The sequence below is a fragment of the Periplaneta americana genome, chromosome 7, assembly GCF_040183065.1.
Source record: "Periplaneta americana isolate PAMFEO1 chromosome 7, P.americana_PAMFEO1_priV1, whole genome shotgun sequence".
Taxonomy (NCBI): Eukaryota; Metazoa; Arthropoda; class Insecta; order Blattodea; family Blattidae; genus Periplaneta; species Periplaneta americana.
In genome coordinates, this window is record NC_091123.1 from 115,517,300 (window position 1) to 115,659,626 (window position 142,327).

Sequence of the window (142,327 nt, forward strand, 5' to 3'; positions counted from 1 at the left end):
ATATTGTACGAAATGAAAATATAAAACTTGGAAATTTATCTTTCGAAGAGGTGATGAAGTTCAAATATCTTGGAGCAACAGTAATAAATATAAATGATACTCGTGAGGAAATTAAACACAGAAAAAAATATGGGAAATGCCTGTTATTATTCGGTTGAGAAGCTTTTATCATCAGTCTGCTGTCAAAAAATCTGAAAGTTAGAATTTATAAAACAGTTATATTACCGGTTGTTCTGTATGGTTGTGAAACTTGGACTCTCACTTTGAGAGAGGAACATAGGTTAAGGTTGTTTGAGAGTAAGGTGCTTAGGAAAATATTTGGGGCCAAGAGGGATGAAGTTACAGGAGAATGGAGAAAGTTACACAACACAGAACTGCACGCATTGTATTCTTCACCCGACATAATTAGGAACATTAAATCCAGACGTTTGAGAAGGGCAGGGCATGTAGCACGTATGGGCGAATCCAGAAATGCATATAGAGTGTTAGTTGGGAGGCCGAAGGGAAAAAGACCTTTAGGGAGGCCGAGACGTAGATGGAAAGATAATATTAGAATGGTTTTGAGGGAGGTGGGATTTGATTATAGACAATGGATTAATCTTGTTCAGGATAAGGACCAATGGCGGCCTTATGTGAGGGCGGCAATGAACCTCCGGGTTCCTTAAAAGCCAGTAAGTAAGTAAGTACTTAATGTCTTCTCTTTTTCCAACTTCGTGAGCTTTTCATTGTACAAAATAATATTTCATTACAAAAGGTGTAATCTTTTTTTAGCTAGTATATTAAACACAGACAAAACTACTAATCTCTAAAGGCTTATTTTGTAAAATTGATGTAAATCTACTCGAAATGTTTCAGGAATGTGGATAATTTAGCGTTGAAATTTCTTCATATTTTGGTAAAATGGCAATTTTTTATGTTCTCCCGATGCCTAGTTATAAGTCACAACAAGAACGCTAATAATAATATAATAATAATAATAATAATAATAATAATAATAATAATAAAGTTAGTGGTATAATAAGACAAAATTACTCATCTCTCTATGTTACATAAGACAACATAAGACAAGCACGTGGAAAGGAAAATACTAAAATCCCCTCTGAATATAAGAATAGTTACATATACAGAGTGTTTCCGGGCTGGTGTTGCAAACTTTCAGGGATGATGGGGAAGGGCACATGTATCAATTTGAGATCAGGAACCCTGGTCCGAAACTGAATGAGTCGAAATTATAAGTAAAAATTGTTGTGTGGAAATGGAATAATTGTAATTTCGCATCACGTGCCCTCCTTCCCTTAACCTTTGGAACAGTCGTGGAAAGACGGTATGGGCCGGATGTCTCCTACGTGGGTACTTGTCCCGATACAATCTGTGAGCTTGTCTACTGTTCCCATTGGCTCATCCGTATTCGAAAATCAGGTCCGCATATTCCGCTCTCGTGTACTCCTCCATTTCACTAGGACTGATCGACTGAACACTGCAACTTGTACACATACACTGCTGTCAACAGACGTGCATATCAGGACCGATCATGTCCGTTACACATTACGCCATCTGCATTGCTTTATTGTAGTTCCCCACCCCTCAGACAGTGCACTGAAAGGAATATTGTAGGTAGACAATGTAAACAACGTCAGATGAATACAGTATGTGTAAGTTGCACAGATAAATACACATAAATAAGGTATACAGGAGAATAAAATTATTTCATTTCCACACAACTATTTTTGCTTGTAACTTTCGAATAAGTAATTTCCGGACCAGGGTTCCTTATCTCAAATTCATGCATATGCCCTTCCCCATCATCCCTGAAAGTTTGTAAGACTAACCCGGAAACACTCTGTATATTTTACGTCATATTTGCGGTGGGTGGGCAAGGAGATAGTAGAAAGGTTGTAATGCTTTCTAATAAACTGACGCTCACGTTGTAAAATAAATCACTTGAAATATAATGTCCATTTACCAGCAGAGATAAAATGTAAGATCTTTATTATTGTTTCTTTGAAAGAAAATTAACTCAATATTCCACTTCATGTGTGAAAGGAATTCAGTCGGTTATTTGAGAAAACACATATGTCCTTAGGTATAAGGTTTGCAGCTTAAAAATGTTGGATGTATGTTCTTATCTTTTTTAGATTTACTTTTTATTTTGAATTGCAATATTTATAAACATTCTAAAGTAACCTTTAATTATATTAGAATACGCCAGGATGCCCTAAAGTTAGTGGATATGTGTTGTTTCTCAAATACATGAAATATTTGCTATAAAAATGACGACAGTTTGTATTTATTTTGTATGTAAGCTAAGGACAACAAAAGATATAGGCTATAAGTACAAATTTAGTACCTAGATAACGTAGTTTGTCCTTCATATTACAAAATAAAAAGAAAAGTTCTAAAAGTGAAAACGCTGATATCTTAGTGAAGTCCACACTACAGCTCCTCAGGTGCGCCATGTCTTGTTACGACTAGGCCAGGGAAGTATGTTTCTATAAAAACTTTATATTTCACCCTCTTCAGGGAAATATTGTCATGACATCATCACTTGAAATAAGGTTGACATATACACTTTCTCCTACAGCCGTGCAAATGTATTAGTGTCAGAAACACACACTCGTTTTGGCTAAAAATGGACTTCAGTGGTTTCTCAAATAACCGATTCAATTACCGTCATAATTGAATCAAAGGGACGTTACAAAGAATCATGCTGAAACGGGTTGGACACTCAGAATAATTATACAGCATAATATAGAAACATTAATTCTAGATTAGGTAAAAAGCGAAACAAAAAAAAATGGTTGAACATGCTTTATAATAATAATAATAATAATAATAATAATAATAATAATAATAATAATAATAATAATGATTTATTTTAGCTGGCAGAGTTAAGGCCGTAAGGCCTTCTCTTCCACACAACCAGCAAAAAGTGTATATACATATGCATGAACTTACAAAGAATTCAACAATTTGATTTAGATGAGAGTTACATGTATACAAGAGTTATTTACGAATTAAACAACAAAATACTATGAACTATTAATTAAACACTGAAATAAACTGGGTAGCAGAATTAAACTAAAATACATAGAATGTTAATATATTTCAAATTATATTAGATAATAGAAAGAGATTATTATGAGACAATTTTGAAAATGCAGCACAATCAGGATGATGTCTAAAGAAAAAAAGCAACAGTGTAGTCAGTAATATTTTAAATCCGTATGATTGGAGTGAAATGCTAATAAGGTTATCTTTTAAGCTGTTCTTAAAGGTGTTTGTTGTCTTGCAGCCCCTAATACTTTGTGACAAGGAATTCCATTGACGCGAGGTGGATATTGTAAAAGATGAGGAATAACAAGATGTTCTATGAAGAGGTATATTTAGCGTGCCACAGATAAGTGATCTGGTATTTACGTCGTGGTTAGAGTATAGATAAGAGAAACGAGACGAAAGGTAATTTGGTGTTGAGGTGTGCAGAATTCGAAAGAGTAAAGACAAAGAGTGTAAAGTTCTGCGTTCTTTAAGTCGGAGCCACGAGAGACTTGCGAAGGACGGTGATATGTGATCATATCGTCGGATGTTGCACACGTATCTGATGCACATATTCTGAGCTCGCTGTAACTTGACTGACAGTTCAGAACTTAGATCACTTAACAAAACGTCACAATAATCGAAGTGCGGCATTACTAGGGTTTGTACTAGGGTAAGTTTTAGTTGCTGGGGCAAGAAGTTTCTCAAGCGACTCAAAGAGTGAAAGGAGGAACAGATTTTCTTTATCGTTTCTTTAACTTGAAAATTCCAACTTAGATTATTATCAAAAAAGAAGCCAAGATTTTTTACGACAGATGAATAAGGGATTAGCGTGTTGTTAAGGGTAACAACTGAAAGATTACTGTTATTAAGGGAGTTAACTACACGCTTATGTCCAATAATTATGGCTTGAGTCTTACTTGGGTTAAGTGCGAGTCCGAAATTGGCCGCCCAAGTGGAGACAGTGGCTAGGTCACAATTTAACTTGTCAATCGATTCATTGATCGTATTGGGTCTGGAATGTATGTAAAGTTGTAGGTCGTCGGCATAGAGGTGATATCGGCAATACTGTAAGTTCTTTGATACGCTTTATGAGTTCTTTCGAAGTTAGGGATGTATTTTGGTATTAAATGTCCTTTATGTTGAAGTGCATTCTTGGAATTCCCATAGCTATTTATCGTTTGAAGATAGATGATATAGTATTGTTGCAAAATTTTTCACGGATATTTCTCGTTTTTATTTCAATCGGTTATTTCGAAAACGTGACATGTGATATTTTCGCGCCTGTTACTTTTTCAACCAGAGTGCTCTTTACCCTTTCCTATAATACGAAAATATATTAGTGTTATAAATCATAAATTTAGTCGCATATTTCATCTATAGAAATGAATGAGAAACTGATTTTTAGTTTAATGTAATAAATGTTACTGATGAAGTTTGAGCAGAAGAGTACATGTTACGTTTTCAAAATAACCGGTTCGATTGTAATAATAATAATAATAATAATAATAATAATAATAATAATGTTATTATTATTATTTCCGCCACAGTCTAGTATATACAGTCACGAAGCTCAATACGTAGGGAATATGCATCCATACATAGTTGTTAACCACTAGGATCGCTACTATCGCCTCATCACTAAGGCTAGGATTTGTATGTAATTACATGTTCTTTCCCTTTGCATATACATAACTAAAAATGATAAATGTTCACGAATTAGAACTTTTCCTACCATATTATATGAAAATTTATCATTACATTTTTTACATATTTGATAATAATTACATATTTTTACTTTCTTTCATATAAAACTACATATTCTAATCTCTTAATTAATATGAAAATGTCGTAAGAGCAATATAATTTAAAACAGTCTGTATGACAATATTTGTTCGCATTAGAAACTCTGGTACCTGACACTGAAACGGATTTTTCAAGCTATTCAAAAGCTGCTGAGAAACGGTCAGGGAAGAATTCTATTCACTCAGTACCGTAAATAAGGATAGCTACATTGCTGGTTTTCCTGCATTCCAAGAAATTGTAAAGGGATTGGTGGAGAGAAGGGTATGGGAATTTACCTCACACCCTGCTTTCCTTCTTCACAGTTTGCATTACTGTAGAAATGTTATCCACCCTATTTTATTTCAGTTGTCCAGTGAGTGAATGAGGCACTCCTTTTCTACCTGTTGTTTGAAAAGGGCGTTGCTATATTCCCTCCCACCCTGCAAAGAAAAAGTGCACCTCACAAAATTTATTCTTAAATTTGTACATTAGTATTGGTTTGGCAACCACAGCGTTTCATTGCATTTCACAAGTGATGGCTCCTGTAGCGTCAAAATTATCATTGAAGTTAAAATCGTGTGTTAAAATAGACGATTCGTTCACTGCTGATGGAGATGTGGTTCTGTGCCAGGCTTGTAATAAGAAGATAGGATGTTCAATGAAATCCCAACTTGAGCAACATGTCCTCAGTGACCTGCATACTAAGAATAAAGCACTGCAAACATCTAAAAAGCAAGTGCTTCTGTCTCCAATGCAACAGTCTTCAAATGGAAGGAATGAATTCTTCCATGACATGTGTAGTGCTATGGTTGCCGCAAATATCCCATGGTACAAACTCCAGGTACCTAAATATCGCGCATTTTTAGAGAAGTATTGCGGCAGTAACTATATATGGATCGCCGTCAATGAAATTACCGATATAAAAGGGCGCTATGTTGCCAACCTTATGATTGGTAAGCTGGATGAAGAAATATCCCCCACACGTTTTCTGATTTCTTCGAAAGTGTTGGAACATACAAATCATGCAACAGTGGCTCGTTTTGTGAATGATGGACTTAAAGTATTGTGGCCTGAAGGTGTTCAAGAAGATAAAGTTCTTGTTCTTTATTCTGATGCTGCCGCGAGCATGCTAAAAGCGGGAACTGCTTAACGTATGTTCTATAAAAATATGATACATTTCATCTGTCTCGCCCATGGACTGCAACGTGTCGCCGATGAAGTGCGAAGTAACTATCCACAAGTGAACAGCGTGATTTCAAACACCAAGAAAGTGTTCGTTAAAGCCCCCCAACGCGTGTTGTACTACAGAGAACAACTGCCAAATATGAAATTGCCCCCTGAACCTGTCCTGACTAGGTGGGGTACGTGGATCGAGGCTGCCTGCTTTTATAGTGAACATTTTAAAGAAGTGAAGTCTGTGATAGATTCGTTTCCAGGGAAATCGGCAGTTTCAGTGAGAGAGGCCCAAAGTGCTTTCAGTGAATCTAAAGTACAGTGCCAATTAGCATATATTCAAAGCAATTCTGGATTCATTGCTGACAGCATTATAAAATTAGAAACTCGTGGGGTGCCTTTCAAGACATCACTGGACATTGTGGAAGATGTTAAATCAAAGTTAAGTGCTGTTGAAGAGATTGCTGGAATAGGAGTAATGAAGAAATTTGTGTATATTATGGGAAGAAACCCTGGCTTCTCGACATTGACTGCAGTGTGCAATATCCTCAGCGGGGAACAAGAGAATCCTCCAGACGACATCTCTCCTGAAATATTTCATCTACTTAAATTTGCATCAGCAATGTCCTGTGACGTGGAAAGATCATACTCTCTGACCGGTGCCATTCCATGACAATGGAAAGCTTGGAGATGTATCTGATAGTCCATTGCACTTCGAAATGAAGGAAGTAGATTGAGTTCTGTAAAATAATGTTTACTGGACAGATAGCTTAAACAGTGGCTATGACAATAATTGTGTAACGTCTATTAAATATTCGCATTTTTCATATAGAATAATGGAGTTTATTAAATTTTACATATAATATCGTCATGTTTAATTAATTAATTATTGTATCACACTTTATTTTGTAAAATGTAATTAATAAAATGAAGGACTCTTGAAGTAATTTAATGTTTAATGCAAAATTTATATAAAATTGAATTTTAATGTACTTTAATAATACATATTTTAAGAAACTGTTATGTAATATTACATATTTAACTACATATTTCACCTAATATGATTACATAAATATGTACATATTCTGCATGTTGGTGTTACATAAAAATCCTAGCATCACTCATCACAGACAATGCGAAATAGTACTGGCACAGTCTATTGTTCCTAGTACCCTCAACAACTCAAGCTTCGTGACTGTACAGTATATACTATAGTCCGGTCGCTCTTATTTCCGGCAGCCAATCACATTACAGTTCGGCTACATTTAAACGTGTGCGTCTTGTTGACGTTATGCATTTCCTAAGGCTCGCTAAATACTTAATATAATCGTCTGCCATTTTGGCTCTTTCGTTGGCGTTCGCAGAAAGCACACGAGGACGTTATTTGCGGCTCAATTATTTGCTCAGTTACAGTGCGTTTGATTTTTTATCATAATAACTACGACATGATAATGTTTAACGGTGTGGCAAATAGATTCCTCGTCTGGTAGCTCGGCAACGAGAGAACAAAAATGTTGAACGATTCTACAATCGCGTCCATACCTGTGGAGTAACGGTCAGCACGTCTGGCTGCGAAACCAGATGGCCCGGATTCGAATCCCGGTAGGGACAAGTTACCTGGTTGAGGTTTTCCGGGGTTTCCCTCAACCCAATACGAGCAAATGCTGGGTAACTTTCGGTGCTGGACCCCGGACTCATTCCACCGGAATTATCACCTTCATATCATTCAGACGCTAAATAACCTAGATGATGATACAGCGTCGTAAAATAACCCAATAAAATAAAAATAAACTACAATCGCCGCGCCAGCCGGAGTAACGACCGATAGATCAAAGAAAAGGTTAACAACAATAACAGACCTGTCGATTGCATCCTGTTCTAAAGCGATGTAGTCGCGTCTTTTTCAAACTGCAGGGCGTACAAACGAGAAACACGACTACTTTATAACTAATAATAATAATAATAATAATAATAATAATAATAATAATAATAATACTTTTATGCTATCTAACTACATTAATTAAATAAATATGTAAATTACAGTTATTAATTGCCTGACATCCTAGCTCTCATCTGAACTGCTTCCTTCACTATCATTGTCACTACGCTTATAATGAACGTTTTCAGAATGGCGAACAATATAACTATTGGCGTTTTATTTCTCTTGTCCTGTTAACACACTTTGTCCACAATTCCGAATTTATAAGTTCAACACATTCTCGTATAGTTCTGCATACACTGTCACTACGTGATGGAGTCACATTTCGTTTTCGAACTTCATGTTTTAAGCGCGTCCCAATAAGTTCAATAGCATTTCAATTACCGTGATATGGGGGCAACCGCAAAACCTCATGGCCGAAATCTCTTGCAATTTTGTCAATGACAAACTCTCTACTGATATTAGCTTCTTTTATAAGTTCAAGCAATACACATATAGTGGAGGATGGATTTGGTTCTTTTATATTGTGTTGCGCCGTGAAGCTAATAGGCCCTAATATAGCCTTTCTTGTGGATCTATTTGGTAGAGTAAACTGTAGCCTGGAATAATAAGCAGCGTTATCCGTTACAATTATACATGGAGGGCTTGTTGGAAGATTTTTAATTAATTTGTTTGTAAACCAGTCTTCGAAAATTTCTGAATTCATGTCATCATATGAATCTGCTTTGGAGTCACCTATATTTCTAGCTGAAAGGAACACAATTTGGAACCCAGCCGTCACTACTATCTGCTTGCAAAACCATAATTCGTTTCCCGCGAGATACAGGGGCATTGAAGGTACATGAGCAACTTCCATCATCCCAACCTTTCTTGGGAACGTCATGGGTATCATACCATATTCGTCCAAAAATATAATTTTATGGCCTGCCGATCTTTTAGAACGAAGTGTGTTCAAATATTTGTACCTCCACGATACTATTCTCGATGACTCCATTATCACGCGTTTTTTGTTAAGAATTCGGAACCTGAATCCTTTTTCAGTAATTCTCTGTGTTGTTTCTTTGTAGGGGAATTCATTCTTGTTTTGAAGTTCTATTAATATTTCACTAACTGTTGGCGACTGTCCATTTTAAAAAAATCATACACCGTTCGACGAATCAGATGGCAGGTGAAGTTATCAGCTTTTTCAAATTTCTGTTTCTTATTATTACATTTTTCGGGTGCTTTAGGACCTCTTTCTACAACTCTGATTACGGCTTGCCTACTTAATCCAACAGCTTTTGCGGTCTCTGTAATCGGTCCCTTGTCCAATTTATTACTTTTTACATAAGGATACACATTACAAATTATTTTCTGAGATTGTTTATTCAATGTCCCCATACATTTGCTACTTGTAATTGTCTTCCTTCTACTAGTTGAAGGAACACTCGCATTTACATTACTTTCAACTTCATCATCGCCTTCCCACGGCCTCCACATCTTAAATATTAACACCAACTTATAACGTCCACTTGAAATTATTTACTAAACTGAAGGAACATTTATTATTAAAAACGGCAACCTTGGTTTTTACTCCACGTGGACTTGATATGTACACGTCAAAATTCAATTCTGGATTGTCATTGGCGGCAATAATTTTTTGTAGAGTATGATTGGAGCGGTGGGATAAGAGAACCACAATCACAAGCGACAAACAATGACTTATAAATATCATAGCCTCGCCGGTCGTCCCTATCTAGACTTTATAGAGCCTTCACGGATTTTCCTAGCAGCGCACATTTTGCGTTACGTACGACGTAACACGTGGAGCGTAATACGCTGCAGACTCAGACAACAAAAAATGATTGAAGTGTTTTGTAAGGATGTGCAGTACGTTGTGCGCCAGCGTAATGCGCTTGGCGCAGTAAACCAACTCGAACTAGAGGAGTCTAGTACGTCGTGCGCTGCGTAATAGAGAAGTTGTGTGTGGTTTTTTGTTTCATACATATCGTTTCTTTAACAATGGCGCCCCCTCCAGTTCGATTCTCAGCCGCAGAAGACGAACAGCTGATTGAGATGTTTGCTGGACATCCTGTTTTGTGGAATGATGGAAGTGGAGTTCAAGAATACCTTAAAGAAGGACTTAATTTGGATGGAGATTTTAAACATGGTGAATAAGTCAGGTAACTTATTTTGTGAATGAAGTAGCCTATAATTTTAATTCACATCAATAAATATTTTATGTAATTATAATCAGAAAAAGGTTGGGTAATTTGCGGCTCTTTGAGTGAGTGTATTATTTTTAAGTTATTATTATAGTCGTTAGAATTTTAGAAAATATCTTACATTTTGAAGTACAGTGAATTGAAATTTCTAGAATGCAATCATATTAAATATCACGACCCAGTCTTTCAACAGCTAACTTATATCTAAATTTGAACTAGAATAATTACATTATTAATGACAACAAAATAATGAAACACATGAGAAAATTGAATTTTCCATCGTTTAAAATTACTTTTACAAACAATGCACTCATTCATGTTCATTTTCTTTTGTTTCTTTTACTCGAGGCTTTAGTTTTGAAGTATTTACCGCTGAAGTATTCAGTAAATCTGCTTCTGACTTTGAAACCTTCAGATTTTTCGAAACCGCCAGTCCCAGCTAAGAGAATCATGTTGTCCGCTGGAAGTTCATCAATTGTGTCTTGTGTCTCTTGTGTCTCTCCATCACATGGATGTTTAGCAATATAGTCATCCCTCAGTAAATTGTGCAGACAGCAGCAGACTGTAACTATCAAATCTACAGTTTCAGGCGTGAAAAAAATTCTGAACGTAGAACACATAATGCCAAATGCGTTTTCAGAAACCCTTCTAGCTTTGCTCAATTGATAATTAAAATGTCTTTTCTCTTCATCTTCCAATATTTATCGTCTGCAGTAAGGTTTCATGATATGTTCATCTAATATGAAGGCTTCATCACCTAGTATAACATGGGGCAACAAAATGTTTGATTGCGGTAAAATTCGTGGTGGTGGAAATATTGATCCCATTTTTACCAGCTGACCCATTTCAGATTTATTAAAAATCCCAGCATCCCCTTCCTTTCCGTAGGAACCAACATCGACGACAAGAAACTTATAGTTAGCATCTACCATAGCGAGAAGGACTATTAAGAAGTAGCCTTTGTAGTTGTAGAATAAAGTCCCCGTTTGGTTAGGTGCTACAATTCTCACATGCTTCCCATCGAGTGCCGCAACAACATTAGGAAAATCCCAGCGATCCCAGAATTCTTCTGCCTTTGTCTCCCAATCAATTTTATTAGGGTTAGGTAAAAATCTTGGTAGCAGTTTTCTTTTGAGCGCCTGAAGTACTTGTGGTACGAATGTGGAGATACTAGAAGGAGATATGCGTATAAAAATGCCAATGAATGAAATAACTCTCCAGTTGCAAGAAATCTGGAAATGAAAGAAAAAATTAAATAGGAAATTTCCCAATGGAAAAACATTAATTTATGTACCGTATATTTTATGTGAAAATCCTCGTATATATAACTTGTTTTTTTTTTTCTTTTAGATGGACAATGCAAAATGCGATGGAAAAGTATTAGGGACCATTGCAAGAGACAGCGGAAACATGAAAAGAATACAGGAACAGGGTCCGCTGCTACGAAGAAAAGGGCATTACATTGGGATAGGCTAAGATTCCTTGATACAGTGGAAGATGAACAAGAAAGTTTTTCTAATACGCAAACTGAAAGCGGAAACAGTAATGAAATCCTGGAAGAAACGATTTGTGGTCTTGCTTCCGAAGCAACGGATGATCCATTAACTTACGATTCGTATGCTACGAGCACAGGACATGAATCTGAAAATCAAGAAAAAAGAAAGAAAGAAAATTTACCAGAACGTTCAACTTGCCAGACGTCTGAGACAAAAACCAAAAAAGTCAGAAAGAACAACATTGTGAACTTACTTAATGAAAGAAAACAAGAGCGACTACACACCAGAGAATACTTGGAAAAAATTATGAAGCCTGAAGCAGAAGCCGAAACTGATCTCTTCTTCAGAACCATGGCTGCGACTGTGAAAAAATTTGATCCTGAAGTCAGAACTGAAGCGAAAATCAAAATTTTTAGTCTTGTGACTGAAATGGAAGTCCGCAGTTACAGGTCTATACGTGTGGGAAATGCTTCAACATTTGATTCGGAGAACTCCAGGCCAAGCTCAAACGCATCCTACAACTCGAACTGGAGCACTGGTGAGCCGTCAGCAGTACAATAGGCTTGCAGTCACAAGACTCAGCCAGCAGAACTTTTGAGTCATCTACTTGTGACAACAATACAATATTTACAATCTCAAATGTTCTGAAGATATGAGTGAACATTTTTGGGGATTTTGAACTTAAATGTGTTATGTATAAGATTAATAAATAAACTTGGCCTATGTAGTTGTACGAAAAATGCAAAATTCATTAAAAAATATATAAGCTATAGCTATACAATATACAGAGTGATTCATTATTACGAGTAAATACTTTGTGTGTGTACTGTAGAGGTGAAATAATTACTCATTCTGTATGTACACCATTCCTAATACATACCTCAGAGTTAGAGCAAGTTTTTCGGCTGGTGAGATAGGCCTTTTCACTCTATTGCATGGTTTTGTAGACAAATCATCTTGAATGGCGTTCACAAGGAAATAGAACTGTTCTCGGGCGAATCTGAAATATGCTTTAAATTTCACTTCATCGTCTAGTAGATGTTTTTCGATCAGTATTCTGAAAACTCCTTCCTCTTCTCTACAGAAAAATACTTCACTAACAGACTTCCTAATGCATAATGACGAACCAGGTAATCGATTCCTTCTTCTACATCCTCAAAGTCAAGAACACCAATAACGAACACAGTTTTTTTCCGTTTCAATTCACAACTCATTTTGAAGTTCAGTTCATACTCTTCATACAATCACAGCTGTTGAGAATCTGCGATATCAGCTGCGTTTTTAGAAGTATTTAGGAGAACACAGTACGCAGCGCAATGAGTAATGCGTTTTACGTTGGCGTTTTACGTTATACGCGACATAAAAAGTGCGCTGCTAGGAAAGCAAAGAGGAGGAGTCGCGCCGGGAATAACAGCGTCGCGACTATAGACTGTGGTATTACAACAGTTTATGATTTTCCTACAAAATACGGTATATAAACTTAATGAATTACCGGTAATGTAGAGATTCTCTTGGCATCTTCTATGGTGATCTTTCTGACTATTCTACAGGTGTGTATTAATATTGCCTTTGGTTTTAGTGACAGAATAGATGTTTTCTACGCGTACAAAATTTTTTGCTAATGTTTTTTTCAATAATACCCTTAGGCAATATCACAAGTAGAATGATATATATTTGTAGTAATAAGATTCATATGTAAGAAATGTGGCTTATTTAATTACTTTGAGAGAAATTTTTGTAAGTTAGTGCACAGTATACACTGTTCATTGTTAAAATAAGGTATTATTGAAATCCATCATTAATGATATGAAGATTAAAATGTACCAGAAAACAAAAAGTAAAAGAGAGAGATATAAATATGGGTATAGAAGTAAGGGAATCGATGATTGACGTATCCCCATCCCACTTTTTTTTCTTTGGAAAGTGTATAGTGTTAAATGACATTGTGATAAATACTATTACACCACAGTCTAGATACAGTCACGAAGCTCAATACGTAGGAAATATGCATCCATAGATAGTTGCTAACCACTAGGATCGCTATTATCGCCTCATCACAGACAATGCGAAATAGTACCGGCACAATCTATTGTTGCCAGTACCATCAACAACTCAAGCTTCGTGACTGTATATACTAGACTGTGATTGTACCTAATTACTAGATTAAAAGTTCGGGAACCTTCACCAAGATGTTTGGGTAGTAATTTTAACTTCTTATACTGTGGTCAGTGATACAATTTTATTACAATTTTTCATGTCAGACGAACTTACTAGAATATTCTAAATGGTATACAAGCGAAATAACTTCTAAAGTATTTATTTTCAAAATGTTTTGAACGTGAAACAAGTTCCATTTTATACAAAATTACTTTTTGTTTTAGATGTTTCCCTTTACGCAATTAATGAAATGATGCAAACTGAATTTTGAATAAATAATCACAAAATAAAATTCTAGTATCATGTTTTGGATTCACGGAATTAAAGAAACAATGAAGGAAAGAAGAATGGAGTAAGGAAAGTGGGTTAACAGAGAAGATTGGAGAGATTGTTTAAAATTAATTTTCAAAAACTAGAATATTGGAAGATGTGTAATTGTTAAACCAGTTTTAGATAGATACTGTAATAGAAATATCTCTTGTTTCCCTTTACCCAAATAAAGAACGCACTTTCAGGATTATAACAATATATATAACTCATTTTGGTCTAGCTCATATGGATCATTACTTACCAGAATGTTCTTAAATAATAATTTGCACGTATATACACCACAAAAGTAACACTAATACTAGTGGACTGATTTGTAACGGTAGTCGCGCGGGGGTTAAAATATGAAATATCCTGATTCTATGTAAATGTTCTAGTTCATATGCATCATTACTTGCCATAATCTTCTAGAGTAAGAGAATCACAAAAATAATACTATACTACTTGTGGACTAACTTATGACATTAGTAGTCGCGTGGGGGTCAACAGAACCCCCAGCCTAAAAAATTTAAATTAACGCAACAAATGACAGTGATAAACTGGAAGTTATCATGTAGTCGTATTGCCGACACTCTTTCAGGAAGATACTGACAAGCTGGACTATGTAGGTAACAGCGTAAAAATAATACAAACCAACATATAACACTGCGGGTCAACATGATCCCCACGCGACTACTTAAATGTTAATGATCAGCTATTGGCAGAACATCGTGGAGGTGATAATAAGAGAAACAAGAATGAAGTGCACAAGATTTGCTGATGATACACCTTTTCTTTTTAGCAGAAGTGGTGATGATGATACTAAGGGATATTGCACCGGAGCTAAATGATAACTGTGAGCAGTATGGGGTAAAGATAAATACAAACAAGACCATGGTTATCGGAAGAAAAATAAAGAAGATAAACGTGCAAATTCGAAATGAGATAGTACTGTACTCCAACCACGAGAAAGTCTTTGCGTAATGAGACGTAGCGGGGTAATGCTGTGAATGAATGTTGATGTCATAAGGTCACACACGTGGGTACTCGTATCTCTATTGGCTAGCTCTCTCAGCACAAACGATAACACTGATGCACACATATTTATATTACCCTAGTTACAAAATTAGATCACTGTTAATCTCCTGGTCTTTTAATCCCTCCATACAGGAAATAACATATGAAGGAGAGTGCATGTTTTTAAACTGACGTTATAACGATAATATTATCTATCTACTTCGCTCTAATAGATGACGCATTAGTAAGCACATTCATTTCACGGTTGATCTGGTTGGAGAACAGTAGAGCAAGTGAACAGCTTCAAATACTTGGGGTGTACTGTAAGTAGTAAGTAACATGAATTGCTGCCAGGAAGTCAAAGGAGAATAACAATGGCAAAGGAAGCTTTTAATAAAAAAAGGAACTAAGAAAGAGACTAGTGAGATTGTGGAATTATTTGGGGCAGAAACAAGGACATTACAGCTAAGTGAAGAGAAACGACTGAACTCTTGTGTGTTGCTTGCTAAGGCCAATAATAACGACGATAACGATTTCACCTTTGACACTTTAATCGATAAACTCAGCAGGACATTATATAATAGTCAACTTATCTTCCGTGATTAAATAATTAAAAAAGTCAATATTTTCTTGAGTGCAGACTGTCTACGGTCAATCTTCACCCCTTCGCTATTAGTATGTTGTCCTTCCACATATAAATTGGCCGCACCGATACTTCAGTTGTTAATCTCGCAGTTGATACAGCATCGTTAAATAAGCGATTTAAAATATTGTGTAGAAGGGAAGTTTTAAACTCTAGAAGAAACTCTCCCTTATGATTTTAAATTAACATAATTTGTCTCAGAACATAAATTGAAACAATCTTTCGGGTGTAAATCAATACATGGATCGAGAAGTAAAATAATTCTGAGATATTAACGGAATTTATCTATTATTCTGATTGAAATCGCGAACTCACGTCAGGGATTTTACATATTCTGTTAGGAAATGCCTGTCTAAAATTACACAATATTTCATCGATTTCTCTCATTTCTGCAAATAGGACTTGAATGAACTCCCATTGTCTTACCGAAAGCATGCGATGCTGTAATTGCCTTTGTTTCGTATATTGACATTTACTGTGCTTCACATCCTGGCACCTGGCTGATGCACATTCGCATTCGTTCTTGCGTAATTCTCTTCAAATAGTAGATCAAGTTACTTTCGTCCTACCGAGCGAGGTGGCTCATTCTTTCCTCACGGGATTCGCGGTTCAAATCCCCGGACTGATCAACCTGACTAGTTTTTCTGTGGTTTTCCACAGTTACTTAGGCAAATATCACGGCCCATTTTCCTTCATCATCTTAATCATCTTTTTCTATAGACGTATTCAGGTCATGACTCATGTCTTTGTCAGCTTGCAGGAGGAGCGTTCTCTCCGAAACTGGCTCTGGGTTCTGAGCCTCTCGCAATATCTCTGTCAGGATTTATTTCTTAAGAACACTTCCGAACATGCTCCTTTGCTTCCTGTGCTGTGCTCCTGGCGGTATGAACTTAAGGCGGGAGGGTGTAGGGGGCACATTGCGTGAGCGCATGTGGAGTCTCATGCGACCGGTGGGCTGGTACACTTCATTCTAATTCATCCCATAATTCGGAGTGCACAATAGACCACTGTCGAGACGGCGTGCTCAATTCTCGTTCCTAACCCGCACCTACCCATTCAATACAACTGTTACTACTGGTGCTGCTGCTGCTGCTGCTGCTTTCGTCTTGAGTGACTAATGCTCATTTTGAAGGAGGAAGGATTACAGGCTTGAGACATCGAAGCACGACATATTGTTTCTGTGAAAACACTAGCGTATACGATTTCAAAATATGAATTTCAGTTTTGAAATTATTCAATATATCCCTATTGAATTATATTATTTACTTAGCCTACTTACTTACGGCTTTTAAGGAACCCGGAGGTTCATTGCCGCTCTCACATAAGCCAGCCATCGGTCCCTATCCAGAGCAAGATTAATCCAGTCTCTACAATCCTCCTTTTATATCCATTCTAATATTATCCTCCCATCTACGTCTCGGTCTCCGCAATAGTCTTTTTCCCTCCGGTCTCCCAACTAACAATCTGTATGCATTTCTGGATTCGCCCATACGTGCTATATGCCCTGCCCATCTCAAACGTCTGGATTTAATGTTCCTAATAATTATGTCCGGTGAAGAGAACAACGCGTTCAATTCTGTGGTGTGTAACTTTCTCCATTATCCTGTAACTTCTTCCCAATTAGCACCAAATATTTTCCTAAACACCTCTTTCTCGAACACCCATAATCTCTGTTCCTCTCTCAAAGTGAAAGCCCAAGTTTCACAACCATACTACAGAACAACCGGTAATATAACTGTTTTATAAATTCTAACTATCAGCTTTTTCGAGAACAGACTGGATGATAAAACCTTCTCAACCGAATAATAACAGGCATTTCCCATATTTATTCTGCGTTTAATTTACTTCCGAGTGTCAGTTATATTTGTTACTGTTGCTCCAAGATACTCGAATTTTTTCAACTTTTCATAGGATAAATTTCCAATTTTTATATTTCCAATTCGTACAATATTCTGGTCACGAGATATAATCATATATTTTGTCCTTTCGTGTCCCATTCCGAGGCTTATTGTGTGGTTTTGTAACGAGCTGTTTTTTATGGTGATAGATAGTTATCCCTTTATCCAACCCCCAAGCTGGAGGATCATCCCTCATCGGCTGTCCGCGACTGCTTATTCATTATATTTGCAGCTACCGTCCATATCTGGAACCGTCTCCTCTATCCGTGACAGGTCTCTGGCCCTAGTTCTTCTAAAGAGGTGAGGTAGACATTTCGTTAATATAATTTTATTCTGTTTCAACGTTTTTTTCTGAGAGTCTATAGGGCCTTTTCAAAATAAAAATTGGCAGGCTTAATATGCAATATCTGTACATCGCAACTAATTTAATGTTTTTGTAAACCTAATAGTTATTTTTTTAATTACGAAAATTTGTAGCCTATTTTATTTAGCTTACGAATTTTTACCTCATAACTTAAAAAGTACTTAATAAATGTGTTTATATTGATTTCATATTATTTTTAATTTCATTGATATTACTACTTTTTAATAAATTCTACATTCTACATTAAAGGTTTTAGATGTTGTTGTTCACATGTATGTATGTATGTATGTATGTATGTATGTATGTATGTATGTAGGCTTCAGAACGGGACACAGCACATCGACTGCACTGCTTAAAGCGACTGAGGATATACGTGAAGCTTTAGACAAAGGATAGATCACAATACTAACACTTTTAGACTACTCCAAAGCCTTCGACACTGTAGACGTTGACTTACTAATTGCAAAATTAAGAGTACTGCATTTTTCTGATAATGCGTTAGCGTGGATGGACTCCTATCTTCGTGAACGCCAACAGTGCGTGTCTATTAATAATCGTTATTCCACTTGGCGTACCACGAAGACTGGCGTACCACAAGGCTCTGTCCTACGACCTCTACTATTTTCTATTTATATTAATGATATTTCTTCTAATCTAACATCCTGCCGACACCATATTTATGCTGACGACATACAAATTTATCTGCATACTCGACCTAACTACATAAATGACGCCATAACTAAAGTTAATGATGACTTGAATTCTATATCCATATGGTCGAAAACGCACGGACTTAATTTAAATGCAAGTAAATCGCAGGCAATCTTAATAGAACATCAAAGATCGAAGTGTGACAAACAAAATTTGCCACCGATAATTGTAAATAATACTACTATTCCATACACTACGACTGTGAAGAACCTTGGTATTTATATGGATTGTCACCTGGAATGGAATGAACAAGTGAATCACACTTCCAAAAAAATATTTTCCATTATTCACCCATTAAAGCAACTGAAGCACTTTCTTCCTGATAAATTAAAATTAATCCTTGTACAAACACTCGTGATGCCACACTTTGACTACTGCGATATTATATTAAGTAACCTAAATGCAAATTTGAGCAACAGGCTACAACGTGTGCATAATGCGTGCGTCCGTTATATTTGTAATATTCGTAAGTATGATCATGTTTCCCCGTCTTTCCAAACTCTGTCTTGGCTAAGGCTAAGCGATCGACGAGCCCTGCATTCTCTTGTTCTCTTATTTCAAATTCTGCGCACCGCTACCCCAATCTATTTGGCTTCTCGTTTTCAAAATTTATCCGCATATCATCAGCTAAGTACAAGATCTCATCATAACAATTTACTCATTATACCCTACCACAAGACATCTTTATATTCTTCATCCTATACAGTTTCAGTTGCTAGAAATTGGAACTCGCTTCCGAGTGATATAAGGGGTTGTTGGACAATAACTTCATTTAGGTCAAAATTACATAAATTCTTACTTAACAGATGAATTGCTGATTAATATGTGTTACTTATAATGAAACTAACATCTGTCCATTCTTATTATTATTATCATTAATTTCTCTAAATAGATTTACAAAACCTCTAATGGCAATTACATTAATATTCTCATTATAGAAATAGAAATATATATATTCTCCCTGTAACATAGTCCTAGTAAGGTTATATTAAATTAAATTTTCATCATTTTACTAGCTATTTCAAATATTAAATTAATTATAATTCATTGAATTAAATTAGCTCATAAATTAAGTTACTACTGTACCTTATAGATTTATCTAAATTTAAATAAATGTGTAGTGAAGAATATTGCTGGAGAACCTTTTAAGTGTAGAGTAAATATTTGTAATTTAAATTTATGTATTGTATTGATTAAGGCTGGTTGAGTGGAAGAGAAGGCCTTATGGCCTTAACTCTGCCAGCGAAAATAAAACATTATTATTATTATTATTATTATTATTATTATTATTATTATTATTATGTATGCATGCATGCATATATACATACATACACACATACATACATGCATGCACGCATGCACACATACATACATACATACATACATACATACATACATACATACATACATACATACATACAAAGTTTCATTAAGACGTATTAAGTACTTTTTAAGTTATCAGGTAACGCTCTCCGACTGAACAAAATATTCCAAAAATTTCATTAATTTTTAAAAAGTAACTATCAGGTTTTCAAAAACATTAAAATTGTTTGGTAATATACTCATAGTATACCATATGTTAAGCGTGTGGATTTTTATTCCCAAAGGGCCTATGGACACCACGACATGGCGCGTCCTCAGGTTGCGGATAGAGGAGACGGCCTCCAGATGGATATATTGAATAAGCAGTCGCGGACAGCTGATGAGTGGTGGTCTTCCATCTTGGGAGTTGGGCGAAGGGCTAACAACCCATCACGGTAAAGATAGCTTATTACTTCTTCTTCTTCTTCAGCTACAGGGATTAGGCCTATTGGCATGTTCCGTCTTCAAGGCTTAAATCATCTGTCCATCTTATTTTCGGTCTTCCGATATTTCTATATCCTGTTGGTGCATAATCCATAATTTGTTTTGGTAATCTGTCATTAGCCATTCTTGTAATATGTTTGTACCAATTTTGTTTCTGATTTTTAATCTTTTCTTCTAAAGTCAAAATATTTAATAGTTGTCGGATATTTTCGTTTCTTTGACGATCCAATAAAGTATAACCTGCAACACCTCGTAGGAACTTAATTTCACTTACTTGGATTTTTCTTTTTGATGCGCGGTTTAATGACCAATTTTCTGAGCCGTAAGTTAATAATGGAACTGCTAGGGTTTTGTAAAATTTTAATTGTGTTGAACGCTGTGTTTTATTTCTTAAAGTTCTTCTTATTGTTCCACACATTTGTTGGAATTTGCTCAACTTACTGTTAATATCCTGTTCACCCAAATAAGATATATTGCAGCCTAAGTAGTTAAAAGAAGATATCTGTTGTATAGTTCCTTGATTAATAATTATTTTACATCGCCTATGGTTAAGCCCTCTGAAAGCCATTGTTTTAGTTTTGTTATTAGAAATTTTTAGTTTATATCCTTCTGTTATTGGCTGGAGCTGGTAAGTTGCCATTTGTAGTTCATCTGCGATCAATATTTGATCATCGGCAAAAAGCATTGTATTTAATATAGTTGTTCCTAAATTTAAACCAAATGCTATTTTATTCTGTCATTCTTCTATGGCTTTATTGAGGTATATATTAAATAATGTTGGAGATAGCGGGCAACCTTGCTTCACACCTTGGTTTACTATTACTGAATTGCTTATCTGATTACCTACTCTTATCAATATTTTCGTCTCATATAAGCTTTTTATGATATTTACCAAATGTTTGGGATATCCTTCTTCATACAATATTTTCCATAATTTGTTCCTTAAGACCTTATCAAAGGCTTTTTCAAAATCTATGAACAATATATATGTTGGGAGATTAAATTTACTTCTTTTCCGAATTATCTGCTGGATCACAAAAACACAGTCAGTACATGATCTTCCTTTTCTAAGATAGCTTATTACGAAATCTCAAAATAAGCATCAGAATGGGACTGATTCTCTGCCACGACCACAGCAAAGAAATAAGATTATGAGGTTTGGTACTTGGAACATTACAAGTCTATATAGAATAGGAGAGGTAACATTAATAGCAAAAGAACTAGCTGTATGAATAGACTTTGTGGGAGTACAAGAGGTTGGATTAGACGGGAATGGCATATCACACATAGGAGATTACTTGTATTATTATGGGAAAGGAAACATCACCAATTAGGAACGGGATTCTTCGTTCATAAAATAATAAAATCAGCAGTAAAAAGGTCGAATTTATCAGTGACAGGTTATCGTATTTAGTACTTAAGCGTTAGATGGTGCGATATCGTAGTTATAAAAGCTCACTCCCCTACAGAAGAGAAAGACGACAATATAAAGGATAGCTTCTGTGAGGAATTGGAACACACTGTTATCACTTATCTAGATATCACATGAAAATTGTATTGGGAGATTTTAATGCTAAAGTAGGACAGGAGGATATTTTTAAACCGGCTATTGGAAAAGAGAGCCTACTCTCGGCTCCACAAGTAAAGAACCCTGGCCTCACACCACTTTTGCACAGATGACAGTGATTGACAGGACAGTTAGGGGAAGCTGTTGCCACGTTTGCTCTTGGCTGGACTCTTTAAGTGTATTTTCTTTTGCAACTGGTTGGATTCTTTCAAAAATGGACAATTCACAACACAGCATTCTCGGCGGTCTCCTGGCGGTATCTTTGTCCACAGTTTCACTAATTGGGGGAGCGTGTCAGTCAGATTTATGGCTTCCTGAACCCAACCCTGCAACGAAGGTTCTTTACTTGTGAAACCAAGAGTACACGTAACTAGTAATGACAATGGAGTTAGGTTAGTCAACTTTGCCACATCAAAAAATTTAATTGTCGAAAGTACAACATTCCCCCATAAGGATATACATAAATATACTTGGACTTCTCCAGATGGATTGACACACAACCAAAAAGATCACATCTTGATATATAAACGGAGATATGCTAGTATAGTAGATATTCGAATCTTCAGGGGGGCAGACTAATTCTGACCATTATTTGGTAATTAGAGAATTAAGAGAGAAAGTATCAGTAGCCAAGGGAGTAGAGCAACAAGTTAATACTAGGAGATCCAATATTTCGAATTTAAAGGACGAGGAAACTAAAGCAACATTATCAGGTCGAAATTTCAAATCGGTTTGCCGCTTTAGGAAGTTCCACGAAGTTGACGAAGAGTTCGATGTTAATAGTGTGTGGGAAAATATCAGAGATAATATTAAAATTGCAACTGAGCAGAGCATAGGTTACTATGGAACTAAAAAAAAAGAAATCTTGGTTTGTTGAAGATTGTTGCACGGTAGAAGAAAGAAGGAAGCAGACAAAATTGAAATTCTAACAGGATCCAGTTGAGGCGAATAGAGATATTTATTTCAATGAAAGACGCAAAGCAAGTCGTACACTTAGGAATTAAAAGAGAGATTACTTAAAGGAAAAACTGAATGAGGTAGAAACAAGTAGTAAGAATAAAAACATTAGAGTTATGTAAAGGCATAAAGGAATTTAAGAATGGAAAATATTTGGGGCTAAGAAGGATGAAGTTACAGGAAAATGGAGAAAGTGACACAACACAGAACTACACGCATGGTATTCACCTGACATATGTAGGAACATTAAATCCATACGTTTGAGATGGGCAGGGCATGTAGCACTTATGGGCGAATCCGGATATGCATATAGAGTGTTAGTTGGGAAGCCGGAGGGAAAAAGAACTTTGGGGAGGTCGAGACGTACATGGGAAGATAATATTAAAATGGATTTGAAAAAAATGGGATATGATGGTAAAGACTGGATTAATCTTTCTCAGGATAGGGACCAATGGAGGGCTTATGTGAGGGCGGCAATGAACCTCCGGGCTCCTTAAAAGCCAGTAAGTAAGTAAGTAATATCAGGAAGGCTAAATGTGTTCAAGGATGAGAATGGTGACTTGCTTGTAGACTCTCATTCAATCCTGAACCAATAGAAAAACTATTTTGGGCACCTATTGAATGTACGTAGACCAAATAGAAATGATATGGACGAAATTTAATTACAAACTACTGAGCCCTTTATACCTGAACCCACACTTTCTGAAGTCACAATTGCAATAGAAATCCTGAAAAATTGCAAGTCTCCAGGTATCGATCAAATGCCAGCAGAATTAATACAAGAGGGTAGAATCGCATTATGTAACGAAATGTATAATCTTGTACTTACTGTTTGGGAAAAGAAAATTGTACCAGAACAATGGAAGGAATCCATAATTTTACCTATCTTTAAAAAGGGGGACAAGACTAACTGTAGTAACTTTTGAGGAATATCACTTTTGTTGACGTCGTACAAAAGTTTGTCCAATATTCTTTTAAGAAGATTAACTCCTTATGTATATGAAAGTATTGGGGATCATCAATGTAATAGATCGACTATTGATCAGATTTTGTGTGTTCGACAGATATTGGAGAACAAATGGGAGTACAATGGTACAGTACATCAGTTACTCATAGATTTCAAAAACGCATATGACTCGGTTAAGAGAGAAGTTTTATATAATATACTTATTGAATTTGGTATTCGCAAGAAACTAATTCGATTAATTAAAATGTGTCTCAGTGAAACGTACAGCAGAGTCCGTATAGGCCAGTTTCTGTTAGATGCTTTTCCAATTCACTGAGGGCTAAAGCAAGAGATGCACTATCACCTTTACTTTTTAACCTCGCTCTAGAATATGCCATTAGAAAGTCCAGGATAACACAGAGGCTTTTGAATTGTTTTTGTGGATGACTTGACTATATTAGGAGAACATCCACAAACTATTAGGTAAAACACGGGAATTTTACTTGAAAGAAGTAAAGAGGTAGGTTTGGAAGTAAATCCCGAAAAATCATGATTATGTTTCGTGACAATCATATTGCACGAAATGGAAATATAAACATTGGAATTTTATCCTTTGAAGAGGTGGAAAAATTCAAATATCTTGGAGCAACAGTAATAAATATAAATGATTCTCGGGAGGAAATTAAATGCAGAGTAAGTATGGGAAATGCCTGTTATTATTCGGTTGAGAAGTTTTTGTCATCCATTCTGCTCTCAAAAAAGCTGAAATTTAGAATTAATTAATAATTAGAGGCACGACAGTCCATGAAGGACCATAACCAGCGTTGCCAACCTGAACACGAGCGTGTCGGCTACAAACATCCCGAAATTCAGCTACAAAGACTGAAATTAAGCTACGCTCAAAACTTGAAGAATTTGCGTATGTGTTGTTCAATGTGCTGCGTTTAACGATGATTTCATTGCCCGTTATATTAATTTAATAAAAATAATTCGAAAGAGCTACGAATACAATTATTATTATTATTATTATTATTATTATTATTATTATTATTATTATTATTATTATTATTATTATTAATGGGGTTATTAATGTTAATATTTATAATAATCATTATTATTTCTTACAAACCGAAAAATCAATACATAGGCCTAAGCTTCAACACACTTCTATAGATTTAGTAAAGCGTTGCTCAACCCAATCTACAAACCATGCAGCAATATAAAAACGGGAAAGTATTTATTAACTTAACTCACCTAATGAAATCTAGTTGATCCTTCTGATAACACTTGCTAACATAAGTATACAAAAAAGTCACAGTGCCCATGTGTTTATACATATTTGTCTACGTATTTATAGGTACAGTTATTGAGTAATAAATAGGATCGACGATCAATGTTATGATGTTTACAATGTTTTCGACAACGTGTCCCAGCAAGTGGACAATGGGATAGATTTGCGTGGGAAGGGCCAGTTTTTTAAATATAAGAGGCTTAAGTTTCATTGTTATTTTGAAGTCGGAGCACGGTTATTTTTGCGGAGTAGGCGACCCCTAATAAAAACCCTGCTGTGTGCCCGGAAGTTCACAAACAGAGGAACTGTCAGGTTACTGGTTTACTTTTGTTGGGTAGGCGACCCCTAATAAACCGCCTGACGGGTGTCTGCAAATTCACGAGTACAGAAATTGTGAGTTAGGTAATAGGCGCTATTCACATAATAGGAGAATAAAACTGAAAATAGCAATGCTATTCTTGCCATAAATGCGGGTCACATTGTTCAGAATTCAGTCTGTGACACAAAGTTTCTACCGGTATGTTTTCGTAATTTTAATGAGGAAGTGAGGAAATTCTGGTGGGTATTAGTATGAGAAAATACATTTGTTAAAAGAAAGTGTTTACACATAAAAGTTGAGTATTCACAGATGGTCGCTCGATCGAATCTCAATTCGGCTACATTTTGACATTCGGCTACGACCAATATGCTACAAGCTACACGACTAAAAATTAAGCTACGTTTAGCCGAATTCGGCCACGGTTGGCAACGCTGACCATAACCGACCAGTCGGCTGCTGGCCTCACGTCCACATGCCGAAGCAGAGGTGGACGTTCATCCAACCAGAATGGAGGTATCGTGTGATTAGCACGATGATCCTCTTAGCCGTTATAACTGGATTTCGCTACCTATCGTAGCTCCAAAAGTGAATCACGATGTTGGGCGGGCATATACTGGTTGAAATTTCATGAGAAAATTTCTTCTCCCATGAGGACTCGAACCAGCGTGCATTCCGTAACGCGTGTCCTAGGCAGGATGCCTTAGACCACGATGCAATGGCGGGAGAAGATTAGAAGTATTTAAATTATTATACAGCAATTTTCTGAAATCATAGACATTGTGAAGATTTAATTTATTATTAGAATAGAAGAGTTTAGTGTTTTACTCGTAGTGTAGATACGTATTTAGGAACATTAAACTTGGTCGGTTATTATTATAAACTTACCATGCAGACAGATTGAGTCAAGGTTTGCGGTTTCAAACTTGGAGGAGAGCAGGGATTTTAAAGGGAAGTAATTGTCAAGATTTATGACAAGTAAGAGAATCTTGTCTCTAATTAATTAATTTAGAAGCTGAATGGTATCCGCTTTATTAAAACAAAATATTGCTACTACTACTACTAACACTAACGCTATTACTAATACTGATATTACTACTATTATTACTACTACTACTATTACAGTACCACTGCTACTACGACGACTACTACGACTACTAATACTTTTACAGCACTACTACTACTACTACTACTACTACTACTACTACTACTACTACTACTACTACTATTACGACTACTATTACAGTACCACTGCTACTACGACGACTACTACTACTACTACGACTACTATTACAGTACCACTGCTACTACGACTACTACTACTACTACTACTACTACTACTACGACTACTACTATTTCTACTACTACTAATACTACAGTACCACTGCTATTACTACGACTATTACTACTACTACTACTACTACTACTACTACTACTACTACTACTACTACTTCCCATTTACATAATATTACGGTATTGCATACAAAGTACTGAGAACATGGTACAGTACTACTACTACTACGACTACTAATACTTTTACAGAACTACTACTACTACTACTACTACTACTACGACTACTAATACTTTTACAGCACTACTACTACTACGACTATTACAGTACCACTGCTACTACTATTACAGTACCACTGCTACTACTACTACTATTACAGTACCACTGTTGCTACTGCGACTATTACTACCACTACTACTACTACTACTACTACTACTACTACTACTACTACTACAGTACCACTGCTATTACTACGACTATTACTACTACTACTACTACTTCCCATTTACATAATATTACGGTATTACATACAAACTACTGAGAAGATGGTGCAGTACTCGTATTTGAGACCTCAGTTCGTTTCTTGTTGAAGAGAGGTTAGTCACAGTGTGTGGATACATGAAAGTCCTCATGCAGGAGAGACAATTAGCATCATACGAGAACACTTTAGGGAACGAACTTGTGTCTGCCATTTCAACTCACAGAATGACGATCGAGTGAGGCGAACTCAACAACAATAACAACGGTAGAACGACATAACAACAATGCACCACCAACAAATATTAATGTTATGAATATTAATAGGCCAAATAATAAATAATTGCAATGTAATAATATAATATGATAAGAAATGAGTAAGGTATAGGAATATACGGACTTCCCGGACATAGTGTAATTGTTAATGTTAGTAGTACTTATAACTGCTGTGCTCTAAATTTCTTCTTCTTTCCTGAAACGTAAAGGACGTCTGATTTCTTCTTAATTTCCACTACGTCTCTATAATAAAAGCGAGTCCTTTGATGGAGGTCTACACCGTCATTCGCTGTTCCTTTCATTTCATTGGACGTTTTTGAAAATAACGGGTTTGAAACGAAATGTAGTCAACAATGAATGAATGAATGATTTTCATACTTTCTGCATGGAGCAGCTGTGGGCTGGAAAACTACTTCATTATAATATGATGACGTCGTACATCAAACTCACTTTCTTTTTGCCTATATTTCACTTTGTCAAGGTTAAGACAAGTATTGCTTCTGAATACAGATTCGGCAATTTAGATTATATGACCTAATTTATGACTTGAAGTGAAGTTGAAGTGACGTTCCCTGCGAAATGTTCTTTGTGATGCATGCTTATATCACTCACAAACTTTGCTATTTCTAGTAGGTCCATGTCCGGGACTGCAGAACCCGTCAGTAGAGGAAATATGACGTCAGCCTCTCTCCACTTCTATTGGGGATGATCGACTTCCGCGTAGAGTTTTTTTACGTGCTCTGATCTTCAAAGGTCCATCAGTGGCGGCATGTAATTTTCAAAAAGGATTGTAATAAATTCGTTGTATTTATAATGCGTTATCTCGTTTCAAGGCTTACAATTATGCTAGATTTCCTGTCGGTAGTTTCTTTGAGATTTCTTTGCACTTAACCTGCTTTAGATTTTCGAAAACTTTCCTCCTATCATCACCTACGGAAACATACATTTATAGCATTTAAGTAATAAACCTTGAAAGTCACTATTAATTTTAGCTCAAAATGAACTCAACAAGTGACGTCCTTAATTTAACAGTATACAAATAAATAATCAATACACTGTTCGTAATAATGAACTTACCCGAAAGTTTGTGCATTCCATAGTTCTTAATATGGGTTTTGTTGAAAAGTGGTTCAATATTGAAATGACGAGTAGAAATAAATTGGATTGGGACACAGTAAACAAGCAATTCTTTCGTCTTCAACAACAAAATAATCATGTTCCCATTTCCTTTGAAAGTAGTATTTCTTCACGGGTTTAGAATTTGCCACGTTCCAGTTCTCTTTAAACTGCATTACGCATATTGTGTATTTATTTATTTATTTATTTATTTATTTATTTATTTATTTATTTATTTATCTATTTATTTATCTATTTGGCTGGAGTGCGTTACACTGTTGAATGACACCATTGACATTCGGTCATATAGCTAACACTCACTTATCAGCGTACAATTTATTTATCGTCCTATTATTAGAAAAAAAACAGTTAAGACCAGTAATGCAAGTTCTGTAAAAACAGGAATTAAAACTCTATTAATGCATGAAAGTGGACTTAATCGGCTTTACTAGTAATAGGACGATATATACATAGGTAGACCTTCTTACATTATGTGCACACATATATTTTAAAATTTATTTTACATGCATTTTAACTTATTTATTTTCCACATTCATTTTTCTCTTACTTTCTAAAGGTATGTTCCTAAGGAATTTATTATCTGTTCATTTGTAATTCTTGATAGCGTATTGTATACCTGCCGCCGCGAGAATGAATATTGCTGCAGCCGAGCGTAACTAGAATGCCATGACCGCACTGGTGGAAAAGGTGGGTGGGGTAGAAAAGGATACGATGTTAAGGTTGGTTCACAATAAACTTGGAACGGAAACGACAACGAGAACGAGAACGGAAATATTGTTAAAATGAATGTATTTAAATGTAAGCATTCACAACAGTTAATTGTGAATGCTTACAGTTAAATACATTTATTTTAACAATATTCACAAGCATTCACAACAGTTAATTGTGAATGCTTACAGTTAAATACATTTATTTTAACAATATTTCCGTTCTCGTTCTAGTTGTAGTTTCCGTTCCAGGTTTATTGTGCACCAGCCATTAGTCGCTCTGAGGAGCTACAGTTCTGCAAGTCTGTCCATGTCCATCTTACTTGTTGGAGTTCAGTTAAAATACTGAGGATTGTACCTGAAACTTGAATTGGGACCTTAAAGTTATTTTTAATAAAATATATTAGATTAATAAAACATAATAGTTTATTGTAGATATTTTTTTAAACTCTATTATGTTACATAAATATTTTTACAGGTCAAAGGCAGTGGGTTACGAATGCATGCAAAAATTATGGCGAAACATACAGTAACACTTTTCACAATATCTACCACAACATTTATTATAGCCATACATAAATTTTACCACTGGATCTTGAAAGAATGCTGAATTTAATGGCTTATGGTTACCTTAAGTTTGATTATTAATTTATCCATTACAATGTGTTTAATTGTTTCAACAAATCGAAAATATACTTAAACATAAGATCACATAGGTACATTTTCTTGGTAAACTAATGTTGCCATTTGTCCCAAATTTTAACAAATCTCACATATTGCCTTGTGATAGTGAAAATCAGTTTGTTTCCTATAACTCGAAAATTAAGTTAGTTTCATAATTTTATACATGCTGTGAAAATTATTTTTTCCAGACTCTATTTTTTTAAAATATCACAAAGACTACAGATCTTTCGCAGATTAAGTAAAAAGTCAGTTTCTTATAGCTGTATATGTATGTAAGGTGTGATGAAAAATTTAGGCCCAATCAAATCATTATTTTACCAGAAATTTGTACCTATGTGATCTTATATTTCAGTGTATTTTAGATTTGTTATAACAATTAAACAAATTATTTGGGATAGATGAATAATTAAAATTAAGTAACTGTATGTCATTCAATTCAGCTTCCTTTCGAGATTCAGTGGTACAATTTATGTATGACTATCTCTAAATATTGTGGTAGATATTGTCAAAAGTGTCAGTACATGTTTTGTCATAATTTTTGTATCTATTCACAGCCCGCTCCCTTAATCAATTCAGAAAAATCAAATCTTCCTTCGTCATTAATTTTTAGATGATGATAATAATAATAATAATAATAATAATAATAATAATAATAATAATAATAGTAATAATAATAATACAGTAATGAGACAATCTAAATTGCACCATATAGCTACATAATTTCGAAATAAACTAGTAAAACTACAGATAAGATTGAGATTATAGTTACATCGGCATAACTTGAAAATAAAGAAGCAAATAATATGATACAGAATGCACAATTCATGAATTCTTGGAAATTGCCACCTTCTAAATGAATTTCAGCCGTTATACTTCATTTTATCGTAGTAAACAAATGTCTTATTAGCCTGTTGTTGCTCAGACAAATTAGAGCGTTAAATAAGGTATAAGTTGATCTTCAAATATCTTGAAACTGACTAGGTTTAGGCTAAATTACGACTAAATTGTAAGTTAAGTTGTAACTCTGAATACAAATTCTGGATTTTCTACCTACTGACGTCGGATATATGCTTAAGGGGTTAGATACAGCTGGCAACAGTAAAATTTTGGAAATATTCAACATTTTTTCCTCCATTACTGTATCTTGTACAATAATGAAAATTAGAATGTGTAAAACACTGTCCTTTCGGTATACGAAAAAAATATTTTTACGGTTTAAAAAAAGTTATCATTTTTTTTTTTTTCAAAATTCATTTCAATGTGTAGTGATGTAGCATTTCCCATATAACTTAAAAACTATCCAATATTCTGTGATGAAATTTGTTGTATGTATTTATGCATGTCATATCTACAATATGATGCAAGATCATTTCTCTAACTTTGTTAGATTGCCTGATAAAAAATAAATTCATTTTAATAATGGTTAAATATCAATGTTTTCTTCTAACACAAAATAAAAAAGTAACTATTAAGGAATATAGTTGAAAGAGCATGCTATTGTAAACATGAGTTTCAGCAATAAAATAAAAGGGAGAGAACATGAAAAAGTTAAGAAGTTTATGAGTTATGAGGGAAACGCTTCATCACTGCACAGTGAACTGCCACCGTTTTCAATTTTGAAAAAAATATATATATATAATATATATATATATATATATATATATATATATATATACAATTTTTTTAATCGTAAAAATATTTTTTTTTCATATAGCAGAAGGACAGTGTTTTATACATACCAATTTTCATTTTTGTACAATATACAATAATGGAGGAAAAAAATATTGAATATTTCCAAACATTTTAACCCCTTAAGTGAAAGTGGATTTGGAGTGGCGTTTCTAAATACGGTCCTGAAGTCTAGTCGAGCACAGAGTTTGTCTCGTGAATGAGGTTTGTCTCATTGCTAGACTATTTAAAATTTCTGTATGTACCTGAAGTCTAGACGAGCACAGAGTTTGTCTCGTAAATGAGTTTTGTCTCATTGCTAGACTATTTAAAATTTCTGTATGTACCTGAAGTCTAGACGAGCACAGAGTTTGTCTCGTGAATGAGTTTTGTCTCATTGCTAGACTATTAAAAATTTCTGTATGTACCTGAAGTCTAGACGAGCACAGAGTTTGTCTCGTGAATGAGTTTTGTCTCATTGCTAGACTATTTAAAATTTCTGTATGTACAAGCGTTTTATACAATATTTAATTATTTATCAGTGTCGCTGGTGTATTTATTTGGTCTTAAATTAGAAGCTCTATTGAAATGGACACAACATTCTGAAGGTCTCAAGATTTGAATCATGATCTTCTTGGCACGAAACTCACACCTCTAATTTGATAGACTACATCATTCGGGAACTGGTAATAATTAAAAGCTTGAAACTTATTATTCAAAGTTGCCTAATTCGAGTAGCAGCTCAGGAAAATAGGATCTTAATAGTAGGCTGGAAGACAACTTGCGTTTTGCACAGTTCATTCTTGCATAATGTGCGAACATGAAGGAAATATTCACAACTGCAGCATTTAGGTTGAAATAGCTTAAATGTTAAAGGTGTTGTTTTCCTTAACTTCATCAAGCAATTAATATTACCAGAATCACGCCTTTTGAGTACAATGATTATATGAATTAACAACATTTTCGTGTTTTGATTGTAGTTGTATCTCGTGCTGCAAACGTGTTTAATTACAGGTTTCACTAAGAGATCAGTTAAGAATAATCGTATTCAGCTGTGAAGAGAGTTCGAAGTACAATCTTCAATTAACTATTTTAAGCACTTCTAGTAATGTTATTGGCTCTGTCTAAATATCAGGTAATAGCCTACCATATTTTGCTATAAATGCGGTACACCTGGAATCATTTATCGTCTTCGGTGGCGTAGTGATTAGCGTGCTTGCTAATTGGTACAAATTGGTTAACCATAGTGTCCCTCAAATCACGAAACATTTTTAAGCCTTTTAACTTTGTTAAGTAGGGTATTAAGTTTATAGAAAAGTGATAGTTATTTTCGTAAAAGACTTTCTGAGCTTTATTGAAATATTAACAAATTTCAAAACGCGATCATCGTAGCGTAGCATTCACATCGTTTTCAACGAACATCATTTTGTACAAGTTTTTTTTTTATCTCCCACGGAGCCGGGCTCTTAAATTTGTTTACAAGGTTTCACAATGACTAGAAATTTCAGGGTCTATACCAAGAGTTCTGAATCACTTCATTGCGCTGGAACAATCTCTATTACATTCATAGTAACACTGAATAATATCAATATGAATTTGTAGAGGCAAAACCATTACTTTCTGGTATGAATTTTGAAAAATAAATAGGTAAATAAACATATAAATACATAGATACATGGATAAATAAATACTTGCTTACAGATGGCTTTTAGAAAACTCGGAGGTTCATTGCTGCCGTCACATAAGCCCGCCATCGATCCCTATCCTGAGTAAGATTAATCCAGTCCGTATCATTTACTCCACCTCCTACGTCTCGGTCTTTACAATAGTAATATGCGTTACAAGAGCGGTATGTTGATGTTTTCATGTTCGAGGAAAAGATTGAAAAAGCGAAACGTAGTTGAGCTTTTTTAATTTTCGAGAACATGAAGACAAACATACCGCTCGTGTATCGTACATTATTTTGTGCGAAGATCGTTTATTACATACCTGAAAGACGAATTTCTAATTAGTTGCAATAAAATCTCCATCTTGGTTTCTGTTCAATGACGGCAACTTTTAAAAACTAAAATATCTATCTTCAACATTGTTGCTATAAAATGATTTCTGCGTTTACTATATTCCAGCAAGCCTTGACATACGTCTGTCTTTCCCCCCCCCCCAGTCTATAAATGCGAACTTAAAACAAACGGTAAGGTTAGGCCTATGTAATGATTTATTTTTCATTTTAATATTTTAACAATATTATTTATATAACATATTGCAGTAATTACATCGGCATCTGGAATCTTGTTGATTTTTTCACGGCTTCCTTAATGTTACTTGCATTACAAATGCAGTAACTTTTGTGGTGTTGTAGAGTTTACTTAATTTTTGCAAATATTTAAAAACAATAATTAACAGTGCAATTTAGGTGAAATTGCAGTGGTAAGTTTCCAATTTATAATTATTACTATGTTAAACGTCTCTAAAATAATATGTTAAAAGCCTAAAGCAGTAAAATGAATATGGCGCTTAAGCGGTAAGAAGAGGGAAATTGTTATGTGTGTTACGTTGGGAATACTGAATGAGGTACTTCACACTTACCGCGTATTGGTTCTGTGCGGAAAGCAAGCAAATACGCACGATCTCGCACAAAGGTCTTTTTCCATGACTTCCCAACTAACACACTATATCAGTAGTGTCAGAGTTGTAAGCTCCAAAACCGGTTGTAGAGCTAGAGAGTGTAGTCGGAGCGTGAACCTGCTTATGTCTGTGGAAACACCGGAGCATGCAACGGTCTTAGTGGAGCGCTCCGCTCCGGTTAGTCTCTGTCTGACAACGCTGCTCTATATGCATTTCTGGATTCGCCCATAAGTGTTACATGCCCTGCCCATCTCAAGCATCTGGATTTAATGTCCCTAATTATGTTAGATGAACAATACAATGCGTGCAGTTCTGCGTTGTGTAACTTTCTCCATTCTCCTGTAACTTCATCTCTCTTAGCCCCAAATATTTTCCTAAGAACCTTATTCTCAAACACCTTTAAACTCCGTTGCTCTCTCAAAGTGAGAGTCCAAGTTTCACAATCATACGGTACAGAACGATCGGCAATATATCCGTTATATAAATTCTAACTTTCAGAGTTTTTGAGAGCAGACTAGATGACAAAACCCCTCAACCGAATAATAACAGGCATTTCCTATATTTATTTTACGTTTAATTTCCTCCCGAGTATCATTTATATTTGTTACTGTTGCTCCCAGTTATTTGAATTTTTCCACCTCTTCGAAGGATAAATTTCCAATTTTTATATTTCCATTTTGTATAATATTCTGGTCACGAGACATAGCCATATACTTTATCTTTTCGGGATTTCCTTCCAAACCTATCGCTTTACTTCAAGTAAAATTTCCGTGTTTTCCCTAATTGTTTATGGATTTTCTCCTATCACATTCACGTCATCCGTATAAATAAGCAGCTGATGTAACCCGTTCAATTCCAAATCCTCTCTGTTATCCTAGACTTTCCTTATGGCATATTCTAGAGCAAAGTTAAAAGTAAAAGTTCTTTAGCCTGCAGTGAATTGGAAAAGTATCAGACAGAAACTGGCCTATACGGACCCTGCTGTACTTTTCACTGATACATATTATAATTAATCGAACTATTTTCTTGGGAATATCAAATTCACTTTATTTATTTCCACTTTATTTATTACGGAAAAAAATAATTAAAATATGTCTTCATAAAGCTATTGATTTTCCATCTCAGAAATTGTTTTTAGACTTTAATGTACCTAAAATAAAACAAATTTATTATATTGTATTAATAAAATTCATACATAAAAATCGAAATAATTATGAATTGTATTTTCATAGTTATGAAACGAAAGGTATGAATTCTTTAAGATTGTTTGAACCAATGCAACACTGCTACAGTATTTAATCACAGTAGTAATTTAGGCCCAAGAATATATAACAAATTTATATCTAAAATACCCTAATCTTGTCAATTCTAATAGTTCTAGTATTAAATTAAAAAAGTTATGTATGGATTTTATAAAAATTGAAAAATTGTAAATTTAAATTTAATTATGTATATTCTTATTGTATAGTAGACATAAGACAAATTGTATTATATACTTCTTAATTTCAATTCAGGAATCCGACCCTGAGCACGAGTTCTACTCTTTCAGGGGCGAGATAAAGTTTTTCTGTATATAGTATATTTTATGTTACAATTATTAGCAAAATACATAAATAAATAATTAAATAAATAAATAACAATAATATAGGCCTATAAAACTTCCCTCTTAACCGAGGCGTATGCAATGATAAATAGGTAAATAACTAAGTAAATAACTTAAATAAATAAATAAATAAAACATAACTCGCTCTTGAATAAATTGCTGTTTATATCATTTTGACGTACCAACAATAGTGAAACAATTGAAACAGTTATTTTCAAAATTAATCCTATTCTTTTATTAACAAAACTATAGCATTATTTTTGTCATCATCTCACTTTTTAACAAAATTACGGGACTTTAATGCCTTTTGTGATTTTTCTATAACCCTATACTTCCAATATTTCCGTATTTTGTGAAATTGAATTGTAGAACTCACTTTATCATTAAGTGTCACTATCCACAAGCTGATGATGACGAACAGCATCGTACAGCGATACGTGTTTACTCTCTTAAGATTCGCTAGTTGCGTTCACTGGTAACAAGTCACTTGTCCACTGTCCACGAGAGATCCACCTAGATTCCACCCCGATACACTTATGAAAAAGTGAAGCACGAGTTGCCTTGGTTTATATACGGGATTATCTTTGTTTCCTTGGCAGCGTTTAGTGATATACGACGGAGACGAAGAAAATAAACAGCTGGGGGGTTAAAATAATGGAAAGAGGAAACATGTGCAGGATGGGAGTGTTCGTCGAAATATGTGGATCAACGGCGTGTCTTTGTGTTTTCGCATGTCGAGTGAAATCGGATGGAATGATGGATTCTCGTGATGTAATGCCCACGACTTTCTAAGAGGGTCTAACCCATAGGCTTTGTTGTTCCATTGAGAGGTGACGGCCGGCACGACCTTATCTGCCGGGAGGGTTCGCGAGAAGTCCTTAACTAGACATCATTCCGAACTCTGGAGCATAAAAAAACTTACTTTAAACGTTTAAATTAAGATTTCGTCTCGATGTATCTTCGATTAAAAAACTCCGCAGGACAAAAATATCAATCTTCTGGTACTTAAAACGATAAAATGTAAGTTCGCACTGCTTTCATTATTATTTATTCTTATTATTCTCTTCACATTAAGCTAAGAGCCTACTTTATCCAGAGATCAGGAGTCCTCCCTTCTCTTTCTCAATCTTCCAGGGCTTCTATATTCTGCTAGAACACTGTCGCGTGCTACATGTACAACTCTGCCCAATGCCATGATAGATACATTTTGGTTCCATTCAAATCTCTTCTCTCCATCCACGTATGTTTATATTTGTTGTCGTATGACTATGTTCTCATTTCTTACAATGTCTCTTCGAGATTTACCCATTATTTTTATCCGGTAGTGTGTTAGCTGGATAAGTCAATATAGGAAAAGTATATAGCTACTGAGTGGAAATGATATAAATTTGAAGATTAAAGGCAATCATAAATGTACCAAAAACATTAGTATTTTAACAAAAAATGTCATAATTATACACAAATAAAACCAATTATTAATATAAAAATCATTTACTAACAAAGGGATGTATAGTAAACCTAAAAAATTATAAATATAAAATGTACCAACTAATAAAGGTAAAGATGCCAATAAAGTATAAAATGATACATAAATACCAGCCATGATATATGACACTCGCAACTGCCGAGGTTATATTAGCGTGCCGAAATTTGTCCTGCAGGAGTTCTTTTACATGCCAGTAAATGTACTGGCATGAGCATGTCGCATTTAAAAAACACTTAAATGTCATCGACTGGGCCGGGAACGAACTCGCAACCTCGAGCACAGAAGGCCAGCGCTATACCCAGGCCGACGTTTCGTGACAATAACTGTCCATAGTACTTAAGAGTTAAATCTGCTGGACGAGTTTCGTACACTTTGCTCTTTAAATAGCCTCACAAAAAAGTCACAAGCAATCAAATCAGGTGAACGAGCTGGCCAAGAGATATCACCAGAGCGGAAAATGATGCTGTGTTCAAACATGGGTCGTAGAGTCTCCATCGAACTCCGAGTCGTGTATGATATCGCTCCAAAGTGTTGATACCCAATTCTGGCGATGTCAATATTACGACAACGTAACAATGGAAAGAAGAATTTATTCTATCAGCATGCTAATGTATCGGTCAGATGTCACTAACTGCATGACCATTTACTCGTACATCCTCGAACCCGCAACCTCTAGCACAGAAGGCCAGCGCTATACCGACTACGCTACCCAAGCCGACGTTTCGTGACAATAACTGTCCATAGTACTTAAGAGTTAAATCTGCTGAACGAGTTTCGTACACTTAGCTCTTTAAAGAACCTCACAAGAAAGTCACAAGCAGTCAAATCAGGTGAACAAGGTGGCCAAGAGATATCACCAAAGCGGTAAATGATCCTGTGTTCAAACACGGTTCGTAGAATCTCCATCGAATTCCGAGTCGTGTATAATGTCGCTCCAAAGTGTTGATACCCAATTCTGGCGATGTCAGTATTACGACAACGTAACAATGGAAAGAAGAATTTATTCGATCAGCGTACCAATGTAACCGTCAGATGTCACAGTAACTGCATGACCATTTTCATCTCAAAAAAGGACCAATTATGCTGAATGTCGATATTCCCGTCCACACCTGTGAAGTAACGGTCAGCGCGTCTGGTCGCGAAACCAGGTGGCCCGGGTTCGAATCCCGGTCGGGGCAAGTTACCTGGTTGAGGTTTTTCCGGGGTTTTCCCCCAACCCAATACGAGCAAATGCTGGGTAACTTTCGGTGCTGGACCCCGGACTCATTTCACCGGCATTATCACCTTCATTTCATTCAGACGCTAAATAACCTAGATGTTGATACAGCGTCGTAAAATAACCCAATAAAATAAATAAATAAATAAAATCGATATTCCGCAACAAACTGCCACCTTCTGACTATGAAGTGGTTTCATATGCAGTTCACGAGAATTCTGAGCGCTTCAGTATCGTATGTTGTGTTTATTTAGGCCTACATTACCAGATAATTCAAAGTGGTCTTCGTGTGACATTATTAAGTGATGAATAATTTCTGGATCTTGATTCATTAAATGAATGAATTCATTGCAAAATTCCATACTTGAGCTGAAGTCACGGTCCGACAACTCTTGCACTATTTAAATTTTGCACGGATGGTAATTTAAGTCGATGTGCAATATCCGACGACGAGACCTGTTGGATATGTTACGAACAACAGCTTGTGAACGTGCAGACTGCGAGTGACAGCAGCATGCACTCTTTGGATATTCTCCGGTGTACACACAGTTCGAGCTCTGCCTGCAGGTTTGTCATCTCTTGCACAGGGACATCATTTTGTTTTTACTAACATCTCTAATATTAATCTGACTATACGGTTGCTTGTTACGAATCCTTCCAACAAGCCTCGGCACAACACAGAACTGCACGCATTGTATTCTTCACCCGACATAATTAGGAACATTAAATCCAGACGTTTGAGATGGGCAAGGCATGTAGCACGTATGGGCGAATCCAGAAATGCATATAGAGTGTTAGTTGGGAGGCCGGAGGGAAAAAGACCTTTAGGGAGGCCGAGACGTAGATGGGAAGATAATATTAAAATGGATTTGGGGGAGGTGGGATATGATGATAGAGAATGGATTAATTTTGCTCAGGATAGGGACCAATGCCGGGCTTATGTGAGGGCGGTAATGTACCCCCGGGTTCCTTAAAAGCCAGTAAGTAAGTATGCGGTTGAGAACCGGAAACACCGTTTATCACCCCCTTCCACGACCGGAGTTTGATGATACTGGTGTAAAACACAAACAAATCACTTTACTAAGTATAGGAGGGAAGAAAAGTAGTGCATCCATTTACGTACCTAAACTAGAAAATATTACGTTTTTGAGTTTGATAATTTTCGTTAGGTATTTATTTAATAAAAATACAATACAGTATTAACAATACTTGTTTTTACTCACGAACTGAGTTATCCTTGCGGACGTATTCATTACGCAGCGTATATTATACTGTCTTGTAGCACATTAGCTTACATTATAGAGAGTGCATTAAAATTTAAAAATAATCGAAATCTGGATATTTAAACACATTTTTGAAAATGGTGGCCGTTCATTTCGAGACAGGCTTCAGTACTTTTGTGCATATTATCGTACTATAACCTATTGTGCCTAATTCAAATTTCCGGTTTCGTCCTTCGTACCAGTAACTCATGTTGAAATAATTCTCTATAACAGAGTACCTTACGTACCTTAAATTTAGTCTTCACTTCTGCCCGATCCACACAGATAAATTTACTCAGATATGCTATCTACTGTCCGTCCAAGTAGTAATGTCGCAGGGTCGTAGAAAGGGGGAAATCATGTGACAGTTAATTACTTAACGAGGCCTTTTTATTTACGTTATTTTAAACAGTTGTATAATATTACGTAGACGTCCAATTCATAATACAACATATTTTCAAAACAGGGCTAGGACAGCCCAGCAGAAGCGGGTGAGAAAAATCAGGATGCGACGTAGCCAAAAGGACGCACAGTACCTGTACGAAAATATGATTAAATAATTAATTCTCTTTTTTTTCACTGGAAAACGCGAACATATTTCTGGAACGTACTATACTCAGTCACTCAGTACTGTTTACTGTGACCGTAAGACGACTTTGCATATACAGCCTTGGTTCTGTGCGGACAATGGGTGGAAGTTCATTAATAGAAGGGGTGGGAGTGAAGTACATTAAAAAACTCGGATACAATAACAATTGAAGTAAAAATAAAATGATGTCCCTGCAGAAGCTGTTGTTCGTAATTTCTCAATCCAGTTATTGTGTTGCGATCCGGAACTCTTCCATGTCTTGCAACGTTGAAATGCCGCCTGAGTAATCGCTGTGTTATTACTGAGTCTCCGCTTTTTTATGTTTCAGTAGTGAATGCCCGGTGTTCTGCTGACCAGTGAGGAATGTTTATGCAGTACATTTACTGAAATAATTCAGATTTGTAATTAAACATAAATCGTTGCCATATAAATCTAAATAATTGATACTCTAACAACCTTAAATGGCATACCTTGACCAATGTTATGCCATGCCTAGCTTCAATCCACCTCAACTATCGGATGGGTATTACGTAAGTCAAAATCATGAGATCATTCTGCCCCACCTTGTACCATATTTGTGGCAGCTAAGGTGCAATTTATATAATAACTGTTGCAAATTGTCCTCTGTATTCGCTATCAGGGCGGCGTCATCCGGGTATAACAGGTTAATGTTTAGCTTCTTTATTTTCCATACTGCATCCAAATCATTTTAACATCTTTAAATATTATTTTCATTCTTATATTAGAACTGAAGAACAAAAGGACAGTCCTTTTCTACATAAATTGCTTAAAGAAAATATCATCTATTCGTCTCTCTGATTTCAAAATAAACATAAAATAATATCGATAGCCTATTTCATTATATCTTGTATTTACGCAAAATCCCTAATATCCTGTATTTAAGTGCAGACAATGACTAGTGACCTCTTAAATCTGAAACTAATATGTGTTTCATGACTGCTATTTCAAAATTATCTTATGTTCATTTGGAAAACGTAATATAGTCCATATTAAAAAAAAAAACAATAGTTACTTAGTTTTCAAAATGAAGCCATAATTTGATGATACTCTGTAAAGAAACCGAGAGATCGACACTTCTTTGTATATTAGTAGTTCTACATTGAACATCGCATGATTTGATCTAGCGTCTTCACAGTCATTTAATTTTTATGAAGGATTTTTTTTTTATTTATTGAGAATGACCCAACGAGTAAAACTCATATGTAGGGGCTATACAAGAACACATACATATGCTATACAATGTAATTGAAAAGTCATGAAACTACAGTCTGTAAAACAAACAATAACATAAGAATTTATTATAGACAGAAAGCAAAATAAGAATAAATAGTAAGATACCATAAAGTTTTGGGCAGAAAGAAGAAAAAGTTTGAAACCATGAAATAAATAAATAAACTGAGAATTGAAATAAATACATATTTTCTTTCAAGGAAGAGTTTATATAGAGTATTTAGATTATTTCTCTTGATAGAGAATGTGCAATTTGAATAAATAAACACATTAACTCAATATTCGTGAATAAAATATCCTTGATATAGCAGAAATCGACATTAAATTCGTGAATTGCTAGCAGCAAACAGTCAGCTTTCGAATTAAAACATAACCTTCATGTTGCCAAATTCATTGTACGAGTATAAAGTCCTCATCATATCCGTCCGTACCTTATTTCACTGAGGTCGGTTGTCACAATTATGAGGTTTTCAGGAAAGGCCGAAAACGAAATGAAATTGATTGTGGACTGTCCCCTTATGAACATGAAGAAAACTATTAACCCATTTTCTCGCTAGTGGTTTTATATTTTATTTTATCCGTGTTAGTATTTATTTTATTATTGTAAATATTTTTGTTTTATTATTATTATTATTATTATTATTATTATTATTAATGAATTAATTTGTATTACTATCTTTGTATTATCTCTGTCACGGTTATTATTATTATTATTATTATTATTATCATCATTATTATTATATTATTTCAATTGGCTAGATCATGTAAGAAGAATGGAAAATTCAAGAATCCAAAAATTATGATGCAATATAAACCTAGAGGACATCGTCGACCAGGAAGACCTTTAAGAAGACTGCTAGATGGGGCCGAAACAGGTCTACAGAGGCCTAATTCGTGAAGGATGATGATGATTATTATTTCTATTATAAACATTATTATTGATCTCTTTAAAATTTATGTAGACTACTGGACTGTACCCGAGCACGAGCATATGCTCATTTCGGGTATATATTCATATGTATCATTTCAAATGTAAATTGTGAATAAATTTGAATTTAATTTGAATTTGAATGTTATTTAGGCGGCTATCTATGAAAATGACATTATTGTGAATTCTGAAGTTGGAAGTCCACATTCGTCTTAGTCCTCCAAGAATGACATTGACTTTCAACCTTGTACAAACAGATTCTAGTAAACTACCAGCGTTTGTTATCTGATAAAGCAGCCTTTAAAAAAAATCGCTAGTAATCCGAAAATAGCAAAAGTGGACACTCGCGCTTAGTGAAATATGGTACTTACAGCCTTATAGCCTTTTTTATGATCAATCTTCGATTATTGTCGACTTGCCTTGATGTAAAAAAATTAATCCTTCCCCCGAAATTAGTGATTCTGAAGAAAGTTTAGCTTTGTCAGATAGCCTGTTGAGGAAGCGGCTTCAACTGTTATTTCATCCCTTTTATTTATTTAGCGGCGCTGTATCAATCAATGACACTACGGCCTGTTTATGGGCCATGACCTCTCCAAATGCTCTCCTCATGCTTCTCTATTTCTTGCTGCTGCTTTCCAGTTCCGTGAGTCTGTATAAACTTCTTGTTGGATGAACAGGAATCAAATGGGCAGGTGATTACTCAGTTGTTTGGAGGACACGCGAGTCCGTGCACCATTAAGTCAGACATATGTCAATAATCATGAACGTATCAGGGAAATGGTTACACGGTATGAAGTCTATAAGAACGACGGCCGGCTCGAAACATATCTGAGAGGACTTTAATATAGATTAACAATTAACCCTGCTGAAGTTCTTCAGGAAGAAGAAAATGATGACTAATCATGTTTATAATACAAACAGTACGTACATTCTAAAAAAAAAAAAAAAAAAAAAAAAAAGGTAAAGGTATCCCCGTAACATGCCATGAAGGCACTTGGGGGGCATGGAGGTAGAGCCCCATGCTTTCCATGACCTCAGCACTAGAATGAGGTGGTGTGGTCGGCACCACGCTCTGACCGCCTTTTACCCCCGGGAAATCGAAAAATCGACAAATCGAAAGAGAATTGGGAGGACAAATTTAAAAAGTACGCAAAACGCGTCCTTCCAAGGGGTTGGGGGCTGTACAAAACTAAATATGTGAGCTCCAAGCCTGTCGGCCACTAGTCTCACTCCGGATTACGCTGCTCCACTGAAGGAGCTCTAGAAAATTTTGAAGGGGAAGCCGAAATTGGACGTAACCTCTTAGGTACCAGTACGCGAGGGGGACGGCCCCCGGGAAAGACCCGGTACTCAATTTTATAGGAGGCTGAGTGAACCTCGGGGCCGTTCTGAAAGTTTGACAACGGGAAAAAAATTCTATCACGACCTGGGATCGAACCCCGGACCTTCCAGTCCGTAGCCAACTGCTCTACCAACTGAGCTACCCGGCCGCCATGTACATTCTACAACACATATAAATTTAATTAAATTACATTTTCACCAAATGAAATATGTTTCATGTCATATATTCGTTTTGCCATAGTGGACGAAGTACTCAGTGGACGAAAACATAATGGATGAAGCATGAAAATGGATTAAATGGACATCACAGAAACGTAACCATGTCGTTCAGGTACTATCATCTGGTCGTAGATGAAAGAAACTCACTGTCCGATATTACCCGATTTCCGGTACTAACCAACTCCCCCCTAATGGACGAATTATGAAATGGACAAATGTGTCGCTGAACAAAAAAGAAAGTGGACGAAACGTAGTGGACGAAAGGCCCTGTAAGGCCAAGGATATTTGTTGTTAATAATAGGATATTTTATAGCTCAATGCAATTTTATACAGACCCTACAGCAGAAGAAAATCGAAAGATTTTTTTATTGTACCTAGAATAATTCACTATGTTTACACAATGAATTAATTAATCAATTAAATTAATTTAATGGCAGACTGTTTATTCTGTATCTGTGTTTTTATTTCTTCAATTATCAGAGAACACATTCACGTTCCTTGAAATATAATACAAATGAAAATTGTTATTGCAGCAATTGTTAATTGAAGCGTCGGCTGGAACAACGTTAAAAGTTACATTTCGTAAAATTTACAGGAGCTGCAAAAATGTGTATACGTACAACGTTTTTCTTATAGGGTAGCAAACTTTTCAGCGGACAAATTTCACGTACTGCATTGATGGACAGTTGCAAGCCAAAGAGTATAGCAAGGTAACATGACATACAACATTATTACACGGAAACACGCCGAATGAAAATGTTGTAACTTACAACGTTGTTCCAGCCGACGCTTCAATTATTATGTTTATACAATTAATTAATTAATTTAGTCTCATCACCACCTGTAGTACGTAGAAGGAATAAGAAGCTAATTTTACATATATAAATAATTACTCGTAAACCTACACCATATGACAGTTTATGCTGTATTTGTTTCATTTGTTTACTTTTCAAAGTGCATGTTCACTTTGTTTACAAACTACAAAATAATTCTAACTAGAAAATAAAGACTTGTTCTATAGCTGGGGCCATCCACGAATCCAAGTAATAAACATGAAAAAATAATATATAACTATGAAATAATTTTAATTGTAAAGGAAACTAAAATGACCAAGGATAGCATATCAACATTGCTGGTACGCTATATATATATTAACGGTCTTACTAATAAACCGTGTATAGTTTTATACGAGACTTACTCAGAGTTGAGACAGAAAATGGCATAAGCTATGGACGTATAAACAGGCTGTAACTATACAATGGGAATTGCTTTGCAGTAGTTATATACACGAAACCCCTTGTTTAAGTGTTGTATATAGAGAAAAAATGGCCGCCCCTCTAACAGCTGTTCGTATCGACTGTCATTTATGATGATGGTAGCCTTGTAACCATAGAAGAACAAACCAAAGAGCACAGAATAATTAGAATAATATTGCTGTAGCTTGTACTCTTTGACCAAAATATAATGTGGTAATCGATCAGAGACAGTTGTATTATCGATACTTAACACGCCATACTAGAGCGCTCTACTGGATGCAATAGAGAACCTCAGTTATTCTATTACCTTTCGTAACGAAGTAATGACGAAACTATGATGTAGCTGTGTAACAGTTATACTGTTATACACGACCTATGTAGTGATTGTTAGTAACGAATTTTCACACGACTTATAAACGAGCTACTCATTGTATAAGTATAAGATAGTTAAACGTCTGTATATAGAGTTTTTATTAGTAAGACCGTAAGAATAAAATATGGTGTGGGGTCAGAAAAGACCCCAGTAAGGATTAAAATCAATCATGAGAAAGTATGTGTTACTGTTACGACAACTACTCTTTTCCAGAAACTCTACTTCATGGTTTCTACAGCAAACGGTCCAAAGAAGAAGTAAGCATAGGAATTGCTAATATTGAAACTAATAAAATAATAGCACAGTGAGGCGTTATCTATTTACACCATTTATGTTTTCCCTTTTACTTCAAATACCAAAAAAATAAACTTAAAAATCTCATATCGTGTTATCCATTCTTTGAATTGCTCAAACTTAAGACAATTGTTGGAATTCCACGAATCAGTTATTGAACTGTTGTAGTTTCATCATTTAAACGCAGGAACAAATAATGCCTTCAGCGCAAATAGAACACAATTACCAAATTCACAGGTATTCCTTGACACAACATAGGCATTGCACATCGTCCACTCTTCTTTACACACGAATTTTGTGTGTGTGTGCGCATACACATACATGCACAATATTCTCCCTTCACTTCCTTAATTTAAGAAGCCACAATTTAAAAATTGTAAGGCGGAGTGTACAGATATTGAGGTTCCTCGTTATGTAACTTTCATTAGACCTCCCGGCCTAAAGATTCTCCCAACCGCTTAATGTTAGTTTATTTTTTGTTATTTCTGACTAAAATACAATACGTATTTACTAAATAAAAAGCTGAAGGCGACATCGATATAACGAAATGTGATAAATGTTGTAATACTCAGCATTCTCTTATTCCCATGACGTCAGTAGAGGCATTTCATTAGCACCAACTGTACCTGTGACCAACATACAGTCCTGACACACAACTCTTGTCAAGAGTATCGCGTCGGAGGGCAAGGAGGCAATCTTTAACCTTCCCGTACACTTGCCTGCATGAAATATAGTCGAAGTGTGGTAACTAATACCAAGATATTTTTTTTTTCTTCTTGAGCGACTGACGGAATTATCTGGTCAGAAATTAAGTCAAGGGGTTTGTGATTGAGAAATTCTTTGGTCACAGAAATGCATTTGACAGTATATTTATGTGGAGACCAATTTCGTTAAATGTGATCATGGCAAGTTCAACCAGTAGGCCTACTATTGCTGTCTTCATTTCTAGCAGCAATTACGGTGTCGTTTGTGAAACCTAATGATGTAATATTACGTAGTACTGAAGAAATTGAAAATCCATGCTCTTCCTGCAATTCATGTGTAGAAAGATATTAAGAATATGATCAGTTGATATAAAGAGTGGGTGAAAGCGGTGAACCCTGCGTAACTCCTCTCTTGACACGATTAATTGGTTTGGTTTTGTAAGTCCCGTTTCTATTAGAGTTTTATTCTCTCTCTGCAGATCTAGTACACGGACATCATTTTATTTTTACTAACATTTCTAATATTAACTTGACTATACCTTTGGATTAACGGTTGATAATCGGAAACACCGTTTGCTACACCTTTCCACAACTAGAGTTCGATGATAGACTACTGGCGTAAAATACAAACAAATCACTTTACTAGGTAGACCTATAGGAGGGAAGAAAAGTAGTTCATCCATTTACGTAAAGTAGGAAATATCGCGATTTTGAGTTTGATAATTTTCTTTAGGCTTTTATTTAATCAAAATGCAGTACTGTATTAACAATAATGTTTTTACTTACGAACTGAGTATTCATTCACGAACTGAGTATTCATTATGCAGCGTACATTATACTGTCTACAGCACATTATCGTACAATATAAAAATGAAGTTCAATTGAAAAATAATCATAATATGGATATTTAAACACAATTTTGAAAATGGTAGCCGTTCATTTCGATACAGGCTTCAGTTCTTTCTTGCATATTATCGCACTATATACTATTGTACCTAATTCCAATTATCAGTTTCGTCCTTCTCATGTTGAAATAATTCTGTACCTATTCTGTAAAAGAGTACCTTACGTACTGTAAATTCAATCTTCTCTTCTGCCCGATCCGAAAAGATAGAATTACTCAGACATGCTATCTACTGTCTGTCCAAGTGGTTTTCACGCAGGATCGTAGAAAGGGGGGAAATCACGTGACAATTAATTTACGAGGCCCTTTTATTTAAGTTATTTTAAACAGTGTATATTATTACGTAGACGTCCAATTCGTAACAGAAATTAAGGTTTTCAGAAAAGAGCTAAGACAGCCCAGCCACTAGTCTTTACAAACGGGCGAGCAGAAGCGGGTGGGGGAAACATGGATGCGACGTAGGCAAACGGACAACAGTACCTGTTCGAAAATATTATTCAATATTGAAAGCTCTTCGTTACTAGAAAACGCGAACGTATTTCTTAAACGTACTATACTCACTAACTCAGTACTGTTTGTGTTTACTATGACCGTAAGGCGACTTTGACTGTATACGATTGGTTCTGTGTGGAGAACGGTTCGAAGTTTATTAGTATAGGGGGTGGGAGTGAAGTACATTAAACAACTCATGTACAATAAAAATTGAAGTAAAAATAAAATGATGTCCCTGTATTAGGTTTGATAACTTGGAAGGGAATCCAAGTCCTAGCAAGATGTTCTGGAGGTGTTTATATTCATATATATATATATATATATATATATATATATACATATTCATTCTTTCATTCATTCATTCATTCATTCATTCATTCATTCATTCATTCATTCATTCATTCATTCATAGTGTTCTGGCCAAGGGCAGGTCTTTTACTGTAATTCCAGTATTCTCCAGGCTTTCCTATTTTCTGCCTTCCTCTTTGTCTCTCATATGATCCATATATCTTAATGTCGTCACCTGATATCTTCTTCTGCACCGAACTCTTCTCTCGTTCACCATTCCTTCAAGTTCATCCTTCAATAGGTAGTTTTACAAGTTCCCCTTAATTTAGAGTAATTTACGAGGGTTAATAAGTATAGAACTATTCCATTAAATTTAAAAGCTTATTATAAGTTATGTTACTAAAGTTTACTATTCAGTCTTAATCTGAAATTATGTTATGAAATTAGGGTTGCTTTTTTATTGGAATCTATGCATAGGGATGAAGTAAGAGGCGTTTTAGGGAACTTGAGTCTAAACTAGTTGGCAACTCTGCTTCAAAGCTGAAGTTGATTTTAACTTAGAAGACTGCGATCACAGGGTTGAAGACTTATAGGGTGCTATTCATAGACATTTTGCAGCACGCGCTACGAGCGTACTAAGCTAGCCCCGGCTATCCACTGGTTACTAGTACAGAATTCAAATCATATCCTATCGCTAACACTGGTTTATGAATACGAAAAACGCTGATCATCCATCGGAAACCCGCGCTAAAAAGGTCTATGAATACGGCCCTTAAACTTTAGATTTTCCACCGAGATAAACAAGAACTTCATCTGATACCTTCTGGACTTCCTTTTCCTACTACCAACTCAGAAATAATTATTCTTCATACTCTTTCTCGCATTGAAGGAAGGAGCTCTACTATAACATAAAATTATTTCCGATTCCTTTATATCTCGTTGAATATCTAATACACCATTTTCATCGTTTTCCTCGCTCATGTTAATTAAATTATAATTCTGTAAGCTTAATATCGCTTAAGTGGCGATCAAATAAATCATTACCAAACAAACAAATCAGAGCAACTGACTTTGGCTATGCATTTCTATAGCCATTCCGGTAATCTTCAAACTATTAAAATTTAAAAATTGCTCTCCAATTTTTTTTTTCACAATTTTGAAATTCTTGTTATTAAAAAAAAATATGTATACAGCAACACAAAGCGACTAATTTTTTCACTTGTGAAATTTTTAAACACACCTAGCCACTCGTTTAAAAAACCTCTAATGGGTACAAAAATGACTCACTTTGTAAGCTTGTATAAATAACTATTGTATACCTTATTTTATTTCAAGGAGTGCAGTTCGGTGGCTCCTTTGAACACCCACTTACAGATTTATGACTTCCTACACAAACAACTCTGACAATTCCATCCTGTCCCCTCGTCCCAACATTGCACAGTTGCCACAATCCTGTTGACACGCGAAATTATGCAGTGAAACTGACGGGATTCTTGGAATTCGGAAAAGATGAGACATCTCTGCCTCCACGTGGATATGACGGGAGCCTGTCAATTCTTCTGAACGAAGGTTGTGATTGGTTACTGACAGGAGAAGACAAGATTTCCGTCACAGTAAGGAAGACATTTATTTATAACAAACAATTAGTAGTGGACAGTAGAAGGTCTGTCGGCAAAGTCTTTTCTATGAAACTGCACTCCATGAAATAAAAGAAGGTATACATGTTGTAGACCTATAACCATGAAAATGTGTTTGAGCTGCAAGTTTTTCTTGACATGTAAGCAGAGTTATTATTAATTACTGAATTTATTACAACCAATGATGTAACTGTGAATGAAAATGGTTTATAGAAAGTATGTCATAGTGAAATAGCATGTCATTAAACTTTATCATAATTTTAGCTTTTTATCATATCCCATCGGAAGATGTGATTAACTGTCTTTCGCTTAGATGGATTTCATTTTTCCTTCTGTTGCGACATAAGCAAAGTTCTCTCTTTGAACCAACGCTAGACTTTCAAATGCGAGCCTCCATTGCCTTGTGGTCAGCATGATACAGAGCTACCGTGAAGACGTCAAAAGACAGTTGAAGAGCACAGGGGGATAACGTGATAAGTCCAAAATTATCGATGTTTTGTTTTAGATGTCATGTAATAGCTAAGGCAGTGTAGATTTGTTTAGTTTAACTATACAGTATAACAACCTAATTAGTCAAAAGAAGTTCGAAGAATGATATAATGGATCTTGAAAATTTTAAATTGCATTCCTGTAAAAACAGTAAACATATCTTACCAGGGTTTTTCCTCTGTACTCTTAAGGAGCTAATCCCCAGTATCGTGGAATAGGGATCAATATTCGTCCACGTAGATAATTGAATTATAGATAATTATAGACAAATATTTAATATTTTCCACATTGCCGATTAGGTATAGATTTTGAAACGGTCTAAACTGACCTCTAGAGATATAAACCCTGATCACATATATTAGATTGGCCATTCCCATGTTATGAAATGGCAACATAAAATGAGAACTACCACCAGAGCCTCCACCGGAGAAAAATACATTTCTTGGTAAGAACCGCTAGATGGAAGTACAGTTGCTCCATGCAATTTCACAATTGAATTCAATTTATTAGGCCATTAGACATATAATACATACCGATTATTTAGTCCTGACAGCTCGCCGATGCGAAAGAGGGGAAGTAATGGGAGTAGTGGGGAGAGCTCCGGAGCAGAAATAGGGGCGAACGATCAGTAAGGAAATGTAGTACAGCTTAACTGTATTTGAAACATACCGCTCTACAGCACGTGTGAGATCCGTTCGCTCTGGATGCAAGCGACTAACTAACTCGAATAACCCTTGGCGTAACTTAATGGATACTTGTTGATGGATCAAATACTGAAAATAAGTTACTTATCATTTTCAATTTATAATTTTTATATTAATTGTTTTTTTTCTGTTAATGATTTTCGCCTGACCCAGGCGCACATTGTAGGCGACTGTCAGGACTAAATATTCATACTGTAATAGGCTTCGTCACATATACATTGTATAATACATTTGAAAAACACAAAACAGTAAAATTTAATTAAATCGTTGAAAATACGAAATATTTTGAAACTATAAAAATTAATGAAAACACTACTAATTGTAACTAAATCTAAATATATGTATTTATTAAAAAACAATTTCATACACATTTATGTTAAAAAATTCACAACTGAGTAAAAAGGATTACCGTATTTAATAATAATTATAAAATCTACGTTTAGAGCTATTGAGTGGTAACTTATAATATAATATTGACTGGGAAGCTTATTATATAATTTCATCCCCATGGCAGAAAAGTTTGTGTTAGTCTTATGTAATCTACAGTAGTAATTTATTCACTATTTCTAATTTCATGATCATGTATATTGGCCACTAATAAGTAATTGTCGATATTATGTCGAGTGTAAAGTACTAGAACATATTGTACAAATTTATGACTGTTAATATCTGTGATTGTCTGAAAAGTGGTCGGCAATGTTCAAGATAGTTTGATTTACATAAAATTCTAATGAAGACACTTCCAATTTTGGTAACATTTCCCCAGAAAATTAAGGCATATCGATTATCGATAACGTGATTCTTTTGCAATCACTAGATGACAGCATAGTGAAATTGATAAAAGTGGTTGTCTTGAAAGTCCATTAGGTTAATCAACCTGTTATATGTGATCAGGAATATAAGTAACTAACATTGGAGTTGTTTGTAATAGTCTATAGTACACTATGGAACATCTTGTATGCAGAGCGATCGAGTCCGCAGGGCATCAGAGATAGCCGAAGCTATAGAGTGTGCGGGAGATGTGAACGTGAGGAATTTGTCCTTGAATAGGGAACGATTTCGTGCTATTGCCGCTATACGTTGGATACAGAGACTGATGGCCTTTATCACCGTTTGGAAAATAATTAGGAGCCTCATCTTCAAGCCTTGTTCTACATATTGGCATTTTTTTTTTCGCCAAGTTCGCGTTTGTAGTATAGCGAACAGAATCGTTTTAATTTCGATCATATAGGCCTATGTTTTATATAATTTTAGTGACGACCATGTTACTGGAAACGTTAGTGTATTTATTAAAATCACTTCGCAAATAGAACAATAAATATTTCACAAAAAGAAAATAATAATGCATGAATTTGAATTTATTTGCAGTCTATGAACACAAGTGTAGTAAACAGTCAAATTCCCATGTATATGATAATAATTAGACCACGGTACGTTATGCACTAAAAACCTAAAAATATGAATGCAACTATGCAGTGTAAACTGTTGAAATATGCGCTAAAAATTGAAATGCATGCAGTAAAAATACATTTTAGAGATTTAGTAATACAGTATAAGTGAAAATAATTTATAGTAATAAGTGTCAAGAAGTCATATTGAATATAATACGATTTTCCCATCAGTATAAAAATATTTGTCTTCACAAACCTATTTCTCCAATAATTCTTTTCTGCTACTTTTTTCTTTCGGCATGTCGGCCGTTAAACTTGTAAGGAGATCGATCATGCTCTGGTTCTTCGCTTGGTTGTCCAGTAAAACTTGTTGAAATGAAAATTACACTCCACGAGACTACATTGCTGCAGGTGTTTAATTAATATATTCAGTTTTGTTTATACTCGTATCAAATCGGAGCGCACTAGCAGCATTGTCTTCACAGCAATTTCATGACTTCAACAATACATTTATTTATTTATTTATTTATTTATTTATTTATTTATTTATTTATTTATTTATTTATTCTGGTAGAGTTAAGGCCATAAGGCCTTCTCTTCCACACTACCAGAAGTAAAATACATAATAAAACAATGACAAAAATACGAAAGTCATACTTAAAAATAAAAATAATTTCCATGCACATTAACAAGCTTACATGGGCTATAATGAAATATTAACTAAACATGATACATAATTAAGTTGCATAATTTATTGTTGCAGGTGTGTATGAACACATACATACTGTATTTTGTGGTTCTATAAAATCAGAGTAAAAAGTGGTAAAAGTCTGAAAGACATACAGGCGACGCGTATTTTCGGCCTGGCTCCTCAAACATTCAAAATTCAAATTCAAATTTATTCATAATTTACATTTGAAATGGTACATTTGAATAGATACTCGAAATGAGCGTGTGCTCGTGCTCGAGTACAGTTCAGTAGAGTCTACATAAATTTTACAGACATCAATAATAATGTTGATGATAGAAATAATAATAATAATAATAATAATAATAATAATAATAATAATAATAATAATAATAATAATAGTAATAATAATAAAAATAATAATAATAGTAATAATAATAGAATAACAGTGACGGAGATAATACAAAGATAGTAATACTAATTAATTAATTAATAATAATAAAATATAAATATTAACAATAATAAATAATAACTAAGACTGATAAAATAAAATATAAAACCATTTAGCGAGAGTTAACACAAGTTATATAAGCATATAATAATCAGGAAAAAAAATAACGAACTCGAAAATCAACAAAAAAGTTCGTTGATCGCAGACGACAGCAACCGTTGTATTGATATTGTGTTATGCATTATTGGTAGGAGGGGGGAGCCGAAGGTCTACATCCCGACGTTCTCTTCGAATCTTCTCATACAATCATAGGAAGTTAACGCTGAAAAACAAAGTGTCTACGAGTCAAACTGTACATTATTACTAGGATAAATACAAATAATACTGAAATATATTAATCAAGTTTCAGTTATAGATCTCCCCTTTGGTGCAAGAGGTACCATATCAAAATATTTTATGAAAGGCGGGGAAAATATAAATTTTAAGAACTCTTAGTGATAGAGATAGTGACAAGTACAATAAAGTGTATCTGTGGCGATGCTAAGAAAATCATTTATGGGAAACATACACTGTTATTAAGATAATGATCTATTGATATTTATTACAATGTTTTTATCTAATAGCTTACATGCATAAGATAAATACAATAAATATTAGTAACAATATAATGCTAGTAACACTGAAAATAATAATAAAATTAAACAAATATCATAGAAACATTTTCACTTTATTTTTAAACTTGAGAATGTGTAAATTGCATTACACTCAATGTTGCCAACTTGGGGGGTTTTCCCTCCAAATTTGGGGGGAAAACACTTTTCCATGTGAGGTTTGTGGGGATAAAAATGTTGGAGGGATTTTCAGGGGAAAGATAAAATTCAGAGGGGTTTTTTTAGGATGTTTTTCTAAACTACGTCATTAGGATTTATTTTTAAAATTAATTATAGTGAAACTACCGTGTTGTGTAATTGAACAATGAATATCATGATCATGAATCCTCTCTTCGGCTGGTATCGCATCTTGCAAGCAATTTTTCCTCATTTGCTCTATTACTCGTATTACACGAGCAGTGTTGCCAACTCGATTCTTAAAAACCTGCTAAGATATAGTACAGAAACCGCTAAATTGCTGTACTGTCAATGTAAAAATAAGATTATTTTACCGCTGTGAGTGTTAAAAAAACGCTAAATCCCTATATGAGCAATGCAAATTTCATAAATTTTACCCGCTAAATTAACACTGAAAAACGCTAGATCTAGTGGGAAAACCGCTGAATTGGCAACACTGTATACCAGTATTATGACGCTCTCTCCCGCCCGTCTTCTCGTTGCACACGTGTTCTCCTTCTCTTGCTTAAGTCATGGCCGACCAACAATATTGTCTGCAGTAAAATCCAATTAAACAATTTCCCCAATCTAAATGCATGCTTTTGATACAACTGATTTTCATTTATTTTATATTCTACATTTATGATTTTTTATTATATTCCATTTTATACTAAATATTATTATCGCAATAATTGCCAGTCACGTGAGCTATGAATAACATTTTTAATTAGAAACTAAAATTGTCTGCTTACCCGAGTAAAAGTTGGCACTCGGCAAGGTGCAAGTGTTACGGACTTTCAGTGTACTGGCAATACTTGCAAAATGCAACACAATGTTGTCCAGATTGATAAGGAGCCAAGCAGATCGTACTGCGAGGATGAATTATGAGAAATTCAAAGAAATTAAATTTAATTTAAAATAATGCATGTTTTTATATTACTATTTTTAGGCCTATCCATTTATTTATAAAGCAATTAGTTTATACGTATAGGGCCTAATGAACTGAAGAAGGAAGATAATGAAGAAGGAATTATGCGGACGGAGACAGCAATTAGAACTAGAATAACAAAATTATTAGAAGTAAGTATTCTTAAGCATACACCTCAAAGTAACATTCTGTTTTCGGAGTTTTATCACGTGAAATAATTAATACAAACTAAGTACATTTTTAGGTTAGGTCTCGTGAGTCGTAAACTGTGTAGTCAAAGCAATGAATTTCATGTTGTCAGACGAAATACATTTTAATATTAGATCATATTAACCCTCAACTGGTATCTATGGGTCAATATAGACCCATATGGATAGACACCTTAACGCACATTTAAAAAGCAATACCAATTGAGGGTTAATCTACTAATTACCAACATAATGTGCGAGAAGTCCAGAAGAAAAATATAGGCTTATTCTTTCGCAAATTATTGAACCATTTAGAAAACACCTCCCAACATAAAGATGAGATGTGGTAAATAAGTAAATAAGCAAGATATCGTTATTGTTAATACTATATTTATTATTAACATGCCATTGTGATTTTACCCTCTTTGGAGATATCTGGTATTAATTGGCATCACTGAAGAGACGGCCAAATTGAGTGACACAGTGCCAGAGTTGCCTAAACCACAAATTTCTAGCCGCAGATTTCTGTATAAAATGACTGTAAATTATCATTCATAAGTGTGCCAAAGTAGATGTACTAGATAAATATTAGATTGCAGTAAATGAGAAATAATTTCCAATTTAAAGCATATAGTTTTAAAAAAATAAGTCTAAGTTTAGACTTCAATAACTTTTTTGAGTGTAATTATGACTTAGGCAACTCTGGCACTAAGCCACTGAATTAGTCTTTTAGGGCCATATTCATAGAAATTCTTAGCGCGGGCTTCCGGTGGATGATGAGCGAACTAACGTTTTTAGTATTCGTAAACCAGTGTTAGCGATATGATATGAATCCTGTACAAGTAACCAGTCGATAACCGGGGCTAATTTAGCACGCTCGTAGCGCGGGCTAGCGAAATGTCTATGCATAGCACCCTTAGGAACTGCTCTTATGTGATCCTCACAATAGGTAGAAGCAGAGGACAGGCTGGAAACGCATAGTGATCTCTACCTTGCTATAGTCTGTTTATGCAGACACCTGCTCCTCGAAATACATGCTTTTATTTAATAGTGTTTAATAATCTGTTTGTCAGTCCCATTTAAAATATATTTGTGCGAGATCGTGCGTATTTGCTTGGTTTCCGCACAAAACCAATCCGCGAAAAGTCTAAAATTCCACATTCAGTATTCCCAACCTAACACACATAACAATTTCCCTCTTCTTACCGCTTAAGTGACATATTGATTTTACTGCTTTAGGCTTTTAACATATTATTTTTAGAGACGTTCAATATAGTAATAATTATAAATTGGGAACTTACCACTGCAATTTAACCTAAATTGCACTGTTAATTATTGTTTTTAAATATTTTCAAAAATTAAGTAAACTCTACAACTCCATTAAAGTTACTGCATTCGTGATGCAAGTAACATTAAGGAAGCTGTGAAAAAATCAACAAGATTCCAGACTCATTACATAACCTTACCGTTTGTTTTAAGTTCGCATTCATAGACTGGGGGAAAAAAAAGACAGCCGTATATCACGGCCTCCTGGAGTATAGTAAACGCAGAAAACATTTTAAAGCAACAATGTTGAAGATAGATATTTTTGTTTTGCAAATTTGCCGTCATTGAACAGAAACCAAGATGGAGATTTCATTGCAACTAATTAGAAATTCCTCTTTCAGATATGTAATAAACGATCTTCGCACAAAATAATGTACGATACACGAGCGGTATGTTTTCTTTCAATTCTCGGAAATTAAAAAAGCTCAACTACGTTTCGCTTTTTCAAACTTTTCCTCGAACATGAAAACTTCAACATACCGCTCTTGTAATGCATATTACTATTAATACCTGCAATTTCAGTTGTTCAACATACGTTATTAAAACACACTTACTTCTAAATATATTCTACTTACCTTACAAGAAGGAAACATAAAACATCTTTGAATCTATATTATTTATAGCAGTTCTCTATAATACACCTGCGATAGTTGTCAAAAGTAAAGTGCATACCTCCCGTTACGAAGACAATGTTTATATTGTGAAAAAATTATTTCTATATTGCACGAAGTGATGGACGCATATCTAAAATAGGACACAACATTAAAATTGGTAGTCCTATCTTGTCCACTGTTTTGTTCACAATTAACAAGAACATTGCTTGTGGAACTCATTTCAGAATAACTACAATTAATTTGGAGAACACTGTGAAACTTTTTCGTAACTTTTCATTAACCGGTTCAGATTCTGCCTCATCAGTGGTGTGCGACATTTTTTTCATAATTTCAAGAGCTTTCGTCATTTCTACATTAGACGTTTTCAAAAGTTTTACGTTTTAGGTGAACTCCTGAAATTATTTTGATGTCATTTAAATTTGTTAATAAATTTTGAGAAAAAAAATAGATTTTTCAATCTTAATTGAAGACGCTTCGTTATTAAAACCTTCTAAGGTTTTGAATAAAATGTTAGCATTAACTATCATTCTACACATATTTTTGCTAAACTCAAAATTCGTATTTATCATGATTCGCTTTTGAAGCTGCATTTGCTTGTGAAATGTGTTCCATGTTTTCAATACGCATCTCAGTTTGACGATATTGCTCTATAGCCTATACTGCCTTTTTGTACCCTTCAATTCTGACATGCATAACGTAGGTTTGCCTGTAATTTTATCATCTCTATTACCGAAATTTTCAACACTCAATCCCTGTCTTATTGAATTGAGTGTATATTTTTGTCTTCGACATTAGGAGCACTGAAACAATATAAAACTGTGTTAATACTGCTACGGTGGGCCTCTGTATAAGTTGAATAGTTGGTATAAATAATAAGTAAATAATACTTAAACGATAAAGTTTTCCCCTGCCGTCAATCGTATGATAGGGTCGATTGTCTCATGGGAACCCACATCTGTGGAGTAACGGTCAGCGCGTCTGGCTGCGAAACCAGGTGGCCCGGGTTCGAATCCCGGTCGGGGCAATTTACCTGGTTGATGTTTTTTCCGGGGTTTTCCCTCAACAAAATACGAGCAAATGCTGGGTAACTTTCGGTGCTGGACCCCGGACTCATTTCACCGGCATTATCACCTTCATATCATTCAGACACTAAATAACCTAGATGTTGATACAGCGTCGTAAAATAACCCTATAAAATAAAAAATAAAATAAAAGTCTCATGGGTGAGGTGGTACAAAAGAAAACACTCAGCATAAATAATCATCTATCCGATTACATTTATTAATTAGCACTTCCGTAAATTGGAGAATGAACAAAAGAATGCAGTAGAAATACAGCCACCTATAACTCCACCAATGCATCGAAACTGGCTTGCCACTAATCGTCACTCAACTGGCATTCACCATTACACACAATAGTAACACTATCTATACCCACAGATTATAAGTATAAGTAACTTGCTAGACAAGTCCAAACTTGTCGGATGTGGCAGAAAGCACTAATACGAAACCAAACACAACTAATGTAAAATATACACTTGACGAATGCCAGCTTATTCTTGAATTACCTAATACTCTGTATGAAATCAAATATACTTCTACTAATCAAAAGAAACATACAATTACTGATGTAGAAAAACCTGTTATGATCCCTGGTAGGCCAGTCTCGAAATCAAACAACAATGTTCTCTCTTCAACTCTCATGCCTCCGTTATCACACAGCACACCACACCACAGCTCGGCCACGCTTCTACATGTAGTAAGACACTATCCTCGATCGAGCCCCGACTACAGCAGTACACGTCCCTGACCGGACTGGGTTATCCGTGATCCCATCACAGATAGTTGCTAAACCAAAAAACCCCTCAGCTCTCCACGGCTGTCACACAATCATACTCTACGAGCGTCGACCCCAGACTGCACCGCGTCTAGAGTCCCTCTCAGGAGAACCGACGCTAATTAATAATTAATGTGAATAGGGCCAATGAAAATCTAAAACCCAAGTCACGTGATAACTTAAATTCGCTCCTTATACGTGAAAAGTAAGAGACCATGAATGGCGGAAAGAAAACAAGCTATCTATAAAAGGAAGAAAGAGACCTAAAATGGCGGAATAGAATGCCATCTATGAGAAGTAAGGGTAACTAACAACAAGAAAAATGACATAAATAAGGAAGAAGAAAGGAAAAGAAAAAAAGAAACACAGAGTGCCGAAACTAAAACGGCACAATACTCTGTTGCTCAACATTGACTGACTGCCTTGGTTATGTGAACTGTAGATATTACTCGACCGAGGCGAGTGGAGCCGCGGGCGTAATGTGAACAATAGCGATGCGGTATTACGAACGCAGGAGCAGCAGCGCCACGGCTCCGGGCTGCAGGACTCCACTGGCCTTTGCACTTCGTGATTTGTGTGTCTGTCTTTCAGCGCAGCTGTCTATGGTAAAGACGCGCAGAACTTGTAACCGCATAGAGCCACTGACTATTTTGGTACTATTTCCCTGCTCTCTAATTCATATCGGTACTGGATTTTTTTATATGTACTTATACGTCCATTAATACTCCCTGCAAACATATTAAAAATGAAGTTTAATATGAACAAGTCACTTGGGTTATACAGCATCCGGTCCCCCAGCTTCAAGCTATAACTCTCTGTGGGCCTTATAGACTATATTAAGTGAATTTATTATTAAATCGGCCTATATTATTTATAATGAAATGTATTGTAGGCCCACATAGCGTTTCAGAATGAATGCTAATTTTGAATATAATTCCTTTATCATTTTAATGTTATAGAAATAATGAGTAAGTCCTTATAAATAATTATGTAACGTTTTTCATGTTGAAATGTGTTATTTATATAAGAAAAAGGTATACTTCCTTCACCATTGTAACTCAAGAACACACGAAAGACTGTTGTATTCCGTGTTTCTAATAGTCGTAGAATTATTAAAAAAATTATGTGCATTACATTTTGAGACTAGAGTATTTTCAGTACTGCTCTCGAAGCTTTTCCTGCGTTATCAGTGACGTGTTCCCCCAGGTGAGATCACCGCTGAAAATTATTCCAAGGTACTTGCATTTGCTTCCATCAAGTATAGTTTCACCCCCTAACGTATAGCCTACGTTATCAAAATAAGTTGAATTTATTATTATATTTTTGGTACCGGTAAAATAAAACTGACCATAATGTCTTGTTACTAAACATTTTTACAGTCACAACATAAAACCCACAAAAAAGAAAACCAAGTCTAATACATTTAATGTTCATATTTTTAGAGAGCTATGATTAAGATATTCCTTAGTTCTACAATACATCAAGTAGCTGTATAATATATTACGCATTTGTTATACATGCTACATAATTTGTTAAATATTTGCATCTGCTTATGACGCTGTACTTTCATAACCTGGATGATAATATTTCCATTTACCATGCTAAAGTGTTCATTATCAGTATAGACTTTAACTTAATAGAAGAGTGACATGCATTAACGTCTGAATATTATTGTTGTTACTATTATTATTATTATTATTATTATTATTATTATTATTAGCAAAAACTATTAAGACTTAAGAAAATCAGTGAGCCTATTCCTAACATAGAGATATTATAGCGAGAAGCTGCATTAAGTCCATAGCAGTTTACGTGTGAAGTGAGCTGTCATGGAACGGGTGTCATCAGCTGCCGCTGATTCGTTGTGGCCGGTTAATACAGCCCAATTGACTATTAAAAAATTGTGAAACAGAATTAAAGAAAATAAAAACAATAATTTAAAAAGCATGAAGTCACCTGTAAAAAAGAAATAGAGTCTTAAATTTCGGACTTCAGAAAAAAAGTCAAAGTTGCTTACTCCTAGCAGTAGTCCTGTACATCCCGTGGGAAACATAGAGCCTTAACGATATCTCGTAAGCGAATTTTGTTTCTAGTCCAGACCTTGATCTCATTCCAGCTCCTTGTTCGGATTTATTCTGAATGAACTCCATTAGGTGATTCTATTTCTTCTCAGGAATTCCAATCAAAATCAGTTTTGGTAATATTACCACCTTCACTCCTCCATAGATGTTCGATCAAATTCCACTTCCTATATTTGACCTCGTTCGAGATTTCGTATTGGTCCAATGGATTCCACATATTTGTATTTTATTAGAGCCTGAAGCTTCGGTCTTCAAAAGAAGTCAAAATAGCTTCCAGACCCCGTAGCTGCTACAGGTTACACAATGATGTAATTCCCGACGAGGATTCATTACCTGACGTGAAGCTGGTTTCTCAGCTATAGTACCAGGGTCAAAAAATTGGTTTAATTGCTACGAATATTGACTACATCTTCTCGGAGCAGGCTACTTACCGTAGTTAACAAAACTGACACTCTGATTTGAGTCGTCATGAAGCATGGTTTGTTATCAAGTCTCGAAACAGATTACTCAGTGTCAGGAATTGAAAACCAAATCTAAGTCGATCAGAAATCCAAGAAAAACATGGTCATAGTTTTCTCTGATGCCATTTGTAAGAAGTACAAATTCAGATCCTCAGAAATAAAAAAATATCACAGTTCACACACACAAAATTTCTCAATCTTCGTAGACTTCAAATTTTACATAACATTTTTCAAATTCTCACTCTTCGAAATCTTCCTATTTTACTAACATTTTTCTTCTTCTCTTTCTTCGTAATATTCTTATTTTCCTTACCTTTTCCCCTCTTCCCCGTCTTCGTATTCTTCCTTTTGCTTCAGCTGTCTTCCTAATTCTCCTACGTTACTTATCTTTTCTTCTCTTCTAAGGTTTCGTAGCATTCTTATTTTACTTAATCTTCATCCTCTTCTCAGTCTCCGTATTATTCTTATCTTACTTACTTTTCCTCTGCCATGTATTGGTATCCTCTTCTCAGTCTTCTTATTTTACTTACCTTATTTCCTGTTCTCAGTCTTCTTATTTTACTTATTTTATATCCTCTTCTTAGTCCTCTTATTTTACTTACTTAATTTCCTCTTCTCATTATTCTTATTTTACTTACCTTATATCCTCTTCTCAGTATTCTTATTTTACTTACCTTATTTCCTCTTCTCAATATTCTTATTTTACTTACCTTATTCCCTCTTCTTAGTATTCTTCTTTTACTTACCTTATTCCCTCTTCTCAGTATTCTTATTTTACTTACCTTATTTCCACTTCTCACTATTATTATTTTACTTATCTTATTTCCTCTTCTCAGTCCTCTTATTTTACTTACCTTATTTCCTCTTCTCAGTCCTCTTATTTTACTTATCTTATTTCCTCTTCTCAGTATTCTTATTTTACTTACCTTATTTCCTCTTCTCAGTATTCTTATTTTACTTACCTCATTTCCTCTTCTCAGTATTCTTATTTTACTTGCCTTATTTCCTCTTCTCAGTAATCTTATTTTACTTACCTCATTTCCTCTTCTCAGTCCTCTTATTTTACTTTCCTTATTTCCTCTTCTCAGTATTCTTATTTTACTTACCTTATATCCTCTTCTCAGTATTCTTATTTTACTTACCTTATTTCCTCTTCTCAGTATTCTTATTTTACTTACCTTATTTCCTCTTCTCAGTCCTCTTAATTTACTTACCTTATTTCCTCTTCTCAGTATTCTTATTTTACTTACCTTATATCCTCTTCTCAGTCCTCTTATTTTACTTACATTATTTCCTCTTATTAGTCCTCTTATTTTACTTACCTTATTTCCTATTGTCAGTCCTCTTATTTTACTTACCTTATTTTCTCTTCTCAGCCTTCTTATTTTACTTACCTTATTTCCTCTTCTCAGTCCTCTTATTTTACTTACATTATTTCCTCTTATTAGTCCTCTTATTTTACTTACCTTATTTCCTATTGTCAGTCCTCTTATTTTACTTACCTTATTTTCTCTTCTCAGTCTTCTTATTTTACTTACCTTATTTCCTCTTCTCAGTATTCTTATTTTACTTACCTTATTTCCTCTTCTCAGTCCTCTTATTCTACTTACCTTATTTCCTCTTCTCAGTATTCTTATTTTACTTACCTTATATCCTCTTCTCAGTCCTCTTATTCTACTTACCTCATTTCCTCTTCTCAGTATTCTTATTTTACTTACCTTATATCCTCTTCTCAGTCCTCTTATTCTACTTACCTCATTTCCTCTTATTAGTCCTCTTATTTCACTTACCTTATATCCTCTTCTCAGTCCTCTTATTTTACTTACATTATTTCCTCTTCTCAGTCCTCTTATTTTACTTACCTTATTTCCTCTTCTCAGTCCTCTTATTTTACTTACCTTATTTCCTCTTCTCAGTCCTCTTATTTTACCTCCCTTATTTCCTCTTCTCAGTCCTCTTATTTTACTTACCTTATTTCCTCTTCGCATTCTTATTATTTTACTTACCTTATTTCCTCTTCTCAGTCTTCTTATTTTACTTACCTTATTTCCTCTTCGCATTCTTATTATTTTACTTACCTTATTTCATCTTTTCAGTCTTCTTATTTTACTTACCTTATTTCCTCTTCTCAGTCCTCTTATTCTACTTACCTTATTTCCTCTTCTCAGTCCACTCATTTTACCTCCCTTATTTCCTCTTCTCAGTCTTCTTATTTTACTTACCTTATTTCCTCTTCTCAGTATTCTTATTTTACTTACCTTATTTCCTCTTCTCAGTCCTCTTATTCTACTTACCTTATTTCCTCTTCTCAGTCCTCTTATTTTACCTCCCTCATTTCCTCTTCTCAGTCTTCTTATTTTACTTACCTTATTTCCTCTTCTCAGTCTTCTTATTTTACTTACCTTATTTCCTCTTCTCAGTCTTCTTATTTTACTTACTTTATTTTCTCTTCTCAGTCCTCTTATTTTACTTACCTTATTTCTCTTCTCAGTATTCTTATTTTACTTACCTTATTTCCTCTTCTCAGTCCTCTTATTTTACTTACCTTATTTCCTCTTCTCAGTCCTCTTATTTTACCTCCCTTATTTCCTCTTCTCAGTCTTCTTATTTTACTTACCTTATTTCCTCTTCGCATTCTTATTATTTTACTTACCTTATTTCCTCTTCTCAGTCTTCTTATTTTACTTACCGTATTTCCTCTTCGCATTCTTATTATTTTACTTACCTTATTTCATGTTTTCAGTCTTCTTATTTTACTTACCTTATTTCCTCTTCTCAGTCTTCTTATTTTACTTACCTTATTTTCTCTTCTCAGTCTTCTTATTTTACCTACCTTAATTCCTCTTCTCAGTATTCTTATTTTACTTACCTCATTTCCTCTTCTGAATCTTCGTAATCTTCTTATTTTACTTACCCTATTTCCTCTTCTCGTTTTTAGTGGTTAGTATATTTATTATTATTCCTCTTCTCAGCCTTCGTATTCCTCTTATTTTACCTATACTATATCCTCTTCCCAATCTTCGTAGTCTTATATTTAACCTTCGTCTTCTACACAATCTTCTATATTCATATTCTTTGGTTGGCCACAGTAAACCTGAAGACAGAGGAATAATTGACACTCAAGTCTTCCTGTAATATCTCTATTTTTTCGTTCATTTTATCTTAATGCTTATACAATGTATCTTTCACTGCCCTTGCACTAGTAGCATGATTGTTTTTTTCGAAGTCAGTGCACATAATCAGATGAGGAGGTCCAGCATCTAAGGAATCCAATTTCCCCCAACTACGGTATCTACATTCCTTCCACAGAGTGAATATTTTCATTCACAGAAATCCAAAAAAGTGAATCTCCTATGTCGTCTCTAATTTTTTTTGGAGGGTTTAAAATACAATATAATTTATTTCATTTTTGTACTTATAAAAACAACTATTTCAAAGTACAAATCATTACAGAAATTGTTGCAACAATTAACGTTAATAGATGTCAGTAATCAAATAACTAAACTTACTTTTTCATTCAGTGGGCCCAAGTAATTTTTTTCTCAATGTGTATTCGCGGGGAATTTGCCTTTTAGTAAGTTAAAAAATACTGCTATTTATCCAGTTTCCTCCAATGTACAATACCTGCTACTAGGTCTCACATAGCTCCTGAGTAATTAATGTATCATTTTCATTTTCTTTTGGATTCAAATTAAGCAAAGACTGAAAATTATTTTTCGATGTATTCTTTTATGCGAGATTCAGTCTGCAAATACTGATCCACTTGGAATTTTTTGTGCAGTTCACCGGTTAATTGATACAATCTTGCTCTTCAAAATACATGAGTGTAGGTAATGATGTGTCTTTATAAATGAAAAAATGGAAAATATATTTATGGATAAATTAAAAAACAATGTGCGAAAACTTATCTTCTCCGAACAAACGTGACAAAATACACATTTTCCGTTTGATATTAAGTCTTCTTTCCTTCAAACCCAGCACTTCAGAAGGTAACTATGTAAACTTTCGTCTTAAGATATCCAGGCTTCGAGATTTCCGACCCAATAGAGCAGTTCACTGGGAAATCCGCATAACGGCGTATTGAGTATAGTGGTAAAGCGTACAGTGGGTGAGGATACTGTAGAATGGGTGACGACAAATACGCAAAGGAAAACGCTCTGGGTTTGAAGGTTCTGACGAATAATTTGGTTTTTATACAAACCCATTTTCAAACTGTGTCTGAAACTATTACACGGTTAGAAAAGTCAGAGCAAGAGATGTCGGAAGCCCTCAAATTAGTTGAGGAAATGACACAGAGAATTAATGAGACACCAAGTACACTGGTTACTGAACGTGTAAAACAGAAGTGGAAATCAATTTTATGTAAAAATAACGGATATGGAACAGTGTGTAACATAAACAGCAAATTAGTGGACATAGAGTCACCCGAGAATAAAGGACTGTCTCTTAGAGGCTGCAATGATGTTACGTTTCTTTCGTTTTGCTCCTATTACGTCGTGCGACGTAGAGCGCAGCTTTTCACAGTACAAACTGTGTTTGGCAAATAACCGAAAAAGATTTACGTTTGGGACACTGAGAATGTATCTTGTAGTACATTGCAATTCGGTACTGTAACTGCACTTCTAAAGATGACCAATAGGATAAATGAAGAAATTAAAATTGCTACATGTTTATTTCCACCATTAACACTGTGTATAATTAAACACAAATGCTTATAAAAGGCAGGAGAATAAATGCTTTTCACATTCTTTTCACATTGCCATTGTGTAATGTACTGTATATTCACTTTCAGAATGTACATATGTGTGTGTTTCCCCATACTACCTTATTCTACTCTAAATAACAACGTTGTTACCTCAACACATCTCTACCTTTCACTACCTGCAGCGAGTCAACAACCTATAGTACATGCATAGTAAACTTATTGTATCGGGTCCCAAGTCTCGAAGCCTGGACATAACGTTAGAGCGCTTTCAGAATAAGAAGGCATATAAGGCGAAGCTAGTTCAGGCCGGGCTATCTCGATTAGCCAGGCGGTGTTTCCTAGTTAAATCGTCGCGAAGTCTCGCTGAAGCGTCGCGTATTAGTTTCTTTCTTGCGCGCACGATATTTATGGCTAGGAATGAATTTTAAGCTGTACCATTCGATAGAGCTACGAATTCTGAATTCAATTCTACAAGAATACCAATTATGTGAACTGGGTCGTGTGTTATCGCTTTAAGTCTAAACAGAAATATCCAACCTACAATATGCAACATAATTTGCTCTGAAGTCCTTCTCTGTAAACAAAGATAGATTCTCTTTATTTTCAAATTCAGACGTGGACTGTTTTCTTTTGTGTGATGTGTAACTTACCGTAACAATGTCTCTTGAAGGTATTGCGAGTTGCTCTGGTGTTTCATCTGTTACACGCAAAAGGTTAGTTCTACACTCACAGGCGAGGAGTATTGCATTTTCTGTATATACTTTTTCTAAAGGACTAGCTTATGATGCAGTGCGTGTCACTTTTTCACAAACAAAGAATCTGACTGCAGAGGCGTGTGGTTTAAAAGTGCATACATTATCTCGTATTCTCGGATAGGGCAAAGAGACAATTCAAATACCTGTATTTACCTCTCCTGGAAAATAACGCAAAACGTGTTAATTATTTGGACGATTTTCAGAATCGTGTATTACTTCATCGTACAATATTTTAAATGAACTATAGTAATAGTATGTGTTAGCAGTGCCATAGTAACCTGGAAAGCAAGGAAAAAGCTGAAAATAACCGCAGATACGATTTTCACTTTTCATTGGAGCATGGTCTAAGACGAAATATTGCTTAAATGTATGAGATATTTAGTTGATATTATAAACATAAACACTCCTGCCTTTTTTTTCGATGAGTTATACGAAGAGTATTAGCAACATTCTTCCTTAAGAGCATCAAAAAACCTTTTTAAGATGAAGCAATTTAATTACATTTCAATTTTAAAATAAATAATGTCATGCTAGAAAGGAGGAGATTTTACAATTCTAAAACTCAATTTCTATTATAAAAACCTCGCGTTATATATACATTTATACGGTTTTCATATTCACTTCTATATAACTACCTTCACTCGTAGACTTATCCTGCCACAGGTCAGAGTGATAGAACATAGAACTCTGGACCGTTAGGTAGATATAAGCTTGAGGGTTCAATTAAATTAGATACGCTTGATTTAACAAAGTAAAAGAAAGTAATCTTCAATTTCAATATGAGTACTGAATTAGGCCTACATATGAACAGATATGCTTATATACTTATAGCCGGATTCTTAGCCAGAATATAGAAACCTGGACCTCTAGATACGTAAAAGTTAGGGAATACAATAAAATTATATAAACTTAATTTGATAGAGAAAAATAAAATAATCTACAGTTTCAGTATGAATACTGAATTCTGTATGAACACATATTATGCTTACGTTGCATAATAGCCAGATTCGTAACCAAATTTATAGAACCCTGGACCCCTAGGTAGGTATAAGATAGAGAATTGAATTAAATTATATAGGCTTCATTTAGCAGAGGAAAAATAAAATACTTTTCAACTTCAATATCAACACTAAATTACGTTTCTACAGACATGTTTACGTTTTATTATCGCTAGGATCGCAGGCTGCCTCTACAAACAAACTGTATCTCATCTTTCCTCTGGAGAAATAAACAATAATAAATTCAGCACTGCTTTACAAGGAAGTCCGAACATTCGGCAAATTTTCTCGGCCTCAATTTTCCAGGAGAGAATTTCCACATGTCAGATAGTGCAATACAATATGCAGCATTCTTTTTTTTTTTTTTTTTTTAATTAAGATATTCTTTGCCTGGATTGTTCAGAGGGAGAATTTAGATACATCTGCGAGAATTCTAAAAGAATTTTCAACAACAGATACCTACTAATGTTACAAATGACATCAGACAATTTATTCTGATAATCTACTACAACATGTAGTAATAATAATAATAATAATAATAATAATGATCATCCGGGCGACAGCCCATGAAGAGCCCAGACCGACCAGCCGGTTCTGGCCTCACATTCACATGCCGAAGCAGAGATGGACAATCACCCAACAACAGTGGAGGTATCGTGTGGTTAGCACGACAATCCCTTCAGCCGTTATAGCTGGCTTTCGCAACCGGATTTCGCTACCTATCGTAAGTCCCAAAGTGCATCACGATGCTGGGTGGGCACCGGTCCCATATACTGGCCGAAATTTCATGAAAAAATTTCTCCTCCCATGAGGACCCGAACCAGCCCGCATTCCGTAACGCGAGTCCTAGGTAAGATGCTTTACACCACTACGCCACGGCGCGGGACCACTACAACATTTAGTAGTACCATTATATTCAAAAGTTTTCTACCGACATAAGAGATGCTTTACTTGCAAAATTGAAATCGAAAATTGCACCTGGAAATTATTTTGTTTCATTATAAAATTTTCGTTTTTACATTGTATATATAAATATATCAGCAGAAGATACTCAATTTTATGTTAAAAGCATCCTTTGCCTTTGACTTCTTGGCAACAGCTCATGTTACTACTCATAGTACACCCAAAGTAACGGGAGGTTATTACGTTGTGGAACGGAGCGCCCCAGCATCGTGATGCACTTTGGGACTTACGATAGGTAGCGAAATCCGGTTGCGAAAGCCAGCTATAACGGCTGAAAGGATTGTCGTGCTAACCACACGATACCTCCACTGTAGTTGGGTGATTGTCCATCAGTGTAGTTTCAGGCGTAATAGATCGACTATTGATCAGATTTTTTGTATCCGACAGATATTGGAGAAAAAATGGGAGTATAAGGGTACAGTACATCAGTTATTCATAGATTTCAAAAAGGCGTATGACTCGGTTAAGAGAGAAGTTTCATAATAATATTCTTTTTGAATTTGGTATTCCTAAGAAACTAGTTCGATTAATTAAGATGCGTCTTAATGAAACTTACAGCAGAGTCCGTATAGGTCAGTTTCTGTCAGATGCTTTTCCAATTCACTGCGGCCTAAAACAGGGAGATGCACTATCACCTTTACTTTTTAACTTCGCTCTAGAGTATGCCATTAGGAAAGTTCAGGATAACAGGCAGGGTTTGGAATTGAACGGGTTACATCAGCTTCTTGTCTATGCGGATGACGTGAATATGTTAGGAGAAAATCCACAAACGATTAGGAAAAACGCGGAAATTCTACTTGAAGCAAGTAAATCCCGAAAAGACTAAGTATATGATTATGTCTCGTGATCAGAATATTGTACGAAATGGAACTATAAAAGTTGGAGATTTATCCTTCGAAGAGGTGGAAAAATTCAAATATCTTGGAGCAACGGTAACAAATATAAATGACACTCGGGAGGAAATTGAACGCAGAATAAATATGGGAAATGCGTGTTATTATTCGGTTGAGAAGCTTTTGTCATCTAGTCTGCTGTCAAAAAATCTGAAAGTTAGAATTTATAAAACAGTTATATTACCGGTTGTTCTTTATGGCTGTGAAACTTGGACTCTCACTATGAGAGAGGAACAGAGATTGAGGGTTTTTGGGAATAAGGTTCTTAGGAAAATATTTGGGGCTAAGAGGGATGAAGTTACAGGAGAATGGAGAAAGTTACACAACGCAGAGCTGCACGCATTATATTCTTCACCTGACATAATTAGGAACATTAAATCCAGACGTTTGAGATGGGTAGGGCACGTAGCACGTATGGGCGAATCCAGAAATGCATATAGAGTGTTAGTTGCGAGGCCAGAGGGGAAAAGACCTTTGGGGAGGCCGAGACGTAGATGGGAAGATAATATTAAAATGGATTTGAGAGAGGTGGGATATGATGGTAGAGACTGGATTTATCTTGCTCAGGATACGGACCAATGGCGGGCTTATGTGAGGGCGGCAATGAACCTCCGGGTTCCTTAAAAGCTAGTAAGTAAGTAAGTAAGTAAGTAAGTATATCTGGTGGCGTGGAAGAGCCTTAATACCACCAGAATAAATAAATTTATTATTATTATTATTATTATTATTATTATTATTATTATTATTATTATTATTATTATTATTATTACTAAGTAGAACAAACGGACAGCTTAAAATACAGGGAGATTATTGTTCTGCGGTACTCCACTCCGTGGCTCGCGCGGCATTTGCCGGTAGCTTATCAGCGTCTGCCTTGCATTTCATACGCGCTCCGTTCCACAACGTAATAACCTCCCGTTACTTTGGGTGTACTGTGAGTAGTAACATGAGCTGTTGCCAAGAATTCAAAGGCAAAGGATGCTTTTAACATAAAATTGAGTATCTTCTGCTGACCTCAGGAAAAAGGAGGAAAGACACTAGTGAAGTGCCTTGTGTGGAGTGTGGCATTGTATGGGGCAGAAACATGGATATTACGACGAAGTGAAGAGAAACGACTGGAAACATTTGAAATGTGGATATGAAGAAGATTGGAGCGTGTGACGAAATAATAATCCTGAAACTGTTGAGGAAGAGAAAAGGAATTTGGCTTTGTCACTGACTAAGAAGAAACTGCGTACCTACTTAAGGATGCACTGGAAGGAATGGTGAACGGGAGAAGAGTTTGGGGCAGAAGAAGATATCAGTTGATAGACATCATTAAGATGTATGGATCATATGCGGAGATTAAAAGCAAGGCTGAAAATAGGGAAGATTCGAGATTGCTGGATTTGCAGTGAAATAGCTACGTTTAGATAGAAAACTATGAATAAATGAATATAGCATTTGCATAGGTAAATAGGACGCACACACATCAAAATCTCACTTTTCAGTAGATGGCACTTAGCCCCTTTTGAATTTTCAGTCTTAAATTGCATATCAATTAAGACTGCAATGCTTTTGTACAAAGTTCTCCAATTTTCTGAAGACTATGTTTGTCTCATTTGCACCACTTGATACAAAATCCTATCAGCAACTGGAAACCTTGATACTTTAGGTTTGTTGATGTCATCTTAACCACCGCCAGATTTCATGCTTCTTGTTACTTTCCGTACCTTCAGAGGGTACGCATCTCGTATGAATTTTATTTTCGCTTTCACCTCGGCAATTCCGAATCCATCCATTTTCATTGTCCTTGCCATGTTTTTGTAAGCCTCTATTCTGGCATCTCTATTTTTTTTTATAAAGATTATAGAGTTCAGATTCCACAAACAGAGGTGTTTATCATATACGTTATCTTTTCGAAACGCAGTGTCTAAACTTGCATGCCAGTAAAGGTTTACACGTGAGAGTTGGTTTTACTAGCGCGCCAATATCTATTGGCGCCAATAAATCCATGCACGTGTAAACCCACCATTATACACAATGAAGGAACAGGTCTCGACCCGCCCGCTCGCTGCAGCCAGCAGCGACTGATAGTTTGTCTTCCACGTCTCGTGCACCGTGTGACAACGTCGTACTGCTGCTAACACTCGATTGGCGTAGGCCATATGCCTTCTTATTCTGAAACCGCGCTAACTTTGACTCTATACACGTGCAACAAATCATCATGAACGAAACACACAAACTGAATAAACGCATGAAAAGCTGACAGTCGGCTTGAATTTTATTGTTAAGACATAAATAAAGTAAAATAAGCCATTATGAAGATGAAAAATGGAAAAGCGACTGGTCAGGAGGAATTCTGACAGAACGTATAAAGAATGGCAGCCGGAAACTATTCGAAATGATTACAGCACTATTTAATAACATTATAAATGGAGAAGAAGTAGCGAAAGAATGGAAAATATCAATAAATATCATCGATACATAAGAAAGGAGATTAAAAAGAAATTGTGAAAATTATAGAGGCATATCGATCACCAATACATTTAGCAGACTTTATGGGCATATATTAACAAAATTAATAGAAGCAGAATATGAAAACATGGAAATGGAAGAACAATCCGGCTTTAGAGCAGGTAGAACATGCACAGATAACATTTTTTGCATAAGTCAAATAATAGAAAAGAAAAAAGCTACTAATAAGGATATAGTAATTTATTTATTTATTTATTTATTTGCTTTCTTGCTTGTTTATTTATTTGTTTATCGTACAAAAGCATACGATAGCGTACCATTAAGCAAATTATGGAAAGTTCTACAGGAATCAACAATTAGTCCAAAATTAATAAAGGCGGTTAAATATTATATGAAGGATCGATATCGAAAATAAAAAGTGGAAATAAAATAACAGAAGGTTTTCAAGTTGCAAAAGGATTAAGACAAGGATGCAGTCTATCTCCAATGCTATTTCAAATAGATCTAGAGAGTACACTAAGAAACTGGAAACTAAAATGTCAACAAATGGGAATACCAATCCACAACAATCATGTGTATTCATTCAATTATGCAGATGACCAAGATCATGATGACATAGAATACATGACAAGAAAATTAAAAGAGGAATACGAACGTTATGGATTGACGATGTACTTATAAGAAAACTAAATATTTATTTATTGGCGAGGAGATAAAACCATTGCAACTAGACAATAGGGAAATTATAGAACCAAGTACGGAATGTGTATATTTAGGGACGAAAATAGATCAATTTGGGAAAAGTAATACAGAAATTGAACGTAGAATTTCCTTAACAAAGAAAACAATTAATGCTCTAAATTCTCTTTGGTGGAACAAACACCTATAACAAGAAACAGGAAACTGCAACTTTATAAAACAGTAATTCAGAGTATTCTTACCTATGGCGCAGAAGTATGGCAAATTTCTACAAGGGAACAAAATAAAATTTTGGCTACAGAAAGGGATGTTTTAAGAAGATTAGCAGGAGAATCAGGAAAAGAAAGCGTAAAAAATAGACAGATAAAAGAAATTATGAAAGTAGAGGAAGAACCAGACATTATTGACGTTGTAGAGAAGAAAAGACTACAATGGTATGGACATGTAAAGAGAATGACAGAGGAACGACTACCACGAAAAATTATGGAATGAGTACCGACAGAAAGAAGGAAAAGAGGTCGTTCAGCAAAGACGTGGATAAAAGCCACACCACAGGTGTTGATGGATAGGGAGGATTGGCGTTTGGTTTCCGGAAGACGGCGTCAGCAGTCATGAAACCGGAAGAAGAAGAAGAAGAAGAAGAAGAAGAAGAAGAAGAAGAAGAAGAAGAAGACATGACATAAATAATCTCATTTCTATTGTTGAAACGGGAGCAGCAACTATAGATTAAATATGCAGAAAAAGGAAAAATTGCGCAGTGGTGCTTAACAATACAGTCTGTGCTATTTAGGTAAACATTGTCGAGAGAGATATGGAAAGAGTGTGCTGAGCTCGCGGTTTATATTTTTACAGACTAAAATACTTATTTTTGTATTAAAGTAGTATAAAATAATATACAAATATATGCTCTTGAATTATAAATATGTCGTATCGTTACAAATATGCTTAAATATGTGCAATAAAATTCTGCATACAAATTCCAAACGAGAAATGCGTTAATGATCTGTCTGCATATCATCAAGTTTAAGGAAAAAAATTTCAAAATCCACAGCCTAGTTATTACGCAACAATGTTACCACACGTGATGTACAAAACAAAACTTTGAGTTGCGTTTTCTATAGGTATGAATTTTAAATAGCTGACCAGTGTTGCCAATTATGCGGCTTTGCCGCTAATTAAGGCGGATTGTAACTATTTTTCGGCGACAATTTCTTTTAACTTTTATATTGCTTAAGTAGGGATTTAGCGACTTTTCCAGCACTCTAAGCGTAAAAATAAAACTTTATCTATTGGTAATAAGTAAGGTTCTGATAAAGTAGCTATATCAGAATAGGCTGTATTGCTGTATAGGTTAGGGCCTTGACTTGCTTCAGACTACGTAAACACTACCCCGTTTCACTAGCTAAAACTCTACCTGCTGGGAAGAGCGCTTCCCACCCCCTATTTAAAACATCAATACAGCCGATAGGAACTGAATGCACTTCGTCACTACTGTCGGCTGGGGGAAACGCGACTAGTTAATGTTTGTAAACAAAACGCACGGACCAAGGATGCCTATCCTGATACAGCTACTTTATCCCAACCTTAGTAATAACCAGGGAACGGATTTATATGGACTAAAAATATATGAAATATGTAAATATATATGTAGTTATTTTTACCAAAATATGGAATTAAATATGGATTTTTACCAAAATATGGAATTAAATATGGACTTAAAATTATAAAAAAATGACTATGTACGTTAAATATTGGTACATTTTAATCAAACTAAACAAAAAATATAATGGACGTACCTTATCTTCCAATGTAGTTTCAACAAAACACAATTTTTATTGTCTGTTACCATAACAATAGGTTACAAACATTTCTTTCAAGTGCTGAAAAGTGAATCTTCTTCTATTGTCTCTGAGGATAGATTTATACTGACTAAAAGAGCGTTCGACGTCACAAGAAGTAACTGGTACATAATTCAATTTCACAATGTCTGCTGGGGATAAGTCCAAGTTAATCTTCACTGTTGATTCACCACTCATCACAGCAACAACCTTTTGTAGTTCTTCATATCCAGGGTTTTTTGAAAGTACAGTGTCCACCTTAGCTCTTACTGCATCTGCAACTTTACCTCTACCACGATTCAGTTGTTCCACAGTACTATTTATAATTTCAAAACTTTCAGATAGTGAAAGGTGCCTATTTTGGAGACTTTTGAGCGTTTTTATGATGCATGAAAATGTATGCTGAATGTGAGCTAAGTCATTCTTCACACTTATGTCACAGGTAACTGTTTTCGCAGTATCAATTGAGACTGCATCTTCAGAGTCCAATGCAAGGAGAACATTGTTAATAGAGTCTATATGTTCGGCATAATATTCAACTGCTTCTAGCCATGTACCCCATCTAGTTAAAATTGGCTTTGGTGGCAATGGAATTTCAGGGTACATTTCTTTCAACACGTTAACTCTACTGGGAGCTTTGAGAAATACTTTTTTCACGGATGAAATCAACAAATCTACTTTAGGGAAATTGTCTCTGACCACTTCTGCCACACGATGAAATGCATGCGCCACACAAGTAAAATGAGTCAATTTAGGATATACAACAGATAATGCTTGTCCAGCTTTGACCATATAAGGGGCAGCATCGCTAATAAAGAATAACACATTATCGTACATAATACCCTTTGGCCACAGGATACCCATAGCTTCGTTGAACAGTTTAACTATAGTTTTGTTATTGCACTTTTCTAGAACATCACAATGTAAAAGAATTCGTTCAGAATATTGTTCACTTAACAAACCGATAACTACATTACCAACAAGTCTACCTTCTTTGTCGGGAGTCTCATCAATGGAAACCCAAATTGAACTATCTTTAATTTCATCTCTTATCTTCTGTATTGTCTCATCGTAGATGGATGGAGCATACGTCTTCCTAAGTGTTGACTCATCCGGGATTGTATGTTGAGTATATTTTTCAAGGAATTCCCTGAAGACCTTATTCTTTAGTTTGTAGAGAGGAATATCAGCAGAGATGAGAGAACGGCATAGGTCGATGTTAAACTCAGATCTTACATTCGATGTTGTTGGTTGTGTTAAAAACAATTGTCTCTGCTTGGAATTTAGTTGTTTGTTGGCCTGATGTTTACTAGTTGTAATGTGTTGTTGCACCAGGAACTTTTGTGTAGATGATACTGCACACTGACACAAATTACAAAATAATATTTTATTGTCAGTTGATAAACCATCTTCTTTAAATTCTGAAATGTAACTTGTTAGTTTTGATTTTAAATTGACTGAATGACGTACTTTTGGCATATTTACCGTCTTTATAGTATGATTTACAAAACTGAACCTATGTGTACTCTGACTGGCATTTAACTGTTGAGCTGCACAACTGAAGTCTGTTAAAAATTTTAAATTAAATTAATACAGTTTTGTAACTTACTTTCCCATTGTTGATAGGACTGCTAATTTTCAAATAACTCTGATGTTAAAGGGATTACTGAACATGTGTTTAAATCTCTATTGTTGAAATGTATTTTTAAAAGTTAATGGAATTTTGTTTTGTTTTATTGTTAAACCTAATATAATATGGACTGTTTTATATGAAATATGGAAAATATATGGAAATTAACGAAAATATGTACTAAACTCTAAAATATGGAAAAATATGGAAAATAAAAGTAGGATTTTTCAACCCTACACATTGTGAAACATAAAGATAATGCAAAATATAAATTATATTAGCTTTATAAGTAAATATGTATTTACATATAAATCCTTTCCCTGGACTAATAACGTTCTAGCGACTTTAGTACTACTATTTGGAAACTTTCTGAAAACTTCAGTAGGCAACACTGTATCAGAATTTAATTAAACATAGGTTACATGTGTCCGAAACCGTTAAGATCATTTGAGGGAGCCCTGTACTTTGCCCCACTGTTTTATTTTTGTACAAACATAGCCACTTTTTTTAACATTTGTAACTAGATAAGCCTATGTATATTTAGTATAGTGCCTTATTGCCATTGAAACAGCCACATTCTTAAACAAGTCGTGGATAGTCTTGAAGGCCCGCGCAGACCGGACGCTATATTATGCAGCTATAGAGGATTCCACGTTAAGAAAATAGCATTGCACATATGGGGGCTGTTCCATCAACTATTTATAAGCGTTTTTCTTGAGAACTGGGAATTAATTAGTTTCCTTTAATTCATAGAACATAATTTCATTGAGATCTAGATCGATTTCGTGTGCTAAAATCGTGTTACAACTCTAAAATTACCATATATTTAATTTACGAATAACGGGGTAACAGCTAAATTGATGGAATAGTCTTTTGCTCCCTTGCCGAACATCGCCGCTGAAAAATTTAACAGATAAGTAGGGGTGGTACAGTTAAGGCTTAGATGTCACTCTGTTAAAACACGTACATTGTCTGCACTTATTTGAAGAAGTATACAATATTTAACTGTCAGCAAAACAACATAGGCATTAGGTATGTATCTTAGGTTCTTGTTTGATTATAGTGTGAAGTTAATAAGGGAAAAAGTGAGCTGTACATAATCCTACATTTGTATTATAAACACTTCTTAACATTTTTAGTAACGGCAAAAGTGTGCTGTACATAATCTTAATTTTGTATTATAAGCGCTCCATAATAGAAATAGACTAGAAATGTTTAGTTTAAATGTAGTTCTGTTTATAAGTATGCATAAGGATGTAATTATTTGACTTATTTGAACTGTTGTATCAGTGAAGCGAGGTGAGTCAGTGAAGTTATGGTTTTACAGTGCAGTGAACAGTTCCGATCAGTGATAATTTATAGCGTCAATGAAATGTGTTCTATAGTGTCAGTGAAATGTGTTACAGAGTGTCAACGAAATGTGTGCTAAAGTGTCAGTGAAATGCGTCATAGTGCCACTACAGGGAATGAGATGAGAGTAAAGTGAAAGACTATTGAAACTTATGTAGGACCTATAGATAATTATGTAGGCTGTATTGTAAAATTAGGTATTTTATTTTATGTTTTATTATTATTGTGTTAAATTGTATTGTGTATTATTATTGTATTGTGTGTAAAATTGTATATGTGTTGTAAAATTGTATTGTGTATTGTAAATTTTATTGTGTATTGGTTATCATTTTATTGTGTATTGTTAATATTGTATATACCACTGCCACCGGGTGCTTGCTCACTTGCAGTGTAAATAAATACATACATAACATGTAATAGCGGAAAACGTGTGTTGCAAATAACATTATGTAACACTATTTTTGTCCTTGGATAGTAAGTGTTATTTCTTGATTCCTTATGTCTAAAACACGCAGAAAATAACAGTTATTGTTAACAAACTTTGTTTTTCTAGTCAGGAGTTTGATACCTTTAAATTCCTCAATTTCACGTATTTCTGTATTTTAAAAGTAGATTAATTTTGATTTCTGTTTTGAAATTAATGTGAAAAACGCTATAGAAGTGACCACAAAAAATTGTAAAAAAAAACCTAAAAAATTGGAAAACACATAGAAGCGACCAAAAGAATTAAAAGTGAATATTTTTCCGAGATTTTTGGCTATATTCAAGTCACTTTCCCGAATAAGTCCCCAAATATAGTCTCCCGACATGTTTTCATTATATTGTCCCTGGTAACAACGTTCAAATTCCAATATATCTTGATGGACGCGCTCGCCTTGCTCCTCAGAATAAGCTCCCATATTTTCCTTGAATTTGGTAAGATGTGCATTAAGAATATAGACTTCCAGTGACATTCTGCAACCCACTCTGCAAAAAGTTTGTACCATAGTTTCAACCAGATTCACATAGTTTTCGGTTTTTTGTAACTTCCCAAGGAACCCTTAACAACTGCAAGAAAACTATTCCATGCCTTTTTCTCCATCTCATTAAGCATCTTGAGGAATTCTGCACACTCCATTATCTTCTTAATCTACGATCCAACGAATACACCAGTTTGATCTTAGCCTCAGACAATTTAGGGAAGAAGTCTCTAAGGTATTTGAAGGCTATTGACTCCTTAGATAAGATTATAGTCTTAAATCTGTATTAGGCCTATAAGCACTTCTTAAATAAAAAAATAACAGTTTTATTATTATTATTATTATTATTATTATTATTATTATTATTATTTTTATTCAAATATTTGGGGTGTACTATAAGCAGTAACATGAGCTGCTGTCAAGAAGTCAAAAGAAGAATAGCAATCGCAAAGGAAGCTTTTAATAGAAAAAGGACCTCTCGAGAAAGAACTAAGGAAGAGACTAGTGAGGTGCTTTGTGTGGAGTGTGGCATTGTATGGGGGCAGAAACATGGATATTGTGATGAAGTGAAGAGAAGCGAATAGAAGCATTTGAAATGTGGATATGGAGAGAGAGGGAGCGTGTGAAATGGACAGACAGATAAGAAACGAAGCTGAGTTGAAAAAAGTGGATAAAGAAAGAATGATGCTGAAGCTGATCAGAAAGAGGAAAAGAAATTGGCTGGGTACTGGTTGAGAAGAAGCTGCCTTCTGAAGGATGCACCGAAAGGAATAGTGAACGGGAGAAGAGTTAGGAGCAGAAGAAGATATCAGATGATAGACGACATTAAAATATATGGATCATATGCGGAGACAAAGAGAAAGGCAGAAAATAGGAAAGACTGGAGAATGCTGGGTTTGCAGTGAAATACTTGCCTTAGGGCAGAACACTATGAATGAATAAATTATTATTATTATTATTATTATTATTATTATTATTATTGGTACTATTATTTGTAATTGTAGAAATTTTTTAGGTGCTTAAAACTGTATTTTAATGCCTACTTTCGCTCATTATGGAGCCTAGTTGAGGTGTCTAAAAGTTGGTTAATGGGCTAAATATCCGAAGTCTAGTTATAATGTATATAAAATATAATGTATGTTTTTGCAGGCATCATTATGGCATTAATAGGTTTTTTTATCATTTCAACTGACTCAACGTATCTATATTGTGCGATAAACTTGCTTAAACACTGTACGTATTAGGAAAAGAGTGAGATAGAGATACTATACCTCACTCGTTCTACTAACGGAGGCATCTTGCGGCAACAGTGTACTAGCCTTGATCCGTAAGACCAATGCTTTTTTCTTAAGGTGGAATAGGCTACTCTATATACTATAATGATATATTATATAGCTAACATTAGTGCAGCATGTGATTATACTTGTATGTTAACCCGCACACCGAAATACATTTGACTCCTGGCAATTTTTACAAAACATAGCATTGGAAATTAATCTGACTGAAATCGGTAATCTTCTGGGGCAATGGTTCACACAAATTTTTTAAGATGCGACCGACTTTTTGGAAATTTCTTTTGCGACCTCCCTCCATTACCTTTCCACTAGCCCTACTTAACCCTATTCCAAAATACAAATTCCTGTCAAGTTGCAAACAACGGTAAAATTTAGGAATAAAAATATGTATAGGACTTTCACGTATTAACTTGAACTAAGTTAGAAATACCTTAGTTGACCAGTTTCGACTTGGGAGCCATCTTCAGAACTGCATGGTCCTTGCGTCTCAAAACCAATGGATACCAGGGTCCAATGTACCGGTACCTGCAAGAGGAGAAATTGAAATATGCAAACCCATTTTCCAATTCTCTTTTGATTTTCAGACTCGCCTTCCTTGCTGATATATTTCGAGCATTTAAAATACTCTGAAAGTAGTTTACAAGACTAAGATATTAACACAATAACAGCGAGATAAAATCGACGTATTTATAAATTTGATTTCTGGTCGATATCACTTAACAAAAATAAATTTGATTCATTCCAGTGCTTTAAAAAAACTCGTGGAAAATTTAGTTACGTAACGTATGATACGATCAAAACCATACTGAATTTGTTTTTGTGGACATGCAATTAAGTTTGCACAATTTGAAACAACTTTTTAGTACGTTCCGGAAGAAACTCAAAACAATTACGACAGTCACAGATGGATACTGATTTGGGTGAAGGTAGAGTATCCACCGGCCACTGAACGAATATCGCACACTTTTATCACTGCCAATGTGGCGCTATAAACCAATTTTCAATACTTTTATCACAGCCACAACACATTTCAATTCTTATTGTACTATTTATATGGAATTATTACTACATTAGCACATTTAATATATTACAAAACATACACTGAACGAACTAAATGTAATTATTATGAAAATCGCCGTATATTCTTCCTGGAATTACGATTCACTTCCACTATATGTCTACCGACACGAGTAGCAGGGTCGGCAATACATGCAAACGAAATGATACTAAACATGAGGAATGTTACTACAGGTATTTGAGCCTAATACTATGTGACAGGTTAGGTTATGTTAGATTATATTAGGTGTGTATTATGTGACAGGTTAGGTTAGATTAGGTGTGTATTATGTGACAGGTTAGGTTAGGTTAGGTATGTAGTATAATTACTATGTTGGCAACACTGAAACCCATTGTTACTTTAACGAAATATGGCCGTATTCTTCATTCAGGCACAACGATTTTTGTATATAAGTAAAGTACATATTTAGGGTTAGGTGGGCTTATAGCTCTCCCAGTATTCACATTAATTTCTACTGATCAGTACTATGAATCCAAGGTATTTTATCAAGTTCTATAGTGACTGGGACATAAGTAACCTTCACCCTGATTTTGTTTTTAGAGAGATGAGTTCAACTGGTTGAAATTAGAAAAAAAAGGAATGTATATATTAGGTAAGGAAAGACTCCTTGAAATATGTAGATTGATGGAATTTTGAAATTTTAGCCTACTTTTTTTTCGCAGAGTTTAGGCAAACCAGTTTTGGATCAAAAGAATGCAAAAATGTCTCTGACTTGCAAAAGAAGTTCTTAAATTTTTTATAGCATTAGCAACTCCGTATGCAAAATAAGGTACTCGTTTATGATTGCCACCAAAAAAAAAAGTGAAGATATCTTCTTGAAATTGAAAATCATACGATATCAGTGTGTGTGTATCCAATACAGAGTCCAGATTTTATAAAGTTATTTATGAAAAACATCCACATTTATCGTATTAATTATTTTTTACTTTATAGCTAGGCTACTGAAACATTTTTTATGTTTAAGTTTATAAATATAACATAAATAAATATTAATAAGGAGTATTTTTGTTTCATTTTTAAATCCTCTCGTGACACCCCTCAGTTCTTTATTCGACCCCACAGAGGGTTGTGCCTATACTTTGTGAACCACTGTTCTAGGGAATAAAAACGCTTCGAAGAATAATAAGTACGGTCATCAATGCAAACAAATAACGTAATTTCACACAACTATGGTCCAATATCTCATCACATTTTAGATTTCTCAATGTAATTTACAAAACAAAACTATTAGAAGAATTTTTTTGTTGATATCAACTTTAGAAAGGCCAGGAATTAATATCAAACACTTTTGTTATTCGAAATGTAGTTGGTATATGGAACATCTTTTCATAAACTGTGGACTATAGTTGTGTTATGAAGTCACAACTATAGTCCATTGAATATATCCTAATATAACTCGCTCATGGACTACAGTTGAAAGGATGTTTTGCAACTGTGTCATACAGCAGTCAATAATTTTTAATATAAAATACAGATTATGCAGAAGACGGTGAGAAAAATTATTTATTTCTTACTTTTAACATAACCGCTGTTCCTTTAAGAAAAAATACAATTTGTATCAAATAATGAAATCAATATAAAACCAAAAAAAATTAAGACAACCATTCTTAATCAAAACCAAACATTCTCAAACAGATACATAATCAGTTTGTTAATTTTTTGTTTAACTCCATAGACCTCCAAGTTCAGGCACATGGAAAAGCTTCCTTTTCGTACTTCGCTACTTTGGCTTGCTGATAGATCGTTTAATATCTTTTAAGGATTGTTTGAAGTATCTTCGAAGGTCTCTTCAATGTCTGACAAGTTCAATGAAGTATCTGATGCCAAGGAATATCCATCTTCACTTTTCACGGTAGAACTCTCTACTGCCTTCCCCTTGCAATAACTTTTGTTTCTGCTTGAGCAAATTGCAATTTTGGAGGTAGATGATAATGCAAAATTTTCATTACCTTCTACTGAAATACGTTTACCTGACTCAACATCAAATTTCTTCTTTCTCCTCTTTATGGATATTCCTTGTTCTATTGCTTGATTCGTTGTCATTTCTATATATTTTATGAATGTGTCTGAAACAGCACTTCCTTCTGGGTTTCTGACGTTAGGATCAGGACATGATGGCACACTTCCTAGAACTTCAACTGCACAAAGAGGAAAGATTCCAACTTTCCTGAATCCAACTGCAAATTTGCTTGCGATATCGGAATACAGTAACTTTATTCCAGAGCTTATTTAACAATGGAGGAAATACATTTTTGGAATCTGTTGGCATGCTTCTTCCATCTGGTGTCCCTTTTCACTCATCAAGTATTTGCCGCCAATGGTATTTCAATTTCGAAAACAAGTTCTGTTTAGTCGTTGCATCAGATCGGTCACATTTGGAGACTGCAAAACCTGTGATAATTCATTCTTATGACGTTCTGAAAAGCATTTTGCCCAACGTCTTCCAGGTAGATTCTTAGTGAATGCTGGTACTTTGCGGTCTTGGCTATCCAGGTAAATTTTCACATTACACCTGAAGTAGAATAAAGTTATCAGAAATCCAAGATTGGACATGGATATAGCGTGTTCGACGAATGCACTAATGCTTTTTTTTCTGAAGACAAGAAGAACCATTGTCAATCAGGTAAGTTTAGTTAATTTTCATGCAGTGCTCTCGGTTTAGGTATTATAGAACTACGAGGTATTTTATAATTTTCTGCGGCTTCCCGCTGCGTCAGTACCTTTTGGTGATATCTTTTATACAAAGATCCATACTTCTGTCATCATATGGCTTATAGGAACTTCCTGCCAACTTTCTACGAAAAATTTTATTAGGTGGCACCACCAGAAGCTATAAAAATATTCTGTAATGTAAGAACCGAAACTAGAAGTCGGAACACAACTATGGTCCACAAAAATGATAGGACCATAGTTGAACTCCAAGTACCATTTTTTATTATTCTTCCAATAAATATGAAAATACATATGCAACTGTAAAAGTATTCATTAAATGTATGTAAATACTAAATTACCTGTCATATAGACCATCAAGAACACAGAAATTCTTGTTGTGGTAACTGATGGCAGAGAAAGTTTCCAGTGGACGAGGTAACATGCAAAACCTAACTCCAATTGACAGTTGACTAGCGACAAAATATGGCAGACAGGATGCGTTTCATAACCCTCACAATATTACTATATATATGCTCTATGCTTTAGTATTTAAATAATCACTGTCACTAGGAACTGAGATATCACTGTTTTCGTGAGCGCGTGTGTTTGGATCATGTAGCTTAGGACCATAGTTGTGTGAAATTACAGTAGCTAATTTTGGAAGCACTTGATGCAAATAATTGCTCTTTGTACAATATTATTATATTATAATTCTGTTGATTTCTATTTCGCATTTATCACACCAGATCAGTGCCCATTTCACCAATGTTACGTCACCACTACTGTTGGCGGTGTCGCGGACATCGTAAAATTACAGGCCTAGCATGCGTGACGTCAGAACAGATGTGCTATGCCTCGCACTCGGGTAGGTTAATTCCTATACCGATACGATTATTTCTTTTAAATAATATGACAAAAATGAAGCAGCAGAGCTCCAGGTATCTAAACTTTAAATAAACACTTTAAAAACAAATTTTAATACAACATAATATGTAATTAAAATATAATAGAAACTCAAATGAATTAGGCCTACGCATCTGGGTATTTTGGCGGTTGTGGGAGAATCTTTGTGCGGGAAATTCATTGTGCCTTATATGTCGTTTTTTCTTTCGTTTCAGTCCACAGTGTTTTTATTAATTATTTTTGGACAATTATTTACCAAAATGAGTGGTCTCCAAATATGGCAGACGTTTCTAACAGTTATTTACTCCAAAGGGTTGTTTTCAATCTCTGATAACGAATTTGAATGACGTCATATGCGTCAGGAATCACACGGACAGCTGAATTGCGGCGAGAGGTGACAGACCAGTAGTGAGTGATTTCATAATCAGAGTGCACGGTGCATCACAGTAGCAATGCGCAAGAAAATCGAGCGTTTTTGGGAGGGGTACATAACAACCTTTTCCGATGCCAAGTACAGTTACGTGAAACTCATAGGAGCCTGCAAAAACGTGGTTTCGTTATTTCCAAGAAAGTCATCTTGTGTGTACCTAATAAGACTGGCATAGCTCGGATGGAATTAATTCCACAGTGGAAAAAGCAAGCAATTCACCCCCTCCCCCGTCACAAGTCTCCGCACACCACGAGATGATAGAAATTAATTTCATTCGAGATTTACCAATCTTATTAAGTACACAGAAGATGCCTTTCTTGGAAATAACGAAACCTCGTTTATTGCAGGCATCTTTTATTTTCACTTAATTGTATCTGGCATTGGAAAGAGTCGTAATGTACCCCTCCGAAAAAGGCTCGATGTTCTTGGGAATTTCTGCTGTGAGTCGCCGTGCACTGTGACTATGAGATCACTCACTACTTGTCTGTCACCTCGAGCCACAGTTCAGCTGTCGTGTGACTCCTGACTCACATGTCACTCAAGTTCGTTATGAGAGATCGGAAACAACCCTGTATATCACTATAGCTTAGTACATTTTTAAATCAAATCAATTTCCATTTCTTCGACTTTCATTTCTAAGAGATTTATAAAATGCAGACATAAGTATGTTTACCAGGTTCGAAATCTGCACGGTGCACAGCACGAATCCACTTTTCTCGTCTTTGTCACAAGGGAAAGCAAATGTTGAAATGGGTCTTTTCTTACTTGGACGGTAATTAGATTTACAACCTGATGCACTATATATTCGCCCATTTTTTTTTAATTACAGCGTGTATCGCTAGCAAAAATGAATGCTGATAACTGAATGTATAATGTTATAAAAGTTCAAATCATTCACATAACCTAAAAATGCTTGCTGCCTTCGTAACAGCAAGCCACCACAACTTAAACAATAATGCGACACTAGTACAAACGTTGCAACACAAAAAAAGGGTATAATGTTTCATTAATGGTTTACATTAACTACATTTATTTTAAAACTTCCAGAAACCGCTTAATGCTTGCTTTTAAATCGCAATTATATCATCATAATGCAAACTCCCACGCTTCTATGTTTACCAAAAGCATACAGTACCTAAGCTGAACTGTCAACGAAATCTGGCCGGAACTTCACGACGGCCCTGGCGGTGTTTTAATATTTATGATGCAAGTTCGTGAAGTGGGTAGTATTTTGACAGGAGTGTAGGTTTGAGAAATGAGGCTTTGCGAGTTTCTCAAATACACTATTGTCAAAATACAACTTCACGAATGTATACCATAGGCCTACAATGTTTTTTCTTCTGTAGCCTCAAATTATTACTTCACGCACACTTTGCTTACTTCACTTTTACTCCCGACCGCGAGCGTTTGCTCATAGGGGATGAATTCATTAATTTGTATTTCTGTTTTATGTACGTAATAGTTTCTTAAGGTATCTTTTTAATGTAAATAAAAAAATTGTTCTTGTTCTTGCTGTTCACGTACTGGTGTTATTACTTAACGCACACTATGCTCACTTCACGCAGTGGTGTTGAAAAGGCTCACTTCACACACTGCTAACAGTGCGTGAAATTGCACTTCACGCACAATCGTAGAAAAAAATATTCATATTGACTTTTATGTGTGTACGGTTAGCCATATCATGTGGACGAACCAGGAATCGTAGATTAGATAGAAATTATGTCATTAAAAGTATATGTACTAAAAAGTTAGTTAACTAAATACATTTGTACGATATAATAGTGTCTTAATAAATCTTACCTTCATTTATTCATAATTCAGTAGATTTATATTTGTATGTAATAAAAAATTCACTATTTTCTACATTTCCACTGAGTTTCTTGTACGTTTCCTGAGTAACAGCAACAATAACTAAGTGAAGTACTTACATTGTTTCCTAGTTGATGTCATGACCTACTTTATTTTTAAGTTATATAATAAAAATGTAATCTTACAAGGATTGGAAATTGACGGTATGTCTCTGTGCTGCAATGCTTCGCCTATAGGAACGCAGATGAAAAAGACAGATCATCTAGCAGATGATATCAATTTTGATATTTAAAGTTTATAATTATGATTGCATACTCAATTAAATATTTTATATAAAATTAAATTATGTAAACATAACCATTTCTTTAGAATATACAGAGTGTCTCAGGAGCAATGTAAAATAGATTTAACGTGATTGACGTAGCTTATGTCCGAAGTCTTAATGGTTGGGAAAAAATACTGAAATGTCTTGCGGTTCCATGTAATACTTGACCTCTTATCTATGCCAGTTCATTGAAAAATTCCTTTGGAGAATGAAAAGTTATATTTGTTCGGATCAAATTTCTGCACATTTAAAGGACAAAACTAAAATTCTTGCCATCATTTCTTATCATAATACACTGCTCTCCTAAACTGACTGAAAATATTGGGAATTCAATCAAAGACTTTCCCTAAACACCCTATGAAATGTTTGATATAAAACTATTTTTATCTCAAAAAGAAAGTAAAAGCGAAAAAAAAAAATGTATTACACTTTTTTGTTTGAAATATCTTAAACACAAAATAACCACCTGAAATTGATATTACTTACGGTTCACCCTGTATACTATTTCATAATTAGTCCTTAATACAAGCTTCAGGTGAACATTCGTTCATGGCCTAAAAATAAATAAATAATTTTATCATTGCCATTAAACAGTGGATTACCTGTATATATCAGTATTAAGCAGTGGTGTCCAAGAGCCACGGATCCTACGCACTGTGCGTGAGGAATTACATGTATTTATGAATATTGTAATAGTTTAGTATGAGTAATAGTGACAATGATAATCAACCAGGCATATTGTAGGAAACGTCAGAGACATGTCGAAAAATGGATAAACCTACAAGCAAAGATTAAAAGGAACAAAGGTGAATCGTACATTAGTATGAGAACATCTCGACATGTGCAAGCTCGCGGTATAGAGTTGTCCAAAAAAAAAAAAAAAAAAAAAAAAAGTGGCCGCACTCGTGATCAGCGAATATTTTCAAAGTCCACTTCGGGTCGCGGCGATGTTACACGATGCATGTGCTTGTACAAGGAGTTCCGGAACTATGAAAGTGTTCTATATCTGCGCTTCGTAGACAAGCGGTAGATTGCTTGTTTAATGATTCAAAGGTTGTGGGTTCGGACCTTCTTTAAGTTTTCATTTTATTTTTTAATCGTTCTTTAGCGATGTAAATGATATTCAAATTACCATTTATATCCAGTTATCGCTCTTTATGGATATCACGTTATTTATATTTTGTTATCGTTCTTTAGAGAAATGAATAAAATTCAAGTCATCATTTGTATTCTGTTATCGTTTTATAACGATATGAATAATAATAATTATTATTATTGTATCTCCAATGGGGGTTAGCCCTATTTTACATATGTATGTTAGGGCTATAGTTTTATACACAAAAAACATAAGCATAAAGAGAAATGGAAAAGAAAATTAAATTAGCTTACGCGATGTAAACAAAACATAAACAATCCGTAAATTAGGCATTGCGATTGCAAAACAAATATCAGTTATCAATTTGAAACATACAAAAACATTAACAACACTTATACGTAACACTTCTATAACACAAATATGCAGCTTTCCGTACCATACATCATAAATTAATACACAATAGTCACACAAACACAAACAAACTATAATTACGACATTGCGACGACATCAAGCATCACATAACTGACTCACATACATAACAAATCAAGCATCCGTTACAACACATACACTTCAACATAGTAACCACACTTTTAAAAGTTACAAATTTGGCTCCAAGAAGAATAAATAGGACACTGTTACTAATTTCTATTCTTCACGTTTTTTATATTGTTATCGTTCTTTAGCGATTTAAATAATATCCAAGTTATCGTTTATATTCTATTTTCCTTCATTAGCATTATAAAATAATATTCAAGTTATTTGTATTGTTATTGTTCTTTCGTAATATAAATAATCTGTATTTTATGTAAGTAATTATTATAACACAAATAACCATCTTTCTTTGTAAAATAGGTTTTTTATTTAGATAATTAAATACGTATTATATAATATCTTATATTAATTAAACAAACCGATATTTATCATTTATATTCTGTTATCGTTCTTTAGTGATACTGTATAAATAATATTCAAGTTATTTATATTGTAATCGTTCTTTAGCAATATAAATAACATAAATTTAATATTAGGTTTGGAAAAATCCAGTTGCATAATACTGGTATCAGTTTTTCTTTTTGTATTATTACATTATACTATCTTGAACCACAATAAAATTGAACCTGAGACGTTGACATCTAAATTCCGACATTCGTCCGGTGAGCTACGAGGGCAAAAGTGTGGAAACATTTTCGGAAAAATTGGCCTAATCACACTCTAAGATTTTCTGATGATTCGTAGAAGCTAGTCCAGAATGCGGGGGCAAAGTCTAATTGAGATTTCCCGGTCTCTGACGGGTCAAACATCCTGATAGAATTAATATTTAACCCTTGCTGTGACTTTCGGTGAAGTCGGGAGGGTCCAATTAGTCAAATCCACTCTCCTCATCTCCACGTTTGGGCCCCCTGGAATTTAATAAGATGCGAAAGAGACAGTGGTGTGCGGAAAGCAACAGGATGTTACCGCATTTAGGCCTATCCTTCCCAAGAAAAACTGCAAACATGAGCAAAGGAAGTTTTTAATAGAAGAAGAATCTTCTGCGGACCTCTGGAAAAAGAACTAAGGAAGAGACTAGTGAAGTGCTTTGTGTGGAGTGTGGCATTGTATGGGGAAAGAACATGGACATTACGACGAAATGAAGAGAAACGAATTGAAGCATTTGAAATGTGGATGTGGAGAAGAACGGTGAGTGTGAAGTGGACAGACAGAATAAGAAATAAAATTGTGTTTGAAAAAGTGAGTGAAGAAAGAATGATGCTGAAACTGATCAGAAAGAGAAAAAACAATTGGTTGGGTCTCTGGTTGAAAAGAATAATAGACGACATTAGGATATGTGGATCATATGCGGAGACTAAGAGGAAGGCAGAAAATAGGATAGATTGGAGATTGCTGGGTTTGCAATGAAAGACCTGCCCATGGACAGAACACTTATGTATGTATGTTCAGAATGCCTGGAATATAGTGTCTAAGAACAGTCGCTATTTGCAAAGACTAGTGAATTCCATGCCCACTCGACTGCAAGATGATCGAGTTAAGAGAAAGATAGACTAAATATTGAATTGTGGCTTTTTGTTTTGTTTTTTGAACGCTTAATTGTTTGAATGTTTTAAGGCCGACGCCAGTAAATTTGTTTTGTTTATGTCACGAAAGATATTTTATTGAGAATAAAATCTTTTTTCTTTGCATTTGCAGCCACAATATCATAATGATAAAGTCATGGCATAATATATGAATGAACCTGATGTTAATTAGTAAAATAATCATAAAAGAGAAAGGAGCCATTATGTATAGTTTGTCTCTCTCAAAAACACCACAAAAAAGAACATAAAAAGCACGAGGTTGTAGTCGAACGCAGGACCTCACGAATAAGAGCCCGGAACGCAACAATTGCGCTATCGAATAACACACAGAGTACTTCAATTGTAACTGTAGATATCGGGCAACGTGGTCCAACAACATGTAACATCGCCTGTCTCCGAATTGTAGCGAAGATACCCGAAGGGAACTTTGTTTCAGGAGATGTTTCAGGAGAGCGGCCACTTTTTCTTTAGATAGCTGTACAATGCTTGTGAGTGCTTCAACGCATTAGGTATGGAGAAAATAAAACCTCTATTTCGTAATTTCTGGGAGTTGTGTGATTATTATCTCCAGAATGCCTATATTTCTAAGCTCGTAACCAGTGTTGATGTGAACAAATGTCGCATTAAGAACAGGCCGACCTCTCTCAGCTGGTTTTGCCAAAGAGGTACTATGCCACGCCAATAAAGCTCACTTCTGATAAAGTAAAGGATCTGAAAGCCCTCCTTATCTATGTGCCACACAACGTTTCTGGATGACGTGATCAACCAAAACGTGCAACTAGCAGTGACCGACTCAGAGGAACATCTTCAGGAAGATGATTTAATGGATTATTAGCACCTCTGTTCCCATAACAAGTGAGACTACTTTTAATAGCAAGGGTAATAACATGACAGGCATCTACATATTTTTGTTTATTAATAATTTCAGACACTTTGTAAATGTCACATCACAGTGCAATTAAGTGTTTTTATATATTATTATTATTATTATTATTATTATTATTATTATTATTATTATTATTATTATTATTATTAATATCTGCCACTGCTGAGTTCATTCTATGCCCTTTGCTTTTTTCTAATATACTGTTTTCAAATTATTCTCATAATACTGATGAATTCATAATGTCATCTATGATCACTATTAAGTTGTAATATTAAATTTGACATTTAATTGCTATTTTCAATAAAGGTATTCGTTTTTCAGTGCACAAAGTAATTATCATTATTTAGAGACGTGTCCTTGGCGGCTTCGCCCTTATCTCATTCACAGGTAAAATACTTTGAACATCGATTATCTCTAAAGGTACATTTTGTCGGGTTCGCCCTCCCCTTACGGAACGCCTCATACACTGTAATTAAATATTACACACTAAGAAAACTCTTCTCTCAAACGCATTAAAAAATCAATACTTTCTTCGCCGACCACGTGTTTATTTTCATATTTATATTATGTTAGATTAGAGTTAGGGATGGGATTTATGTGTGAATATGTATAGTCTATATGTTTCACTCGTTGCCATTAGCCTATATATATCACAATTTCAGTGATTTTGGTTTTTCCCTGAAATGTGGAAAGCAGACTATGCTTTATTTCGATTACTGTATACAAACTATCCAATTTATTTTAATGTCAACCTTCGTTATTTTAAATTGCTTTTCTATGGCTTCTATGTTAACGCAATTAAGCTCTTCACCTTTTTTTGTATAATTTGATACCATATTAATAATTCATGATAAACTGTTAAATTACAGACTTTATTTGCATTATTTTCGTCATATTTATGAAATTCTTAGTCCTTGTTTTGATAGTGCTCAGTCTATATGTATATATTTAGCCATTTTAATACCTATAAATCCCAGCCTTGGTCATAATGAATATTTATATTATATTTATTTACTTGTAGTATTTGATTATACAATGAAAATTTGATTTATGTACCAAAATTATCACATATAATAGTTTTTTCCAGGCAGAATCAAAATACAGGTACTGCCCAAAAAATTAGCGGAACGGGTTTTTTTGTCTGCTGTAAATTCTTGGTATAAGGCAATAGTTGTGCTGTAATGATATCATCATTTGTGTTAACATCTTTTCTAGTCACGAAACACAACATTTGGTTTTCATCTTCATCGCAGTCCAAGGAAACCGAATAGTAATCCATCCATGCTGAAAACCAATATGATTTAGCTTCTTCTCCGTTTGATTATGGCCGTTTTAGAACAGAGGTTTTTTTGTACAGCAGTTCCAAACTGGTTTGAACAGTTCCGGTCATGCGCACATGGATTTTACTGTTCACACAGCGCAAACTTCAAACTCTGACTATTTCTGACTAATAGTCACGCGTTCGTACAGCATGTCAAACTGTCACAAATCGATTCCTGACAGTCGGAATTGATTTGAGAATCAAGTGCAAACCAATCTCTAATCATAGATGACGCATGCGCATTAAGATAGTTTTGCCATTGTTTTCTGCATGTTATTTACAACATAACCTTACAAGTATACACTAAATAAATACATATTTTAGTACTGTTGTCTTCGTATAATTGTCATTTTTCAGGAAGGTAATGCTATATATAAGTATGCGTACTATTTTAAAGCTTTAGGGCATAAGTTGTAAGTGTACTATTATTCTTTATTCAATAGCTCTAACATTTAATTCTCTGGATACGTCATGTCAAGTTATTTTTATTTAATTTATGAAATGTAAGTTATAGCATAGACGAAGTTAATGTTTTTATTTTTTGTTCACTTTTAAAACAAAATAAACAGTTTGGGATTATGATGAGTATGTTCTGGATAAAGATTAACGCTATACTTCAGAATACCTCGTAAGTACTCGTACTTATGTACAATGACTGTGTCAATTAAAAATAACGCTGTACTTCAGAATACCGCTTAAGTACTTATATAGCAAGACTTTGCAAATTGAAAAAAAAAAATTAAAACATGTTTTTATTGATGGTGCAAGGGTAGGTAAATATACTGTATAAGTGCATAAAAAGAGATGTCTCTTGCACCAATGATGAAATAACGACATATATGTACTTACGCGGTATTATTCTGAAGTCGTTTGCACATTAATTGTAATAAAATTATTTTCCGAAAGTGTTTTAAAATAGACGTTAGGCTAATTTAGGCCTGTATTGTTCTTTTAGATGTTTGATTCAAACCAGAGCCTTCTTTAGTTACAAGCCGGGGCATGGGTAGGTTTGGCAACGCAGAGTGGAGGCGGGAGATTTTAGAGTGATATTGTGTTTGCTCATTGCTTTCGTTATACGTAACGCGTATTTTTTCAATATTACTTCATGCACAAAGGTAAGATCAAGATTCAGATAGTGATGTAAATTATTACGGGTTAGAAAATAGTGTTTTATTGCAATCAATTAGCTATACGGCGTAAGTGGGCTACTTACATACAAAGGCTGCCACTTAAAATAATTACAAAAAATACATGTTTTTATTGATAGTACGAAGGTAAATAAATAAATGAAAAAGATATTCCTTGCACCGAAAATAATAAAATCAATAATGCAATAAAGACGTAAGTTCCTACGCAGTATTCTTAAGTTCCATTCAGTTAACAAATTTGTGGCTAGCAAATTGACAAAGTTTTGCGACTTAATGGTGTTTCATCTGCGAAAGGTTTAGGATATATTTTAATATTATCTTATGCGATTGTCTATCGTGTTTTTCTACAAATATTTCAGATGCCTAGAAAGTGCTGTGTGCCTATGTGTCGTAGCAACTACACTTATAATTAAAAAAAATAAAAACATACTTGTTTTTTTATTGATGGTACAAGGGAAAATAAATAAATACTTAAAGAAATGTTACTTGTACCAAAAATAAATAGAATAATGACGTACTTTCGCAATACCCTATTCCAATCAATTAACCATTATGTGCCTAGTAAATTGACAATGTTTTGCCGCTTAATGTTGTTTCACCTCTGACATGAGTGTAGGATATCATATGCATTTTAATTTCATGTGATTATGTCGTGCTTTTCTATAAATATTTCAGATGTCCAGGAAGCCAGTTTTAATTTGAACCTGGCCAGTCACCATAACAATACTGTTATCCTAAATTATTTGTTATAAACTTTTTAAAATACAATTTTAAATAAATATAACTGCAGAAAACAAGCTAAGAATGTGAATTATGCAAATAGGCCTAAAGTAAAATGTAAACAGAAGAAACTATTGACATTCCTATTATAATAAAAGTACGAGGATGTAAATACAGTTAAGCCAAGTAGAACAATCTATGAAAAAATGAAAACACATCCCTTCAACATAATACGTAACAAAACGCAACATTATCTATTAAGTACATGTATGTATCAATTAGCGTAAACTCAGTGGACTTTAAATCCTGTAAATACCAAGTGGGTGAATGTAGAGTATCCAACGCTCACTGAACGAATATTTCACTTTTATCACTGCCAATGTTGCGCTATAATCGTATATGCAAGGTAGGCTATAACAAAAACCTAAACTAACCAAACCTAACCTGTCAAAGAAGCAACAAGTTAATACTAAATATGTGTAAAATTGGCCTATGTTTCTATAGTGGGCCGGACATAAGTAACATTGACCAAACCAACAAAGTGATTATATGCATCTACAAATTATAGACAGTTCTGACGTATAGCAGGCATTCTAAATCTTCAACAAAACTGCAACATTTATGGGATCACAAAACAGCTGTTTACAATGACTTTGAAAACCAACGGCGTAACTTTATTGATATAGCAGGCGAGACCCAACAATTTGACTAGAATTCTGATACACACAAACCACAAATAAGAATATAAAAATGTGGTTATACAATATTTAATATTTAATAGAATAGTCAATTACTTTGTCATCCATAACCGTAAAAATTCCCAAAGACTGCAACCATTTTATTTTCACTTATTGTCTTGTTTTTTTATCACCAACACGCATTTAGTTTATAATACATCAACAATTAACGTTTGGTACGACCGCAAACATAATTCCATCGACACACACTTATATTGTAACATTAATTTACATTGAAAATCGACATTAGCACAAACACGTGTACTGTACGGTCAGCCTCCGGGTGACAGTTAATTACAGTGTTGCCGACGTATGGCCCCGGCTTGTAACTAAAGAAGGCTCTGTTCAAACACTTCTAGTGATAACGATATGGAATAAATATCTAGTGGGGATGAGTTATGCTTGCTGGAATTATTTGAAGAAAGAGACAGGCCCAAAAATGAAACTTATTTTCAACATATTATAGGACAATAACACGAATTTATTATTTCTGTGTAACCCGCCATGTAACAGAGAATCTCTCTCAACAATCTGAAGTATCCCATATTTTAATTAATTGATTCTGCTGTCGTAAGTTCAAACACTTATCTAGACGGCAGTGGTTGCAACCAGTTTGAAAATGCGTTCATGCAATTGAAATCATGCGCAATAGGTGAAGTTGGAAGAGTTCTCAAACCATCACAAACTTGCTGTACAACAAACCTCATATGATCATTGTTGTGGTCAATTCAGATATTATTGCAAAGAAACTACAAAATGGTTGGTATCAGGGAAGTTGATGAAGTCGCATGAACTGTCATCCTCATTCAGCAGGGATGGACTTATCGTTAGATTGCCAATGACCTCCGTTACTCTGTGTCAGTTGTGTATAGAGCTGTCAAACATTATAGGGAGCCAGGGAAGTACGGAAGGAGTCGTGGGTAAAGACGTAAACGAAATACAATTGGAAATTAGGATAGATTTTAGTTCTTTCTGCTCTGCGTCGGCGCACATCCACTGCTCGTGACCTGCAAAACGACCTCAGGTTAGTACAGACGTGGACAAATTATTAGCAAAATTTAAGATTTTTATTATATATTTTTACAAAATATGATTCTTCAATTTAGACTACAGTTGACATTTTTGTGTATTTCCAAATTATTAGCAAAATTGAAGATATGTATTGTATATTTTTCAAAATTTAGCTCCTCAATTTGGACTACAGTTGATATTTCTGCATATTTACAAATTATTAGCAAAACTGAACGTTTTTGTTGTATATTTTTACAAAATTCGATTCTTCAATTTGTACTACAGTTGACATTTTGGATATTCCGAAATTATTAGCAAAACCGAAGATTTTTGTTTTATATTTTTACAAAATTTGACTCTTCAATGCAGTTGACAATTTTGCTAATTTACAAATTATTAGCAAAATTGAAGACTTTTATTATACATTTTTACAAAACTTGACTCTTCAATTTAAACTACAGTTGACATTTTTGCATATTTCTGTCTATTGTAATGATGGAAATATCCAAAATTGTCAAATGTAGTCTAAATTGAAAAGTCAAATTTTGTAAACAGAATTATCATAAAAATCGTCCATTTTGTTAATAATTTGTCCACGTCTGTACATGGAATAACAGTAAGGGCCGTATTCATAGACTTTTTAGCGCGGGCTTCCGGTGGATGATCAGCGTTTTTCGTGTTCATAAACCAGTGTTAGCGATAGGATATGATTTGAATTCTGTACAAGTAACCAGTGGATAGCCGGGGCTAGCTTAGTACTCTCGTAGCGCGTGCTGCGAAATGTCTATGAATAGCACCCTAAGTGACCAGACGGTCAGAAATAGATTGTGGGAGGTTACGTGCCCCTTGTTTGGAGATTTATCACAAGATTCGCTCTGGAACATGTGAATTGGCAACTTGACATTAGAGGAAGTCGAAACTCTCTAGTATCGTAACTTAGTGTCACAACTACATTTCACGCATGCGCATTCAAATAAAAACCAATTGCGAAACTTAGTGTCATCGTGTAAACTAGTCTTACAAAATCAGTTTCATGAAACTGTTCTATATGACGTAACAACGGGATACATTTATAAACATTTCGTAATATGCGCTCTGCATAAACAATATTCTTCTTCTTCTTCTTCTTCTTCTTCTTCTTCTTCTTCTTCTTCTTCTGCACCACTTCACGATATAGGCAAATTTCTGTTCTGTCATCACAGAATATCACTCACTCCATGTCTTTTCCAGTCGTCCTACGCCTGTTTTACCTATTGGTCGATGCTATATAGATCTAGGTACTTTTCAGTTTTTATACTACATAATATTGGCGAAAATTAATTCTTAATAGCAAACATAGTTATGGAATTAAATATAAAGTACTTTTTCCTGCACATTTTCCCAACGGTTTAGCAGATTCCAAGAGCAAGTTAGGCGGAACCTACCTGAAAAGAGTTGACAATACTGGGAAGACTACTTATTCTTACAAAGATCTTGTGTCAAAATGAATTGAGGGAAAGGAATAAAAAAAAACAAACGGTGCTGTAGTTTATTGTGATTCTTGTATTAAAGAAGTAAGTACTTTTGTATTTTGGGGCTCGCGATAGAGTCGCGGTTAAGGCATAATGCTGCAAAGTCGGAAGATCGTGGGTTCGATTCCCGATGGAGACATGGTCATGAGGAAATGCAAAAGATTTACAATTCCACTTTACTTTATCTCAAATTTCTTTGCATAAGTATGCACCTGTCACTTCTTGTGACGTAGGAAGTTCATTTTCTGTTTTCAAGAACGTGCTTCAGATAAACACATGAGTTAAGTGAAGAAAATTTTGAGAAATTAGTTGTAGTTCGTTGTTTCAAAAGAAAATAAAAATGTGGTATAATATAGAACTGAATTTTGATAATGCGTATTTTTACTGGTTTCCTCGCTTCATTGTGACCGTTTGGTCATATGATAATGTAAGATTTGATGTTTGGGAATCCGGGCTCTACTTATGACCATAAAATCTACCTAATGACTTCACTTCTAAGATTACCTTATTTTCTTGTCACAAAACACTCCGACTAAAATGTTGTTCCCAAATTGACAATATTTTATTGCAATATCATCACAAGTATTAATACTATTGTTGCTACTACCATTATAGCTACCACCATTGGTATTTATAGTATAGTCCAGGACTAGGCACATTACGTGATTCTGAGAAATGAGCGCTGTTTACTTTGAAGAGCAATTCTCCCGAGCAGTGTGACGCTTGCATACTGTACGTGACTCATTGTCAGTACAGTGGTTGACTCAGTAGTAGGATGGCGAACATTGAAGATGCATACGCCAGAGAAGCTGTATGTCAGACGAAAACCTAAATTATATTTTGAGATTGAACATGGCTAATTCATATGTTCCAAACATTGAACGGCCTCTACAAATAAAACGATCTCATAAGTTTCAGAAAACAAATGCATAGTTACTTTGCTCATTTAGTTTCAAGAAGTTTTGTTTCAATAGAAAATATTTATTGATTTCAGACCGATAAAAGTACGATTTTGTTACAATAGTTTATTTATGCAAAAGAAAAGTGTAAGATAATGTTTATTAATAATTTTCTTCTTGTTTTTCTGATTGAAATCCTTTATTACATGTGTTTGTATTATTAATACCATTATGTAATTGTTAAAGCATTGTGCATATAGATTGTGTAAATAAGCCTAATGATTTGTGTGTGTGTGTGAGTGCGTGTGTGTATGTGTGTGTAGAGCGAAGTTTATTTCATTAAATTAATAAAAGTGTTATAAAATCTGTACTGTACATTGGATTGATGTAATATCCTTATAAACTATTATGTACTGACTGAATGAATAGAACAACCATGGCTCTTATTATATTAATGCAGGGAAGGTAGCTGCAATGTGAGTCCGCCACTGCATGAGCGTTCTGCTCCGGCTTGGAATTGAAATGCCTTGCGGAGCGAGAGCAGCTCTGGCCGGCGAAACGGAACCGCTCTCATGCCCGGCGCTGGTATAGTCCATGATACAGGATTAAATATACAGTCACAGAGGAATATGGCCATTATAGCAGAATCAAATTACATAACCATCATTTTTTAAACGCATTTACTTACCTGTTCTTCATTACTCTTTCCAAAAATATTAATTCTATTGTTGCTACTACCATTATAGCTACCACAAATGGCATTTATAGTATGGTCCATGATACAGGATTAAATGTACAGTCACAGATGAATATGGCCATTATAGCAGAATCAAATTATATAACCATCATTTTTTAAACGCATTTACCTACCTGTTCTTCATTACTCTTTCCAAAAATATTAATTCTATTGTTGCTACTACCATTATAGCTACCACCAATGGTATTTATAGTATAGTCCATGATACAGGATTAAATGTACAGTCACAGATGAATATGGACATTATAGCAGAATCAAATTAAATAACCGTCATTTTTAAAGGCACTTACTTACCTGTTCTTCATTACTCATTCCAAAAATATTAATACTGTTGTTGCTACTACCATTATAGCTACCACCAATGGTATTTATAGTATAGTCCATGATACAGGATTAAATGTACAGTCACAGATGAATATGGACATTATAGCAGAATCAAATTACATAACCATCATTTTTTAAATGCACTTACTTACCTGTTCTTCATTACTCATTCCAAAAATATTAATACTATTGTTGCTACTACCATTATAGCTACCACCAATGGTATTTATAGTATAGTCCATGATACAGGATTAAATGTACAGTCACAGATGGATATGGACATTATAGCAGAATCAAATTACATAACCATCATTTTTAAACGCATTTACTTACCTGTTCTTCATTACTCTTTCCAAAAATATTAATTCTATTGTTGCTACTACCATTATAGCTACCACAAATGGTATTTATAGTATGGTCCATGATACAGGATTAAATATACAGTCACAGATGAATATGGACATTATAGCAGAATCAAATTACATAACCATCATTTTTTAAATGCACTTACTTACCTGTTCTTCATTACTCATTCCAAAAATATTAATACTATTGTTGCTACTACCATTATAGCTACCACCAATGGTATTTATAGTATAGTCCATGATACAGGATTAAATGTACAGTCACAGATGAATATGGACATTATAGCAGAATCAAATTACATAACCATCATTTTTTAAATGCACTTACTTACCTGTTCTTCATTACTCTTTCCAAAAATATTAAAGTAATAAAATACGAACAAGTCACTTGGGTTATATAGCATCCGGTCCCCCAGCTTCAAGCTATAACTCCCTCTGTGGGCGGCGCTCGCGGTGTGTGTGTGTGTGCGTGCGTGCGTGCGCGCGCTTGCGTGTGTGTGTTTTTTTTTATAATTAAATGTATTATTGGGCCAAATACTGTCTCGTAATACATGCTTGCTTCGAAAATAATTCCGTTTTTATTTTACTGTTTCAAAAGTAATCAGTATGTTTGTGTAAAGAATTATATGACGTCTTTTATGTTAAAATGTGTTATTTTATAAGAAAAACTTATAGGCCCTACTGCTTACATCGTAAAATTGTCTTACTCCAAGTTTTTGAGTATTTATTTAAAAACGAATAAGCATTATATTTTTAGATTCACCGTTTTTTTCAATCCTGCCTATATGAGATAATTTTCTTTCATTACGAGGTAACTATTTGTTCCATGTTGAATTTGTAAATGGAGACTATATTAGTTAGATTACATATACAGTAATGTTATAATATTACTGCAAATTAGATAGATTTATGAGATAGAAGTTCGTTTCATAGAAGACATTGTAATTTGGATAATCAGGATTCTGGACCAATTTCATTTTTAGAGTATTTAGGCTTATCCGTATCAACTAAACTACTATTTATCCTACCTCAGCTACGTTCAATATTACCAAAGCGAAATTGCAGTACTCCAAGAATAAGGTAATACTGATATTTAAGAGTAGTATTGAGATATAGTTAAGTAAATGACTTTTATTTGAATTTTCATGTAAGAGACTCGACTTAAATATCAGCGAGACCAAATACAGTATTAACTGTAGTGTTCAAATTTGATGTATTGACATTTTTGCTGAAATACTTTCATCTTGCCTGAAATAACTAGTGTAATTTTTTCGTAATACTTCATCACCTTTGATTGTAGCCTACTGTGTGATTGAAATACAATAAGTAAATAATTACAATTACAAATTTTGCTTTAGCTTCCAGCCATAGAATTAAATATTCGTAAAGTACGAGTACAAACACGTACTGCCACGGTAATGCAGACAAATATTAACACACCAATTGCTCATGTATAAGAGGATTCACAAAGTCTAGAAGTACGTAGAAGAGTACTGTTATTATAAAATCCAATTTCCTTTAATTACAATCAATTATGATCTTAAAATAATATACAGGGTGATTCAGACCACCCGTAACAATCATTTATTTCGGAAACTAGTACATAACATATTCGAAACAAAAATATTTATAACTAAACCACATGTGAACTTTCACTTGAGCTTGATTTCATCAATCAGCTCTAACAGGAAGTAGGGTCGTCAGTGGCGTATCATTTAAAATTTCAAATGGGAGTCAGAGTCAAATAAGGTACCATTTGATAGAGCTCTTCAAAATAAACAACTTTCATAGGAAACGTTTTAATCAATTTCTACTCTTTCGATGAGAAAACGTACAAAAAGACAATGTCATCAATATTGAAAAATGTTACAAGACGAAAATGTAAACACGATACTTAATGTTGACATGTTACTGAAAGGCTTGACAATTCTATTAACTTTTTATAAATTTTCAAACTATCTGCCGTTCTGAGCAGCACACACCTGTATTCTTCTAACACTGTCAGTGACTCCTAATACTTTGGCGTGGTCAAGTGACTGGCAGAATAGGAATTAATAAAAACGTTTCCTATGAAAATGGTTTGTTTTGAAAAGGTATATCAAATGGTACCCTGTTTGACCCCGACTCTCATTTGAAATTTTTAAGTGATACGCCACTGACCTACTTCCTGTTAGAGCTGATTGATGAAATCACGTTCTAGTGAAAGTTCAGATGTGGTTTAGTTACAAATATTTTTGTCTCGAAAATTTTCATGCACTAGTTTCCGAAATGACTTACGGATGATCCGAATCACCCATTGCCTTTTCGTACGTTTTCTCATTGAAAGAGTAGGAATTAATAAAAACGTTTCCTATGAAAGTTGTTTGTTTTGAAGAGCTCTATCAAATGGTACCTTATTTGACCCCGAATCCCATTTGAAATTTTAAAGTGATACGCCACTGACCCTACTTTCTGTTAGAGCTGATTGATAAAATAAAGCTCAAGTGAAATTTCACATGTGGTTTAGTTATAAATATTTTTGCCTCGACAATTGTCATGCACTAGTTTCCGAAATAAATGACTGTTACGGGTGGTCTGAATCACCCTGTATGTTGGAAGTACGCCTGTCCACAAGCCAACGCACATTTACATTTGCTTGTAACTATATAACAAGAATTACTAAATATATTGGAATAACATATAATGTTACTTCACCATAATCCCACACATTTATTAACGAATCTCAACACAGACACTGTCAGTCGTTCTTAAAATACCCAACTTGTATTGTAGTTCCTGCCTGATGTTTTGTAACGTTGGTTGCGTCAACACTGTTCACTGCATTAGTTGTAACTTGCTTCAGTATCCCTGAATCTAGAAAGCCTTTACATAGGAGTTGGTCCTTCAAGTCCAATTCAACGCACAGGGAGAAAAGTTCAGACATCAGTACTTCACTGTGGCGGCATCTCATTTTGTTGATAAAGTTGGATTGCTTACTTTTCACTTGATGTGAGAGGTGAAAATGTAATAAATCCTAAGTTCTGCAACTTATCGTATCGTCGATAAATAAAACTGGTCATGATATAAATCTTGTAGTTAATACATATTCCTCACACATTTCGAGGACTCCGTTACATTGTTATTGTGCACTCCATTGTGTGAATAGCAGAGCATTGCTACTTTTCTTGCTTACTAAGCACTTTCACAGTCACAACATAAAGCACATCACACAAGAAAACCAAGTCTAAAACATCCAACACTTACATCTTTTATCTTCGCATGGAGTAAGATTAAACTACCTGATTTTGTAAAATACTAAATAGATGCAGAACGTGTTGCACAGTTAATGTACTACAGAATTAAATATCTGCATCGGCTTATGGACAAACTGTACTTTCATAACGTGTGATAATATTTTTTATTTCCCTTATAACAATGTTAAATATGGTAGCAGTGTAATTAAATTAAGAGTTACAGACGTCAGTTTCCGATTATTATTATTATTATTATTATTATTATTATTATTATTATTATTATTATTATTACTATAAGCGAAAGATGTTAAGAATTACCGAAAATGAATAGTCTATTCCTAACAACGACAGATTATAGCGAGAAGCTGCATTAAGTCCATAGCAGTTTACGTATGAAGTGAGCTGTTATGGAACGGGTGTCATCAGCTGCCGCTGACTCTTTGTGGCCGGTTAATACAGCCCAATTGACTATTAAAAAAATCTGAAACAAACTTGGAAAAATATTTAAAAATATTAATTACAAAATGCATGAAGCCACTTGTAAAGAAAATAATAGATCCCGATGCTTCGGACTTCTGAAGAAGTCGAAGTTGCTTCCAGGTTCCAATAATGGCCAATGAAAGTAGTAGTTCTCCTGTAACAATATCTTGTCAAGATAAAATTATTCATTGGAATATTTTTCTGTTCCATAAATAATAGCTTTAAGGTGATTAATATTACTTATTTTCTTCACAATTATATTGTGACAGCGACGTGAGATTCGAACTCACGACCAGCGTCCCGCAAGAAAGCAGATCGCGCGGAGCACGGAGGGACGGCGCGCGGCGGAGAGTAAGGGGAAAGGGCCTACGCGGCGAGAGAGTGGAGAGGGAGTTTGCGCGCGCATCTTCTGCTTGCCTAGAGAGGCCGAGAAATCCGTCGAAGTGGAAGACTCGCGAATTCGAACTTTCGAGGCTACGTCGCTGTGGTTATAAACTACGTACGCGAAGGAACGACAGAGTTTTCAGTCGATTAGTTAGCCAGTCAGTGAGAAAGCCAAAGCAAGCAAGCCAGTCTTGTGTACCGGAGTTCGACTCGAGTGTGCGTCCGCAACTGTATCAGCATCCGAAGGCCTGAGTTCGAGTGCAGTGGACCGCAGTTGGAGGGACCTGAGTTCGAGTGCAGTGGACCGCAGTTGGAGGGACCTGAGTTCGAGTACAGTGGACTGTCTCTGAAGGTCTGTGGTTCGAGATACTGTGAACTCGAGTGACTGAGCTAGAAGAACTGTGAACTGAGAACTGATAGTTCTGATTTGTAAATAGTGCTTTGTAAATATTAGTTTAGATTAACAGTTCATTGTTGTTCGTACTAGTCCAAGTAAATTGTCATTGTCATCGGTGGAGTGCTATAACGAATACTGTGTTGAGTGAAAATCCAATTGTTGACGAGAGCGTTTAAGGTGAATTGTAGAAAGAAATTGTTGTTGGAAGAATAAAATCCTATTGTTGAGTTGAAATAAAATTCACAATATTATTTAACTTCTGTAGAACCGTAGGGTCTTCCTGAAAACCTACCAGTGAATTCTGTTTCTTGTCTACGCCTTAATCACATCCCAGCTTCTTTTTTCGTTGTTTGGCTTCATTTCTCTTTTCATTGCAGCAGATGATTCTAGATCTGCCACTTCTTTTTCCACTTTCTTGGTGATTCCAATGAAAAGCTGCTTTTGTGATTATGCGTCTATCCTTCTCAATACATGTCCCATCCATTTTCACTTTTTATATTCGATCTTTTATATATATATATATATATATATATATATATATATATATATATATATATATATATATATATATATATATAAATTCGTATTGGTCCGTTACCTTCCACAGCTTTTTATTTTATTAGATCGTGAAGCTTCGGACTACAAAACAGTCAAAGTAGCTTTCAGATCCCATGTATTTCACAGTTTACACACTGACACGAGAGTTTGTTATCCCGACTTGAAGCTAGATACTCAATGATGGTACCAGGATCAACACACTTGTTTAATCGCCACGAAGATTATCGAATCCATTTTGAAGCAAGTTACTTGACGTCGTTAAGAAAGTTAACACACTGATTTGTATGCATGTATTTGTTTACATTCCAAATGGATAAACACCCGATGGAAGTGTTAGCAAATTATTATCATAACAATATAATTAAAATTCACAATAATATAAAATAATCGGCTATTAAAATAACATCCTAACTAATGGGAGTATCCTAAATAAAAGAAGCATTATTTAAAGAGAACGTTATTTGATAACACAACCACATAAATGCATGTCAAAAATGTGAAATTAATTATATATATATATATAATTAATTACATATCAACTTAACTACACATCAGCTTAATTGATTACACATCAACTTAATTAAATATCAAGTTAATTAATTATATATCAACCTAGGCCTAATCAGTTACAAAAGATCTTAAACCAAACCAACTTAATTAACGACACACCAACTTATGTAATTATACATCAAATTAATATATTACAAATCAAATTAATTACTTAAACATCACATTAATTACATATCACTTAATTACACATCTACTTGATCAATTACACGCCAAATTAATTAATTGCACGTCAACTTAATTAATGATACATCAACTTATGTAAGTACATATCATCTTATTCGATTACAAATCAACTTAATTACATATTTCCTTAATTACAAGTCAAATTAATTAATTACAAGTCAATTTAAATAAAAACACATCAAGTTAAGTAAGTACACATCAACTTAATCGACTGCAAATCAAATTAATTAATTGCACGTCACATTAATTACACATCTACTTAATTGCACGTCAACTTAATGATACATCAACTAATGTAAGTACACATCATTCTATTCGATTACGAATAAAATTAATTACACGTCAAAATAATTACACATGAACTTAATTTCATACCGATATATATTTAATCAATTACACGTCGGATTAATTGTACGTCAACTTAATGACATATCAACTTATCTAATTACATATGAACTTAATAAATTACATATCAAATGAATTAATTACACATCACATCAACTACAAATAAAATTAATATTACACATCTACTTGATAAATGACATGTTAAATTAATTCATTGCACGTCAACTTGTGTAAGTAAATATCAATTTAATCAACTACAAATCAAATTAATTAATTGCACGTCACATTAATTACACATCTACTTAATAAATTGCACGTTAAATTAATTAATGCCACATCAAATTAATTATATATGAATTTAATTAATTACACATAAACTTAATCAGGTACATATTAAATTAATCAGTCACAAATTAACCTAATTTCCCCTCGCCATTTGCACAATGTTATTGACTTTGTGTCTTTCGATTTCCATCTTATTTACTACAGTCCAGTTCACAATGTTGTGAAGATCACATTGAATCACCTCCACATCTCATTTTCGTATAAGTGATGAAGTGTAGCAAATATTATTGCTTGTGATTCGTTATTTGTGTATTCATTCATTCATAGTTTTCTCTCCAAAGCTAGGTCTTTTACTGCAAACGCAGCTTCCTCCAGTCTTTCCTATTTTCTGCCTTTTTGTCTCCGCATATGACTCATATATCTTAATGTCGTCTATCATCTGATATTTCCTTCAGCACCGAACTCTTCTCCCGTTCGCCATTCTTTTGAATGCATCCTTCAGTAGGCAGTTTCTTTTCAGCCAGTTTGACCCAGCCAACTCCTTTTTCTCTTCCTGATGAGTTTCAGCATCATTCTTTCTTCATCCACGATTTCCAACAATGCTTAATTTCTTACTCAGTCCATTTCACATGTTCCATTCTTCTCCATATCCACATTTCAAATGCTTCTATTGTATTGTCTTCAGTTCTTCGTCGTAATGACTATGTTTCTGACCCATACAATGCCACACTCCACACAAAGGACTTCACTAGTCTCTTCCTTTGTTATTTTTTCCAAATGTCCGCAGAAGATGCTCTTTTTTCTATTAATATACGACAAAAACTAGCGGACCGAGTTCGCTTCCCTGTCGTACTACAGCTGTTATGTTTCAAATATTTGACGTTTCAATTTCAAATCATACTATCTGCGACCTCCCACTTAAAATAAATGTTGGATCCGAAGTGCTCATCTTCTATCCATTACTAGTCTTCCTAATTTGTTCACAGATTTAGAGGAATCAATTAGAACGACATCAGTTACCCATGTGTATATAGGGGAGTGTCGGGTAGTATCGGACATCGGGTAATATCGGACAGTGAGTTTCATTCATCTACCACACGATGATAGTACCTGATTGACATGGTTACGTTTCTGTGATGTCGCATAGAGAAACGTAACTATGTCATTCAGGTACTACCATATGGTAGTAGATGAAAGAAGCGCACTGTCCGATATTACCCGATGTCCGATACTACCCGACTCTCCCCTATCTTTGTCATTATTCTAAAAAAAGAAAAAAAATAATAATTTGGCTATGACGTGTAAAGTCTTCCCTAATGCGTGTTGACCTTTATAAAACTAATCATTACACGTATCCAATATTTTAGGAGGTGCTCGTATGCATCAAAACAAGAAAATAATGTCTAATAAACATGGATTCTACAACACATACTTTTTGAGATCTGAACGCTTGTTCATAGGAGGTGCTCAATGTGATGTCCATTCATGGAAATGTACTCCTCTGCCCTTCGGCGTAAGGAATCACGCACTTTTTGAAATTTGTTTTAATGCGTTAATAAGAAAATCCTGATAACGATCCCCAGTTAACCCTAGATGGACCAAGCTTTTTTTAGTAACACGCTGGACCAAGGGAGGGCTAATTAATGTCCACCATTATATTTTAGCTTTATGGTTGTATTTACAATTTTTGCGTCAGTATTATTTCTGTATTGAGTGAATTAAGTAAGAAATAATGTATATTAAGAAACTAATATGTTTTATATCTTGAAAATTGTCAAATTAAATTAATTATTGAAAATTAATGCTTGAACAAATTCTTATGCTTCATTCACATCTTCATTCAGATTGATCCACCTCATTCATACACTCACAGCGTGTGTTTGTCTTTTGACTGTGTTTTTCACACACATATAAGTAGCATTTTCCACAAACAATGTTTGTTTTTCCTAATTTATTTAGTTTTTCACTCTTGGTGCAAAACCATTTGCTACATGTATGGCATCTCCGTTTCCCTAATGGCTGCTGCTGATTCTGCGTTGTTTTTGTGATTTTCTTCTTGAGGATGGCTTCCATTGACAGGATGATATTGTTCTGCAGTCCAATTATGTTTCCAGCACCATGTTCCACATTTGGTTTGATTAGTTGTAACCCCAGTTCCTCTAGATAAAAGCGCCGCCTGTTTGTTTTCTTGTGATTAGATCTCCAACCTGCCTTGTGTTCTTATCACCAAATCTGATGATAGTTAGAATATCACGAAATCTGTTCCGACTCATGCTGGCTATGTATACTGACCTTCCAAGCTCTTGGGACCATAAGTCATGGTAATCTAGGTTGTTGTAGTTATTTGCGCCTATCAAAATGAGAGTACCTATGAATGCGAGGGTTTCAGTTGGACTTGTTTCTTAGACACTCCTTCTCTCTGCTTCCTCGTTTGTGTGTTGCACAATTTTAGGCTCAACTTCATCAGTAAACCCATCATTATCACCATTATCATAATCACAGTTCGGGTCTTCAATTTGATGAACTTCATCTTCAGTTTCACTAAGACACTCGTCAAAAATATCACAACTTTCTTCCTCGTAATGTTTTAAAACTGCTTCTGATTCACTTTCCATATTATATAATTATCGGCTCATATTTCTGAATCAGACCACGGTCAGAGACAGAATAACACTGACTATAAAATGAGTTTTCAATCCATACAGCAATTCCAACAATGTACGAGGCGCGTCCATTAAATAACTTTCCCACTCGTCCCACAGCTAGCAAACATTATGTTGCGCGAAGCGACTGCGTGTACGTGATAGAGTACTGTCCTGGCAAGGCACATGCTCTAGCGGAACTTTCCGAGTGCTCTCAGTAGTTTCGTTTCATTGGTTGAAGATGGACGTTCCTATTCCAGCTCCCACCGCGTGTGAAGTGCGATCAGTGATAAAGATTTGAATGCACAGGACATAGCGCCGATTGAAATTTATCGTCAGCTGTGCCAGGTCTATGGGCACAAGATCATGAGCAAGATATGGTGCGTTGCTCCACAAGGTCGTCTGTGATAATGGTTTGGCCTCCCACTGCGCTCCTCGTCGTGCACATTTTGGCGTCCTGCTGAAAATTGTCTACAGCAGCGACGCACCATCTGCTTGCTCATGACCTGGCACAGCTCACGATAAATTTCAATCGGCGCTATGCCCTGTACATTCAGAAACTTTATCACTGACTGCACTTCACACGCAGCGGGAGCTGGAATAGGAGCGTCCATCTTCAACCAATGAAACGAAGCTACTGAGAGCACTCGGGAAGTTCTGCTAGCGCATGCGCCATGCCAGGACATTACTCTATCATGTACACGCAGTCGCTTCGCGCAACATATGGTTTGCTAGCTGTGGGACGAGTGGGAATGTTACTTTATGGATGCGCCTCGTAAAATAATGTTGGTTTCCAAATAAGTCCATTGTTACAACATATGTTTGGAGTTACAAATAATAAGTTCATTGTCGTAACATAGTCCCGCGCCGTGGCGTCGTGGTCTAAGGCATCCTGCCTAGGACTCGCGTTACAGAATGCGCGCTAATTCGAGTTCTCATGGGGGAAGAAATTTTCTCATCAAATTTCGGCCAGTGCATGGACCGGTGCCCACCCAGCATCGTGATGCACTTGGGGAGCTACGATAAGTGGCGAAAATCCGGTTCCTCAAACCAGCTATAACGGCTGAGGGGATCATCGTGCTAACCACAAGATACCTCCGTTCTGGTTGTTGATCGTCCACCTCTGCCTCGGCATGTGGACGTGAAGCCAGCAGCCAGCTGGTCGGTCTTTGCTCTTCATGGGCTGTAGTGGCATGGATTTACTTTTTTTTTTTTGTTATAACATATATTTATCACTTCGAATAAAAAAAATGTTACAAGTTGGACCAAGGGAGGGTTATTTTGTGACCACTTCGAAATTTGGTCCATATAATTAGGTTTTCAACCAAAAAAAGTTGATTTTCTTTATTGAATCATTAACTTTATACTATTTCTGACACAAAATGAGAACACCATGGTCTGAACATGTTCTATACTATAATAGCAATAGTTCTAAAAAAGTGTGGACATAAATTGACCCTCCCTTGGTCCATCTAGGGTTAATCTCTGTGGTAGCACTTATGGCCCTATTAATCTATCACCAAGAACTCCTGCCCATAAGTTGATTGAGAATCGGCGCTGATGCCTTGTTTCTTCAACTGCATTGGGATTTTCATCAGCCCACACATGCTGATTACGAAAATTCACATCATCATATCTGCTGAACCCCTCTCATATCCGCAACCAGACTTTTGTTTCAGTATTCCTTGCAAAGTAATCAATATTCCATGCCAGGGTGTCAACTACTGTATGATTATCTGGTAGTCTGCTGTATTGTAGGACAGAGGAATGCATTACCATGAATGGACGTCACATTGAGCACCTCCTATGAACAAGCGTTCAGATCTCAAAAAGTATGTGTTGTAGAACCCATGTTTATTAGATATTATGTTCTTGTTTTGATGCATACTAGCACCTCCTAAAATATTGGACACTTTTTTAACGCCCTGTTAAGTTTGAGTATCCACGAAGCTTGGTTTGTTACCAAATCTCTGTTACTTAGTGTCAGTACCTGAATTCACACTGTAATCTGAATCGACACGACGTATTATAAATAATATGAAACAAATGAGTGCTTATGAAATTAAATTACAATTCTTAGCAACATTTTCTCATGGTTTTCCATGATGTTACATAGGCCTATAAGAAAATGAATGTTTGTTAAATCTCAGATCTCATAAATACGTACCACAGTTCACATACTTACTTTATTTTCCACAAGAATTTAACGACTTGAAGCAAGATACTCGACGTCGATACTTCAGTGGACATGCTGAGCTGAACCTCCACATGACTTGGATCCCAGTCTTGAAGCAGGATCCTCAGCATCGTTACCAGAATTATGCTGACTGCAATAATCAGGATGCACAGTTATCTCGTATTGAAGCAAGATACGCAGCTTCGGTATCTGAGTTCGCATCCTAAACTGGATCGACGCATTTTCAAACTCATGTAAATTAAATGATACTTAGTACCACAAATCACAGTAAAACTTTCTTACAACTATAAGACAAGAAATAGATTTTGAAGTTTCGTACTTGAAAAGAAGCCGAACTCAATTTCGTATCTAAGAAATACCACAGTTCACAAACTGACCAGATTCCATGGTTCCTTACTCCGACTTCAAGCAGGACTCTAAATATCAGTGAATGAATGAGGGAGCTATACCTGAAAGCGAGACTTGTATAATATACGTCACTGTTCGTTAACAGAAAACCACAATTCAAGTCACACTGTTTCTGTGCGCTAAATATTGGGTCTTTGACGGCCTGTCAGCCCACTTGAGGTATGTGGATATAAAGCAAAAAATTGAGCCGGTGTCTGGTACAATTCCTTGGTAGCTCAGTCGGTAGAGCGCTGGCACGCTCAGCCAAAGGTCCCGGGTTCGATACCCGGTGCCGGAACAATTTTTCCCTTGAAATTATTAAAATCAGCTTCACGGGAAGCGATACCTGAAATCCAGATTTGCATAAGTGAATGAGTTGATATACTTACCTAAATTACGTACCATAAGGCTTATTTTCCGTCTCGAAGCAAGTTATTTGTCATCGTTATTAGAATAAACAAACTAATTTCAGCCTCCAAGAAGTTTAGTTGAGCACCTCGTCTTGAAAGAGCTTGCTCAGTGTCTGTATCTGAGTTCGCACAATAATCTGAACATACACATTTTCAAATTTATATTATAATTATCAAAGTGAATGCTTACTAAGTACGTACAATTTAAATAATTTTCGTTGAGGGCACCTAGATAAGAAAGGCAATAGATCCTGAAGCTTCGGACTTCAAAAGAAGTCAAAGTCGCTTCCAGATCTCATAAATACTCCAAGGTAGAGTATATTATAACGTAGACTGTGAATACTCGTGAGGGCTGGTTACTTTTTGAGCAGATTGCTGGCCGTTATTTTAATATAATAACATGATGCATATTGGTCTGTTCCATTGGTTACCACTTTTAACAAATATATTATTAATATGAAATAATTTTCCCCGTCACCATCCCCATTATGATCTTCGTTGTCGTCTTTGTGGTCGACTTCAAGGTTCAAACTTGGTGAGTCTTTTCATTGTTGTATTTCATGACCCTTTATTTGAAAATTATGGGATTGCTATTTCTTATTTTTATCTTTTGTTTCAATTCATACGGCAGTTTAATTTCCATCCATCGTTCACGAACTGCTTGAGTATTGTTCTCCATGCGATGGACATTACTTTGCAGTATTGCTATTTTTCATTATTATGTCATCAATCAGAGTTTGTAAACATAATTTCACTCGAACAGAAAGCAAGAAAAATTGTGTCTTAGTGTCATATTTCTCGAAGACCAACTGTTCGAATTTTTAGAGAGTCCGTCCCTGGAAGAGATGACAAATTCTTGAACTATCTGATTTGTATATAATACAGTATTAATAATTGTTATATCTGTTTTTCTAAGTAGCCCATTTCCTTAGGTAGAAAATTGCATTCCGTCTCCCAACTTGTGTTTCGGTACGCTATTTCGATGCAAAAGAAAAAAAAAATTACAGTGAACTCATGAGTGTTTCGTCGAAATCTAAACAGTTGTTTTCAAACACCAATCCTTCTCTTAATAAACATGTTTCATTGTTCTTAAAGTTAAACTGTACGGTTTGCAATACTTTGCAATTAGGAATCCGCCCCTGAGTACGAGTTCTACTCTTTAAGGGGCGAGCTAAAGCTTTTCTTGTTACATATATCAATATATTAATGCTTTTATTTTCAATCTTTATGGCTTAACACATTAAAGAAAACCAATTTACATATTACAGTTTTGTATATTTACATTTGTACGAATGTTTTCACCCTCATCATCAGGTAAAACAATATTAAAATATAATGTATCTAAAATCAAATATATAAAAAAAATGTGCAAGACTATTTTTCATTAAACTTAACGTATGAAGAAAATCTCATATTATAGTGTGCACAAATGAGCATGTTAAAATAGACTAGAACAAATGTATATTAAAACATATAATGAAGATTCATTATTAACATGCCTGAATGGCTGTATCTTGTATGCTATGTACGATATCAAGAAAATGCATTAATTAATGCTTAATATTCTTTACGTACCAAGATATACATTGTTGGTGAATAATGCTAAATTGTTCCATATTTGTTGATATTGTTTCTTGTTGATATTTATTTTATGTTACAATTATTAGCAAAATAAATAAATCGGTTTTATACATAGCAACTGGAACTATCTTATTTCGCATAAAAATTATTTACGCCTTACAGGTTAGGAATAGAATGTATTGGACCCATACGAGTAAGTTTGTAGATGCAAAATTTTACGGTATTATGTTTGCAGAATTTATTTATTTATTTATTCATTCATACATTACTTATTTACTGCTTTATTCGGTTATTAGTTTATTTATTTATTTTTCTTGTATTGTCTGATCGGGCCCGATCTCGTGTCATGTCTTGTCTTGTCTTAACTATATATTTATGTATCACAATGTTAACAAAATACCCAAGGCCTTAGAAGTTCTATCATTACAGCCTCTGTTAATTCAGCATCTTTTGTCAATTTAATGTTTGAGACACATGAATGAAAAACGAACGACCAGGGTTGTACAAAACTTTTTTATTTTGTTAAAAATGGTTATTGTGACTTTATTTCAGTCAGAAATTTTCTAGAGTTAAATTTCCAGTAACATTCCAATATAAGTAAAAATTGTAATGTATTGTATTGTTTGTTTATCGGAAGGCAGAAACTAACACTCACAAATTTAAATTTACTATTTGTCACTACTTACGTTACTTTCCCGGCAATTGAAGTACATTTTCCTTCAATTCTGTATTTCAATTGCCTATTTCCAGTCACTGGAAGCCTTAATGTATGTATTAATAATAGGCTTATTAATAGGTCTGTTTTTTTATAATACAAGGCCTATATTATTGTCCCTTTTTACATATTATTTTGGTTCTTGTTGCCTCCTAAGACTTGTTTCTTAAACCATTCTGTGATCAGTTTGTTTTGTGCATCTAAACAATTCCATGGTAACGTCAATGAAGTAAGATGAGGTCATTGTTTATAACTTATAACAGTTTAGAACAAACACAACAATAAAGATGATTTCGATTCCGAAAAAGTAGAAATAAATCTTAAATTCCAGCAATATAATAGCTAATTCATGAATATACGTAATTAGCCTACTACAATCATAATTCATAATATTAACTTCGAAGTTATTTCTGGTCTAACCTGGCTTAAAAATATTATTATTTTACTGGAACGCTCGCTGGAGCTGCCCCCTTTCATTTTCTGTTAGTTACAGGTTATCCGAATGACTTTACAAAGTGTTATTAGGTAATTATTGGCCGCGTAGCTCAATGCTATCGCTTTGGCCATTCATGTCGATGGTCCGGTCTTCAACCCCGGCCAAGTCGTGATGGAAATGTGTTGGACAAATCAGAGGTTACAGATGATTTTTGTCAAGGTACTCCCGTATCGCTTCATCATTTAAGCAACATCCTTCACCTTGCCCATATTTCGTATATCAGCAGCAACAACAATAATAATAATAATAATAATAATAATAATAATAATAATAATGATAATAATAATGATAATGATAATAATAATAGTAATAAATTCCAACCGATTGTGCTAATTCTTTCAGAAAGTGTTAAATTCGTGTAAGTTCCAGGGTTGATGAAGAACAAAAAATATTAATTCTACACTTCGCGATATTGTTATTATTATTATTATTATTATTATTATTATTAGTAGTAGTAGTAGTAGTAGTAGTAGTAGTAGTAGTAGTAGTAGTAGTAGTAGTAGTAGTAGTAGTAGTAGTTAGTAGTTAGTAGTTAGTAGTTAGTAGTTAGTAGTTAGTAGTTAGTAGTTAGTAGTTAGTAGTTAGTAGTTAGTAGTTAGTAGTTAGTAGTTAGTAGTTAGTAGTTAGTAGTTAGTAGTTAGTAGTTAGTAGTTAGTAGTTAGTAGTTAGTAGTTAGTAGTTAGTAGTTAGTAGTTAGTAGTTAGTAGTTAGTAGTTAGTAGTTAGTAGTTAGTAGTTAGTAGTTAGTAGTTAGTAGTTAGTAGTTAGTAGTTAGTAGTTAGTAGTTAGTAGTTAGTAGTTAGTAGTTAGTAGTTAGTAGTTAGTAGTTAGTAGTTAGTAGTTAGTAGTTAGTAGTTAGTAGTTAGTAGTTAGTAGTTAGTAGTTAGTAGTTAGTAGTTAGTAGTTAGTAGTTAGTAGTTAGTAGTTAGTAGTTAGTAGTTAGTAGTTAGTAGTTAGTAGTTAGTAGTTAGTAGTTAGTAGTTAGTAGTTAGTAGTTAGTAGTTAGTAGTTAGTAGTTAGTAGTTAGTAGTTAGTAGTTAGTAGTTAGTAGTTAGTAGTTAGTAGTTAGTAGTTAGTAGTTAGTAGTTAGTAGTTAGTAGTTAGTAGTTAGTAGTTAGTAGTTAGTAGTTAGTAGTTAGTAGTTAGTAGTTAGTAGTTAGTAGTTAGTAGTTAGTAGTTAGTAGTTAGTAGTTAGTAGTTAGTAGTTAGTAGTTAGTAGTTAGTAGTTAGTAGTTAGTAGTTAGTAGTTAGTAGTTAGTAGTTAGTAGTTAGTAGTTAGTAGTTAGTAGTTAGTAGTTAGTAGTTAGTAGTTAGTAGTTAGTAGTTAGTAGTTAGTAGTTAGTAGTTAGTAGTTAGTAGTTAGTAGTTAGTAGTTAGTAGTTAGTAGTTAGTAGTTAGTAGTTAGTAGTTAGTAGTTAGTAGTTAGTAGTTAGTAGTTAGTAGTTAGTAGTTAGTAGTTAGTAGTTAGTAGTTAGTAGTTAGTAGTTAGTAGTTAGTAGTTAGTAGTTAGTAGTTAGTAGTTAGTAGTTAGTAGTTAGTAGTTAGTAGTTAGTAGTTAGTAGTTAGTAGTTAGTAGTTAGTAGTTAGTAGTTAGTAGTTAGTAGTTAGTAGTTAGTAGTTAGTAGTTAGTAGTTAGTAGTTAGTAGTTAGTAGTTAGTAGTTAGTAGTTAGTAGTTAGTAGTTAGTAGTTAGTAGTTAGTAGTTAGTAGTTAGTAGTTAGTAGTTAGTAGTTAGTAGTTAGTAGTTAGTAGTTAGTAGTAGTTAGGTAGGTAAGTAGTAGTAGTAGTGGTAGTAGTAGTAGTGGTAGTAGTAGTAGTGGTAGTAGTAGTAGTGGTAGTAGTAGTAGTGGTAGTAGTAGTGGTAGTAGTAGTAGTATTGTTATATTATTTTATTATTATTATTATTATTATTATTATTATTGGGGAAAGGAACTGGCCACCCTACCCCATTATCTCCTGGCCTCATAAGTGGAGCTTTCTTGGTATCATTTGTGTGGTTCAGACCTGTCTTCTGACAGTTGACTAAACAACAATTATGATGATGATGATGATGATTATTATTATTATTATTATTATTATTATTATTATTATTATTATTATTATTATTTGAATGACTAAATATGAAAAAGGAATAAGTTCCAGTTTTGGCAAAAATGAGTTAAGACTGTAGTCATACCAATTGAAGTACTATGCTCTTTCATTCTGTATGAAAAGGGAACAGGTCTTGCATTTCCTTAGTCTAGATTTCATGTTTACTTTGAAGAGGAGCTTAGTCCACGACTTGTGCCCTTCTCATAAGAAATTCAAGTTTGTTGTTTCGTCATCTAGATGAAAAATATGTAGGCCTAACATGAGTAAAATGGCCTCAAACGATGAAAGTAGTGCTTTTTCAAGTCCTTCAAACCGCAAGAAATGTGTTGTAAACAGTGATTACTACAAGCAAAATCGAATAAAAATGACTATATAAGTCAGGGGTTTATGTAATAAGTTAGCCAACAGCTTGCAATGTTTCTATGTGCTACACTCTACTGTTCATAAATTGGCATACAATAAAGCTTTTTATTTCAATAATAGACATAACAATACATTTTGTTTAATATTTTTTACAGTATAGTTCGTAAGAAATGAAAGGGGAACAAGTCCAAACACAGAAATTATTTCTATAGCGCAGGATAAATTGAGAAATACACATTTTTTTTTACATAAATATCTTGTATAGTCATGATTGGTTCATAGGAATATTTTCGATCCAATATGCTTATATTTCGTTGTGTGCAGAAGTTATTTGTGTTTTTTCTCATAAGTACGTAACTGAGGGTGCCTCATTCCCTTTTCGTAATGTGATTTATTTATTCTGGCATAGTTAAGCCGTCAGGCCTTCTCTTCCACATAACCAGAGGATGAAAAAACATATATCAATACAATTATTAAAAAAAATTTTATATACGTATTCAAAATCGAAACAGGAAATATGCATAACTCACTACAATGTATAGTGTCGAAAGGAACTTAAATACTTAAATTGGTTGACAAATTACACAATTAGTTGATAAGCACAGGAACACAATTTCATGAGACTTAGAAAAATTACTCAGATAACCTATAGAAAATTAAAGGGAACACCTCACTAATTTCTAGTCCATTTGTGTTGTATTTTTGGTCCAGGGAAAATACTAGGCTATTAAGAAAACACTTGCAAAATAAAAATTTTCGTATAAGACTATTACGGTCCGAGGACCAAAAATGCAATGTAAGCTAAATTGAGTAATGTTAATATTTTACGTCCACAAAATATGCAGTAAAACGGTTTAAATACATATCACCGTAGCTCACTATAGCTGTCCTTTCGTTTTCTAGGTTACACGTATGATTTCACAGTGTTACGAAATGGTGTTCCTGTGCTTATCTTTTAATGGGATTAAACGGCTGTTCTTTAGAGGACTGACAATAGAGTGTCGTGTTATGACCGAGTATTGTGTATAGTGTAGACAGTTCATGGAATCGTTGTGCAAGGTATTAAGGCTCCAATGTATGCAAAATCTAATACAGAAGAGAAAGAGAATGCAACTGCGTCTGTCAGTCAGCCGGAGTCGAGACAACTAAGTGATTGAAGAACGAGAAAATCCGATCATAGAGACGAATTCTACATACTTAACCGAAAACAAGCATTATGTGAACGCTGTAATTTTTGGGACAGGTCATAGCTGAGATCACTTATCAGAAACGTCGTAGTAGAACTGTGGCATGATGACAGCCTGGACTACGATTTGTTTTATGAGAAAGAAAATTATACATCTTGATTACACACACAACTTTTAACACTATATCACTTTGGAACACGTATTGTGTATTTATAGGGTTAAATTTTATATTACGTTGTTAACATGTTTCGGCCTGCCATCATCAGAGTTCTGATGATGGCCAATAGCAGGCCAAAACATGTTAACAAGGTAACAAAATTTAGCACGTGAAAGACACATAATATGTTTTCCAAAGAAAGAAAATTGTTAGGCGTCGGAGTGAATCCAATATATAAAAATATTTTTCTTACTAATGGTGGGTACGTGATTTAACGTCATTCACCCATATGAAGTCACTTATGTAGCCCAATTTACCGACAGAGTCGTTGCCCAGGATGAAAGTCTAGTTAATACTTTCACCGTAGTAAGACAGCGGAATGGCATGTAAGTTATGCAACTGACGTAATTAAAAGTGTTTTGGAATTTTTATTAAAGATTTATAAGTTAAAACTGTTAAAACATTAGCCTATTTTTATGTTTGTTGCCTTTTAGGCTAGTCTCTAATCGTCATGGCATGTATAGGTAAAGGTGCCTAATTCCGTGATACCCCTAATTCCGCGATAAAATTTCAATTGACTGCCATGAAGTTGTGGTCTCTGATTTTTAAGTTTTTGAAATACCTGACAGATGCCAGGAGATATCTTCTTTTCAGTTATATTGACTACCCGTCTTTTGAATATAAACAGACGACTGCAGAAGCTTTTGTTCAGTGAAAGGTGGTTGACTAGTAAGTTTTTCTTTCTCTTGTGACCGCTAGTGAAGAAACATTTTATATTTGAGTTAAGAATTAATATAGTATTATAAAAATGATATCTTACTGTAGATTATTCAGCTGAAACAATGTGTATGATTATTTAAACATTGTGAGACAATAACAATGCTTCAGGAGCTTTCCCATTTTCGAATTTATTTTCATATTTCTTCTTTGTGGCTCACTCGACCAGTGATGCCAACGCTAAATTGTGAAAATTAATGTCTATAATAGAAAATAGTTCGTGGAAATAATAATATAAATAAGTTATAGAAAACATCGATTATAATTATAATACAATAATAGGGCATATATTTAACTTAATTACTGCTGCTATTAGGATTATAAATAATGAGAAATAGGCCTAATTGTGTTATAATTCAACTTATTCAAATTTAATTTTGTATTAAGAATACTTGTCTTTTTGATAGTTATTTGCTTCCATAATAATGAAACATACTCCCTCTGAATGGATTTTTTTAGGCCAAATACTTTTTCTTGAACCTATCCAACTTCAGTTTTTGAGTTTCAACGCGAAAACGCAAGTATCAATGTCAGGACGATAGCAGTAGCTAACTTATTTCAGGTCATTGTGGATTGTAGGCAAAAGTTAAAAAAATGTCAGGTTTGCTAAGCTTTCGAACAATAGCATTTTCGTATAGCTGCTGCATGTAGAACTTGAAATGTAGAGCGTAAAATCATTTTATCCTATTAAGAGATCTTGCTGAAATGATCTGGAGACTACAAAATTTTCTAGGCCTCTTATTTTATCAGTAAGTAATAACCTTTTGATCTTTCCTTAGGAACTGTAAATTTTGCGCTCTCTCGAGCCAGTACTGAAGACAATGACACATATCAATATCTACACTACACCGCCATTAAGTATATGAAAAAGATCCAATAATGGGTTAATAAGTATAAAAATATTTGATTTTTAATAACAATATTATTATCTTACTTAAGTTTTGTAGTTATATATAGCAGCCACTCAGTAAATTATAGAAATGAAGATCTAAATTAAGATATTCTCTACATTTACTTACATAACCTCAAAACGTTTCACTTTCATGTCATCAATATAGCATCAATATTATGTGCAATTAATGAAAATAGACGCATCATGATATTAACTATAATAATATTTAATTTCTAATGGTAACAATGTCATCAAACCACCCCAGGTTTCGTAGATTTGAATATCCAATACACAGCTGTACTCACAAAATTATACACTGCAGAATCAGTTTTTAATAACAAATTGAATTGACCTCTAAATATGTCGGCAATCCTGCAGGTCATGGCCTTCGTGTAATAGCCTATTGTTTATTGTAGTGTGTGTTTTGTTCTGAAATTCAATCAAGTCGGCCGTGATTCTAGAAAATTAGTTCTCAAAACTGACAACAGATGGATTTTGGAAAATAGGAAAATTATGTAGGAAAATTGACATTTCACTGAAAACTACTATTTTTCCGAAAAACTTTGGATGCCAGGCGTGAAAATGAAGAGTCACTCATTAAAATCCGTTCAGCCGTTTTCCCGTAATTTCCATTACCAGTTCAAATTATATATATACTAGTGGCTTGTGCAGCAAATACTGCTGCAAACTAAGTTCGTTAGACGTTCAAATAACAATTTTTCAGATTTATTTTCAATGAAGAATACTTGTCTTTTTGATAGTTATTTGCTTCCATAATAATGAAACATACTCCCTCTGAATGGATTTTTTTTAGGCCAAATACTTTTTCTTGAACCTATCCAACTTCAGTTTTTGAGTTTCAACGCGAAAACGGAAGTATCAATGTCAGGACGATAGCAGTAGCTAACTTATTTCAGGTCATTGTGGATTGTAGGCAAAAGTTAAAAAAAGTCAGGTTTGCTAAGCTTTCGAACAATAGCATTTTCGTATAGCTGCTGCATGTAGAACTTGAAATGTAGAGCGTAAAATCATTTTATCCTACTAAGAGATCTTGCTGAAATGATCTGGAGACTACAAAATTTTCTAGGCCTCTTATTTTATCAGTAAGTAATAACCTTTTGATCTTTCCTTAGGAACTGTAAATTTTGCGCTCTCTCGAGCCAATACTGAAGACAATGACACATATCAATATCTACACTACACCGCCATTAAGTATATGAAAAAGATCCAATAATGGGTTAATAAGTATAAAAATATTTGATTTTTAATAACAATATTATTATCTTACTTAAGTTTTGTAGTTATATATAGCTGCCACTCAGTAAATTATAGAAATGAAGATCTTAATTAAGATATTCTCTACATTTACTTACATAACCACAAAACGTTTCACTTTCATGTCATCAATATAGCATCAATATTATGTACAATTAATGAAAAAATAAATGTATCATGATATTAACTATAATAATATTTAATTTCTAATGGTAATACTGTCATCAAACCACCTCAAGTTTCGTAGATTTGAATATTCAATACACGGCTGTACTCAGAAAATTATACACTGCAGATTCAGTTTTTAATAACAAATTGAGTTGAGCTCTAAATATGTCGGCAATCCTGCAGGTCATGGCCTTCGTGTAATAGCCTATTGTTTGTTGTAGAGTGTGTTTTGTTCTGAAATTCAATCAAGTCGGCCGTGATTGAATAAAATTTGTTCTCAAAACTGACAACAGATGGATTTTGGAAAATAGGAAAATTATGTAGGAAAATTGACATTTCACTGAAAACTACTGCTTTTCCGAAAAATTTTAGGTTCCAAGCTTCAAAATGAGGGGCCATTTATTAAAATCCGTTCAGCCGTTTTCCCGTAATTTCCATTACCAGTTCAAATTATATATATATACATATATATATATATATATATATATATATATATATATACACATACCATGACTTTAAAGTGTTTTTCCAAATACACGTTTGTTTTCTGAGCAGTTAATGAGGATTATTTTAATATCACGGAATTAGGATATCACTCACGGAGTTAGAAAACCACTATCACGAAATATGGATCCCTGTAACGGATTTAGGAGCCACTGTATAACAATGAAGAATCATATATTATATATCAAACTTGTGAAACTGTTGACATTTAATGTTGTAAAAACTGTAGCTAAGGGTCCAAATAACATCATTTAGGTGTTATTTGAAAATTTTTAGTACATTTTTGGCATAAATACAGACTTTATTAAATATATCACGGAATTAAGCAACCTTATCTTACGTGTGAAATCTTTTTCCTTTTTATATATAGCCGCTGCAAGTTTCCATTCGAGATTGTTGTTGTTGTTGTTTTTTTTTTTTTTCAGAAGAAAATCGAACTTGAACTACTTCTTTCTTTTCTTGGGCTGGTCATGTATTTCACGATTTTCATGTAAGTTTCTGTTTGGAGGGAATTTATTACATTGTCTAGTTTTAATATTTCAGGATGTTTATAATAAAAGAGGACATAGAACTTTCTATGAAATGATTTGCAGGCATCGGTTGTGTTCGTGGTAGTTGCAGACTGTTCTGCCTAAATTATAAGGGAGAAACGCGCTTCCTCAAACACAAAATATGAACAAGGTAATCACAAAATTCATTTATCACTGATTATTATCTAGTTTCTCTTCATATAGATCAAATACAAAACAGTCTCTCACCCATTAGGAGCGAGGTATGGAAGACCAAATTTCTGAGTAAGCCACTTGCATTTTTCTGATATTTTGTTCTTGCATGTCTCTGCTAAAACAATACCGATACTTTATAACTTGGATCACCAAAGAAGGAATCTGCGGCAGGTTATTTGCACTGGCGCAAAATCAACTAAAATTAGCTGTTACCAAAATACAAACAATTTGCCAAAAAATCACACTAGTGGCGCAAAATAAAATCATGAACTCCATTGATACCGTCGCGTGAAAACAAACCTCGTTGAAAGGTATATTATTTTAATGTACCGAAGTGCATATGATATTTCCATGCAGATATTCTGCATCATCATACGATGTAAGAGTAATGGAACGGAGAAAAATTCTCTCCGGCGCCGAGATTTGAACCCGGGTTTTCAGCTCTACGTGCTGATGCTTTATCCACTAAGCCACACCGGATACCACCCCGGCGTCGGACAGAATCGTCTCAGATTAAGCTCCAACTCTTGGGTTCCCTCTAGTGGCCGCCCTCTGCACTATGTCATAGATGTCTATGAACGTAGGACCGAAGTCCACACATGTGCTGAGGTGCATCAGCACGTAGAGATGAAAACCCGGGTTCAAATCCCGGCGCCGGAGAGAATTTTTCTCCGTTCCATTACTCTTACATCGTATGATGACGCAGAATATCTGCATGGAAATATCATATGTACTTCGGTACATTAAAATAATATATATCTATGATATGCGTAAATCACTTCGTGATTTAAGACGGCGCTTATTCCGTCGGATCCCGGCCAACTAGTGACTCATAACGAGTGCACCTCAGCACATGTGTGGACTTCGATCCTACGTTCATGACGTAGTGCAGAGGGCGGCCACTAGAGGGAACCCAAGAGTTGGAGCTTAATCTGAGACGATTCTGTCCGACGCCGGGGTGGTATCCGGTGTGGCTTAGTGGATAAAGCATCAGCACGTAGAGCTGAAAACACGGGTTCAAATCCCGGCGCCGGAGAGAATTTTTCTCCGTTCCATTACTCTTATATCTTTGAAAGGTGTTTCAAGACTATAGTATAGAATCTAAAGCCCTTCAATTTGAAGATTATGCGACAGTGTGTGCACTAATATGACTGTATTGCAATAGCATCAGTACTAGAGATGAACAACGAACGAGAAAGCTAGCGCCGCAAAGCCGAAAACTCGCACGACAATGTTGTATACGTCTCGTCGTTGACGTAAAGACTGCTTGTGAGTGTTTCGAGACGCCGAGATTGATTACTCCCAATGTCCCGAGCGTCAATCAGCCTTCAATTGCCACAGTTGCTTATACGTACTGTTTTATCTACTTTGACAACTGTTATATATGTATAAACAATCAAGTAGCCTATTTGAAACATCATCTCTACTTTTCAGTGTATAATAATCCGTTCCCCAGTCTTTATTTAATTACTAGGCCCTTATTAAATGGCTACGCTTGAGCTCCACACCTGTGGAGTAACGGTCAGCGCGTCTGGCCGCGAAACCAGGTGACCCGGGTTCGAATCCCGGTCGGGCAAGTTACCCGGTTGAGGTTTTTTTCCGGGGTTTTCCCTCAACCCAAAACGAGCAAATGCTGGGTAACTTTCGGTGCTGGACCCCGGACTCATTTCACCGGCATTATCACCTTCAATCATTCAGACGCTAAATAACCTAGATGTTGATACAGCGTTTTAAAAATAACCCAATAAAATAAAATAAAAAAAGTTCAAGTGTGCAATCTCAACTAAAAAGATATTAACATTATGTTCTAATGCATATTTATTTGAGAATTGTTTTTTTTTTATTTATATAATCATAGGTAATATCTTATAATAGAATCAGAACATTTTGATAACTAGGATACTGTTCTGTTTTGTCTTTTGGCTCATTTAACATTTATAATGTTATTTATTTCAATGATGTATGTTATTCAAAGTTACGAAATCTTTCCACGCCGAGAATGATGAGCGAGACTCGAAGCGCACGAGAATGACGAGACAAATGCAGCGAACACAGCGAGCGAAAGCGGCAATTAGTTTTGTTCATCTCTAATCAGTACACTACATATATTAGTACTACTGCTGCTACTACCATCGTAAATACCACCAATAAGGTACATGTACATCCACAAAACGCAAAAAGTGATGAAAAATTAGAATTTTCAAAATATAACTATTTTAATAGAGAATTTTCTCCCCTTTAATTTGATATAAGAATTTTCGATTTATGCCTTATGGTTTTACAGATAAGTTCCATTTTCCAAAATTCTGCTTCATCAGCCACGGTCACTTCTACGAAGATCACTCCAAAAGTAATGCACAACATTTTTAAAACTTATTTTATATTCTAAACCTTTGCAATTTATGGAGGTCATAGATACATCCTTCCTGCGCAAGGCAATTGAAAGGTGCGGGGATTATGTGAAAAAGTGACGTATTGTTGCTGAAGGATGTATCTACATTATATGAAAATAGCAAAGCTGTAGGATAGAAATGTAATTTTTAAATAAATATTGTGGATTACTTTTGGAGTGATCCTCGTAGCAGTCAATCCCCTCGTCCAGCATTGCTTGTAAAATAAACTTCTTTCTAGTCTCAAAATAGATGCATAGATACTCGTATCAGGGCATGGTCATTAGATTGAAAACACTTTTTTACATAATGAAGTAATTTATAACCTTTTACTGTTAGTCATAAAACTGTAAATCTGTGTGTCAGTGATGTTGTACGTCATTTTAATGAGTCCAAAAGTAGAAATTAAAATTTTGAGGAGGATGGGCATAAACCTTGGGACAAACACCATTGCAGGATTTGTTCCATCAATGGAAAATAGGGACAAAAATGCCAAAAAAAAACATTCAACGCCTGAAGTTAAAACAAGGAGGAGGTATTTGAGAGGCAGAAAGAAGCTGAAACTGGACCGACATGAAGCTGCTTAAGGGGTGACATATAATGATGCAGTCTTCTAGGCTCTGAATCTTTGTGGCTCATTTCCTGTAAATAGTAATTTTGGAATATTTAATTCTTTTAAACATGATATCTCAGCTAAATATGGTGATACCAAGAAAACATTGGTGTCATTTTGAAGCTTGAAATGTCCCCCAGTGCCTAACAATGAGTAAAATAAAATTAATATAGTTAATTCTCAATTGTATAAAAATTTTACAGAGGAAAATTATGCAAAACAAAATTTTTTGTATGTAAAGGTGTACATAGTCCATTGTGTATATAGTACAGTCCCAGTTACAGGATAAGATACGCAATCAAAGGTGAATATCGGCATTGTACTAGAATCAAGTTATGTTACTTACCTGCCCTTCAGTACTCTCTCCAAACATCTTATAAATGATAAGATATGAACAAGTCAATTGGGTTACACAGCATCCGGTCCCCCAGATTCAAGCTATAATTCTCTTTATGTGCCGCATAAATGTTTGTTATTTATCATTAAATATATTAATTATAATTTAATGTATTGTAATGTCAACATAGTATCAAATGTTGAGTGCTTACTTTGAAAATACTGTAAATCCATTATTGTTTTAATGTTAAAAATTATAAGTTCGTGTAAACAATATTATATGACGGCTTTTATATGGAAATATTTATTTTTATAAGAAAAACGTATACTGCTTACATCATTACCTTTTTAGACTCTCCGTATTTTCAGTTCTACCAGTACGAGATACTTCTCTTTTACTATGAGGTAACTATTTATTCCGTGTTGAAATGTTGTAAATCGACATTAGCTGCATTATATGCATATTACGATAATATTGCAAACTACATTTCCTTACGAGATGTTTGTATCGTAGAAGACTAAAGGCTGGTTCACAATAAACCGGGAACGGAAACGAGAACGAGAACAGAAATATTGTTAAAATAAATGTATTTAAATGTGAGCATTCACAATTAACTATTGTGAACACTCATATTTAAATACACTTATTTTAACATTATTTCCGTTCTCGTTATTGTTTCCGTTCCCGGTTTATTGTGAAGCTGCTTTTAGTAACTTGAGGTAGTCAGAGTACTCTGGATTAGTTTTTTCCCAGTATTTCGACTTCCTCTACCAATTAAATACTGCCTCAACTACGTTCACTATTATCAAAGCGTAATTATAGTAATTTGGTATTACAAGAATAGTATTCATATCATTAATTCATAGTTTTCTGTCCAAGGACAGGTTTTCACTGCAAAACCAACATTCTCGAATCTTTGCTATTTTCTGCCTTACTCTTAGTCTCCGCATATGATCCATATATCTTAATGTCGTTTATCATCTGATATCTTCTTTTGCCCGGAACTTTTCTCCCGTTTACCATTCCTTCCAGTGCATCCTTCATTAGGCAGTTTCTCTTCAGCCAGTGACCCAACCGATTCCTTTTTCTTTTTCTGATTAGTTTCAGCATTATTCTTTCAAACTCAGCTTCACATCTTATTCTGTCTGTAAATTTCACACGATCCATTCTTCTCCATATCTACATTTAAAATGCCTCTATATAAGAATATAGTTCAGATTTAATTAAGGGAAGAGGATACCCACAAAATGCAAAAAATCCCTTAAAAAATCAAATTTTGGTTTTTTGCATAAATTTAATCTTTAATGTATATACTATCATGTTCGTATGATTTCTGGCCCTAAATTACATTTGGTCCCTTTAAAAGACGCCATTTTTAAATGTCTGCGCAGTAGTGAAGTGAAGCTCACGTTGTTACGCCTCCTCTCTTTTGAGTTTCACCATATGCTGTTTCAAATTACCGCTCTTTTTACAATTTCAAGTTGCAAGCAGTTGTAGTTATGGTTCATAGATGTCAGCAACTGTTTACTGGTTGTATTATAGTACTTTTCAAACATTGTAGAGGTCTTTATACTTGTAGACTCTCAATTGTTTTGTTATACCTTTGTAAACAAAGTGCAACCTGTGAGTTTTATAGAAGTTATTTTTACGTGTTATATTGTGAAAATAATTACTTGTGTGATTAGAAAATTAAAATAGTGTTTAGTATGGGTAGGGTAAGCAAAGGAAAACAAAGGCTGAGGGAGCATATGCAAAAAATGAGAGCAAAAAAGAAATCTTTCATATCTATACCATCAACTCAACTCATTTCAGACACTGAAAACAAATCACCAAATGCAGAAGTAAGTAGGCCTAAAATAGACAATAAAAGAATACAAACAATAGAATCTTCCGATGATCCATTTACTCCGTGTGTGTATGCCCCTGACAACATTATAGTTGATATAACCTGTCTTCAGGATCTTTTTTCTAAGTGTGCATGTACTGCATGTCACTCTCAAACACTGAAGGTGAGTGCAAGTGACTCATATGGATTTGCTCACAACCTGAAATTGTCCTGCACTTCTTGTGGCTACATCACATGTGGTTTCACAAGTAAGAAATCTGAGGCTTCACAATCATATGATGTAAACAAACGCATAGTAAATGCATTCAATGATATGGGACAGGGCTATGCTTCTTTACAATTATTTTGTTCAAGCATGAACATGAAGCCTATGACTCATAAGACCTTTGATATGCACATAACTAAAATCAAAGCTGTATGCAGAGAAGTAGTCAGTAATGTTCTGAGTCAGACTAGGCAATCGGTGAAGGAAGCATATTTTGAAGTTGACCCAGCTATTGCAAATAATCCCACCTTAGACATTACAGTCAGCTATGATGGAACATGGCAAAAAAGAGGCCACACCTCTAACTATGGGGTTGGTTGTGTAGTCGATGTCTTCACAGGCTATGTAATAGACTTTGAAGTAATGTCTAAATTTTGCCACAAATGTTCCATTTATAGTAAAAAATTGGGTGCAAAGTCGAAAGCTTTCAAGGAATGGCATGACAGACACATTCCAGACTGTGAATATAATTATACAGGCTCATCTCCAGCAATGGAAATGGAGGCTGCAAAAATACTGTGGGAAAGATCCAAGTCATATGGATTGCGATATACCACAGTGCTGAGCGATGGCGATGCTAAGACATTTTCACACCTGCAGCAGAGTAAGGTATATGGTGATAATGTAGATCTTGTAAAAGAGGAATGCATCAATCATATTCACAAGAGAATGGGAACTGCTTTGAGAAATCTTGTTTCTGACGAGAAAAAACGTAGTTCTACTATTGGTGGCAGAAAGCATGGTAACCTCACAGCACAAAAAATTGAAAAGATAGCCAGATATTATAGAAATGCCATATTACAACACTCTGGAAATGTACCTGGTATGAAGAATGCAATTTATGCCATTTTAGATCATTGTCGTTCAACTGACAGGCAGCCCAAGCATTCAAAATGTCCTAGCGGTGAACAGTCATGGTGTTTTTATAACAGAGCATTGGCTAAAAATGAAACTCCTGGATCCCATATGACACATCTGCATACTCCACTCTCTGAGAGGGTTGTATGTAAAATGCTTCCACTATTCCAGAGGCTAGCTTCAGACAGCCTTCTAGAAAGATGTGCATCTGGTCGCACACAAAATGCAAATGAGTCTCTACATAGTAGAATTTGGAGAAAATGTCCCAAAAGCACCTCTGTTACTAAGAGAAGAGTAGATATTGCAGTGGCAAGAGCTCTAGTTGAATACAATCTAGGTAGAAGCACAACACAGTACAAAATTCATTCCAAATTAGGACTTTCACCAGGTAGACACACATCAAGGATATCACACATGCAAGACCTCAAGACAAAGTACCAGCGTACCTCCCAGAAGTCTGAAATGTACAAGAAATATAGAAAATCTGTGAAGCTAGCCAGATTGAAACTGGAGGAAGGCAGAAAGAAGCAGTAGGGTCCCACTTACCAAGCTGGAGCATTCTAAACCAACATGAGGTAAAAATTTTTGTGGAAATCTAAAAATGCAATTTTCTCAGAACTAGATTTTGATACGCAAGCACTTAATAATACTTGTATATCTCTGGAAATATTTGGAGTATCTTGATCAAATTTTTACAGCATATTCTACATTAAATTGTAAAAAAACTCTCTAGAAGCAAATTACTGTACATACTATTTGACACCAGAAAAAAAATTGAGTATCAAAAAATAAATTTTTAAAATGTCTTCTTCTCTTTTCAAAATATATTCTAGCATTAATATAAAATATATTGAAATTTCCTTCTTTGAGGAGTAAGATAGTTTACTTGCCAATATGTTGGTGAAAAAATTAAGTCAGTAGCATTAAAAGTGACAGAGTTATATCCGATTATCTAAAATTGTGTTTTTAATGACTAATTGCCCCCCAAAATTGGGCCCTTTATAAATTTTACAATTCCAAATACTGGAATCTTTATTGCTGATGGACCTATATATGCCCATAAATTTTCAAAATCCTAAGTGTTAAAACAAAAAAAAAATTTTTCTCTGTATCCTCTTCCCTTAAGTAAATTACTTTTATTCGAATTTACACTCTAGAGGCTCGGTTAAAAGTCAGCGAGACCAAATATTAACTTTAATGTTCAAATATCATGCATCGTCAACCCCAAGAATTTTCCTGAAATAATTGGTGTATTATTTTCATAATATTTATCACTTTCGACTGGAACGTGCAATTGGAGAATAATAAGCATATAATTACAAATACAAATCTTCCTTCAGCTTCCATTCATTGAATTAATTGTTCGTAAACTCGTACTTCCACGATAATTTAGACGAATTTTAGTGCACCTACCTATTAGTCATAAAAAGATTTGGTGAACTTTAGAAGTAGAATAGAACAATAAGTTAGTGATATTTACAAAATCAAATTTACTTTAGTTATACTCAAAAAATTAATCATTACTTTAAAACAGTGTCCGTTAGAAGTACGCCTGTCTAAAAGCCAATGCACATTTACATTTGCATGTAAATATTTAACATGTAGTACAAAATAATACAAGAGTAACATAGAGACTAGTTAGCGAACGCAAACAAATTCATCACACACCGTCGCCCATCGTTCTTTCTTGAAATGTCAAACTCGAATTGTACAGTAGTTCCTGCCCGATATTTGGTAACACTGCTTGTATCAGCACTGTTCACTGCTTCCTTTCAGCGCCTTCAGGTCTAGAAATCCTTCTCACAGTCTCACAAGAAAAGATGTTGGTTCTTCAAGTCCAACCAACGCACGGGGAGAGAAGTTCCGTTATGAATACTTCTCTGTGGCGGCATCTTGTTTTCTTTAGGCCTACATTGCAATGTTTGGTTGCAGACTCTTCACTAGATGTACGAAATAGATGTGCAACACATCCAGTCGTATCGTCGATAAAAATAAAAGTGGACATAATAGAAGTTTTGAAGTCAACACGTACTCCCCACACATTTCGAAAAATAAGTGGCACTGTTATTACGGACTCTACTGTTTGGAGAGCAAATCAAGTATTGCGATTTTTATTGATTACACTGGTCAACAATGATTTTGTTAAATAAATAATTTCGGGCGTTTCTTATGTACTGCCATCTGCTGATTCCAAAAATGAAGTTAGAAATTTTCCATCACCCACCATTTTTTTTTAATTTTGAAAATAAATTTGTTCCTGTTTATTGGCATTGTGGTGTATAAAATGCTGATTAGAAGGCGTACTTTACATTTATATTTCATTAAATTGTGTCAATAATTGACTTGTAACGTTTGGTATTGTTGTCTGTGAATTCACCAATAACAATAATGACATTTCCCTCACAAAACTGTGATTTTAAGGTAAATTTCTCAGATGAATAGAAGCTTTCATTAGAGAAAGAAGCTAATCCTGTGCTCTCTTCCGTTGTCAATTGAATTGTGGTAGAAGTATATAATACCGTACCTAATAGTGCATTGTAAGGAGTAGTGTATAAGTGCATAATGTATAAGAAACATGTCTTGAAAGTGTCTTATAGATAGAAACAACTTCTGTTAAGTGTGTGGTGAGCTAACTTTAAAAATGGGCCCGGTTCGATTCCCGGTCGGGGAAAGTTACCTGGTTGAGGTTCTTTCCGGGGGTTTCCCTCAACCCAATATGAGCAAATGCTAGGTAACTTTCAGTGCTGGACCCCCGGACTCATTTCACAGACATTATCACCTTCATCTCATTCAGACTCTAAATAACCTAGATGTTGATAAAGCGTCGTAAAATAACCTACTAAAATAAAATAGAACATTTAAATGGCAGAGGCCAAATTTTATTCCTCTAGTTAGAAGAGCTTATGACTTACTTTAACAACAAAATAGACAAGAACAAGACACGGGCCCCGGAAATGTGTTGTGCTAAATGTGTAACACTATTAACTGGCTGGTTAAAAGGATCCCGTCATAAACCTTTTGTAGTCCCTATGATATGTCGCGAACCTAAGGATCATTTGGCAGACTCTACTTCTGCTTAACAAATATATCTGGAATAAATTCGAAGTCCAGACACTGTTAAATATCAATATTTAGTTTCTGGAATTCGGCAGGTGCTTCATAGGCCAGGACTTCCCATACCAGCTCCACCAGATGATATAACATTGACTAAAGTTAATTCAAAGTGTTCCTGATGTTCAAACTAAATTACAAAATGATCCAGATTTTGTGGAAGATGATACTATAAATGAACCTCACTTTCTAACACAGGAGGATTTCAATGATTTGGTTCAGGATTTTAGTTTAAGTAAAAGCAAGGAAGAATTACTCGCCTCAAGATTGAAAGGCTGGAAGCTGCTGCAGGTAACACCAAAGTAAGTTTCTTTTGCCAACGCCAAAAGGAATTTCAGCATTTGTTTTCTAAAGAGGAGGACCTAGTTTTCTGCAATGATGTTGAGAATTTGTTCGAGTCACTGGGTGTTGAGCATAAACCTGAGGATTGGCGTTTGTTCATAGACTCCTCAAAAACAAGTTTGAAAGGAGTGTTACTACATAATGGAAACAAATATCCATCCATTCCTTTAGCCCATGCAGTTGGTATAAAGGAAAATTATGAGAATATGAAGCTCTTACTAACCACTATCAAGTGTGACAATTTTTTTTGGCAGGTATGTGGGAATTTGGAAGTAATAGCTATCTTACTTGGGTTATAGCTTGGCTATACTAAATTTTGCTGCTTCTTGTGCAAGTTGGATAGCAGACTTAAAAGTAACCTTTATATAAAAAGAATTGGCCAAAGAGAGAATCACTTCAATCCAGGACAAGATAATGTTCTTCACCAACCACTTGTAAGTTCTGAAAAAATCTTATTGCCTCCACTGCATATCAAATTAGGCTTGATTAAGAATTTTGTGAAAGCAATGGATCGTGATGGTAGTCCATTTATCTTTCTGAAAAATAAATTCCCAAGAATCAGTCAAGCTAAACTAAAAGAAGGAATATTTGTTGACCTCAAATAAGGGAACTGATGAAAGATACGTAATTTGAAAACCAGTTAAATATGCAAGAAGCAGCTCCATGGGTGCATTTCAAAAATGTTGTCACAAACTTTTTAGGAAACTTCAGTTCTGAGAACTACAGAGAACTTGTCAGTGAGATGATTGAGAACTACAGGATCATGGAATGTAATATGTTTTAAAAATACACTTTCTGCATCCCATCTTGATTTCTTTCCTGAAAACCTAAAGCTGTGAGCGACGAACACGGGGAGCGTTTCTACAAGGACATCGTGGAAGTGGAAAGGCGCTACCAGGGTAAATGTTGTCCAAATATGTTGGCAGACTATTGTTGGATACTGAAAAGAGATGTTCCTCAAGCAAAGTACAGTCGAAAATATGCTTCACATACATTTTAGGTAAATAAATGTAATTTCAGCTAAGATATCGTAATACTAAAATGTATAGACACTAAAAATGTTTTTCATGTGATTACTCTAAAAGCCTGGTGATGGAAGAGTTCTGTAAAAAGATTTGAAATCAACACAAAAAAGTTACTTAGAATTACCCATTGTTTCCCATTTAACAGACAAAAATTTAAATTTTGTTGACCAGTGTTATTAGCTAATTACATGGTCAAAACATCAACCACATTACACAATAAAAGCAAGTCTAATATATGCACTGCTTCTCCCTTGAGATAGGCGAATATTAAAATGTTACATCGACATCATCATCGTCATCATCATCATCATCATCATCATCATCATCATCATCAACAACATCATCATCCAGCGATTCCGATCCGTTCCAACTCAGAGGTCATCTTCCCATCGTAGTCGTGGTCGACCAATACTTCGTTTTCCTTTTGGTTTGTATTCATAAAGGCATCTGGCTAGTCTTGATAGTGTCATTCTTTGTATGTGTTGGAACCATTTTTCTACTTTCTCGAATCATATTATTTAAGTCAGTCATATGCAGCTTATCTCGTATAACATCATTCCGTACTTGGTCTCTCAGGGTAAATCCAGCTACATAACGTAAGAATTTCATTTCCGATGTTTCAACCATTCTCTTATTTTTGGCATTCATGGTCCAATTTTCTGATTTACATTAATACAGGTAAAGCCATTGTTTTGTAGAATTCAAGTAATGTTTCCTTTCTAACCTTATTTTTCAATATTCTTTTGATTGTTCCACACACGTTCTGAAACTTGTGTACTTTATGTTCAATATCTCCTTGATAGATGAAATTTCGCATCCTAGATAATTACATAAAGTTGTAATAATAATGTTAAGTGATGTAGAACATACTCGTATTATGCCTATTACCTAATTAAAGATTCGCATCGGATTATGGAAACTGTACTTTTATAAAGTTTTTCTGTGTACATTATATTTTATGTTACAATTATTAGCAAAATAATAAATAAATATATATAAATAAATAAATAAATAATAAATAAATAAATAACGTTTTGATGATATTTTTTATTTCTTGTTAAAATGTTTAAATATGCCAGTACTCTAATTTAATTAAGAGCGACATACATTAATTTCTGGATTATTATTATTATTATTATTATTATTATTATTATTATTATTATTATTATTATTATTATGACCGAGCGGGCTAGCGGCGTGGTAGAGGGCTGGCCTTGCATTCGGGAGGTCCGGGATTCGGGACCGGCAATCCTGAAAATTTTCATGGTTTCCTCAGTTATTTCCAGGCAAATCCCAGGATTGTACCTCTTGAAAGTCCGGCCATGGACGGCGATCTTTACCTTAATCCTTTCATATGTGTGAGTGAATGATGTGTAATGTCTTAAATGTTTGTGCTGTATCGGAGGTGGGCCTGGCATTGAGCTGATCCCTCATCCGGTGAGGCCCCACCTGTCCTTGTGTGGTTAAAAAGGAATGTATGTGATTCAATAGACTAATTCCTCTCCCGACAGGTTGCGGCTCTGTAAGGCCCGTGTGGGGTGGGTTGTATAAATGAACCTAAAAGGGAGAGGTTAAACTAAGGTAAAGAAAGAAAGAAATTATTATTATTATTATTATTATTATTATTATTATTATTATTATTATTATTAACAAAAGCTATTAAGACTTAACGGAAGTCAGTATGTCTGTTCCTAACAATGAGAGGTTATAGCAAGAAGCTGCATTAAGTCCATAGCAGTTTACGTATGAAGTGAGCTGTCATGGAACGGGTGTCATCAGCTGCCGCTGATTCTTTGTGGCCGGTTAATACAGCCCAATTGACTAAAAATTCTGAAAACAAATTGAAAACAAAATAATAGAAAATTATTCATGTCTCGTACAAAAACGTTGAAGCCACCTGTAAAGAAAGCAATAGACCCTGAAGCTTCGGACTTCAGAAGAAGTGAAAGTTGCTTCTAGATCCCAGTGATGACCAACGAAAGTCTTAGTAGTAGTCATGTAACTCCTCTGAGAAGTATAGGGTCTTGATGAAAGCACGCCAGCGAATTCTGTTTCTTGTATAAATTTTGATCTCAGGGTAGCTTGTTTCTTGTTTGGCTTCATTTCTGAGTTAATTATACCAGATGATTCAATATCTTCCTCCTCTTCTACTTCTTCCTTGGGGATTTCAATCAAAAGCCGCTTTTGTGATTTTACCATCTTCTTTCCTTAATACATATCCGATCCATTTCCTGTTTTTGTATTTGCCCTCTCTTTAGTTTCTTAACCTCGGTAGCCATAATTCATATGAGCAGAAACATTGACCATTTTGCACCACTCATTAGTTCAGGGGTACCATGGTCGCGAACAACGTTACTCGCTATGGCAGTAGACGCTCAGAACATGGAGAACAGACGCTGCTTGCAGCGGTTCGTCTCATCGACTTCTTCGCCATTGAGACTTAGAGCCTTCTTCCTTCGTTGAAACTCTTGACTATCTTCTCCTGTATCGCAGGCAAGGGCTCTTATAGTCCACTTTATTTCATGGAGTGCAGTTTCATAGAAAGGACTTTGCCGACAGACGTTCTACTGCCCCCTACTAATTGGTTGTCATAAATAAATGTCTTCCTTACTGTGACAGAAATCTTGTCTTCGCCTGTTAGTAACCAATCACAACCCTCGTTCAGAAAAATTGACAGGCTTCCGTCAGATCCAGGTGGAGGCAGAGTTGCCACATCTTTTCCGAATTCCAAGAATCTCGTCAGTTACCAGGAAAGTATCATTGAGAGTGTATTCTGTAGTATTCATTGAGCGGTCAGCTCGTGATATTACGTTCTCTTCTTCAAAACACGTGGCGTCCAGAAGGGGATGACGGCACGAATCCTCTCATTTCGAAGGTCGCCAGGATTGTGACAACTGTGCAGTGTTGGGATGAGGAGACAGAATGGACTGGTCAGAGGTGTTTGTGCAGGAAGTCATAAATCTGTAAGTGAGTGTTCAAAGGAGCCACCGAACTGCACTCCATGATGTAAAATGGACTATACAAAGTGCTATCAGCCGGGCCAGCAGGACCAAGATATTTCAACAAGGTATTACAGTCCATTTTATATCATGGAGTGCAGTTCGGTGGCTCCTTAGAATACCCACTTACAGATTTATGACTTCCTACACAAACACCACTGAGGATTCCATCGTTTCCCCTCATCCCAACACTGCACAGTTGTCATAATCCTGGCGACCCTCGAAATGAGAGGATTCGTGCCGTCATCCCCTTCTGGACGCCACGTGTTTTGAAGAAGAGAACGTAGTATCACGAGCTGCCCGCTCAATGAATACTGCAGAATAAACTCTCAATGATACATTCGTGCTGACGGGATTCTTGGAATTCGGAAAAAAGATGTGGCAGTTCTGCCTCGACCTGGATTTGACGGGAGCCTGTCAATTCTTCTGAACAAAGGTTGTGATTGGTTACTAACAGGAGAAGTCAAGATTTTCGTCACAATAAGTAAGACACTTGTTTATGACAACCAATTAGTATGGGGCAGTAGAAGGTCTGTCGGCAAAGTCCATTCTATGAAACTGCACTCCATGAAATAAAATGAACTACACTCTTCCCAATCCTTCTTTCTCTACCGGGCTCAGGACCGGATATGACGGAATGGAGGTAGGTCACGATTGTTTGGCGGCACATTTGAATAGATCGATTTCACCAATTACATGTTCTATAACGGATTATCAACAACTATGAATAATGACCATCTTCTCCAGTGCAAGGAATTCATAAGAATGTCTCCAACAACATATGTAACACACATTGGGAAGCCCGACGACTAATCCTACTACTAACAAAACTACTACTACTACTACTACTACTACTACTACTACTACTACTACTACTACTACTACTACTGGTGTTACTACTACTACCACCATTATTACTACAACTAATATTACTACTAGTACTACAACAACTACTACTACTATTATTATTATTATTATTACTGTTGCTGCTACTACTGCTACTACTCCTACTACTTGTACTCTTCTTCTTTTCACATTCCGTATTGGTCTGTTGTCTTACACAGGTTATATTTATTTAGCTCCTTGCTATTCGGACTTCAAAAGAGTCAAATCGACACATCAGCTTAAATAACGTATCAACTAAATTAATTACACATCAACTTAATTAGTTACATATCAACTTAATTACACATCAACTTAATAAATAACTTATCTAAATGAATAATTACACATAAACTTAATAAACATATCAACTAAATCGTTTACACATCAACTTAATTACATATAACTTAGTTATACCAACTTAATAAATAACATATCAACTAAATCAATTACACATCAACTTAATGAATCACATATCAACTTAATTAATTACACATCAACTTCATAAACAACATATCAAAACTAAATCAATTACACATCAACTTAATTAATTACATATGAACTTAATTAATTGCACATCAACTTCATAAATAACACATCAACTTAATCAATTGCACATTAATTTAATTGTACATAAACTTAGTCAGTTACACGTCAACATAATTACACATCAACTCACTTGCACATCTAAATAATTACACATCTTAATTATGTATCAAATTATTTAATAAAATGCAACTTATAGGCCTACATATTAATATCATTAGCTAATTTATATTACATCTTAAATTACTTTCAAATATCTCTAAGAAAGGACAACCCTCAAAACTCACTGCAGGTGGCTTATTCCAATGTTCATAACCGTACGTATTTCGGTGTAGGAATGACAGTTTATTGACATTTGCTTTCTAGTATCTACTTCTAATCTTAAGTTATTACACATACCATAGTAACTTGGCTTCGTTCTCTTGCGAAACTATCACCAAACAATTTTGTAAATAAGATGAATTAATTTCTCATTACATTTTGCAAAAGTTGTTGATTTCTTTTGTCCCTATTGGTTTTCATCTTCGGCTTATTTACTATATCCCAGTTTAAAATTTTATCAATATGACATTAATTTACCTTAACATCTGATTTTGCCACCGCCGTAGCTACGTCAATTAAGGCGCTTGCCTGCCGATCCGGAGTTGCGTTCGGGCGCGGGTTCGATTCCCGCTTGGACTGATTACCTGGTTGGGTTTTTACGAGGTTTTCCCCAACCGTAAGGCAAATGTCAAGTAATCTATGGCGAATCCTCGGCCTCATTTTGCCATATATCATCTCGCTATCACCAATTTCATCGACGCTAAATAACCTCGTAGTTGATACAGCGTCGTTAAATAACCAAGTAAAAAAAATCTGATTTTCTTGTAAGTGATGCAGATGTCAGCAAATAATTTTACTTCCGATTCGATTTTTTTTAAGTTGGTTATTTAACGACGCTGTATCAACTGCTAGGTTATTTAGCGTAATTGAGATTGGTGATAGCGAGATGGTATTTGGCGAGATGAGGCTAAGGATTCGCCATAGATCATCCGGATTTCACCTTACGGTTAGGGAAAGCCTCGGAAGAGACCCAGCCAGGTAATCGGCCCAAGCGGGGATCGAACCCATGCCCGAGCGCAACTTCAGACTGGCAGACAAGCGCCTTAACCGACTGAGCCACGCTGGTTGCTTTCCGATTCGATGTTCATATTATAGGTCGTTCAGATCCCATATATATGTTATAGCTCACACACTGACCTGATTCGCCACGGGGGTTCCAACTTCAAGCAGGATATTCAACGTCGATATTCGAGTTGACATACTGAACTCACCATAAGATTTCGGTCCCCGTCTTGAAACTGTATACCCAGCAGCGGTACCAGAGTTAATGCTGACTAGAATAATCACGATGCATGGTTACCCCGTCTTGAAGCAAAGATTCTCACCGTCGGTACTTGAACTCACACCCTAAACTGGATGGACACGTTTTCACATTCTAAATAAATGAGTAATTAGAAGTACAAACAACAGCAAATTGTTTTCATAATTTTCACTGAAATCAACAGTAAGAGAAGAAATAGATTCTGAAGTTTCGGACTTCAAAAGAAGCCAAAGTCGTTTCCAGATCTAAATGAAATCATAGTTCACAAAATTACCTGATTAATCATGAGGGCTACTTACTTACTCCGACCTGAAGCAGGACTCTGAACTTCAGTATATGAATTCACATGCTAACCTGCATCACTGTACTATTAGGCATTTTTTCCCGTTTTGAAACAGGTTGCTTACTTTCGGTGTTAGAGTAAACAAATTTCTTTCAGTCGCCACGATGATTGTTTGAGTACGAAACGAGCGTTGAGTGACTTCCGCCGATTTTGGAATAGACACCGACGCACTTGAACTGTCAACATAGAAAACAAAAAATCACTACCTATTCGAAAGCGCCATAATCAATCGCTTTCACCTTCATCTTGACTAGGATAATAAAAGCCTAAACTGACCTAACCTAACCTAACCTAACCTGTCATTAAAATCCTAAACTAATCTAACCTAACTTGTCACAGTTTCGTATATGCAAAGCATAATAAAAGCCTAAACTAACCTAACCTAACCTGTCACTAAAATCATAAACTAACCTAACCTGTCACTAAAATCCTAAACTAACCTAACCTGCCACTAAAATCCCAAACTAACCTAACCTAACCTGTCACTAGAATCCTACACTAACATAACCTAACCTAACCTGTCACAGATTTTCCTATACAAGGCGTAACAAAACCCTAAACTACCGTAACCTAATCTGTCACAGATTAGTACGTAAGACATAATAAAAGTCTAAACTAACCTAACCTGTCATAACACTCTATTGCATATCCGCAATAGGAAAAGAAGTCACTCAACGCTCTTGAAACGGGTCGCTCAGCGTCGGTATCTGAGTTTCTAACCCAGTCTGAATCTACACATATGAAACTCGTATAAATACATATGAATACTTACGAATTGCAAATCAAATCAAAACATTCCCATGATTTTCGCTGAGGCCACCTACATAAGAAAAGAAATAGATCCTGAAGCTTCGGACTTCAAAAGAAGTCAATGTCGCTTCCAGATCAGATAAATACTCCAATGTAGAGTATATATCGTAGACGGTGACATGAATATTCATGCAGGCTGGTTGGCCTGCCTTAGAGTAGATTGCTGACCATTATTGTGGTATCATAAAATCATGCATATTGGCCTGATTCTGTGGTTACCACTTTTAAAAATAATCTTATCATTTTGAAATTCTTTTCGTCGTTACTGTCGACATTATGATTTCGTCACCGTCTTCATGATCGACTTCACATTTTATTTAAACTTGGCGAGTCTTTCCATTATTTCCATTTAAGACGCTTTATTGTGGGATTTGTATTTCGTTATATTTTATTTCAATTTATATCTTATTTTGGTTTTCAGTGATCGTTCTCACGAACTGTAAAGTAACATTCTCCATGTGATGGACATTACATTGAAATTTACTTTGCAGTACTGCTATTTCCCTTAGTACGTCATCAATTTGTAGTTTATAATCATAATTTCACTCGAACAGAAAGCAAGAGAAATAGCATCGTAGAATTAAACACAAGAAAATAGAATTAGAAGAATTAAACACAATAAAATATATAGCACAAGACAATGGATACAACCCTAACATAATAGATACACTAATAAAAAAGGCAAAACAAAAACAGACCAAACCAAC

At 34.8% G+C, this 142,327-nt stretch overlaps 1 pseudogene; it reads right to left on the reverse strand.

The window, feature by feature from the left end:
* Positions 1 to 10,411: 10,411 nt before the first annotated feature.
* On the reverse strand, positions 10,412 to 112,274 carry LOC138702786 (putative nuclease HARBI1; annotated as a pseudogene).
* Positions 112,275 to 142,327: the final 30,053 nt, after the last annotated feature.